This window comes from Salvelinus sp. IW2-2015, linkage group LG1 (genome assembly GCF_002910315.2).
Source record: "Salvelinus sp. IW2-2015 linkage group LG1, ASM291031v2, whole genome shotgun sequence".
Classification (NCBI taxonomy): Eukaryota; Metazoa; Chordata; class Actinopteri; order Salmoniformes; family Salmonidae; genus Salvelinus; species Salvelinus sp. IW2-2015.
This window is the reverse complement of record NC_036838.1, coordinates 20,226,056-20,370,234: the sequence shown is the minus strand read 5'-3', so window position 1 is coordinate 20,370,234 and position 144,179 is coordinate 20,226,056. Positions and strand designations below refer to the sequence as shown.

The window sequence follows — 144,179 nt, the reverse complement described above, 5'->3', positions numbered from 1 at the left end:
TTGCCTGCCTGTCCATACACATAGAAAGAAACAAGGCCCTGGATGTCCAGAAGATTATAGACTCATTTGCACTGAACCACAACAACAGATGCAACGTCCTTCTATAAAACCACACTTAGTGAGTAACTGAAAGGCCTTTTATTTATTGACAGAGCGCGCCGGTCCGGTGGTGGGAACATGATGAAATCGCGCTGTTCTGGATGGAACAAGAAGACACATTCATATTGTCGGCCAGTCTGCCTACAAGTATTTTTGTAATAGAAATATAATCGCTACGATTGTGATGATAGGCAGCTCGTTTTACACCATGTGTGCACACTTGACAGGCATAGGGTAAATGCACTTCTCGTTGTGGCTGCGCTTTGGATATTATTAATTTCATTTCTGATACCCATTTCATCCTGAACATTATTACCAATGCACAGTTGTCTGTGATCGTTTTGTTTGCCTTGTGTAGTTTCTTAATCATTGTACCTAAACTGTATGTGTAAACATGTATACGCAGGGCCCAGCTGTAAAAGAGACCTTGGTCTCTCTGTGTTCCTTGTTGAAATAAAGGTATAAATATATATATATATATATATATATATATATATACTGCTCAAAAAAATAAAGGGAACACTTAAACAACACAATGTAACTCCAAGTACAGCACACTTCTGTTGAATCAAACTGTCCACTAGGAAAGCACACACTGATGACATACATTTACATGCTGTTGTGCAAATGGAATAGACAACAGGTGAAATTATAGGCAATTAGCAAGACACCCCAATAAAGGAGTGGTTCTGCAGGTGGTGACCACAGACCACTCTCAGTTCCTATGCTTCTGGCTGATTTTGGTCACTTTGAATGCTGGCGGTGCTTTCACTCTAGTGGTAGCATGAGACGGAGTCTACAACCCACACAGTGCTCAGTAGTGCAGCTCATCCAGGATGCACATCAATGCGAGCTTGGCAAGAACGTTTGCTGTGTCTGTCAGCGTAGTATCCAGAGCATGGAGGCGCTCCAGGAGACAGGCCAGTACATCAGGAGACGTGGAGGGAGCCGTAGGAGGGCAACAACCCAGCAGCAGGACCACTACCTCCGCCTTTGTGCAAGGAGGAGCACTCCAGAGCCCTGCAAAATGACCTCCAGCAGGCCACAATGTGCAGTGTCTGCTCAAACGTCAGAAAACAGACTCCATGAGGGTGGTATGAGGGCCGACGTCACAGGTGGGGTTGTGCTTACAGCCCAACACCGTGCAGGACGTTTGGCATTTGCCAGAGACACCAAGATTGGCAAATTCGCCACTGGCGCCCTGTGCTCTTCACAGATGAAAGCAGTGTTCACACTGAGCACATGTGACAGACGTGACAGAGCTGGAGACGCCGTGGAGAACGTTCTGCTACCTGCAACATCCTACAGCATGACCGGTTTGGCGGTGGGTCAGTCATGGTGTGGGGTGGCATTTCTTTGGGGGCCGCACAGCCCTCCATGTGCTCGCCAGAGGTAGCCTGACTGCCATTGTACCGAGATGAGATCCTCAGACCCCTTGTGAGACCATATGCTGGTGCGGCCCTGGGTTCCTCCTAATGCAAGACAATGCTAGACCTCATGTGGCTGGAGTGTGTCAGCAGTTCCTGCAAGAGGAAGGCATTGATGCTATGGACTGGCCCGCCCGTCCCCAGACCTGAATCCAATTGAGCACATCTGGACATCATGTCTCGCTCCATCCACCAACGCCACGGCACCACAGACGGTCCAGGAGTTGGTGGATGCTTTAGTTCAGGTCTGGGTGGAGATCCCTCAGGAAACATCCGCCACCTCATCAGGAGCGTCCCAGCGCTTGTAGGAGGTCATACAGGCACGTGGAGGCCACACACACTACTGAGCCTCATTTGACTTGTTTTAAGACATTAACATCAAAGTTGGATCAGCCTGTAGTGTGGTTTTTCACTTTAATTTTGAGTGTGACTCCAAATCCAGACCTCCATGGGTTGATAAATTTGATTTCCATTGATAATTTTTGTGTGATTTTGTTGTCAGCACATTCAACTATGTAAAGAAAAAAGTATTTAATAAGAATATTTCATTCATTCAGATCTAGGATGTGTTATTTTAGTGTTCCCTTTATTTTTTTGAGCAGTGTATATTATCCCCGTCACTGCAGGAGGCCTTTTGCCTTTTGGTCATCATTGTAAATAAGAATTTGTTCTTAACTGACTTGCCTAGTTAAATAAAGGTTCAATAATAAATAAATAAACAAATAAAAGAAATATATAAACTAATGCAAATGCAGCTACTTTGCTGTTTATTCTGGCTTCACTTTTTGACACAAGTTAGCCATAGTTGGCTAGCAAGCAAGCAAAGGATAAGAACGTTGCCAGCCAGTATGCCAATGGAACATTTAGAATGAACAACTGGGTTGCGTCCATAGATACAGGACAAAACAACACCCGTGCCAATACATCCTCCAAACACCAGCTTCTCGGGCATTATCACTTAATTAATACTCATACAATGTTTACATTAACCCTCAAATTACCAACACATTTTCTATACATTGATTAACAACGTGGGTCATTTTGACCCCAAGAAGAAACTATTGGATAAAGCAAGAGTCACAGCAAAATATCAAATTATTTCTTATCAAAACATGAACCGGTCAGACTCACTCCTACATTTTATTCATTAAAGTATGTCTACACATACATGAAAATGACTTCCCTCTTCCCTCTTCCCACACAAATTAATGTAGTAAATAGTAAATAGTAAATTATGCAACTATAGGTGGAGATCTCAGTGGAGTGTGTACCGTGTGTGTGTTTACGTGCGCGCGCACCCTTTCCATGCATGTGAGCGCGCGTATACGGGGGTTCTAGGGAAGCTCAATCACTCCCCAACCGAAATTATGCATTATGCTGTCTGTCGCCTTCTGCAAAGTTTGGTGCGCAAGATGGCAAGAGTAGCCTACAGTTCCAAGGAATTTCGGTGACGCGCATGACCACTCCAAATAAGACCTTCGTTCAGTTTGAATAGCGCGGCACAGTGTAATAGACAGTCATTGAGAATAACCTACATCCAATATCCCCTGCAAGCCAGCATACCCCAGACTCTTGCCCGGCTGTAGATCAACGCGATCATGGCTCAAGGTAAGATTTTAATAGCGAGACTATTTATAATGTTATATTGAAAATATTGTATATCTGCGAATCTTCTTCTGTAGTGCTTGCATCATCCAATTTACTGCTTATTTGAACATAACTTTGAACTTGATAGCGACTATGAATTACTTGTTTTTGTTTCATAAACAGTATGCTAAAACAACAAATGCATTTTTTGCAATATCAACAAAAATGTAGACTCTACACAGTGGCAGACTTTGTTTGTTTCAGACTCATTCTCGAGTAACATATCCTACTAAAATAGCGCATGTTATGTTATTGCTTCCAAAAATAAATCACTCCATGCAGGGCTGAGCCATCAACTTGGTACCTAAATATTTGAAGAATTTAGATTATTTCCATATTGCCTTATAAGGCTATTCGAGAATAATTGCTTTGTTTTGAAAAAACGCTAAAAACTGAAGAGGCAAGGTAAACTCTGACCCACCCCACCATAGACGAATTATGACAGCAAATAGCTTTGTTAGTTGTCATTTGATGGCCTAGGATATGCTATAATGGTGTGAAAGTCCAGCAACAAATATTTTCCTATGGCCAATGCTTAAACCATAACTACCAACTTAACATGGTGCATACACAGTAGACATAGCTATGAGAAGATGTTTTGAGTTTGGGGGAGGGGAGAGGGGAGAGGGGGGGGGGGCACATTTTTTCTCTAATAACGCATTCTGTCATGCATTTGCTAGTGGCATACAGGATTTACAAACATGTGGATTTTTTTTAGTAGGGTCCAGAAAAACGTGGCCATTTCATGCAATTCTAAGTCGTTTAGGCTTACATGACAGGAGACGTTCTAATAATATTTTTTTCTACTATCCAAATGACCTAAATGAGTGTCTCTGACACTGTCAAACAGATCAATAAAAACGGCCTTGTCTTGACCTGGCCCAGGGTCAATAAAAGAAGGGAGATACAGATTGTACAATATTAAGAGGACATATATATAGGCTACAGTAGGCTACTAAATCAACTTTTCAGTGACACTGACTTACACAACGATGAAGATAGCATGGATATGCATAGCTTAGGCTTCTCACCATACCGGTGATGGTCTCAAGATAGGCTTGAGCTACTTTGAAAAACAGCCGTGTTCGTCTGAGTTGTTGAGAAAAAAATTCATAAATGTTGCGTCTAGTGTACCGACTGATTAGTCTTCTCTTTTTAGCAGTAGGCGTTTGCTTTCCAAACGTATTGCCCACAATTATATTTTGAAATTGGTGAAAGGCCTATTAGCTATTCACTGACAGTGTGAAGAGAAATAGAATCCATAAAAATGGAATCCAGAGAATGACAGTGCCCATTCAAGTCCGGACTGGCAGCCATTTTGAGCGCACCTATGAGTTTACCAGTCAAATTGCCAGGGTGAGAGGTCACAACAAGCTGTTTGGTGTGTGTGCTGCCCAAATTCAGTCAGTGTTTAGACAGGAGTAATTATATCATTATGACAAAATTATTTCAATTCATCAGGGGATACTGCAGCACCTTCAGCACCCCTACTTCCCGTGGTTATGCATATAGATCATCATTTGATTATAATAAATATAAAACCAACATTTCATTTTTCTGAATGACCATTTCTGATGACACTAATGACGTCTCGCACCTTATCAGTTTTGTTTCGTATAGCAAACATCTGAAGAATGTTCCAACCTTGTGTTTCAGAGGGAGTTAATTGTTGCTAAGGGACATTTGGCCTTTTATTAATAGCAAATGACAGCAGCTGTAAATGCAACCAGTAACTGTCCCACACTACATTTTGTCCTTGGAATGAGTTTGACCCATGCCTAAGCCTAATATATTGACATATACACTGAGTGTACAAAACATTAAGAACACCTGCTCTTTCAATGACTTAGACTGACCAGGTGATTCCAGGTGAAATCTATGATCCCTTATTGATGTCACTTGTTAAAGCCACTTCAATCAGTATAGATGAAGTGGAGGACACGGGTATAAGAAGAATTGTTAAGCCTTGAGAAAATTGAGACATGGATTGTGTATATTATGTGCCATTTGAACAGGGTATGATAATAGGTCCCAGGCCCAAGAATTTTAGTGTGTCAAGAACTGCAACCCAGTGCATTCGGAAAGTTTTCAGACCCCTTGACTTTTCCCACATTTTGTAACGTTACAGCCTCATTCTAAAACGGATTACATTTTTTTCCATCATCAATCTACACACAATACTCCATAATGACAAAGCAAAAACAGTTTTTCAGATAAAAAAAATAAGTAAATATCACATTTACAAAAGTATTCAGATACTTTACTCAGTACTTTGTTGAAGCACCTTTGGCAGTGATTACAGCCTCACATCTTCTTGGCTATGATGCTACAAGCTTGGCACACCTGTATTTGGGGAGTTTCTCCCATTCTTCTCTGTAGATCCTCTTAAGCTCTGTCAGGTTGGATGCGGAGCGTTGCTGCACAGATATTCTCAGGTCTCTCCAGAGATGTTCGATTGGGTTCAAGTCCGGGCTCTGGCTGGGCCAGTCAATGACATTCAGAGACTTGTCCCGAAGCCACTCATGTGTTGTCTTGGCTGTGTGCTTAGGGTCGTTGTCCTGTTGGAAGGTGAATCTTTGCCCCCAGCCTGAGGTTTTCATTATGGATCTCTCTGTACTTTGTTCCATTTATCTTTGCCTCGTTCCTGACTAGTCTCCCAGTCCCTGCCACTGAACAACACCCCCACATCATGATACTTCCTTCACCATGCTTCACCGTAGGGATGGTTCCAGGTTTCCTCCAGACGTGATGCTTGGCATTCAGGCCAAAGAGTTCAATCTTTGTTTCTTTAGACCAGAGAATCTTATTTCTCCCCCGATTGCTTTGTTTGGCAAGGCGGCCAAGAGTTGGTGCTTCCAAACTTCTTCCAGATTGATGGAGTTCACTGTGTTCTTGGGGATCAAGGATGATCAATGGAAACAGGATGCATCTGAGCTCAATTTCGAGTCTCATTGCAAAGGGTTTGAATATTCATGTAAATAAAGTATTTCTGTTTTTATTACAAGGAAACATTGTTAAATGCCTCTAAGCTTAAGCTGCATGCTGCATACCACAGCATTCGCTCATCTTTTGGAGCCATGCAGGGCAGTTTGGTTCAATGTGCTTTAATTAAACAGTTAGGGAATGGGGAATAAGTGTCACCTGTTTACAATGTGTCTCTCTCTACACATGCACAAAGTGCTCGATTATGATGACTCCCAGGAGTGCACAGCGCTGCCGGTATGAGGGGAAAAACTAAATACCACAATTCCAACAGAGAGTGGGCTGGCATTTGTGACACAGTGTTGTGCTTTTACAACTGTCAGAGGATAGAGAGAGACCTGCTTCATTCATGACTAGGCTGGGTAAGTTGCTTGTAATAGCTGAGAGAATGGAATTCATTTTTCCTGGGATTTACTGTACCTGCCTCTGTAAAAATGTTACTGACTAGGATCCTTCATAGCACTGGCCTTATTGGATTTATGCTGGCCCAGTAGTTCTGCTAGGCCTATAGCACGGGCCTTGACGTGGGGGTGGTCATGGTTAGTCGACTGGAAGCAAAACAAGGGAGGGTAAGCCAAGAGTGATGGCATGATGGAGATGGCGACCTCATAGTAGTACTGTTGCTTCACTCAATGGAGTTATGTGACAACCCAAATGGGAAGACACATGCCCTACACACATAGCTTGTACTAATCTTTGTCAATTCATGATTTTAGCAGACTGTAATACAGTGATATCATTGATTTACAATTAAACAGTGGAATAATCCAAAACAACAATAACTACACCCTACCTACAGAAACCCTTTCAATTCAGATGGCACATTATCTTTCATACCACAGTGCTAGAGTGGCTAATAAAAATGTGTTTCATTTGACACCAGTGATGTAATGCGATTATGACACGCAGCAATACACTGCAGTTTACCATTACATTGATTTAGCCTTTGCCTGTGTTGTCAAAAAACAACATTTTGGTTCACCACCTCTCATCTGCTATTAATCTTCGTAATGGTCTCCAGATTATGACATTGATAGATCCATTTAGAGGCCTGTCGCCTCGAGGTGTGCAAAAGCACAAGCTCCGATATACTTTATGGCTGAGTAAAATAGGGTTACTATGAACTACGTTTCCCTTTAGGATGAGCTAACAATGCCCCAGGGTTGGACTGACGACTGGAGTTTGTCTCCTTTAAGTCCCACTTTTCCAAATACGAAAAAGTTTGAAAATGTACGCACTCACTACTGTAAGTCACTCAGGATAAGAGCGACTGCCAAACGACTCAAATGTAAACGTAAACTACAAGGTGTGAAACATGCTGTCGGTAAAATGTAGACGATATGCTATACAGATGGTCCTAAACTCCATACATGTTAGCGCCCTAACATTCTTCAAGAAGTAGCATCCTGGCAAGCAATCGTAAAAAGTGTGAAGAAGACATCTCTGATTGTGTAACATGGTTAATGTAACTTAATCTTCTTAGCTGTTTCTGTGAAAAAGAGATGTTATGTTGTCCTATAGGCAATTAGGATGCGACCCAATATAGTGTGTTTAGCTTAACACTTGAAGTGTTAAACAGGGGTCAGTGTTAAAACACCAAGCTGTAATGCACCATGTAAATAAAAACACACATACAAAAACACTTGTCAGTCAGTGTTTAAACGGGCATAACCTTTGGCACCACACGTTCACTTTCCATCAAGTTTTTTCAATGCCCAAGATTGTTTAACAACACCCTGTCTTGTCTTTAGGAAGCAGGGGGACTGTAGTTCTTCCTACTGTATAAACAGGAAATCAAAATGTGGGACTTTAGTCACACTGAGGCCGGGGGATAAGGAGGAGTACAATAGTTGCTTGCGCACTTCGCCTAGCAGGCAGTGACAGAAAATGTACGTTGTCTCATTTTCTCTCTTGTGAAAAACTTCCCTTTTTTTAATGAATCAATAAAAGTGTTGAGATGGGGGAGCCAGGAGCAATTGGAAGAGCCACGTTCTCAGCCTATGGCTGAAGACATAGAAAGCCTATATAGACCCTACTGTCCTAAAAGCAAGGGGAGGGTTGGTCCACAACTGAGGCGCCAAGATAGTTATTCAATAAAATGTTATTTGTATAGCGCTTTTTACAAACACATTTGTCAGAAAGTGTTAAACCGTGCTATAATGAAGGTGGGCCTACAGTACACCCTCAAAGAACAAACAGAGGAACTTTCAAGCAGAATTCTGTTCCCTCGTAACTGGCTGGGTAGTTGTTAAGAGGTCAACCCTGAGGTCATTCCACTCACTATGTCCTCTCTCTCTCTCATCCATCTCCCAGCATTGGAAATTGCCAGATGGGACCTGGAGTGTGAGTTCAACAACACAGACCACCGTACGGAGCTCAACGGGGTGGAGCAGCTGATCGTTAGAAGGGGCCAGCCGTTCACCATCAACCTGCACCTCCGCTCGGGGGAATACCAGCCTGGCGGCAGTGCACTCGACCTCACCGTGGAGACAGGTAACTGTGTTTTCAGTGGATTGTTAGCTAACATCAATTAAGTGTGAAAGGCACTAGCTCAATGTTGTTTAATTTGGATTAAAGATCATAGTTTAAAACAATACAAAAATAGATCATAGTCTGTTGTTATGATGCTACACACTAAGGAGCAGCTTGATCCCCACTCAACTTTGTTTCCATGTCATATACAAAATATTGAATCAACACAGAAAAACAACTTTTAACCTAAATCCAATGTCATGGTGACAGGTTTTGTTGATTTTATGTTGAATTCACATTAGTTGACAACTCAACCAAATGTAAATAAAAAATGTATGTTGAACTGACGTCTGTGCCCAGTGGGGAGACGTTGCTGCCATGCCCAATAGACTGTTTTAATTTAATCAAATAACATTTTAAGCAGGTATTCACTGTGGCTATTTAAAAGTCCTTACATATTTTGGAACTAAGTTTCTGTTTAGATTTTGAACAGGGAATTGAGAACATTTTTTAACTGGGTCTTGTCTGTCAGGAAATGTCAAATGTACGATGGAAATGCATAATTGTGTGTTTCTATTGGCACTGGGACCTTGTTTATTTTCTCCAATGGCAATTGTGATCTAGAAGACGATAGGGAGGAAGAAAATATGATGGTGAAGTCTAATGTTGTTTCAAGGAAAGGGAAACTGTTTTAGCCTGGTCCAATTGTCAGTGATACCAGTATTGAGCAGAATAGTTAGTTGCCTCCTCAGGGTTGGGTATGTTACTTTCGAAATATAATCTGTTACAATTGCTAGTTAATTGTCCCAACTTTTTATCAGTAACGTAACTTTGGATTACCCAAACTCAGTAATGTAATCTGATTAGTTTTCATTACTTTTGGATTACTTTCCCCTTTAGAGGTATTAGAAGACAAAAAGGATCCATAAAACTAATTTGGTGTGTGATCATAGTGGTCTCTGACTTGTGGTCAGACTCGCTCAGATGGAACAAACTTAAACTTGCACCTATTTTCAATGCTGAATTGAATGTCATTGAGAAAACAGAAAGGTGTTAATGTATTATTTTTCACAAACATCAGTTCTGTGTTTCAACGGTTCCTATTCCATCCCTATCCCTTTCTCTCCTCCATGTCCTCTCCCAGGTCCCCAGCCCAGTGATCAGTATGGCACACGGGCCTCCTTTGGTCTGATTGACCAAATCGACACCTCCTGCTGGAGTGCCGCAGTCACCAGTCCCCCCGGGTACATGGTGTCCCTGTCCATTTGTTCCCCCCCGGACGCGCCTATCGGACGCTGGCGCTTGACCCTGGGTCAGGGGGGCTTGGTGGAGTTTGTGCTGCTATATAACCCTTGGTGCACAGGTGGGTAAACATTCCTTGAGTCATGCTGTCTGCGAGTGTATCCATTCAGTGTAGTGGGGCCTATGTACATTACAGCGAGGAAATGCCTTAGATGTCTCTATTACATAGACAGAGAACATGATCAATGAAGAGATTCGGGCTTCTAGCAGTGGAAGGACCACAAAGTGTGGAGAACAGGATGGATGGATGGTAGTTAGGGAGAGGATATGATGATCATGAATGGGATGAATGGGGATGGATTTTTTGCCCTACTATGTGCTGTATCTACAATACATGTTTCACTTAGAAATTGTATCCCCATAGGCAACAAAGTAAATAAACAGCAGGTAGTCTCATTAGAGACAATTCTACCATGCATGTTTTAGCCAGCAGCATACCATTCTGCATCCCACTGCCGGCTTGCCTCTGAAGATAAGCTGTTTGGTTCCTGGATGGGAGACCAGAGACTGCTGAAAGTGGTGTTGGAAGGCCAGTAGGAGGCATTCTCTCCTCTGGTCTAAAAAATATCCCAATGCCCCAGGGCAGTGATTGGGGACATCGCCCTGTGTAGGGTGCCGTCTTTCGTTGGGATGTTAAAAGGGAAGGGTGTCCTGAATCTTTGTGGTCACTAAAGATCCCATGACACTTATCGTAAGAGTAGGAGCGTTAACCCCGGTGTTCTAAATTCTCAATCTGGCCCTCATTCCATCATGGCCACCTAATCATCCCCAGCTTCCAATTGGTTCATACTTTCTTCCCTTTAACTATTTCCCAGGTCATTGCTGTAAATGAAAATGTGTTCTCAGTCAAGTTACCTGGTTAAATAAATATTGCCAAAAAGGTTCATTTTAAAGGTACACTCAGCAAATGGCATTGCCACGAGCAGCACCGCAGATATCGAGATGAGCGAGAATCAAGACTTCGCTCTGACACAGTATCTGCACATGTGCATGGTTAGTTTTATGCAGTTCACAGCCTGGTAGCCAGGGCACCAAAACAGAGGAGAAGTTGAGCGTCGCACTTTAACGCTCTTAGTTGTTGCGGAAATTGACCCACTATTCTGTTTATTTCTTCATCTCCGTTATATCACTGAGTCTACCTTCAATAAACCCTGTGCATGTTGATATACTGTTTTCTCACTGCAAGCACATAATGAGGCATCCTTCATTCCATTTACTATTTTGGGAGCTTGTCTTTTTCTATGGAGGACGATACCTTATTACTGTATTATTTGTATGTCTCTTGGCAACAGGCGATGTGGTGTACATGGACAGTGAGGAGAAACTGACGGAGTACGTCTTGGCTCAAGATGGTATCATTTTCCGAGGCAGCTGGAAATACCTCATCCCTACACCTTGGAACTTTGGCCAGGTACCAACACCAACACCTCGTGCTATCAGCTTCACTTTGGCCCAAGCTTACCCCAATAAGGAAAAATTGTCCGTTATCAAAATATGTGCTCTTAACATTCAAAATAGAGATAGTGTTGCCTATATACTTATCAGTGGCCTGATAAGTTTGATAAAGTAAAAAAGGTAAAATAGGGTTCAGAGGAACTTGTGATGGGTGGGACATCCTGTCAACTGCTGACTGGAAAAATCAATTTCAGGCTGATCGATTTCCAAGTTTAGACACTTCCATTGGTTCAATCAGTGTATGATTGACAGATCATGATAATCCCACTGTGAGATTTTGAGACCTAGATTCCATTGTTGATACAGCTCTGTATTTAATGGGTGTGTGTCATAGTTGCATACCTCTTTTGCATGTAACTGGTATCCAGCTTTACTAAGCATTTGTGCCTGTTATTTTCAGGAGGGAATCAAAGTCAAGAAGCAAACTTCTAATCCTTTGATCATTATTTTACCTTTTGCTCACTCGTGCATGTTTACTTCCATTTAGAAAATATATACAGTACCAGTCGAAAGTTTGGACACGCCTACTCATTCAAGGGTTTTTCTTTATTTTTTACTATTTTCTACATTGTAGAATAATAGGGATGACATCAAAACGATGAAATAACACATATGGAATCATGTAGTAACCAAAAAAGTGTTAAACACAGTAGCCACCCTTTGCCTAGATGACACCTTTGCACACTCTTGTTATGCTCTCAAACAGCTTCATGAGGTAGTCACCTGGAATGGATTTCCTGTACTCTGTTGTATCGGTTTGCATGTTACCGTGTTAGTGTGCACTTGTTTTTACGGGTCTCGTACATTGTATTTATTAGAGGTTTACACCTCGCTTTTTGTTTGGGTTACAGCCCTATATTATATTTATACAGTTGAAGTCGGAAGTTTACATACACCTTAGCCAAATACATTTAAACTCAGTTTTTCATCATTCCTGACATTTAATCCTAGTAAAAATTCCCTGTCTTAGGTCAGTTAGGCTCACCACTTTATTTTAAGAATGTGAAATGTCAGATTAATAGTAGAGAGAATGATTTATTTCAGCTTTTATTTATTTCATCACATTCCCAGTGGGTCAGAAGTTTACATACACTCCATTAGTATTTGGTGGTATTGCCTTTAAATTGTTTAACTTGGGTCAAACGTTTCYGGTAGCCTTCCACAAGCTTCCCACGAAAAGTTGGGTGAATTTGGCCCATTCCTCCTGACAGAGCTGGTGCAACTGAATTAGGTTTATAGGCCTCCTTGCTCGCACACGCTTTTTCAGTTCTGCCCACACATTTTCTTTGGGATTGAGATCAGGGCTTTGTGATAACCACATACCTTGACTTTGTTGTCCTTAAGCCATTTTGCCACAACTTTGGAAGTATGCTTGGGGTCATTGTCCATTTGGAAGACCCATTTGCGACCAAGCTTTAACTTCCTGATTGATGTCTTGAGATGTTGCTTCAATATATCCGCATGTACAGATATAGGACCTTAAATTGGACCTACAGTACAGGTATATTGTCATGGCAAAATAATCCTGCAGCAACATAATTTGATCATTTAGTTCATAAAGTTGTTTGATTGGTAGTTAGGATATTAGCTGACCAAAAGTAGGCTACATGAAAAGTGTAATACTGTTAATATAACAAACTGCATGTTAGTGTGAATTTTCAGTCATTTTTTGTAAATCACAAAAATAATCTGCATTTCCTGTGGTGTAGGAAAATTTGAGCAACAAAAGTGTGATCAAATTAAGATGCAACATCTGTAGTCAATCTTTCCTTGTTTGTTTTGTCTGTGTTGTGTAGTTTGAGGATGGGATCCTGGAAGCTTGTCTGAGAATCCTGGAAATGAACCCCAAATGCCTGCGTAACCCTGGGAAAGACGCTTCAGGGAGGAAGAACCCAATCTATGTGTCCAGAGTTCTCAGTGCCATGGTGAGATCACATCAAATGGGTTTCCCATCCTGTCATGCACTACATTACACACTACAGTGCGTACAGCAGAATAGTTCAACATAGATGGCAAATGGCACCGCTCAAAATAACTTAGCAAATTTAATGTGAAATGAAGAGCCTGACCATTGTTGTCCATGTCCCTCAGGTGAATTGTAATGACGACAAAGGGGTCTTGCTGGGCAGGTGGACTGACAACTATGACGGTGGGGTGAGCCCCCTGTCATGGAAGGGCAGTGTGGAGATCCTGCGGAACTGGGACACAAATGCCTGTCAACCTGTGCGCTTTGGCCAATGCTGGGTGTTTGCAGCAGTGGCCTGCTCAGGTTAGACATGAACGCATAGAAACGCTAACAGCATGTTTACATACTGTATCGTGATGTAGGATTAAAACGTTTTGTTTTGCACAAGACACGTTAAGTTGCACATTCTATGAACTACTTGTGTACAATGTATTTATAATGCCATATGTTAAACCTGTAGTAGTATAGTTCATGAGTAGTACTGGCTAACTGTACATTATTTCTCTGCCCTATCAGTTTCACGAGCCCTGGGCATCCCTTGTCGAGTGGTCACCAACTACAATTCAGCCCACGACACCAACAGTAACCTGGTGATAGAGCGGTTTGTGGATGAGAACGGACAACTTGTTCAGAAGTCGAGTGACATGATATGGTGAGAACTCAGGGCTATCAAATTGATGAGTGACTGAATTTCCACTCAAACAAATTCAACACAAAGCTAGAGGATGTTGTACTGTACATAGTCGGAAAATACTGTTTTTCACTGTAAAAGAAATTATAAATAAAAAAACGGTCAAAAGTATGGCAGCACAGGGTGCCAAACATTAACCGAAAAAAGACATCAAAGGTCGTCAAAATCTTAAAATTACAGACATTTACATTAAGAGTCAGAGTGACAAAAACGGTAACAGATATTAACTGCTTTGGCAGGCTAAAATGACAGAAAACCCCCCAGTAATTTCTGATCAAGGTATATGTTTTAAGATGTAAATTAACTGAAACGTATTGTAGAAATACATTCTAAATAGTATATTTTTTGGGTAAATCATTGTATATTTACAGTTTTCAACGGGTATGCTATAGAAAGACAAAATCAAAATACAGTAATTTCTGATTTTAAGATGAAAATCATCTTGCCGATTATGTAGAATAGATTAAATTTACTCATGCCTTTTAGCCAACAATCTGGAAATAGTCAAAGCATTCCGGAGGATACATGAGCAAATGTCCTGATCTTTTGCCAGACTGCAATCTGGAAAGGTCTATTATCCTACCAACGGAACATTAAAACTTCTTATGGCTGCAATCCCGTTAACGGGATGATATGACAACAGCCGGGCGCCAAATTCAAACAACAGAAATCTCATAATTAAAATTCCTCAAACATACATGTATCTCATACCATTTTAAAGGTAATCTTGTTGTTAATCCCACCAAAGTGTGCGATTTCAAATAGGCTTTACAGCGAAAGCACCACAAACGATTATGTTAGGTCACCGCAAAATCACAGAAAAACACAGTCATTTTTCCAGCCAAAGACAGGAGTCACAAAAAGCAGAAATAGAGATAAAATTAATCACTAACCTTTGATGATCTTCATCAGATGACACTCATAGGACTTCATGTTACACAATACATATATGTTTTGTTCGATAAAGCTCATATTTATATCCAAAAACCTCAGTTTACATTGGCGCCATGTTCAGAAATGCCTCCAAAATATCTGGAGAAATTGCAGAGAGCCACGTCAAATAACATAAATACTCATCATAAGCTTTGATGAAAGATACATGTTTTACATAGAATTAAAGATACACTTGTTCTTAGTGCAACCGCTGTGTCAGATTTCAAAAAGCTTTACGGGAAAAGCACAATATTCAATAATCTGAGAACAGTGTTCAGCCACAAAAGGAAGCCATACAGTTACCCGCCAAATTGTGCAGTCAACAAAAGTCATAAAAAGCATTATAAATCTTTACTTACCTTTGCTGATCTTCGTCGGAATGCACTCCCAGGACTCCCACAAGAAATGTTTGTTTTGTTCGGTAATGTCCATAATTTATGTCCAAATAGCTATTTGTGTTTGGTAAACAAATCCAAAGTCAGGAAGCGCGTTCACTAAAAGCTGACGAAATCTCAAAAAGTTCCGTAACAGTCAGTAGAAACATGTCAAACGATGTATTGAATCAATCTTTAGAATGTTTTTAACATAAATCTTCAGTAACGTTCCAACCGGAGAATTACATTGACTTCAGATGTGCGATGGAACAGAGCTCCCTCTCATGTGAACGCGCATGGTCAGAGCATSGTCAGGTCATGYRAGACCTGACTAATTCCTGTCTCCTTCGGCCCCACTTCACAGTAGAGGCATCAGACAAGGTTCTACAGACTGTTGACATCTAGTGGAAGCCGTAGGAAGTGCAAACTCATCCATATCCCACTGTGTATTCAATAGGGTCTTGGTTAAAAATCGACTAACCTCAGAATTCCCACTTCCTGTTTGGATTTTTTCTCAGGTTTTTGCCTGCCATATGAGTTCTGTTATACTCACAGACATCATTCAAACAGTTTTAGAAACGTCAGAGTGTTTTCTATCCAATACGAATACTATTTTGCATATATTAGCAACTGGGACTGAGGAGCAGGCAGTTTACTATGGGCACCTCTGGGCACCTTTCATCCAAGCTACCCAATACTGCCCCTGCAGCCATAAGAAGTTAAAACTAATATCTTATGTTTCACTGAGTCGTGGCTGAACGAAGACACAGATAATATAGAGCTGGCTGGGTTTTTTGTCCATTGGCAGGACAGAACAGCTATGTCTGGTAAGAAGTGGGGTGGGGGTGTGTTTCTATTTGTCAATAACAGCTGGTGCGCGATGTCAACACCATAGTGCCCACTAAGCTAAGGACCCTGGGACTAAACACCTCCCTCTGCAACTGGATCCTGGACTTTCTGACGTGCCGCCCCCAGGTGGTACGGGTAGGAAACAACACATCTGATCCTCAACACTGGGGCCCCTTAAGGGTGTGTGCTTAGTCTCCTCCTGTACTGCCTGTTCACTCACGACTGCGTGGCCAAGCACGACTCCAACACCATCATTAAGTTTGCTGACAACACAAGAGCGGTAGGCCTGATCACCGACAACGTTGAGACAGCCTATAGGTAGGAGGTCAGAGACAACAACCTCTCCCTCAATGTGAGCATGACAAAGGAGCTGATCGTGGACTACAGGAAAAGGAGGGCCAAACATGGCAAGCGGTACCGGAGAGCCAAGTCTAGGTCCAAAAGGCTCCATAACAGCTTCTACCCCTAAGCCATAAGACTGCTGAACAATTAATCAAATGGCCACCCGGACTATTTACATTGACACCCCCCAACCCTTTGTTTTCACACTGCTGCTACTCGCTGTTTATTATCTATGCATAGTCACTTTACCTAGTCACTTTACCCCTACCTAAATGTACAAATTACCTCAACTAACCTGTACCCCTGCACATATAGCCTCATTATTGTTATTTTATTATGTTACTTTTTATTAAAAAATGTACTCTAGTTTATTTAGTAAATATTTTCTTAACTCTATTTCTTGAACTGCACTGTTGGTTTGTAAGTAAGCGTTTCACGATATTCGGCGCATGTGACAAATACAATTTGATTTGATTTGGCTGTTGTGTCCTTGTACGACCTATAGAAAAAGATACACATCCAACTTATCAGTTGCAGGACAGAAGCAAAAAGGAACATATCAAAATAGAAAGGAATGTCCGCAACTCTGGTGTGCTCCAACTCGGATCGAAAAGTCGTCTTTTTTTTGTCCATCTGATTAATTCACCAGGGGAACATGCCAGAGTTGGTCTTTTTTCTTTGTAGGAACTACCACTGCTGGGTCGAGAACTGGATGACCAGACCTGACCTTAAACCAGGTTTTGATGGCTGGCAGGCCATGGACCCCACACCACAGGAGAAGAGTGAAGGTAAGGCATTGAGAATAACACCAACTATAATAACCCCAACAAATACAGAATAGCCCATAAAAGGGCCTGACCCCAATTCAAATGTGTATTGATTCCCCTCATACCATTAAAGTTACACTGCTAAATCGCTAATCGTCATATTTTACTAGTAGAGATAACGATATGCCTTAAAGATAAGTCTTAAAAACATGTCATTTTCAGTTCTCTCACAGATTCTCCGACTTTTTCACTCACTCACTATCCCGTTCTTTCAGGAGTTTACTGCTGTGGGCCTATCCCACTGAAAGCCATCAAGGAGGGCGAGCTCACCTATAAATATGATGCCCCATTTGTGTTTGCGGAGGTCAACGCTGACGTGCACACCTTTATGAAGCGCAAAGATGGCAGCACAGAGAAGATCATTAGCTCCGTCCAAGTTGGCCTGAAGATCAGCACTAAGAGTGTGGGCAGTGATAGGAGAGAGGACATCACACACCTGTACAAGTGCCCTGAGGGTAGGGAGCTTCGCTACAACAAACAATAAGGACCCCCAATACGTGATAAGCATTTGCAGCGTGGCAATAGGGCCAGGCATGGCTAGCATCCTATTATGTAGGGTGACCAACAGTCAGACAAGTGCTGACCTGAGGTGCATTCAACAAGGGAAATTGTTTGCGAACGTTCGCTAACGTTAGCTCACATATTCCATTTGTCTTGTGTTAGCCGTGACCGTTCGATAACATTAGTGAACCGTCTGAGAAGGTAGTGTGCGGCAAACATAAGTGTCTGTTTCGGTCTAAACTGCTACTACAAATAATCAAGTGAACATGCAGGCTTTCTATTACATGTAGTAGAGATAGCGAAGCCATTTACTGTTTGAATATTGTCGCTAAAAAGCCACAGTAGTCGTTACAAAAAGTAGCTGTTTGATGTTTCACCATAACATTTTAGAATGTTAATTCAAATCGTTCAACTGAAATTGTTACTCTGGCAACATTTTCGCCGCAACAGAAGCCTTGTTGAATTCGCCTCAGGTTGTGAGTGAAAAGGCGGGGATATAATAAGGGGAAGGAGAGGTAGGAAACGGGAAGCTTGGGGGTCGATGATATATACACACCACTGCACCACACTGACTGAAAATGGACAAACTAACAAACACACAACTGTAACATGGCATCAGGACACACTGTCACATTACACCACGATATGCCACCAAGACAGTAGATAGGAAAATCACATATTATGTATCAATATTTGTAAAATTCTGTTCACTATATGTACAATCTAAGAGCGTATGGAGAAATCTGTGGTGAAGGACAATAAGGACTACTCCGGTTTGGAAACAAGTTCTTATACTTCCCTGAATGTGTCAGGGTTGATCAGAGGTTATACACAGTATGAAAGCATGTATAACTTTTCGTTTTTTTTGTGCCCCCAGGTTCTGACGAGGAAAGGGAGGCCTTTACAAAGGCCAACCACCAGAACAAACTTCTGCAGCAGCAAGAAAATGCTGGTCTGCTTATCGCTATCAAGGTTTCTGCGGAGATGAGGAAGGGCTGCGACTTTGACGTGTTCGCCGTGGTTACGAATAACACACCGAATGGGAAAAAGTGCCGTCTGGTGTTCGGCTCCAGAGCTGTGTCCTACAACGGCATTCTGGGAGAGAACTGTGGGTTCAAAGACCTGCTCAACGTAGAGTTGGCACCTGGAGAAGGTCAGTTGGCTTTGTAGAATGGAGTGTTCGGTGTATAAATGTATGAGTGTGATATACTGTATCTATTTCTGGATTTGATTATCATTCACACCTAGCTCATTTAGGGTATAAGCCTGTGTACAGATTTATCTTTTCATGTGCTTACATTGTCTAATGCTAATTGTGTATCTATGTCAATGAATGCAAACTGTACAGTGCTTTGTGTCTCTGCTTATGTCAACGTGTCAACATGTGAGAAGTTGTGATATTGTGAGTGTGTCACTTTCTAAGCTTTATGTCTCTCTCCAGAGAAGCGAGTTCCTCTGAGAATGAACTATTCCAAGTATGCCGAGAAGCTCACTGAGGACAATTTGATCCGGCTGGTGGCTCTGCTCCTAGACTACGGCACCCGAGAGGCCTACCTCGCTGTGAGGAACGTTGTACTGGAAAATCCTGAGATCAAAGTCAGGGTACGGTCACTACTGTAACACTAAAGCATACAATAAAAATGTGTAAATGCAATCACAATAAGAAGTCACAATATTCACGTGAAAAAAATGGTTCTAGCTGGCATTGCAAGCTTGAGTCAGATTTGTATCGATGGAACATTTCTCTAGCTGATGAAATGCAACGTCTCAGAGCATTAAGTGATGTCCCTTACGTTGTAGATTCTTGGGGAACCCAAAGAGAACCGTAAGCTGGTGGCTGAGATAACTCTACGGAACCCTCTGCCAGTACCACTGCAGAACTGCTGTTTCACCGTGGAGGGTTCCAACCTCACTGGAGGACAGATCATCACTGAGAAGTAGGACAACCATGGCAGTGTGACATCTACGTTATGTCCAATAAGGACTGATAACAGATCAAGTCCATGTATATCAAACACTAACAACAGGACATGTGCTTTTGTGTAGGACATGTTAGTAAAGGTCAAAGCGTATAGCCATTTAGTGTAGTTTGTCAGGTATGTCCATAACCATATGTAATTCATACACATATAATCATCTGGTCACCGAGTGGTGTATGTCCATGCTTTGGTAGTTGGAGTCAATGATAAGAGAAATGTCTGTAGCAGACAATAACGCTTACATGTCAAAAGCAGAGTAACAGCCTTATTAGGGCTAAGATGGATACTGAATTCCCGGCCATCTTCAAATCAAGCAGACTAAAACTACCCAAGTGTCTTGCCAAGGTCACAACTCATGAAGCTTCTCAAAAAAAGTATTTTGATTTGAACAGTAACACTTTCACATCAAACACTAGGGAGTTGGCTCGACAAAAGCAAGCTGTATCACCAGTTAATTAATGTTTGTCTGGATTTATTCACTATATATAAAATAATTCGATTCTGAGAGCATCGCTTTGTCAGAGTTGGATCTCCAAGCATTCAGATGGTGGTGATGATAGGGTTTGGTTGACTTGCGATTCCCAGATGTTTGGCTCAATGTGGTGTTTCGCAACTGAGGCAACTGCCTAGAGGCAGAGAATATGAATGGGATTTGATCATAAAGAAAGTTTTGAATGAGTTTGAGAAGCTCCTATGACAGATGTACATATCCTATACGGATATATGAATATGGTTATTTAGCAGATATTTTAATCCAAAGTAACTTCTAGTTCACACACATGTATATGGCTGGTGGTGTAGGATGAGAGCCTACTGTAGACAGTGAAGCAATACATACACAGTCCTGGCTGGTCAACTCAGCAAAAGTATTACAATCACACTAGCTAAAGACATCCATTGATAGCCAATGTATTCATTAAAAAAAAGATCAACTCTCTAAGCAGTTATGCTGAGAATATAGCATGATAGAGTGTTACAGAGTATGTCGATAGAGTAACTTCTAAATATGTACCTTCCTTAGACTTAACTCCACGGTGGAACCCGGGCAAGATGCCAAGGTCAAAATCTACTTCACGCCCACCCACTCAGGCCAACGGAAACTGGTGGTCGACTTTGACAGCAATGAGCTGTGTCACGTCAAGGGCTACAGGAATGTCATCATCGGCAAATAGAGGACCCACCCTGAGCCTGCACTCCATAAAACCCAGTGAAGACAAAGACATACAGTTGTTTCACAATCTATGCATATTTCTATACTCGAAGATCTCTTTTATCACCTATAGATAAACAAATTCTCTGTTTGTTAGGATTATACAGTGCCTTCGGAAAGTACTCAGACCCCTTGACGTTTTCCAAATTGTTGCGTTACAGCCTTTTCCTCATCAATCTACACACAATACCCCATAAGAACAAAGCGAAAACATGTTTTTAGATATTTTTGTAAATGTATAAAAAAAATATATAGAAATATCTTATTTTCATAAGTATTCAGACCCTTTGTTATGAGACTCGAAATTGAGCTCAGGTGCATCCGGTTTCCATTGATCATCCTTGAGATGTTTCTACACCTTGATTGAAGACCACCTGTGGTAAATTCAATTGATTGGAGATGATTTGGAAGGCCCACACCTGTCTATATAACAGTGCATATACGACAGTGCATGTCAGAGCAAAAACCAAGCCATGAGGTCGAAGGAATTGTCCGTAGAGCTCCGAAGCAAGATTGTGTCAAGGCACAGATCTGGGGAAGGGTACCAAAACTTTCTGTAGTATTGAACGTACCCAAGAACACAGTGGCCTCCATCATTCTTAAATGGAAGAAGTTTGGAACCACCAATACTTTCTAGAGCTGGCCGACCGGCCAAACTGCGCAATCAGTGAAGAAGGGCCTTGGTCAGGGAGGTGACCAAGAACCCGATGGTATCTCTGACAGAGCTCTAGAGTTCCTCTGTAGAGATGAGAGAACTTTCCAGAAGGACAAAAATCTCTGCAGCACTCAACCAATCAGGCCTTTATGGTAGAGTGGCCAGAAAGAAGCAACTGCTCAGTAAAAGGCACCCAAAGTTTGCCAAATGGCACCTATAGACTATGAGAAACAAGATTTCTGGTCGATGAAACCATTGAATTCAATGGTGGAAAAAGTACCAATTGTCATACCTGAGTAAAAGTAAACATACCTTAATTGAAAATTACTCAAGTAAAAGTGACAGTCACCCAGAAAAATACTACTTGAGTAAAAGTCAAAGTATTTGTTTTGAAATATACTTAATTATCAAAAGTAAATGCAATTACTAAATATACTTAATTATCAAAAGTAAAAGTAAAAGTACAAATCATTTCAAATTCCTTATATTAAGCAAACCAGGTTGCACCATTTTCTTGTTTTTATACTACACGGAAAGCTCAGCCATAATTTGCAATAATCAAAGCATTTGTGTTTAGTGAGCTGCCAGATTAGAGGCAGTAGGGATGACAAGGACTTTCTCTCTTGATAATTGTGTGAATTCGAACTCTTTGGCCTGAATGCCAAGCGTCACGTCTGGAGTAAACCTGGCACAATCCCTACAGTGAAGCATGGTGGTGGCAGCATCATGCTGTGGGGATGTTTTTCAGCGGCAGGGACTGGGACACTAGTCAGGATCGAGGCAAAGGTATGGGGCAAAGTACAGAGAGATCCTTGATTAAAAACCTGCTCCAGAGTGCTAAGGACCTCAGACTAGGGTGAGGAATGGAAGAAACTCCCCAAATACAGGTGTGCCAAGCTTGTAGCATCATACCCAAGAAGACTCGATGCTGTAATCACTGCCAAAGGTGCATCAACAAAGTACTGAGTAAAGGGTCTGAATACTTATGTAAATGTTATATTAATTTTGTATTTTTATAAATTAGCAAAAGTTCTAACAACCTGTTTTTGCTTTTTCATTATGGGATATTGTGTGTAGATTGATGAGGGGAAAAAACGATTTCATACATTTTAGAATTAGGCTGTAATGTAACAAAATGTGGAAAAAGTCAAGGGGTCTGAATACTTTCAAGTAAAATTCTGAGTATGTGTAAATATACTTGGCAAATAAAGGAGTTTCTGATTATACATTTTTGCCTGCAAAGCTTTGAAATGTAGGACTTTTATATTTTTGCATATAAACCTTTCATCAGTGATTGTACAATGAGAAGAGCAACATTACCAAATGTGGCCTTTATGGTAGAGTGGCCAGAAAGAAGCAACTGCTCAGTAAAAGGCACCCAAAGTTTGCCAAATGGCACCTATAGACTATGAGAAACAAGATTTTCTGGTCTGATGAACAATTGAATTCAATGGTGGAAAAAGTACCAATTGTCATACCTGAGTAAAAGTAAACATACCTTAATTGAAAATTACTCAAGTAAAAGTGACAGTCACCCAGAAAAATACTACTTGAGTAAAAGTCAAAGTATTTGTTTTGAAATATACTTAATTATCAAAAGTAAATGCAATTACTAAATATACTTAATTATCAAAAGTAAAAGTAAAAGTACAAATCATTTCAAATTCCTTATATTAAGCAAACCAGGTTGCACCATTTTCTTGTTTTTATCTACTTACGGAAAGCTCAGACATAATTTGCAATAATCAAAGCATTTGTGTTTAGTGAGCTGCCAGATTAGAGGCAGTAGGGATGACAAGGGACTTTCTCTCTTGATAATTGTGTGAATTCGAACTCTTTGGCCTGAATGCCAAGCGTCACGTCTGGAGTAAACCTGGCACAATCCCTACGTGAAGCATGGTGGTGGCAGCATCATGCTGTGGGGATGTTTTTCAGCGGCAGGGACTGGGACACTAGTCAGGATCGAGGCAAAGGTAATGGGGCAAATGACAGAGAGATCCTTGATTAAAAACCTGCTCCAGAGTGCTAAGGACCTCAGACTAGGGTGAGGAATGGAAGAAACTCCCCAAATACAGGTGTGCCAAGCTTGTAGCATCATACCCAAGAAGACTCGATGCTGTAATCACTGCCAAAGGTGACATCAAAGTACTGAGTAAAGGGTCTGAATACTTATGTAAATGTTATATTTCAATTTTGTATTTTTTATAAATTAGCAAAAGTTCTAACAACCTGTTTTTGCTTTTTCATTATGGGATATTGTGTGTAGATTGATGAGGGGAAAAAACGATTTCAATACATTTTAGAATTAGGCTGTAATGTAACAAAATGTGGAAAAGTCAAGGGGTCTGAATACTTTCAAGTAAAATTCTGAGTATGTGTAAATATACTTGGCAAATAAAGGAGTTTCTGATTATACATTTTTGCCTGCAAAGCTTTGAAATGTAGGACTTTTATATTTTTGCATATAAACCTTTCATCAGTGATTTGTACAATGAGAAGAGCAACATTACCAAATGTGGCTTGCTATCAGTAATCCTTTGGCAAATACTGAGCATTTTGTTAGGGAGGACAAAAGGTTCACTTCCATCTTCTTGACAAAAATGAAATAGTAAGACATTGGCAGAACCTAGAGATTATTGGAAGAAGCTAGAGATACAAATCATTCCACAAGACTGATTCAAGACATGAGAACGCACATTGGCTCCATGTAAAAACTCCCTGTACCTGGAAACTGGTCCAGTCCATCATGAACAGACAAAGCCCTGTGGTAGAATGAATCTTGATGAACACTTAGCACACCATGGAATTATTTATATAACTAGCCCCTTCACATTGAACAATCCACAGGTATATTACCGTTCAAAAGTTTGGGGCACTTAGAAATGTCCTTGTTTTCCATGAAAATATACATGAAATTAGTTGCAAAATGAATAGGAAGTATCGTGAAGACGTTGACAAGGTCATAAATAATGATTTTTAATTGAAATAATATAATTGTGTCCTTCAAACTTTGCTTTTGTCAAAGAATCCTTCATTTGCAGCAATTACAGCCTTGCAGACCTTTGGCATTCTAGTTGTCAATTTGTTGAGGTAATCTGAAGAGATTTCACCCCATGCTTCTTGAAGCACCTCCCACAAGTTGGATTGGCACTTCTTACGTACCATACGGCCAAGCTGCTCCCACAACAGCTCAAAAGGGTTGAGATCCGGTGACTGTGCTGGCCAATTCATTTATAGACAGAATACCAGCTGACTGCTTCTTCCCTAAATAGTTCTTGCATAGTTTGGAGCTGTGCTTTGGGTCATTGTCCTGTTGTGGGAGGAAATTGGCTCCAATTAAGCGCCGTCCACAGGGTATGGCCTGGCTATGCAAAATGGAGTGATAGCCTTCCTTCTTCAAGATCCCTCTCACCCTGTACAAATCTCCCACTTTACCACCACCAAAGCACCCCCAGACCATCACATTGCCTCCACCATGCTTGACAGGTGGCGTCAAGCACTCCTCCAGCATTTTTTCTTTTTCTGCATCTCACGAATGTTCTTTGTGATCCGAACACCTCAAACTTAGATTAGTCTGTCCTTAACACTTTTTTCCAATCTTCCTCTGTCCAGTGTCTGTGTTCTTCTACCCATCTTAATATTTTATTTTATTGGCCAGTCTAAGATATGGATTTTTCTTTGCAACTCTGCCTAGAAGGCCAGCATCCCGGAGTCACCTCTCCACTGTTGACGTTGAGACTGGTGGTTTGCGGGTACTATTTAATGAAGCTGTCAGTTGAGGACTTGTGAGGCGTCTGTTTCTCAAACTAGACACTCTAATGTCCTTGTCCTCTTGCTCAGTTGTGCACCGGGGCCTCCCACTCCTCTTTCTATTCTGGTTAGAGCCAGTTTGCGCAAATCCTGTGAAGGGAGTACTACCTGCGTCACTACCTGTTGAGTCTGCAGACGTGTTGCTGTGTGTTTTGCTGCCAACTTTACTTTACTTTGCTAGCTGACAACTTTACGTTTTTTTGTTTTGTTTTTAATTACCGTTTATATTTTTAGTTTTTCCATCGCAACTTTTTTCCCTCATTCAACTTTTTCACTCCGGACGCTTTATCTGGACATGGTTCATCAACACCTTCAACAGCCGAAGCTAAGTACTAACATTAACATGATGTCTTTTAATTGCAGTCGCTGTACTCATAATATACAGGAGAACGATCGCCTTACGGCGAGAATACCTGTGCTGCAAGCCCAGCTTCAGACGCAATCGTTAGGCAAGGGTAATTTCAGTGTAGGAAAGGAAGAAACAGCGTCTGTGCCACCAGTAAGTACAGATAGTAACGTTAGTATAAATCCCCCGCACAGCCCCGCAGCCGGACAACTTTCTCATGGCTTCTGGAGGGAAATGCTGTTGGAATGCTCAACCGGTGTCGCTCATTCAGCCGACAGAAACTTTCAACCGGTTCTCCCCATTATGTAGCGAGTCGGAGTCTGAGTCTGAGTTTTCTCTTGTCTCTACTCCTCCCGTTACGGGGTCTGAGACGCCGAAGGCTCCCACCATTAGCTCTGACAAATTGAAAACCCTAGTCATTGGCGACTCCATTACCCGCAGTATTAGACTTAAAGCGAATCACCCAGCGATCATACACTGTTTACCAGGGGGCAGGGCTACCGACGTTAAGGCTAATCTAAAGATGTGCTGGCTAAAGCTAAATCTGGCGAGTGTAGAGAGTATAGAGATATATGTTATCCACGTCGGCACAACGATGTTAGGATGAAACAGTCAGAGGTCACCAAGTGCAACATAGCTTCAGCGTGTAAATCAGCTAGAAAGATGTGTCGGCATCGAGTAATTGTCTCTGGCCCCCTCCCAGTTAGGGGGAGTGACGAGCTCTACAGCAGAGGTCTTCAGCACTCAATCGCTGGTTGAAAACTGTTTCTGCCCTCCCAAAAGATAGAATTTGTAGATAATTGGCCCTCTTTCTGGACTCACCCACAAACAGGACCAAGCCTGACCTGCTGAGGAGTGACGGACTCCATCCTAGCTGGAGGGGTGCTCTCATCTTATCTACCAACATAGATAGGGCTCTAACTCCTCTAGCCCCACAATGAAATAGGGTGCAGGGCCAGGCAGCAGCTGTTAGCAACCTGCCAGCTTAGTGGAGTCTGTGCCAATAGACAGTTCAGTGTGTCAGTCAGCCATATAAAACCCCATTTGAGAACTTGTGTCTGTGCCTCCGACCGTAGGTTGGGCAAACTAAACATGGGGTGTTGCCTTAGCAACTATTAGGATAAAGACCTACCTCCATTCCTGCCATTATTGAAAGAGATCGTGAACTTTCACATCTCAAAATAGGGTTTACTTAATGTTAGATCCTCAATTCAAAAGGCAAGTCATAGTCAATGAACTAATCACTGATCAATTCTTGATGTGATTGGCCTGATCTGGAAACATGGCTTAAGCCTGATGCAATTTACTGTGTTAAATAGGCCTCACCTCCTGGTTACACTAGTGACCATATCCCCCGTGCATCCCGCAAAGGCGGAGGTGTTGCTAACATTTACGATAGCAAATTTCAATTTACAAAAAAAAAAATGGCGTTTTCGTCTTCTGAGCTTCTAGTCATGAATCTATGCAGCCTACTCAATCACTTTTATAGCTACTGTTTATAGGCCTCCTGGGCCATATACAGCGTTCCTCTCTGAGTTTCCTGAATTCCTATCAGACCTTGTAGTCATAGCAGATCATATTCAAATTTTTGGTGATTTTAATATTCACATGAGAAGTCCACAGACCCACTCCAAAAGTCTTTCGGAGCCATCATCGACTCAGTGGGTTTTGTCCAACATGTCTCTGGACCTACTCACTGCCACAGTCATACTCTGGACCTAGTTTTGTCCCATGGAATAAATGTTGTAGATCTTAATGTTTTTCCACATAATCCTGGACTATCGGACCACCATTTTATTACGTTTGCAATCGCAACAAATAATCTGCCTCAGACCCCAACCAAGGAGCATCAAAGTCGTGCTATAAATTCTCAGACAACACAAAAATTCCTTGATGCCCTTCCAGACTCCTTCTGCCTACCAAGGACGTCAGAGGACAAAAATCAGTTAACCACTAACTGAGGAACTCAATTTAACCTTGCGCAATACCCTAGATGCAGTTGCACCCTAAAAACGAAAAACATTTGTCATAAGAAACTAGCTCCCTGGTATACAGAAAATACCCGAGCTTTGAAGCAAGCTTCCAGGAAATTGGAACGGAAATGGCGCCACACCAAACTGGAAGTCTTCCGACTAGCTTGGAAAGACAGTACCGTGCAGTACCGAAAAGCCCTCACTGCTGCTCGATCATCCTACTTTTCCAACTTAATCGAGGAAATATAGAACAATCCAAAATGTATTTTTGATACTGATGCGAAACTAACTAAAAAGCAGCATTCCCCAAAGAGGATGGCTTTCACTTCCGCAGTAATAAATTTCATGAACTTCTTTGAGGAAAAGATCATGACCATTAGAAAGCAAATTACGGACTCCTCTTTGAATCTGCGTATTCCTCCAGGCTTAGCTGTCCTGGATCTGCACAGCTCTGCGAGGGCCTGGGATCGGGAGAGACACTTAAGTGTTTTAGTACTATATCTCTTGACACAATGATGAAAATAATCATGGCCTCTAAACCTTCAAGCTGCATACTGGATCCTATTCCTACAAACTGCTGAAGGAGCTGCTTCCTGTGCTTGGCCCTCCTATGTTGAACATAATAAACAGCTCTCTATCCACCGGATGTGTACCAAACTCACTAAAAGTGCAGTGATAAAGCCTCTCTGAAAAAGCCAACCTTGACCCGGAAAATATAAAAAACTATCGGCCTATATCGAATCTTCCATTCCTCTCAAAAAATTTTAGAAAAAGCTGTTGCGCAGGAACTCACTGCCTTTCTGAAGACAAACAATGCATACGAAATGCTTCAGTCTGGTTTAGACCCCATCATAGCACTGAGACTGCACTTGTGAAGGTGGTAAATGACCTTTTAATGGCGTCAGACCGAGGCTCTGCATCTGTCCTCGTGCTACTAGACCTTAGTGCTTGCCTTTGACACCATCGATCACCATATTCTTTTGGAGAGACTGGAAACCCAAATTGGTCTACACGGACAAGTTCTGGCCTGGTTTAGATCTTACCTGTCGGAAAGATATCAGTTGTCTCTGTGAATGGTCTGTCCTCTGACAAATCAACTGTACATTTCGGTGTTCCTCAAGGTTCCGTTTTAGGACCACTATTGTTTTCACTATATATTTTACCTCTTGGGGATGTTATTCGAAAACATAATGTTAACTTTCACTGCTATGCGGATGACACACAGCTGTACATTTCAATGAAACATGGTGAAGCCCCAAAATTGCCCTCGCTAGAAGCCTGTGTTTCAGACATAAGGAAGTGGATGGCTGAAAACTTTCTACTTTTAAACTCGGACAAAACAGAGATGCTTGTTCTAGGTCCCAAGAAACAAAGAGATCTTTCTTAAATCTGACAATTCATCTTGATGGTTGTAAAGTCGTCTCAAATAAAACTGTGAAGGACCTCGGCGTTACTCTTGACCCTGATCTCTCTTTTGACGAACATATCAAGACTGTTTCAAGGACAGCTTTTTTCCATCTACGTAACATTGCAAAAATCAGAAATTTTCTGTCCAAAAATGATGCAGAAAAATTAATCCATGCATTTGTTACTTCTAGGTTAGACTACTGCAATGCTCTACTTTCCGGCTACCCGGATAAAGCACTAAATAAACTTCAGTTAGTGCTAAATACGGCTGCTAGAATCCTGACTAGAACCAAGAAATTTGATCATATTACTCCAGTGCTAGCTTCCCTACACTGGCTTCCTGTTAAGGCAAGGGCTGATTTCAAGGTTTTACTGTTAACCTATAAAGCGTTACATGGGCTTGCTCCTACCTATCTTTCCGAGTTGGTCCTGCCGTACATACCAATACGTACGCTACGGTCACAAGACGCAGGCCTTCTAATTGTCCCTAGAATTTCTAAGCAAACAGCGGGAGGCAGGGCTTTCTCCTATAGATCTCCATTTTTATGGAACAGTCTGCCTACCCATGTGAGAGACGCAGACTCGGTCTCAACCTTTAAGTCTTTACTGAAGACTTATCTCTTCAGTAGGTCATATGATTGAGTGTAGTCTGGCCCAGGAGTGTGAAGGTGAACGGAAAGGCTCTGGAGCAACGAACCGCCCTTGCTGTCTCTGCCAGGCCGGTTTCCCCTCTCTCCACTGGGATTCTCTGCCTCTAACCCTGTTACAGGGGCTGAGTCACTGGCTTGCTGGTGCTCTTTCATGCCCCTAGGAGGGGTGCGTCACTTGAGTGGGTTGAGTTACTGACGTGATCTTCCTGTCTGGGTTGGCGCCCCCCCTTGGTTTGTGCTGTGGTGGAGACCTTTGTGGGCTATACTCGGCCTTGTCTCAGGATTGTAAGTTGGTGGTTGAGGATTTCCCTCTAGTGGTGCGGGGGCTGTGCTTGGCAAAGTGGGTGGGGTTATATCCTTCCTGTTTGGCCCTGTCCGGGGTTTCTTCGGATGGGGCCACAGTGTCTCCTGACCGCTCCTGTCTCAGCCTCCAGTATTTATGCTGCAGTAGTTTGTGTCGGGGGCTAGGGTCAGTTGGTTACCTGGAGTACTTTCTCCTGTCTTATCCAGTGTCCTGTGTGAATTTAAGTATGCTCTCTCTAATTCTCTCGTTCTCTCTTTCTCTCTGAGAACCTGAGCCCTAGGACCATACGTCAGGACTACCGGCATGATGACACCTTGCTGTCCCCAGTCCGCCTGGCCTTGCTGCTATTCCAGTTTCAACTGTTCTGCCTGCGGTTACGGAACCCCTACCTGTCCCAGACCTGCTGTTTCAACTCTTAATGATCGGCTATGAAAAGCCAACTGAGATTTATTCCTGATTATTATTTGACCATGCTTGTCATTTATGAACATTTTGAAAATCTTGGCGCTCTCTAATTCTTCCTTCTCTCTTTCTTTCTCTCGGAGGACCTGAGCCCTAGGACCATACGTCGGGACTACCGGCCGTGGTGACTCCTTGCTGTCCCCAGTCCGCCTGGCCTTGCTGCTATTCCAGTTTCAACTGTTCTGCCTGCGGTATGGAACCCCTACCTGTCCCAGACCTGCTGTTTTCAACTCTTAAGGATCGGCTATGAAAAGCCAACTGAGATTTATTCCTGATTATTATTTGACCATGCTTGTCATTTATGAACATTTTGAAAATCTTGGCTCTCTCTAATTTTCTCCTTCTCTCTTTCTTTCTCTCGGAGGACCTGGGCCCTAGGACCATGCGTCGGGACTGCCGCCCGTGGTGACTCCTTGCTGTCCCCAGTCCGCCTGGCCTTGCTGCTATTCCAGTTTCAGCTGTTCTGCCTGCGGTTATGGAACGCCACCTGTCCCAGACCTGTTGTTTTTCAACTCTTGATGATCGGCTATGAAAAGCCAACTGAAAATTATTCATGATTATTATTTGACCATGCTTGTCACTTATGAACATTTTTGAACATCTTGGCATAGTTCTGTTATAATCTCCACCCGGCACAGCCAGAAGAGGACTGGCCACCCCTCATAGCCTGGTTCCTCTCTAGGTTTCTTCCTAGGTTTTGGCCTTTCTAGGGAGTTTTTCCTAGCCACCGTGCTTCTACACCTGCATTACTAGCTGTTTGGGGTTTTAGGCTGGGTGTCTGTACAGCACTTCGAGATATTAGCTGATGTACGAAGGGCTATTATAAATAAAATTGATTGATTGAAGGGAGTAGTACACAGTGTTTTACGAGATCTTCCGTTTCTTGGCAATTTCTCGCATGGAATATCCTTCATTTCTCAGATCAAGAATAGACTGACAAGTTTCAGAAGAAAGGTCTTTGTTTCTGGCCATTTTGAGCCTGTAATCGAACCCACAAATGCTGATGCTCCAGATACTCAACTAGTCTAAAGAAGGCCAGTTTTCAGCTGTGCTAACATAATTGCAAAAGGGTTTTCTAACGATCAATTAGCCTTTTAAAATTATAAACTTGGATAAGCTAACACACCGTGCCATTGGAACACGTGAGTGTTGGTTGCTGATAATGGGCCTCTGTACGCCTAGTGTAGGTAGATATTCCATAATAAATCTGCTGTTTCCAGCTACAATAGTCATGTACAACATTAACAATGTCTGCACTGTATTTCTGATCAATTTGATGTTATTTTAAGGGACAAAAACAAGGACATTTCTAAGTGACCACAAACCTTTGAATGGTAGTGTACATCTTAATGTCTTCCATTGAATGATGATGGCATGAAGAATTGGGGTGCATTCCGCCATACTGCCAATGTGCATTCTGATTAAAAAACATGCCCCCAGCCTTGGCTCAGTTATTTCAGGGAGGTTTAACCTCATTGAGAAAAGGTAGTAATCTATAATTTTACATACCATGCAAAATGCTAACGTAAATCAGATCCAGGGGGAAAATGCAAACAAATGCAATAATTCATTTTGAGCAGGACACCTGGATGTAATGGTCTGGTTCTGGTTAGGTTCTGATAGTTGGTTCTTACAAATGGACCTTGTGATAGAAAAATTATGTATTCACCTTATTTGGTGGATATTACATTTTTATTTACTTAACAAACAGTAAGGTATTTCTGTCCTGCTAATGCTGAGTTTTATGGTGTCAACTCTAGCTTCCTGCAGCTAGTCTGGGCGTCAAGGACATGGGTTTTACTAGAAATGGCTTGAAGCTGACAATTGATTGATGTCTCGGTGATAAGAAACCAAACATTCCACATTCCATTCTATGATTAGTGGTGCATGTGAGACATATGTCTCCGGTCTGATTGAGCCTGCATTCCGTAGACAATATATTGTTTATGTTTAGCTGGGATAGAGAGGAGTAGAACAGTGGTCCTTAGACATCCTGGCCTGGGAAATTAGGCCGGGGTCGGGTGTTAAGATAACGCCAGGGGCAAATAAAGACAGGATGAGCCCAAAGTGGCTCATGGTGCCCCACAATCTATCTGGGAAGGGTGGAGCCAGCCATGGTTGAAGCATTTTTAAGTTTGGTATATAAAGACACGGTATTCTCTGTATGATTCAAGCAATCGATCCGACAGTCAAGACGGTTGGGCTGACGGTTTCATTATTGCAATAATTAATCAATATTAAATAAAGATGATTGTTTGAAGAAATGACCAAGTCTCTCTCAGTACTGAATTTCCACGACAACCTCCATTTCGTTGTGCATAGAAAAGTTAGCAACAGGGACATTCTAAGCCCTGATTTTTCGTTTAATTGTTGACTTTGACAAAACATTACATGTTATTAATTAATAGATGTTAAATCCCACAAATGGGTGTACCTGTCACACTCTGATCTGTTTCACCTGTCTTTGTGCTTGTCTCCACCCCCCTCCAGGTGCCGCCCATCTTCCTCATTATTCCCAGTGTATATATACCTGTGTTCTCTGTTTGTCTGTTGGCAGTTTGTCTTGTCAGGTCTCACCAGTGTGTTTCCCCGTCTCCCTGCTTTTATCAAGTTCTGTTTCCTAGTTTCCCCGGTTCTGACCATTCTGCCTGCCTAGAAGACATTGTACAATTTTACTTCATGTTTTGCTTTTTAATGGTTTGATTGTTTGAAAACAAGCCAAATAAGTGCAAGTATAAGTTGTAAATCAAGTGTGTAATCACAAACAACTTAGTCTGAAGGTAGGGGGGGGGGTCATTTAGGCTGGGATTGCTACAGCATTTTCAGACATGCTTTAGAGCAGTGATTCCCAAAATGTGTAGGGGGCACGAGGGGTCGGCAGTGGGGTGCAGGAACTCAGTCCGACTTTTAAGGAACTCAGTCCGGCTTTAAAATTACTCTTGAAAGTTGTAATAGTAGAATGCACAAGGTGCAATTTTGAAATTGGGTAGTGCATCATCAGTTCCTCTTGTCATGTTAGTCATTGCATACCTTAGAGAGCTATTTATAACTTGTCAGAAAAATCCAGATCAACTAGCCCAGCTAACGTTTTCTTATTTAGGTTTTTTAGCCCAGAGATGTTGTTGTAATATTTTAGTCACTCAAATCACATGAATACCTATTAGACATGGCAAAATGTAGAATTACAAGACAGAAGCTTTAAACCTGCTGAATTCTCTTCACCAACAAGAGGGGTGTGAACCGTTTGTGTCATGAACAGTGCTTGTGCCCATAGAAATAGACGTAGCGCAAAACGTTTGGGAACCTCTGCTTTCGAACACCACGGTGAACTAGCTCTGCTGAAATGGAACATGTCTCCCACCATCTGAAGAAACCTGAGCTGCCTCATATCTATGTGTAAAATACCTCACACACATAAACAAAGGCAATATGGTTCCCCCCTTATCTAGGATAATTTACTGTATCTTTCACAGCAGATACTTTGGCCTCAGCATTACCTCAAACCAAAACCTTTTGACTAGGGTTCATGGTGCAACCTGGTTTACATAGTCTGTGAATGTAACATCACTCCACCGAAAACCGCACAAGAGCAGTTATTTGAGAAAGACGTTTTCAAAGGGATAAGTAGTCTAAGAAATAGAGTGTAATGGTTAATGGTTCGAGTTTTTCCTGACCCTATGAGCTTAGCAGGGAAAGCTCGGGACCTATTACAGTCAGCAGGGGATAGGCCGGTGTAACACTGACCCCTACTGTTTAAACAAGGAAGTGTAACTAAGCAGGCTGAAGAGCACCGGTATTCGTTAGTACTGTGTGCGGCAGTAATGCACTGTATCTCAATCTGTATTGATAAGTACGGCGTGAGAAGAATGATAAAGGCTGTGTGTAAAATGTCCTATTACTTTGTTGTATCCCCAGACCAACATAGACCAACTAAAGGGGCCAAATGTATAATTTTTTTATTTTATTTTATTAAAAACACCAGAACTGTTTTGTGTATCCTAAAATATTTCCCAGTGGCAGTATAACCTTGTGTTTGTTGCATCCCTGCTCTCCTTTAAAATGTTCAGAGAGTATGTAACTGTAACTTGAAGATAACCTATACTCACTTTGCTCTAATTATACAGTGCCTTGCAAAAGTATTCATCCCCCTTGGCGTTTTTCCTATTTCGTTGCATTACAACCTGTAATTTAAAGGATTTTTATTTAGATTTCATGTAATGGACAGACACACAAAATAGTCCAAATTGGTGAAGTGAAAGGAAAAAAATTACTATAAATAGAAACAGAAAACTTGAGCGTGCATAACTATTCACCCCCCCAAAGTCGATACTTTGTAGAGCCACCTTTTGCAGCAATTACAGCTGCAAGTATCTTGGGGTATATCTCTATAAGCTTGGCACATTTAGCCACTGGGATTTTTGCCAATTCTTCGAGGCAAAACTGCTCCAGCTCCTTCAAGTTGGATGTGTTCCGTTGGTGTACAGCAATCATTAAGTCATACCACAGATTCTCAATTTGATTGAGGTCTGGGCTTTGTCTAGGCCATTCCAAGACATTTCAATGTTTCCTCTTAAACCACTTGAGTGTTGCTTTAGCAGTATGCTTAGGGTCATTGTCCTGCTGGAAGCTGAACCTCCATCCCAGTCTCAAATCTCTGGAAGACTGAAACAGGTTTCTCTCAAGAATTTCCCTGTATTTAGCGCCATCCATCATTCCTTAAATTCTGACCAGTTTCCCAGTCCTTGCCGATGAAAAACATCCCCACAGCATGATGCTGCCACCACCATGGTTCACTGTGGAGATGGTGTTCTCAGGGTGTGAGAGGTGTTGGGTTTGCGCTAGCGTTTTCCTTGATGGCCAAAAAGCTACATTTTAGTCTCATCTGACCAGAGTACAGTCTTCAATAAGTTTGTGGAGTCTTCCACATGCCTTTTGGCAAACACCAAACATGTTTGCTTAAATTTTTTCTTTAACCCTTTCACACGTACCATCACACGGGTGTGATCATTCTACAGTGGACCCTGAAGCTTACGATCACACCCGTGTGATTAGAACTTTTATTTAGAATGACACAACATTCAGCATTTGAGCTGGCCACACATTTTTCAGAAACTATTTACACACACACAGTCCTTACAAAGGTATGTCCAGAATGTGAGCAGTTTATTTTTGGATGCAATGTTCAGATATTCACAGAAGTATCTATAGCATTACACAATCATCCAAACCGGAAAAATGTAGGCTACATTTGTCCTAGCGCTGAGGAAAGATTGACGCAACACAAGCGGTCATATTTTATAACTCTCGGCTGACAAACTACAATATGAATTAGATAATAGCAATTACTATTTATAATTACTCACATCACGGGTGAACTCACCATTGAACAAATTAATTGAGTAAAACACTTTCTAGAAATCGAAATCTAATCCGACGATTAGTTTCAGCGCACCGCCAGGCTTTTTTCCCTCACAAAAACCAAAGATAAGACAAGATGAGTTTGGTCTGTTTATAGTATACATGTTGAAGGGGTGTGTCGTCTACCATCGTTCACATCCCACAATTCACTTCCTGAATTTCTCAAAAAATGTGTGAACCCTTACTCACCTCATTTTGTTATAGCATCTTTGGTCTGACAGACGATTACATGAAACCCAGAATGCATTGTATGTCAACAAACATGGCTCCACACATAGCTGGAACTAGCTAAGCGCATCATAATCAGTACAACCTTCAAAAAAGTATTTTACACACATAATAATGTGCCCATTACAATCTATGTATGAATTGGAATGCATGATTTATCACAGGTACTTGAAAAACATGTGAATAAAACAGTAAATATATCAATAATTACCACACAAAACATTTTATGATAGTGATTTGATACAAATGGCATGTGCAAGCAGTCAATCACATAACCTCTCACTCCCACTCTGAGCCATTCAGTGTTGTTGTTTATGTATGTAGCTAGTGAGCTAAGCTGTAGCATTAGCAATGTCTTTCAAAAGGAGACAACTCACAAATGCGGAAATTCTGGAGATTTTTTACAACTCTGACAATGAGTCTGAAAGTCAGGAATCAGATTTTGACAGTGAGGAGCTGCCCCCCAGCCATTGAGGACCCGGAACCTGAGGACCCTTTGTCCACTGACAAAGTCCAAGTTCCCTTTGAAGATGCTGGTGGTGATGGAGGCAGACCGACAGTGGATGAAGTACAGGAGTTCTGTGGTAGCGGGAAGGCTGCCAGCCATTTCACCCCTCCTGGCCCTGCTGTTTGCTTTGATGAGTCCCAGTCTGGAGTGCAACGCACCCTACCATTTCCATCTGAGGCAGAGTGCTTCAAGTTTTTTCTGACAGAGGAGCTGGTGGGAGACATATCAGAGACCAATTGCCATGCCTTGGAGCTACAGGATAAGATAGAGCCAGGAGTGGGGGGGGTCCAACCACAATTAGTGAAATGTATACCTTTCTGGTGACATTCCTTCTCATGGCGATAGTGAAGAACTCCCTAAGAGATTACTGGAGCACAGATCCTATGTTTGCAACTCCCTTCTTTGACATCCTTTTCCCCCCAAGACTTCTTCCTAGTTCTGCTGTTATGACGGCATTTCATCAACAACGCTACTGCCATCCTAAATGAGCCGTTATACAAAATAAGAAATGCCAACAACTGGCAGTCAAGTAGTGCTTGACTATAACCTCAAAATGGGGGCAGTGGATAAGGCGGACATGATAAACAGCTTTGTGGAATGCACTCAGAAAACGACCAAGTAGTACAAGAAGATATTTTTCAATTTTTTTCCAGGGTAGCTTCAAAATACAACAAACCAATATTTCTGACACAATTAGCATTGTTTTACAGAGCTAATAGATTAATGTAACTAGCTACATAAGCAGGTTTGAATATAACACCATAAAGGTTATGACATTACCATTGTCGTGTTACCGTGTTACCTCGTGTCCGCGTGTCGTGTAGTTACCTCGTGTCCGCGATTATAAGGAATATACACAAATATATTATGCTCCATACACACAGTGAGCTACAGTAGAAACGGTATAACACGACATACAGAAACTATTATAACATAATACAGCACTTACTTTGATAGAAACGCAGTCTGGATTTGAACCTTGGTGTCTGTAGTGACGCCTCTAACACTGAGACACTGTTCCTTAGACAGCTGCGCCACTTGGGAGTCATAAGGCCAGGAAATCTTCAAAATACAAAACATGCTAATACTTCTCTAACGCAATTAGCATTGTTTTCCAGAGCTAATAGAAGAATGTAGCTAGCTACTTAAGCATTGAGTATAACACCATAAAGGTCATGAAATTAGTAACGTAAACTCACCCCATTCCGTACAAATGTGCGCAACCGCAACATTCAAACGAGGCTATAAAGAAAACGAATGGGACTGTAGCGACTGTGTTGACTTCAAAATCGGGGGTGTGAACTAGATTTCTATTCAAGCGTTGATCGACATAGTAATGACTCTATAGTATTGGAGAAAAGTTGAAAAAACTGACCCTCCGTTACATCGTGACGTGTCATAACGTACAGCACGCATAAAGCAACTATTTCTGTCTTAAAATCTCTCTCCGCCAGGTGTAGCACTTCTCTCATCGTTTAAAAACAAGAAATGGACAGTGACAGGGGTAAGGGGGGATACCTAGTAATGTTTTGCGTTATCATTGCATGCGATCATCATTCTCAAAGCCGCTGTTTACTTCTAAGATCACTTTAGCACCACCCTAAAAACCCGATTCATATTCGACACAATCCTTCAAATAGGTATGTAATGATATAAACTCTTTATAGTGTTTTATTTACATTTTAGATGCGATAAGGTGATAAGTTGGACAGATCAAATGAAAAAAAGCAATTTTCCCACACAACATCTCTCCTTCTCACTATCACGCATTAGTTTCGCTTCCCCACCGCCATTTTTAAAAAGACCCGACGGGTCTCATGGCCTGCTTGAATTAGACAGAAACGGGCAGCGTTTAGGTCATGTAATTGATTCTGTTGGAAAGGGGAGAAATTGTGCTTTACAATGGTATTGACAGTACAGTTGATCTGGAAGTATTACGTTTTTGGGGCGCTAACATAAGGGCAATTGTCCGGACCGAGGCGATGTACGAGTTTACGTGAGTTTACGTTAACGTTACCTCGCGTCTCCGCGGTTATAAGGAATATACACAAATATTATGCTACAGTAGAAATGACATAACACAACATGCAGAAACTATTATAATGTAATAAGGCACTTACTTTGATAGAAACGCACACATTTCCAAAGTTATTATTGGTAACGAAAACAACTATGACTGCAATGCAGGCAACAGACGGAAAATGTGAACACGTGTGTGCAGGACGGGAGATGAGCAAATGTCCGCAGACTTGAACTGCACAAACAATTAGGAAGTGTTTGGGGAATTTTGTCGGGGTCAGAAATGTAAAAAAAATATGAATTGGTCCGCAAAAGTAAAAATGACAACTTTTGTGTGAATGAATGAGGCAGAACACACCTCAATTCAAACTGTTCTTAGAAAATAAAAAACTTGTTTGAAAATAATTTGAAAAGTTGAAAACAGCCTATAGATAAAAAAAGGCTGCGTGTCTTGGTTTGAGGGTTAAATGTACTGTTGCGTAACAATCACATCCTGGAATTGAGAGAACGTTCTAACATCACGTGCATTAAAAAAAACTCACGCTGGGGCGACCGTTAGAGATATTTGGAACTCACGCATGAAAGGGTTAAGCAATGGCTTTTTTCCTGGCCACTCTTCCGTAAAGCCCGGCTCTGTGGAGTGTACAGCTTAAAGTGGTCCTATGGACAGATACTCCAATCTCCGCTGTGGAGCTTTGCAGCTCCTTCAGGGTTATCTTTGGTCTCTTTATTGCCTCTCTGATTAATGCCCTCCTTGCCTAGTCTGTGAGTTTTGGTGGGCGGCCCTCTCTTGGCAGGTTTGTTGTGGTGCCGTATTCTTTCCATTTTTTAATAACGAATTGAATGGTGCTCTGTGGGATGTTCAAAGTTTTGGATATTTTTTATAACCCAACCCTGATCTGTACTTCTCCACAACTTTGTCCCTGTCCTGTTTGGAGAGCTCCTTGGTCTTCACGGTGCCGCTTGCTTGGTGGTGGCGCTTGCTTAGTGGTGTTGCAGACTCTGGGGCCTTTCAGAACAGGTGTATATATACTGAGATCATGTGACAGATCATGTAACACTTAAATAAAGTCCACCTGTGTGTAATCTAAGTAATTATGTGACTTCTGAAGGTAATTGGTTGCACCAGATCTTATTTAGGGGCTTCATAGCAAAGGGTGTGAATACATATGCACGTACCACTTTTCTGTTTTATATTTTTTAATTTTCACTTCACCAATTTGGACTATTTTGTGTATGTCCATTACATGAAATCCAAATAAAAATCATTTTAAATTACAGGTTGTAATGCAACAAAATAGGAAAAACACCAAGAAGGATGAATACTTTTGCAAGGCACTGTATTAATGCCTTAAACAAAATACACAAATAAGTCAAACCACCTCCTAAAGAACACAAGGATGCTGGTGGAAGTAAATACTCAGAGACGAATTAATAAAATAATTGCCTCTGCTAATTTAACACCAGTTATAAGAAAGTATGCCTCTTACTGTACCACAAGTGAAAATTTGAGGCGACCAGATATACTCCTGCACACTGTACTTGCAAATTCAATATTTATTTTAACAGAATGAATTGGTCATAATAATTAACTGTGAAGTCATAGATATGGACAAAAATATATCAACAATCAGAAACAGTTCAATTGACACAAAGGGAAAATAGTGGATACACGAGTTAAAACAACTGATTATAAAGGCCATAGAAACAGAAAATACATTATATTACAAATATCTAAAAAATATTAAAAAATTAAATACATTCCAATTTTAAGATTTAATGTGAGTGAGATGGGCAGCAATGATCTCTGCACCAATTTTCTTTTAAATAAGGGTTCAATTCATGCGGGCAACCCGCTTTCTTAATATCAACTTCTGAAAGCTCAATCTCCTTCACTCTGCGGTCCAATTCATCCCAAACCATTTCAGTTGGGTGATTGTGGAGGCCAGGTCACCTGGAGGTGTGTTTTGGGTAATTTTCCTGTTTAAAAACAAATGATAGTCCCACTAAGCGCTAACCAGATGGGATGGCGTATCGCTGCAGAATGCTGTGGTAGCCATGCTGGTTAAGTGTGCCTTGAATTCTAAATAAATCACAGACAGTGTCACCAGCAAAGCACTTCCACACCATCACACGTCCTCCTCAATGCTTCACAGTGGGAACCATCATCCGTTCACCTACTCTGCATCTCACAAAGACACATCGGTTGGAACCAAAAATCTCAAAAAGGACAGATTTCCACCYGTCTAATGTCCATTGCTCGTGTTTCTTGGCCAAAGCAAGTCTCTTCTTCTTATTGGTGTCCTTTAGTAGAGGTGTTCTTTGCAGCAATTCAACATTGAATGCCTGATTCACACAGTCTCCTCTGAACAGTTGATGTTGAGATATGTCTATTACTTGATCTCTGTGATTTGCAATCTGAGGTGCAGTTATTTGCCGTTTTCTGAGGTTGGTAACTCTAATGAGCTTATCCTCTGCAGCAGGGGTAACTCTGGGTCTTCCTTTCCTGTGGCGGTCATCATGAGAGCCAGTTTCATCATAGCGCTTGATGGTTTTTGACACGGTTATTTGCCGTTTTCTGAGGTTGGTAACGCTGTGTAATACTCCCTTCACAGGATTGCGCAAACTGGCACTAACCAGAATAGAAAGAAGAGTGGGTGGCCCCGGTGCACAACTGAGCATGAAGACAAGTACATTAGTGTCTAGTTTGAGAAATAGACACCTCACAAGTCCTCAACTGGCAGCTTCATTAAATAGTACCCGCAAAACACCACTCTCAATGTCAACAGTGGAGAGGCGACTCCGGGATGCTGGCTTTCTAGGCAGAGTTCCACTGTCCAGTTTCTGTGTTCTTTTGCCCATCTTAATATTTTCTTTTTATTGGCCAGTCTGAGAGTTGTCTTTTTCTTTGCAACTCTGCCTAGAAGGCCAGTATACCGGTGTCACCTTTTCACTGTTGACCTTGAGACTGGAGTTTTGCGGCCAGAATTCAACCAGCCTTAACAAGACCATAACATTTTCAAATACAGTATGTCCCCTGTTGTGTTTCAAACACCTCCAGCACAGGAATGACATTTCTGAGTGCATGTAATTCAGTTTCACTGGCATATAGAACGTTCTATGGATGGCCTTAATTTATGCAGTAATTTATGTCTGAGATTATATGGACATGACTAGGCATTCAAACATACAGTATCTGTATCCATTCATCATCATCAATAGCTTCTACCAGGTCTTCCTCACATTTTTGTTTTACATGTTTGTGTCATCAGGAAAAGCATCCATCAACCCTTGTTGCAGTTTTGAACTCAACTTTGGAGGTTTGTCAGACTGCCTTAAAATCTGATCCTCCTAAAATGAGACATGACAAAGAATTACCTTGGTGTACTTTTATACATTATATTATACAAGAATATAATCAATGGTTCAATAATTGAAATGACCATTATTCCCAGATCACAGACTGTAGCTATAAACTTAAGCTGCTGTCCTGTAGCTACTTTAGGTCTACCCATCAATTCCAGATGGAACATTCACTGACATTGTTAATATACTGAAAAATTCTCCTGAGCTCAGTAGACTGGTTTTCCCTGGCTGTCTGATCCTGCTTGGACCCCTGTCACCATCTGGTCCTGCTAAGACATGATGAGCATAGTGTTGTGTACTGAGTGGCTGTCTGATCCTGCTTGGACCCCTGTCACCATCTGGTCCTGCTAAGACATGATGAGCATAGTGTTGTGTACTAACTGCACTCGAGGGCTGCATTCCTGCAGGATGCCTGTGGTCCAGAAAGAGATCATTGCGGTGCGGAGGCATTTTTCGATTTTGGGATGACAATATTTTTGTTGTCCCACAGATTATTTGGAGACGGTCCTCTTTCTGCTTTGTATGCGTTAGCTTACCTGTTGTATTAAAAGCACATATTTTTCGCATTATTCACACACTCAGATTTCGCTGCTTCAACTTCAGTAGTCTACCTCTCCTAGTTGAGCGTGAGAGTGCGCCTAGTATGTGTGGTCTCATTGAAATAGAGTAGACTACCTACATGTAAATGTTTTACATTGGATACAATTAGAGACTCAGAGCTACAAAATGGTATATCATACACTGCATTTGAGGAACAATGGGAAAGCAATTTTTCTTTGAAAGTTGATAAACTTGTAAACTCACTTTTGAGAAAATGGCCTTTGAATGTTTTGGTACTACTACTGGAGAGCCCTTCTTTGTCTACAACCATTCAACATTGTTCACAGAGACTCTTGACCATTTATTTTGGGACTGTTCTAATGTCAGAAGATTTTGGAGTGAGTTCAAATATGTTATTTTAAAATAAACTACTATTAATGTTCATTTGAAAGACTCTGATATGATGTTTTATTTTGATCCAAATTATATGGACCCTTATTTACCTATCATTGTTAATTTGTTTATTTTTCATGGCAGATTCTTTATCCATAAAATGAAGTGGGTGGAGAACAAACCCCTCTTCACATTGTTTAAGATAGAATTTAAATATTATTTAGAAATTATTAGTAAGTGTAAAAACAAAAAAGCAATACATAACTTTCTATCAAATAATAAATGTATCTCGATATGTAATACCCCTGGGGCCTGTTGCACAAAAGTAGAATTAAGACATCCGGGATAAATGACTCAGCTGAGCTCAATGAATCCAAAACATGTGCGTCCAGGCTTAATTGGTTGCACAAAGACCAAGCCAGGATGAGCAGACACGGATTCATTAAGCCAGGTGAAACCAATCCTGGATAGGTGCGCGCTCACGGCTCACTCAAATAGACCCCGCCACAGATCACAGATTAACTGATTTACCATGGCAACTAGAGCCGCGTACTTTTCCCCGTCGGAAGCACAAATCCTCATGGAGGCATACGAGGAGGTAAAAGATATAATTAAGAAGAAAGGCAACACCGCCACAGTGGATTAAGCAAAGAGAAAAAGCGTGGCAAAGTATTGCAGACCGCCTGAATGCGTAAGTAGTGCCAATTACACACTCACCGCTCCGCTGAAACATCACAATTACAATTCAAATATTTAATTCACATCTCCAAAAATGCAGTTGTACTGTAATTATGAAACGGTTAAATTTTTAATTGAAATGCACTGCAGATATGGTGAAATGTGTAAAGTAACTCCATCACACTGTATAAAGCTATGATACATTTTTTGATATTTTTACTGAAAACAAGACAAAAATACCAAGTAATTTTTTGCAGTGTGACTCCATTAAATGTGTGTGTGTGTGTGTGTGTGTGTGTGTGTGTAGATTAAACATGAACGGGCCAAAACGGACATGGCAGCAGGTCAAAATCAAATACAAGAACATTCTGCAGAATGGTATGGTCCCTGACTAATATTTAACAAAGCACAAGCATATATTGTACCCAGAAGGTGCCTGCTCACACATTGTCTGTACGTTTAGCAGTGAAAAGAAATACCCACAGACAAGGCACGGGTGGTGGGTCACCAAAGCTGACCTTACCCCAGCAAGGGACATGGCTTGGAGCTAAATAGGCAGGCCCGTCTTAGAGGGGATCCCTGGGGGGAAGAGACGAGCATAGGTTCCTCCCAAGATGCCACCCGCTTCATTCAAGGTATGTCCTTCCATCTCTACATGGGATACAACCACATTCATATTGAATCAATTTGGACTGTCTGACTTTGGTTTACCTATTGCCTTGCAGTGTCTGGCAGCACTGTGTTCCTGTTAGAGCCACCAGCACAAGCACCAGACGATGCTGATCCAGTGAGTACTCCATCAAAGGCATACTGTAGGCCTGGCATGTCTTGTCTACTAGCTTCAATATGAATCCGATTAAATGTGATAGGGTGAAGGCCCCAGTGCAGAGCAACAGCACATGATGGAGACGATGATGAGGAGAGACCATCTCTCTGGATTCCAGAAGGCATGAGGTATCATGTTAGACTGTGAAAGTACTATTTACTCTACAATGGTGAGGAGTCCTCATCAAAATCAAAAAATCTAATTTCTTTTACAGGACCCAGATGCTATACAGTGGGAAAACCAGCCTGGCAACATAGTGCGTATTAATAAAAGGACACCACATCCTGCCAAATTCCAGCTGCGCTAATTGTATTGTGTTCACAGAGCTCACAAGCTATCAGAAAGTTGTATGGCAACCACCTCCGGCGCCAAATAGAACTGGCAGACATAGACATTCAGTACAAGAAGAAAAAGTGGAAAATCTTGCCACTGGAGTCCGAAATAAAAAAGAGGACAATTAGGAAACTGGACCTTGAAATAAAAAACTTGAGAGGGAGGTGAGATATGCCTTCAATGTACACTGTATGCTAACTGTAACACAAATGTATTAATCATTATTTTTCTTTCCTCCCCCAGCTCCAAGAAGATGACACAGCTCAAAATAAAAATTAGGTATATTCTCGTAAAGTCAAGTGAGCCATGACATATGAGCTCTTATTGTGAGCACACAGGACGGTGGCATCTTTCTAAGGTTTTTTTTATTTTCCCAGCAATCAGTACAACCAAGTCATCGTTATAAGGCATCGCCCTCTTTTGCCCACCCCCCCAGCACCAGGTGTGGCCACTAGCCTATATGAAGGCCCAAAATTGTGTGGAAGGCCAGTGGGTCCAACCGGTCCCTGAAGACCCTTTCTCGCCTGAAGGCTCTCCTCAGCACAAGTGCTTCTTCATCCACCACATCTCGCACGAATGGGCATGCCATTGTGCTCTGACAATGGCATGCCCATTCGTGCGAGATGTGGTGGATGAAGAAGCACTTGTGCTGAGGAGAGCCTTCAGGCGAGAAAGGGTCTCAGGGACCGGTTGGACCCACTGGCCTTCCCTGATACCATCTATATGAAAGACAGGTTTTCTGCAGATGGCATCAGGTATCTATGCAGACTACTGGGTCCCAGGATTAAGCACCGCACTGCACGGAGCCATGCACTGAGTGTGGAGCAAATGGTTTGTGTGGCTTGCGCTTTTTTGCTAGTGGAGCCTTCCTGTACTCAGTGGGGATGCAGAACAGCTGAACAAGGCCACAATTTGCCGCACAATAAGGAGCGTGTGTCTGGCTATCAAAGCATAGCAGATGTCTTCATCTCCTTCCCTGGCCACAGAAGACTCTGTGACATCAAAGAGGAGTTCTATAGGATTGCAGGTAAGAGGATCTACAAATTACAGGACAACTGTTAACACATAGTAGGATACTCATTACTTTGTGTGACAGGTTTCCCCAATGTCATTGGTGCAGTGGACTGACACACATAAGGATAAAAGCCCCCTCAGGTGCCCATGAGGCCGATTTTGTGAATAGGAAATCCTTTCACAGCATAATGTTCAGGTGAACATAACTTTTTGATATTGTCCATTGACGAACACTCTGCATTGCCAGTTGATGTGCATTGATTGGTGTAATATTCCTCATCTTATGATTTCAGATGGTCTGCAATGCTGACTGTGTGATCAGCAATGTTGTGGCAAAATGGCCTGGCTCAGTCCATGACTCCAGAATCTTTCGGGCCTCTGAAATCTATCAGTGCCTATCACAAGGTAGCCACACAACCCCTATTTATAACCATCATGGCTGTGTCAAGAATATCACTGTGTTTATGAGGTGTAATGATGAGATTTTGTGTTGACAGGTGAATTCTCTGGGTGTTGCTGGGAGACAGGGGGTATGGCTGCCAGCCTTTTCTCCTGACACCTTCCACAGACCCCCAGGAAGCACAGCAGGCCTACAACCATGCCCATGCCAGGACCAGGGCCAGAGTTGAAATGACCTTTGGCCTCCAAAGGCACGCTTTCACTGCTTCACAAATTAAGGGTCAGCCCTGTTAGGGCATGTGATATTACTGTGGCTTGTGCTGTCCTCCACAATGTGGCCTGCCTGAGGAAGGAGAGGGCCCCCAGAGTGCCACCAGCCATGGACTGGGACAATCCGGCAATCTTCCCTGATGACGACAGTGGTCGGCTGCTGAGGGCACAATATGTGTTGAATTATTTAGTTAGTATGTGTGCTTTCAATTTTGGTTAAATATGTCCTGCGGTGGCAGAGGAATTGGGTTTTTTGGGGTCGTTTTTTGACGAATTTGGCCTCTTATGATGTTTGTGCGGTATACTGTGTGTAATACAAGGCTGCAGGGAGGCTACTGCATCCATTCATTTGTCTGTTCAGTTGATGTGTATGGATTTGTCCTGCATTATTTTGTGTGCAGACATGCAGGGTGTGTTATATACAGACCTTTGAATGTGTATGTATCATTTTGTATAATATGCTTGGATTCTGTGCTTTCCATCTTGTAGAGTCACTGTGACTTCAGTTTCGAAAGGAGCTGATGGTTTACCTGCTTTGTTTTGTCCTTATTCAATAAAGGAACATAATGTTACACATTGTGTTTTTATATTCATATGGAATGTGTATTTGTTTATATGACAGAGTACTAGGGCCACACTGAGAAAAAGGATAAAGTTCATAAATTTATGAGGCTGGTTCTTTCTGCAGAAAAGCTACATATTGTTTTTACAGTTTTGATACTTATGACAATGTGATACTTAATATTCTGGCACATCAGCATGTCTTTGTTTATGAAACCATACTGAAGTACAATTTCACGAAATGCCCCACATCTGTCATTTTAACAACTGTCCTCCTTTAAAACAACTGGTTACAATATTATGACTTGTGTTTTTTCCCCCTCTGTGGCCCTAATATTCTATCATTTTATATATAGCCTTATAGTCTATGGGAAACTGTAAATTATCTAARGATAGCAACATCATCTAAAAATCATTTTTTATCCAAAATCATTGAAATTAATGATCACAAACGTTTAAATAATAACAGTGGGTCTAGTTATATGTGATAACAATGTATAGTGAGCAGTGAAATAACTATTGGTTTCCATTTGTGGTGACTGCTGACTGACATTAGGGATGAGATTAAATAGATCCTGGAATTTAGCCTGGTCTGGAGCAGGCTAGCTCCACAGAATAAATCTCCATGGTAATTTATACCATAACATATCCTCCTGCCCCCTATCCATCTTTAGTGCAACCGGATTACGGATCAATTGAGCCAGGATCACCAAGATATCCTGGCTTAATCCCTTATCCTAGTTTTGTGCAACAGGCCCCTGTCTGTTAGGTTTTTGTACTCTTGTTTGTATATTTCTGTTTTTGTATTTGTTTTGTTCATAGTAATAATAATAATCATAATAATAATGAAAAATAGCAGTCAAGCACCCAAGCTAACTTGATAGCAACTTCCAGACACAAATGAAAGAACAGCTCTGTTACGTTTCCCAGTTTCTGTGTTGTAGGTTTGTGTATATGTATGTGTGTATTTCAGGAAATGGCTTCCTGGATTCCCCCAAGCAGCTGATTGGTTGGCCCCATTGCAGATTGGCGCTCTGATCCCACCTTCTCGTTAGGGGATACAGCTGTCGGCAATTACAAACTGCTTCTGCAGCTGGATAAAAGCCAGTGTTTCTTTGAGGAAGAGAGAGCTTCTTGGATGTCCTGAGTTGGGTGTTGCTCAGAGACAGTTTTGCTGAAGGTATTTTGTAGCCGCAACGTCTGAGGTATGTGTGTGCCAATAGGACTCAGTGTTTTTGATTATTCAAATTCTTCACTTTAAGTTTGTGTTCTGTTTCATTTGTTCCCAGGGGGAAGGGGAAGGCACCTTGGGACTGCTTAGGCAAGAGGCCTGCGGGCATACATATACCCGTAGTATGTACTCTGTCTATACACACTAGGTAAGACCTGGGCGGACCACCCCCTGTATTTTGGTTAGTGCACCAGGTGGTGTTAAGGTTAGTAAAGTACTGGGTAGGCAGGTAGGGTAGGAGAGAGGACTCTAACTTTTACTTTCTTTGCTTCGCCAGCCCCTTTTCCCCACATTACCATGTTAAGGAAATAAATTCCCAGTAAATTATAATATTCTCTGCCTCTGTCATTCTTACTCGCACCTGCAATCACATACCTCTTTCACTCCATGGGGAGTTGAGTGTTGCAATCCCTCCAAGAGACATGTGTATCAAGCTCACTGAACATTACTCTGGCCGATGAGTAGGGTTGATCCGAACGTTCTGACTTCACAGTCAAGCACCCAAGCTAACATTGGCTAGCTACTTCCAGAGCTGGTTAGGCTGTTTTCATGTTATCCTGAGCGTTGATGACTAACTGTGCTGCTGGCAACAATTGAATTATGCTTTTTTCCCCCCGGTGTTTACTGACACTGTCCATATTCAACTGGTGTTGAGGGTTAGTAAATTCATCAGTTATTCTGCGCTCTGGCACACTCAGACAAGAGTGCCTTTTTCCATGTGTTGAACTCTCTTCTATCTCACCGAGCATAAACAAATGATATGAACCCTGAACTCGAACTATACTAAACCCAAAAATTAAACATGTAAAGATCCAAAAGGGGGTTTTCCCACTAGCTAACATGCAGGGGATTTCAACTTTCCAATGTAGACTCTTAAGTCTGCATTGCCACTCAATAGCCTCATCCTTTATATATATATATGAAAATCAATAGGAGATTGAGGCTCTTCCACATAAAACCAAGCCTGGGCACCAATATAGATTCACCCATATCTCAGCCTGAGCTATAGCGGCAGTTACTTTAGCAATAAAAATAATAAAAATATGAATATTACTGAACCGGAGCACGTGAGAACTCACACGACTGTTTCATGATCAGATTCAAATAAAATAAAAAAGTTATCCAATGCTGCGGAGGTGCAGCTTAAAGTTATTTACCCGAGAGAGTCATTAAACGCAGCCGCCTCTTCAGGTGTGTAGAGTTTCTTAGGCGATCCGTTGACCATAATCTTCAATGTGGCTGGGTACAGCAGTGCGTAGTCCATCTTCATTCTCTTGAGTCGAGCCTTCGCCTCATCAAACCCTTTGCGTCTTCGTATAACCGCTGTGGAATAATCATTGAAGAATGAGACCTTTGGACCTTTACGTTGACTACCGTCAGAACCGATGCTTCTAGCCGCATCCATGACGCGCTGCTTGTCGGTGAAGTTGTGGAACTTTACAACCACTGGCCGTGGGCGCTGGTTGGGACCGGGTATCGGTGCTTGAGAGCGATGGGCTCTGTCCAGCTTCACACGACCAGCCTTAGTGTCCATTTGTAGGTAGTCAGGGATCCATTCCTCAAAAAAACGTACTGAACGTGTCCCTTCAGAATTTTCCGGGAGTCCCACAACACGAATATTGCATCTGCGTCCTCGATTATCCAAGTCGTCAATGTGCCATTTCGCGCACCTGTTTCTCAAGTGCTTTTATCTTAGTGTCCATAGATGTACTTGAAGCTTCCACTGTAGCAATTCTTCCTTCTGCCTCAACATGTTTGACAACCCTCTGTAGTTCATCTGAATGGCCTGCTATTGCTTCCAATACCATTATCTTAACATCGATCACTTTAGTAATGTTATCCGTCATCTTTTGAATCACCAGGTCCATTGTGCCTGGATCCGCAATGGTGTTAGCTTCACTAACGTTAGCTAGCTCCTCCTGCACATCTACAGGGATGGTGGTTTTGGTCGAGTTCTTAGTAGTTCTGCTGGGCATGTTGTCGGAGATTTTTGAGAAATAGCCGTCAAGACTCATTGTAGGATAACTTATTTAGCCAATTCTACCACTTTTTCAAGCTAGGAGATTAATGAAAAAATATAAATTTACGAATGCCACAGGAGCTCGCTGAAACACAGTGTTCTCTCTACGGCGCCATTTTGTCCCCGGCCTATGTTTTTTTAATTTAGCCTTTATTTAACTTGGCAAGTCAAGTTTAAGAACTAATTCTTATTTACAATGACGGCCTACCCCAGCAACACTGGGCCAATTGTGAGCCACCCTATGGGACTCCCAATCACAGCTGAATGTGATACAGCCTGGATTTGAACCAGGTACTGTAGTGACACCTCTTGCACTGAGATGCAGTGCCTTAGACTGCTGCGCCGCTCAGGAGCAATGTAGTCCCTTGAGAAACCCAACTACCTATTACAAAATCCTGTGTGATCATATGATGTATTTCTTACTTTTGTTTTTATTTTGAGTGGCAGCCCATGGGTACATGTTATATAAACGTAATATATGAATTGTTATGAATATTGTACCTGTTACACCCCCCCAAATTCTATTTATTTATTTTGTCACCCCAAAAATTACGTCTGACAGAGTTTCAGGCAGATGCAGGCAGAGGTTCAGGTAGAGATGCAGGGGCAGCAGGTAGAGTTGCTGGTGGGGCAGCAGGATTGGAATTGGTACGTTTAGAGGCTGGGGTAGAACTGGGAGCTGAAACGCATACATTACAGGTGGTTGGATTAGTGATCCCAGACAGAAGCAAAGAAGCCATATGTATGGGGCAAAATGGGAAAGATAAGACGGCTGGGGACAGAGAAAAGGTTGCAATTTTGGGAGGGACATCAGTTAAACTAAGAGGGGTGCATCAGGTAGAGCAGCAGGTCGGATAGCAGCTGGTTTACAGGCTGGAGTAGTTGGGGAAGCCACAGCAGGGGCATTAGGAGGAGTGCAGAAAAAGCTGCAAGAACATTTGATTAAATTAATCATCCAAATGAATCTGCAAAGAGCAAAAAGCTGAAATTACTGATGGATATAGTCGATTGCACTGTGATTGGCTCAGTGTTCTGTCACTCATGGGGACACTGCATCACCGCAAAATCTACGGGTAGAGCTCGAAAATTCAAGCCCTTTGGGTGCTGCCATAGACTTAGATTTCGAAGTGCCCATCCATGAAGGCTCAAGGTCATTTGCCACAAATAAAATTACATATCTACCATAGATTTGATTGCACTGATCATGTCAACATCATATTTTCAAATTCTTAGCTGCCAAGATAGACAAGCAGTCATCATCATGCATCAAGGCAGCGATCTACAGGCAAATCCTTTTCAACCCTGATCATATTAAAATAAATTATAGATAAAACGTATCGATGCTCATCGGCCATTGGACATAAATATTATGCAACAATTTGGAAATCGCAACTAAGGCACCACTGCAGCCCTGGGTTCGATCCCAGGCTGTGTCACAGCTGGCTGTGACTGGGAGACCCATGAGGCTGTGCACAATTGGCCCAGTGTCGTCCGGGTTATGGGAGGGTTTGGCCGGCCGGGATGTCCTTGTCTCATCATGCTCTAGCGACTCTTTGTGGGGGGCCGGGCGCCTATAAGCTGACTTCGGTCGTCAGTTTGACAATGTTTCCTCTGACACATTGGTGCTGCCGGCTTCCGGGTTAAGTGAGCAGTGTGTCAAGAAGCAGTTTGGCTTGGCTCTCGACCTTCGCAGAGTCCATAGGATAGTTGCAGCGATGAGACAAGCTTGTAACTATCACAAAAAAAGAGGTAATGCCATAAGCCAGAAAAGTTTGAATACATTGGCCATGCTGTCAATCCAGCATGATTTCTGCCGCGTTCAAATCAACTGGAAACTTGGAACTGGGAAATCTCAAACTTCAGTAAGTTCAGGACAACAGGGAACTCGGAATAAACTAGCTCTGACTTGGAAAATACAGAAAATAATTTTGAATGGATTTCAGGCCTCTTTCTAGAGCCCACAAGAAGGACCGTTGCGCCATCTTCCTGTTCAAGTGAGCACAGCACAACAAGGTGAGTCCAGAAATGTATTGTATGCTGCTGCACAAATTATGTAATACGCCAGGGAGATATGAATCCTGTAGACAAGAAAGTAATACTAAGTGTATGTTGTGTAGTATGCTGTTAGTAGCCCATGTGTCTCACCCTAAAAATGTGGTCCCTTTCCTCCCTCAAAACTTAGCCTACTGTTCTGACTTGATAGTGCACATGTAGCCTATAGCTTTCTTTAGAGAAATGTAATCATCAAATATTGTAAGAGCTTTCATTGTCTGCTTATATGCACCCTTTATTTATCCTACGGTTCTGACTTGGTGTAACACTGTAAGAACGGCCCGTGTTCTGAATTCTGTCGCTGTACATTTCAAAAGTGCTAAACATGTAGCTATATTGATGAAGTCCGTCCTTGCTCTCTCATTAAGGTCTTAATTGAAATTAAGGATTGCCTCTTATCCGCTCGTTGTTCCCTTATGCCATAGTATGTACATCTCGATTGTCAGTAGAAACCACATTTGTTTAAGCAAGTCAGCCATATCAGCTATGTTTTTAAAAAAGGCAGTAAATGAGGCTGAATGAACTGACAAGGTTCCGCTGATAGCCAGCTGTAGCGGTGGTAAGGATTCACTCCATGTGAATTTGTCACCTTTATAGTGCAATGAATGTATTGTTTAGTGTTGTGTAGTGGCTTAGCTGGCATGTATAATTTCATTTATTTTGCAACACCAAGATTTACATGCTAAAATTGCCACTGATCCGACCATCCAAATTATGCTATAAACAAAGCCCCTGCAAAGCAGACATTACAGATGGTTGGATTAGTGATGGGAAATGCAAAAGGTAAAGGGATTGGGGACAGATAGAAGGTAGCAGTTTTCGGGGGGACATCAGTTACCTGTTGTGACTAATACGATTTGATTTGATTTGAGAGGAAGGATAAAAGGAGCAAAATCTGCAAGAACATCTGACAATGGAAATTATAGTGCAAAAAGCAAACATTACCAATAGATATAAACAAAGAAGATGCAAACAATTGTCACGTCCACTCCTGCTCCGGCACGCGACGTCACCAGTATGCTAACCACAGCGCTCTGTGGGGAAGGAGTTTGTGGCTCGAGTGTCAAAGCCTGTTATTGATGTTTTGCTGGATGGACTTCTGTAACAGAAAGGGATTAAGGCCAGTGATGTGAAAGCAGTGAAGGGGATTTGTGTGAGGGAAGAGAAGGCACGTGACGCCATTGACATGGTGCTGAAGAAAGGAGCTGCTTCGTGTCTGAGCATGAAGTCCTTTCTAAACAAACTGGGTCCCGCTTATATACAGTACAACGCTTGGCTTACGCTAAAACATTTGTTGGAGTATTGTAGTTGAGTATGGCCACTGACGATCGGTTTACTACTTATTCCAATGTCCAATTGAATAACAGCCACCTTTCGAGAAAAAGATTTGAAGTTCCCCACTGGTTGAATCAAGGTTGATATAGGTCGTGTGTGTGTGTGTTTGCTAAACATTAACCCTCTTCGAACTGTAATGCCTTAAAATCACACGTTGCATTTAATGTATCACTGTGAAATGGAGAACAGGTAGGAGTCAGGTGATTGGATAGTGTTACAATGACCTCTATCATCTGTACAAGAAAAGTGCAGCTAGGCAGACTGAAGAGCATCAGTAATTGTAATGTATGGTTATCACTATAGGTAGCATCAGTGCACTGTATCCCAATCTGCTATGAACAAACAGAGAATGTGAAATAGTTCAATTAACCCTAGTTTTATTGTGGCTTGTAACCCTTCTATTAAACCTAGCTTATAACCCTTGCAGTATTATTCCATTGTTGTATGTACTGTATGTTAAAATCAACTTGACTAAATCAAAATATGAATTGTTGTCCTTTACTATCTATTACCATTGGAGAATCTTTAAAAAAAGATTCATAAAATGCGTAACAGTAATTGCCTGTCTTCTATTCAATGGTGTTCCCAAATTTTTACTTGAATACATTACTTTCATACACCTTGTTACCTTTTCATTATTGAGATGAGAAAGACAGGATAAACCGTCGAACACAAGGCTCTCTGCACTGAACACTACCGGTGAGTTCATGGCTTAAGTAGATTTGATCTGTAGTTGGTACCTTCCCCTTATCTACACTGATTGACGTGGATTTAACAAGTGACATCAATAAGGTTGGAGTCAAGAACTGCCTACGGTGCTGGGTTTTTCCTGTGTGTATCACGAATGGTCCACCACCCTAAGGACATCCAGCCAACTTGACACAACTGTGGGAAGCATTGGAGTCAACATGGACCAGCATCCCTGTGGAACACTTTCGACACCTTGCAGAGTCCATGCCCCAGCAAATTAAGACTGTTCTGAGGGCAAAGTGGGGGTTCGTAATGTTTTGTACACCCAGTGTATATTGATACTGTAGATACTTCAAAAGGTATTTTCTGGTAGATTCCTGATCACAGCAAAGCAGATGTAATAGAACAGAAGCATCCACTGCCCCGTTGTGCATTCAATACCTCCATTGAGATACAACTGATTCATCAACTATCGTGTTGAAATGTTTGGATTTTTGGGATACAATTTTTCTCTGACGGGAGATCACGCAGACATCATAGTCCTGTAACTGAACAATAAGACAATAATTCCAAAGACCAAGGTTTTTTTTTTTCTCCATCAAATCAATGTATTTAACAGAATAGCTATCAAACAACATCACTTAGATTGAGGAACGAATACAGTCAAGAAGAGGAGGATGAGAAGAGTTTAAAAAACAACAACACAACTTGTCATTTTAACTCCATTGACGAAATAATTGCACAAAAGAAGACCCAGCGCTAGTTGAGACAAAAAAGCTAGAATTAACATACTCTCAGGGCAGGTTTCCCAGACACAGATTTAGTGTAGTTCTGGACTATGGAGAATTTCCATTAAAAATGCATTTTAGTCCAGGACTAGGTTTAATCTGGGGCTGGGAAACTGGCCCATAGTGTGCAATGATTCATTTGGTTAATTAGCACTTAATACATTGTTGTGCTGATAGGAAAAGTGTGTGTACAGTGTGGAGATAATATACAATTTATTCAATGTGATGAAGGCATACATGTATGTTTTGGGTTTACGTTGGATATTCTAGAAGTGGTTTAGAAAGTTACACATTTCGATCAAGATTTTTCTTACAAAACATCAAAGCAAAATGTAAGTGCAAACCAAAGAACAACCTTCAAAGTCCTTTCACAGAGCTTGATCAGTTAAAGTGTTATTTACATGTAAATACGCCAGCTTTTTTTGGAATACGTTTCCATTAAAGACCATTAGGAAACAAGGTATTTCAAAGTGTATGTCACGGAGAGCAAAATGTATCTTTCGATGAACTATGGGGTCTAAATACTCCTGAATCACGTCCTCTAATTGTCTCCTTTAATTCATAACTTCAGATACAGAAATACCTGGGTTGGTAGCTACCATACTGAACATAATTGCAAACATAACATGTAAAGTTTTGGCCCCATTTTTCTTGAGCTGAAATAAAAGAACCCAGAAATGATTCATGCTGTATGCAAAAAAAAAGCGTCTTTGTTTTTTTTTTTATATTATGTGCACAAATTTGTTTATATGTTAGTGAGCATTTATTCTTTGCCAAGAGCAGGAATCCATCCACCTGACATGTGTGGCATATCAAGAAGCTGATTAAACAGCATGATCATTACACATGTGCCCCTTGTGCTAGAGACAATAAAAGGCCACTCTAAAATGTACAGTTTTGTCACACAACACAATGCCACAGATATCTCAAGTTTTGAGGTGGGCATGCAATTGGCATGGTGACTGCAGGAATATCCAACAAAGATATTTCCAGAGAATGTAATGTTAATTTCTCTACCATAAGCCATAACATCATTTTAGGGAATTTAGCAGTACATCCAACTGGCCTCAAAACCGTAGCCCACGTGTAACCGTGCCAGCTCAGGACCTCCACATCTGGCTTCTTCACCTGTGGGATTGTAATAAAGCCCTTTTGTGGGGAAAAACTCATTCTGATTGTCTGGGCCAGGCTTCCCAGTAGGTGGACCTGGCTCCCAAGCGGGTGGGCCTATGCCCTCCCAGGCCCACCCATGGCTGTGCCCCTGGCCAGTCATGTGAAATCCATAGATTAGGGCTAATGAATTTATTTAAAATGACTGATTTCCTTCTATGAACTGTAACTCAATAAAATCTCTGAGAATTGTTGCATGTTGCGTTTATATTTTTGTTCAATGTTTTATTTATTTAACCTTTTAACAGGCAAGTCGGTTAATAACAAATTCCTATTTACAATGACAGTCTACCCCGGCCAACCCTAACCCGGATGATGCAGGAATCCAATTGTGCACCCCCCTATGGGACTCCCAATCACGGTCGGTTGTGATACAGCCTAGAATCAAACCAGGGTCTGTAGTGACGTCTTTATCACTGAGATGCAGTGCCTTAGACCGCTGCGCCACTCAGGAGCCCGAAAGTATATATTGCTTTGTCCTTTCCATTCATTTCAGATCAGTGCTTATTAAGGAAAGGAGACAAAGGAAGGAAGATACTTCATACTATTGAGATACAGGCCTTCCCTGCATCCTTTCCACCCAACGACACCCTCATCTTCACCCATCACAACCCCAGAGTCAGAAATCATGGACAAAGCATTTAACAAAGGCGATGAGAAATAACGTTACATTTAAGAACCAAGACAACACGATCATGCCCTCTGGTGGTCTGTGACAATCTGAATTCAAACAAGCAGAAACAAATCTCAGATTAACAAACAACCAAACAAATCGATTCATAAATTAACATATATATTAAGCAGTTTTTGTCCAGGCCTCTGCTGGTGTAAAAATAATCATCCTTCTTAAGATAATCGGGAACATGCACTCCTGTTATTCCTATCTGGACACAGAACCAGACTCTAGAGCACACAGCTCTCAGTGCAGTCCGTGGTGCTGTCATCGGCCGATCGCCTCTTCAGTTCCCGGTCCTCTGTTTGGCGGAGGTGCACCTGGCTCCCCTGTCCCTTGTGTCGGGGCTCCTGGGGCTGGGTGTCTGATGACCCGTGGCCCAGCCATCTCTCGGCTTCCACCTGGAGGTAGGCCCGGACGCGGTGGAGCTGCGCCACGCTGCCGCTGAAGTCGATGACACGGCACTCGTATGTGCCCTCGTCTGACTGCTTGACGCTGGAGAGGCGGAGCTTGTGGGAGATGTTGCTCCCAGCCACTTTCACCACCTGTGGCAGGACATCATGTATTTGTGAGTCACGTGAATATGAATCATATTCCTGGGTTTCAACAGAAGTAATTGGATTAATAATGAGTTAATCAATTTTAGTTAAGAGTCCATTTAGTTTACAGTGCAGTACTGTATAGTGTACATGTGTCTCCTCACACTTATTTTGGTGGCATCCTTAGACATCTCCTCCATTGGCCCCACCTATAAGGAATGTATTAAAACAAGTCAGGCATATGGCTGAAATAACATTAGCAAGTGACATACATTATCAATTGAGATATAATCAAACATGGCTTCACATGTTTTTCTATGATTGTGTTTTGCTTTTAGTCTATTGATGTGAATATTGATGTGTATATTGATGTTTATTGATGTGCAGCGAGTATATTGATGTGTATTGATGTATATACAAGGCTCAACTGTGAAAGAGACCTTGGTCTATTAACATGACTCCATGTTAAACTGTTAAAATAAATGTAAATATATATATATATATAGTATATACCGTATATGTCGACATACTTTCAAATATGTTACACGTCAGATAATCAACAAAGGAAAATGTGTTAGACTCCACCACCTGAACCATTGGAATGTGATACTGCGTACATATATTTGCTTTCGCACATCTGCAATTCAAAACCTTTAGCACTGTGCTCAAATAAACTAGTTTCTATCCACACTGGGAGGTATAATATATGTTTTGCTGTTGTTATGTCTGCTAGCTATTTCGTGGTGTCAATTGAAGAGGCTATCTGGGAAAGTTGGGGAGGGAAAGGTATTCATTTTTTTTTAAATATTTTATCTGTCTTTTTTCCCACTCCAGATACAAAACTTATGCATACAAACAACAACTTACAGACGCACACAAACAATGGACACATCTCATTTGCACAGACCTGCATGCTCACACCCCCATCCCTAGTGCCTGCATTATTGTTTGCCACTTGGCCTTAAATTGTACCAATTCGTTTTTCTCGGTCGCCAATACTATTTCAATAATAAATCATTTGATTTTTTTCATTGTGTTAATGATGATTGATTGATTTCCAAGTTTTAATATAAGTTTTTTTCAAGATCAGTGGGTATTGAAATATGCAGACAGACAGATTCAAATAAGTTTACATTGTAATACTTCTGACAGCCAACTTTCTTGCTCCGCCCATAACTTTTGGACTTCATAGCATTCCCAGAAATCATGGATTATTGAGTCATTGTTAGTTTTACACTTAAGACGTGACTCTGCTGTTGTGCTGTGGAATTTGTGAATTTTGTCTCTTGTACAATAAATTCTATACATTCGTTTATACTTGATTAAGCGTACATTTTCGTTAACTGTAATTTCGTTGGTTATGCTCCAACTTTCCCCCCATCTTGTGCCAACATCAGTTCTTTTTAAGTCTTGGTTCCAGTAGTTTATATTTCTTTCTAAGAGATTGTCAGTTGGATATGCTCTCTACAAGGTTTTGTACAGTATATCTTCCCTATCATATGAACATCCTTTTTTGACTCAAATAAGATTCCCTCAAGATTGCTCTGGTGTCCAAAGGATTTCAAATCGACATTTTGTGATATGTAACCTTTAAGTTGCATGCATTTGAAACTATATACATTGGTCAGTCCAAAATGCATTTTTTATTCTGTCATGGAGCTAAATGTATTTCCTGTTACCAAGTCATTTATGGTCTCTATGCCTTTAGTTTTCCATTTGGACCAATTTATTCTGAAAACCTATCCAAGGATTGTTCCATAAGGTTGTATTTTTAGGGAGTGATATTTGTTCTTGTAGAATATGTTTCATTTTCTTCCATATTAGTATAGTGTTCTTAACTATGAAGTTGTTAATGATCTTAGGGGCTAAGGTATGCATTATGCATCGAAACAGAGATTTGGAAAATCTATTCCTTCCTTTCTGCCAATTATAGTGTCTAGCATCACAGCAGGGGGTTTGAGTTTCCATAAGTTATAGTAGTCAACCTCCTCCCACAGTGCTAGTAAAATGCTAATCAGCAATTATGTATTATTTCCAATGCCAAGGGCTGCGGGTAATGCATTTCCTCTGCGTGCTGTATTATAGACAAATGTGGATTCAGTCGATTCAGTTCTGTCAACAGCAATGAACATTGTCTCTTTGTATGGTAACAGTGTGTTAACAAAGTCCATGTGGGCTTAATGAATGTTTTTTACATTTTTTAAATGTATTTTATTTAACCTTTATTTTTTTCAGGGAGTCATACTGAGACCAAGGTTTCCTTTACAGATGAGCCATGAATTACATAAATTACACATAACAAAATATAAATACAAAATGCAAGAAAACCAGTCATAGAAAACAAACACATTCATCAGTAATAAGGTCCTCAATCAGCTTTCTGAATTGCCCTAAGAGGCACCAGAACATTAAAAAAAAGTGTTCCACAAATAAGATGCACGAAAACTAAGAGCTGATTTATCTAACTCAATAGAAATCAAAGGAATTTCCAGAATTAGCCATACCTGAGACCGGATGTGGTAACTCGAATGTCTAAAGTTTAGTAATGATGTTAGGTACAGTGGGACTTTTTTGTAAAAGGGCTTTAGGAATTCAAACTTAGCAATGTATCAACCTATGTGACATCAAAGAAGGCCAACCAACTTTCTGCTAGAGAATACAGTAATGAGTACTAAAACTGTCACCCGTAATAAAGCGGAATGTGCTATGATAAACTGCATCTACTGGCTTTAATGTGTTCATATAGATGATGTCGCCATAGTGTAGGACCAATAGGAACATCGACTGAATAATATGCTTTCTACTATGTAGCGAGAGGCAGGACCTATTTCTATAGAAGAAGCCCATTTTTATTCTCAACTTCTTAAGTAACTCATCAACATGCTGTTTAAAAGACAGCTTTTCATCTATCCAGATGCCCAGATATTTGTAAGCATAGTGTCACGTATAAACCCTCTCTGGCCTCTAGGTCATCAGGCTGCTGATTATCCCGCACCATCGTCTTGCGCACCTGCGCCTCATGATACTCACCTGGACTCCATCACCTACTTGATTATCTGCCCTATATCTGTCACTCCCCTTGGTTCTTTCCTCAGGTGTTATTGACTCTGTTTTCATGTCGGCGAGTTTGTGGTTCGTGTTTATTTTATTTATTAAAACACTCACTCCCTGAACTTGCTTCCCGACTCTCAGCGCACTTGTTACAGAATAACACCTCACCTAAGGGAAGCAACAGGGAGTGTTTTTTTATTAAATTATTGACGAAGGGTCCGGGAACTGCTACAGGCCCTCAACCAGATCGCCAGGCTTCCCTGCCTCAGCCAGCTCATCAAGCTCTCATGCTTCAGCCAGATCGCCAGGCTCCCCTGCCTCAGCCGGCTCGTTGGGCTTTCATGCCTCCGCCAAATCGCCAGGCTCCCCTGCTTCCACCAGCTCGTCAGGTTCTCATGCCTCAGCCGGATCGCCAGGCTCCCCTGCCTCAACCGATCTGTCAGGTTCCCGCGCCCCAGCTGACTCGACAGGTTCCTGTGACAGGTTTTCCTGGCGTGACAGGTTCTCGCGCATCAGCAGGGGTGACCAGTCCGCTCCTGATCCCCGGATTAGTCCCCTTTGAGGGCGTCCTGCGGCTGGAGCCGTGCGTCAGGGAGGGGCTACTGTCACGTATATTCCCTCTCCGGCCTCTAGGTCATCGGGCTGCTGATTATCCCACACACCTGTCACCATTGTCTCGTGCACCTGCACCTCATGACACTCACCTCATGACACTCACCTCATTTTATTTAATAAAACCCTCACTCCCTGAACTTGCTTCCCGACTCTCAGCGCACTCGTTACACACAGACACAATCGATATGGACACCATCCAAAGTACGTATGCTTAAATCAGACTTATTTTTATGCACTAGAGAACATATACTGAGTTTTACCTGCATTCAGTACTAATTTCAGCTCAATAAAGTTTTTCTGTAATACAATGAAGGCGGACTGTAGTTCAGATACGACTCCATTTTGTTGATTCCAGCCTACAAACAGAAACTAAAACAACAAGCTCCCGCGCTCAGGTCTGTTCAACGCTGGTCCGACCAATCTGAATCCACGCTTCAAGACTGCTTCGATCACGCGGATTGGAATATGTTCCGCATTGCGTCCAACAACAATATTGACGAATATGCTGATTCGGTGAGCGAGTTCATTAGGAAGTGCATTGACGATGTCGTACCCACAGCAACGATTAAAACATTCCCAAACCAGAAACCGTTTGGAATTGACGGCAGCATTCGCGTGAAACTGAAAGCACGAACCACTGCTTTTAACCAGGGCAAGGTGACCGGAAGCATGACCGAATACAAACAGTGTAGCTATTCTTCTCCGCAAGGCAATCAAACAGGCTAAGTCCAGTACAGAGACAAAATCGAGTCGCAATTCAACAGCTCAGACACAAGAGGTATGTGCAGGGTCTACAGTCAATCACGGATTACAAAAAGAAAAGCAGCCCCGTCACGGACCAGGATGTCTTGCTCCCAGACAGGCTAAACAACTTTTTTGCCCCCTTTGAGGACAATACAGTGCCACTGACACGGCCCCCTACCAAAACCTGCGGGCTCTCCTTCACTGCAGCCGAGGTGAGTAAAACATTTAAACGTGTTAACCCTCGCAAGGCTGCAGGCCCAGAACGGCATTCCCAGCCGCGTCCTCAGAGCATGCGCAGACCAGCTGGCTGGTGTGTTACGGACATATTCAATCAATCCTTATCCCAGTCTGCTGTTCCCACATGCTCAAGAGGGGCCACCATTGTTCCTGTTCCCAGAAAGCTAAGGTACTGAGCTAAACGACTACCGCCCCGTAGCACTCACTTCCGTCATCATGAAGTGCTTTGAGAGACTAGTCAAGGACCATATCACCTCCACCCTACGACACCTAGACCCACTCCAATTTGCTTACCGACCAATAGGTCCACAGACGACGCAATCGCAAACCGCACTGCACCACTGCCCTAACCCATCTGGACAAAGGAATACCCATGTGAGAATGCTGTTCATCGATTACAGCTCAGCATTTAACACCATAGTACCTCCAAACTCGTCATCAAGCTCGAGACCCTGGTCTCGACCCCGCCCTGTGCAACTGGTCCTGGACTTCCTGACGGGCCGCCCCAGGTGGGTGAGGGTAGGTAACAACATCTCCACCCCGCTGATCCTCAACACTGGGGCCCACAAGGGTGCGTTCTGACCCTCTCCTGTACTCCCTGTTCACCCACGACTGCGTGGCCATGCACGCCTCCAACTCAATCATCAAGTTTGCGGATGACACTACAGTGGTAGGCTTGATTACCAACAACGACGAGACGGCCTACAGGGAGGTGAGGCCCTCGGAGTGTGGTGTCAGGAAAATAACCTCACATTCAACGTCAACAAAACAAAGGAGATGATTGTGGACTTCAGGAAACAGCAGAGGGAGCACCCCCCTATCCACATCGACGGGTCAGTAGTGGAGAAGGTGGAAAGTTTTAAGTTCCTCGGTGTACACATCACGGACAAATTGAATTGGTCCACCCACACAGACAGCGTTGTGAAGAAGGCGCAGCAGCGCCTCTTCAACCTCAGGAGGCTGAAGAAATTCGGCTTGTCACCAAAAGCACTCACAAAACTTCTACAGATGCACAATCGAGAGCATCCTGTCGGGCTGTATCACCGCCTGGTACGCAACTGCTCCGCCCACAACCGTAAGGCTCTCCAGAGGGTAGTGAGGTCTGCAGAACGCACCACCGGGGGCAAACTACCTGCCCTCCAGGACACCTACACCACCCGATGTCACAGGAAGGCCATAAAGCATTCAAGGACAACAACCACCCAAGCCACTGCCTGTTCACCCCGCTATCATCCAGAAAGGCGAGGTCAGTACGGTGCATCAAAGCAGGGACCGAGAGACTGAAAAACAGCTTCTATCTCAAGGCCATCAGACTGTAAACAGCCACCACTAACATTTAGTGGCCGCTGCCAACATACTGACTCAACTCCAGCCACTTTAAAAATGGGAATTGATGGAAATTATGTAAAAATGTACCACTAGCCACTTTAAACAATGCCACTTAATATAATGTTTACATACCCTACATTACCCATCTCATATGTATATACTGTACTCTATATCATCTACTGCATCTTGCCATCTTATGTAATACATGTACCACTAGCCACTTCAAACTATGCCACTTATGTTTACATACCCTACAGTACTCATCTCATATGTATATACCGTACTCTATACCATCTACTGCATCTTGCCATGCCGTTCTGTACCACCACTCATTCATATATCTTTATGTACATATTCTTTATCCCTTTACACTTGTTTGTGTGTGTATAAGGTAGTAGTTGTGGAATTGTTAGGTTAGATTACTTGTTGGTTATTACTGCATTGTCGGAACTAGAAGCACAAGCATTTCGCTACACTCGCATTAACATCTGCTAACCATGTGTATGTGACTAATACAATTTGATTTGATTTGATTTGATTTGATTTGATTTGATTTGAGAGATAGAGCCTGGTCAACCGTGGGGACAATAGTATCATCGGCATACAAGTGCAGGTTACAATTTTGTACATAAGTCGATATTGTTAATGTAAAAAAGGTACAGGACCCAGAATAGAACCCTGCAGGACACCTTTTGTAATATCCAGGAAACCTGATTTAACACCACTAGATATACAGTGCATTCGGAAAGTATTCATACCCCTTGCCATTTTCTTATCTTACAACCTTATTTTAAAATTGATTAAATGTTCCTCGTCAATCTACACACAATTCCCCATAATGACAAAGTGAAAACAGGTTTTTAGAAATGTTACATTTTATTTACATAAGTATTCAGACACTTTGCTGTTTCCATTAATTATGCTTGAGATGTTTTTACAACTTGATTGGAGTCTACTTGTGGTAAATTCAATTGGAGGAAACCTGGCACCATCCCTACAGTGAAGCATGGTGGTAGCAGCATCATGCTGTGGGGATGTTTTTCAGCAGCAGGGACTGGGAGACTATTCAGGATTGAGGGAAAGATGAACGGAGCAAAGTACATAGAGATCCTTGATAAAAACCTGCTCCAGAGCGCTCAGGACCTCAGACTGGGGCAAAGGTTCACCTTCCAACAGGACAATGACCCTAAGCACACAGCCAGAACCCGGACTTGAACCTGATCAAACATTTCTGAAGAGACCTGAAAATAGCTGTGCAGCGACGCTCCCCATCCAACCTGACAGAGCTTGAGAGGATCTGCAGAGAAGAATGGGAGAAACTTCCCAAATACAGGTGTGCCAAGTTTGTAGCGTTATGCCCAAGAATGCTCAAGGCTGTAATCGCTGCCAAAGGTGCTTCAATAAAGTACTGAGTAAAGGGTCTGAAAATGTATGTAAATAATGATATTTCAGTTCATTTAAAAAAAAAATACATTTGCAAAAATGTCTAAAAATCTGTTTTTGCTTTGTCATTATGGGGTATTGTGTGTAGATTGATGAGGGGGAAAAAACTATTTTAGCAATTTTTGAATAAGGCTGTAACGCACCAAAAATCTTTTAATTCAAGGGGTCTAAATATTTTCAGAATGTACTGTACATTGAGTTTTATCTCTATAGTATTTTTTAACTAGTTACATGCAGCCTGGTCAAGGCCAATTGAGGAAAGCCTCTGAATTAGCAGTGAGTGATCAACAGTATCGACATCCTTTGACAGGTCAATGAAGAGGGCAGCACAATGTTGCTTATTAGCCATACAGTTAACAACATCATTTATAACTAGGGATGCAGCAGAGATAGTTCTATGACCTGGTCTAAAACCCGACTGATGTACATTTAGAATACATTTAAAAAGTAATAAATATCTTAGCTGAGAATTAATCCAATATGGATGATAATGATAATCAGATACAGGGCTACTCTATTATGAAACAAGAAAATAACTCAAGTGAATATTGTATGGACACTAGGAGGTTGGGAGGATGTTATACACACACCGACACATGTATCCCAAGTAGTGATTCGGGGCTCCATTTGTAACCTTTCAACAGACAAACCAGGGTTGACAGTTACTAATATTTAGTGGGTGGATCTATTGTTATGGATCTACATCTACATGGATCTACACGTTTAATTATGCTCATCAAGTCCTGAGCTAACACAACCACTGCTACTCTATGTCAAACAGAATCACAGAACAGTAACTCGGATCATTGACTCACGTGTCACTCAAACACCCAACGGCCAAAAACATTCTCCCCTTAAAAGGCAAGTCCCGCCCTCCGACCGTAACTTCCCTCTCAGCAGCTCACCTGATTGGAGGTCCAGGCGGGCTTCTCTGGCCAGTCTCTGTGGTTCTTCATGTACCACCACTGGATCTCCAGGGAGTAGGAGGGCCCCGCCCCCCGGAATGAACAGGCCATCTCCACATCCTGACCGCTATGCGTTGTGGTGTCATGAGGGACCTCCGTGAAGAGAGCTGAGTGGAGAAAGAGTGAAGAGACTGAGCATTTATACACCCGAAAAGTGAACAGAAAAAGTGACCAACCAGGGGTGGCACAGGAAATAAAAGCTATACATCTGTGCCTTTAAATCACGAAAGGGTCAAAAATCCCTGTCTGTGAAACCTTAGCAAAATAATTGCTAAAGAACAGTAACACTAAAAATTGTGTTTCTTATTGGACATCTTCAGGTAGTCCCTCCCTGTTTCAGTCGTTTGTTTACCATTTGGCACCTAATGAATACCACCCAGCTTTGCTGTGGGCTTTTTTGTTTTCTTGATCATTCAGAGGGCCAAAGTAGCCTGGGACATCTCTCAAACAAAGACATCACTCCCTCATATCCCCTATCTATCCCCACACATCCAGCTATTAGACCATCCCTTAGATGCTCCCTTAAAACACATGGCTAATTCATGGACTAATCATCCTTTATAACTTCACCGCCACAAAGGCTTCCTCCACCAAGAGCTTCAGTCTTATAGACAAGTCTTTGAAAGATAAGGTAGCCACTGGTATTCTGTTGAAGCGATGTGTTGTTGTTTAAGATGCACCATCTGCTATGCGGATAAAACTTCGGCAAGAAACAACAGGCGGATGAAGATAATTAAGTTGAAGGGCACTTTGGGGATTTTGGAGGGGATTTGCTTGTATGCTGTTGGGAGATGTTTTGTGTGTCTTGGTAAATTCTTAAAGACATTACAGATGTATCAGACAAATGCAATTCGACTGGCTCATCTAATTGCCTTTTGAGTCATGCTTTTTAAGGATGTTGTCCTTTAGGTAACGAGAAGCATGTGTACAAAATGTATCACAATAAATAACTTCAATAGATGTGGATAGTACGATTGTGAAAATCTGTGTCTTATCTAAGTGATTTACCCCTGAAAAGATGTACCCCTATGGATAAATAATTTAAAGTGTTGTAGGCATTTCTGTGTCCATTACATTTCGCAATCCTTCCTGACTGTCTATTGTTTTCCCATCTCTCCTGCAGCGACCCCTTGTGTATAGAACGTGCAAAGAAACACTACACCTGTCACACAGCAGCCTTTGTCTTGTGTTGTGATAAAATATTGTCCCAACATCCCTGCACGACAAAAGCTTAGAGAACACAATACACATTATCACCGTATCATGCCTCTATTAAATCAAGGTATATTCCAGGGGTCTCCAAATCCCATTCATGGAGTGCAGGCGTTTGCTTCAGCCTAGCATTAACACCCGTTTCAAATAATCAACTAATCATGATCTTCAATCTGGACCATGCTAAGTTAAATCAGGTGTGGCAGTCCTGGGCTGGAACGAAAGCCTGCATCCCCAGTAGCTCTTCAGGACAACTGGTTCATTTCGTTCACATCGATCATTTTGATCTATCTTGATTTGATCTATCATCACACTAATGATGGTGGTTAATAATGTGTGGTGAAACTAGATGTATGTTCAGTACATTCAGTTCCTGCTCTACACAGCGTAGAAGCCTGAGGTCATGTGTGATTGTACATTCATCACACCCCATTGAGTCTCACATTTTTTACAATAAAGATCTCTCTCTCTCTTGCTCACTCTCTCTCCATATTGATTTTATATGACTATGTACTTACAGTGGTGAGTTATTTTGGGAGTAAGTGCTTTGTTCTGTACAAGTGGGTTTCTCCTATTTGTTTATTTATTATTCTTGCACAAATATTGTTTCTCAATTAACAGATCGTGCAGAGTAGTTCCAAGACAATTACATTTTGCACAGGATACGAAAGATAGCTAAAAGTATGCATAAAAGATGGAATGAAAACCACATGGTTAAAATGTATTTTAAATGATTATACATCTGCCCATTTACCCAGGGATAATCAACTATTACCTCTTCTTGGTGAGGGCAAATGCTAAATATGTTAAAGGTACATAAACACTGCTGTACTTCAGCAGCCAAATGCTTTAACCTTGAGAGGAAAGGCTGTGTTCTGAATTCCCTGCGTCTAGAACTATAAAATAGGCAAGTTTGAGGACACCCCATCACTATACGGGGTCCTTCTCATAAACACCTGAGTGGTATACCACGAAGCAAGCTAGATCTACTCAGGGCAGCAAAATGCTGCTAAATGAGCAGAAGTGAGAATTTGAGCAGGATGGAGGACAAGAAGAAAAATAATGACCGCGATGACTAATGCGAAGTTAAGACGAGCTAAAAAAAGCTGGTCTCCAAAAAGGAAACCTACATCTCCGGTTTATACACCTCCTGCTTTTCATGAATAATAAAATAAAACTGAGCTTGAGTACCTTGAGTACCTTGATCCTTCTACTTCTGATAGTAGCAGTGGAGGAGGAGCTATAGGAGGACAGGCTCACTGTAATGGCTGGATTGGAATAATGTAACGGCATCAAACTAATCAATCACATGAAAACCACTTATGACTCCGTTCCATTTATTCCATTCTAGCCATTACAATGAGCCTGTCCTCCTATAGCGTCTCCCACCAGCCTCCTCTGGATGGCAGTGATCATAGAACGAGTGAAATGGAGATTGGGAAAGCTGTAGAGAGTAAGGGTGAGTCGAAGAGTGGAGAAATAGCGGAGGGTCTGGAAGGTGCAGCTGCTGCTGTTCCTGAGAACGGTGGGAAGGAAGAAAGTTGGGAACTGAAAACTTGCGACCTGGAGTACGGTTCAAAGGAAAAGTTGACCATGAAAAGCGGACCCGTACGAGGTATCGTGGTGGGTAGAGAGTAGGCTAGGGGAGGTGCTGTCTGTCACAGTAGTGTATTTATTATGATAGGATACATCTATCTTCCAGAGAGACCGAGTATTGCGCTAGACTGGGGGCGCGAGAGGTAACATGCTTTAGTCTATGAAATAAAGCTCCTCTGAAGAGGGTGATAACAGTGCCTTTAAAACAGCTAAATGTAAAAAATGCAATCTAAGTAATCCCCAAAAGTAATTATTTATCATGAGAGGGCCATAAACAATAACTAGCAATGCTGCATATTCCAAGAAAGGTTAAAATCTCACCTTTCAGGTACAAATTGTTATAAATTGCTGAGGTGTAGTCACTTTTGAGGACACAAGCTCAAGTACACAGTACAAATATGATACAAATATGAAAATACTAAATATTTTATATGATGTATTTCCTATTCAACAAAATGGTATGAATAAGCCTTGAAATTACTTATATTCTTTATAAATATAGTATAATCTAATGATACAATTACTAACTATAAGATTTCACCTTCCTTATAATTGTAAAATACATATGTATATGTTTAGTGTAAGAGAACATTTGCATATTTTCTAAATGGTCTCTCTTGATCAAAATGCCTGCTCCCGTCGCTGTGAATGTCTCCCAGAGCTTTATCTTGGCTTCCTGAACTCGTTAGGCACTCACCTTTCATCTCATATTAATCTTGCCCGTCTATGAAAAACATAAAGTGTTTTTTTGTTTAAAATGTACAAATTATTTTAGATGAATGGCTATAAATGTGCTACAGTGGTGGAACCACTCTCTCCCGCTGCACTACGATATATGGATTGCAGGCATGTGCTTTGTCAGTGTCTGCGATGTAGGGTTTAGACAGGAGTTGATGGACTGTCAGAAGAGCCAATGAAATGCTAAGAGTGACACTCCAGCTTCAAGTGGTTTCAGATTTCACATCCTATGTCACACAGAAAATATACTACTCTGTCCTTGGGAACCAGGGCTATTGCCTCAATGTAAGCCATTTCGATCTATGGTGTCCACAGATCGATTTATAAGTGAGAAGGGTCAAAATGTGGGCACTCAAATCATCATTAAATCATCATAAAAGCATAACCGTAACCGTAATCGTATACCCGACTGTAATTGATAGCATACAACAAACCATTTAACATGTGATTTTGCATTGGAGACCAAATAGTCTTATAGGCCTATGTAAATCCATGACTCTTGCATTTAACATGCAACTCACATAGACCTACACATAGTAAACCATATGCCGGTAATTAATAGACTATGAGGCTGGAACGTAATGCCCTATAACAGTAATAATCCCAATAGGCTTGGCGACATCTCACTGGCTCAGCGACCAGGAGATAGTAGGCTAGGCTCAGGGACCAGAAGATAGTAGGCTATGCTAGGCTCAGGAGATAGTAGGCTAGGCTCAGGGACCAGGGGATAGTAGGTTAGGCTCAGGGACCAGAAGATAGTAGGCTTGTCTTAGGGACCAGAAGATAGTAGGCTTGTCTCAGGGACCAGAAGATAGTAGGCTATGCTAGGCTCAGGAGATAGTAGGCTAGGCTAGGTTCAGGGACCAGGAGATAGTAGGCTAGGCTAGGTTCAGGGACCAGGAGATAGTAGGCTAGGCTCAGGGACCAGGAGGTAGTAGGTTAGGCTCAGGGACCAGGGGATAGTGACGAGGTGGCCACAAATGTAACCATTTAACACTAGGAGAGCAGAGAGCGTCATATTGACTCAAAACACATGCACTTTTTTATTACCCTGTCATTTTTAAAGTTATGTCCCACTCGTCCTTGACTTTTGCTAAACACGTCTAACATGCTATCGTTGTTAGAATCTTAATAACAAACATAATTTGTGTTCTAAGCAGTTTTAAGAGGACATATCAATGTTTCCCCCCTGCCTGTCAGGCAGCTGCAGCTAATGACGGCCCATTGAAACAAAATCTAAACTACATCGAAACTAATTCCACACTTATAATAATAGAGTTAGCCTAAAGACAACATTAAATTGACTATAGTCCAAATGGGTGAGAATATTATCAATTGTTAGATGGTATATGAATCATCTGATAAACAGCGCAGTTTGGATTGGACAACAGAGTCAGGGAAATGAAATGGAGTGCCAAAAAGTGACTTCTCTTACAGTGTCACAAGCAGGTAAGACGTTTTGATGTCTATATAGTATCAGAAAGAGCAGATTCTGCAGTTTCCAAATCACCTATGCTTGCCAAGCAACTCTGACAAATGAGCTATATTTCAAAATCTAACTTTTGAGGGCAGAATGACTGCTGTTACATCTGCTCCCCACATGCACTCCAACACTCAAAGCACAGTAATATATTTAAACTCAAAATCTGACATTCTGTTCTTTTGAAATGCATTTTTAATTCGTAAATGAATTCCTTAAGACCTGCCCTTAACAAATGAATAATGAATGGTCCTTGCGATGTTGTTTATTTAATGGATTTTAACACTTGAATTGTGGTGTTTTAGTGTTTATTCTTTTGCACATATAGCCTACAGTTGCATAAACGAATGAAAATGCTATTGTGTTCATTGAAATACATTTTCTTTCGGGGGGAGGTTCAGCACAGACTGAGCTCCCACAAGTCTGTCCTCGACGCTCCACTGCTCGCGGCCAGGGAGCAGCCTCATTTGTGAGAAGGAGAGAGAGAGAGGGACAGAGGGCGACAAGAGAGGGAATGTCAAGCAGGTCTGTCTTGTCAACTGGCGTAGACCATTGTAAAATGAGAGGGCTATCTGTCTTTCTCGTAGTAAAATGTGTCCCAGTGAACAAGCAAAATGCCTCTGCCCACTTGGGTGTGGTTTATGGAGCACAGGGTTATTTCATCACACCGGTACTGTCGTTTAAATTTATTTCACCGGCACATGCGCAAAACCAAGTAAACACCTGTAGATTTTGGTTACGTGCATGGTTTTTTTCGGCTACGATAGTAGGTCGAGGACCACGAGGAATCATGGTGGAAGTGGATGTCAAATTTGAAGTGCAGAGTTGGAGAAGATGAATAGACAACAGTAATAGTCGAAGAATGGAATGAAAAAGAAGAAGGTGTCGAAAATGGAAGGGTATGATAAGTGTATGTCGTACAAGGGTTCATTTCTTATTGGGCTGCGATTTTTTTAACAAAGATGTTTATCTGGGAGATCCATCTGGGGTCATGAAGAGGGTGAATCGTTTGCCTGTAAAAGTGAAATTAATCCGAGTAACCAGGAGCGGGCTTGTCCTAATAATTAATTATGTGCCTGAGGAATAGAGGACGAGGACAGCGGGCCTCACAAGAATCGTGTCGTCTGAAGTATCGCGCTTCGAACTCCGGAGTTGGGCATCTGTTAAGGGAGTCATCCCAGGGGTGTCGACGGATGTTCTCAAGGGTGTTGAGGGAAGTTAAGGCGGAAAACCTTGCATCGAGAATCCCAGGTGTGGTTAGTGCTCATCGCTTGACCCGCATGGTAGATGGAGAAAAGGAAGAAAGCATGTCAGTTCTATCATTTTTGATAGTGAGCACTTAGGGTATATGAGGTAAGAGCATTTGTCCCAAAACCACTACAATGTAAAAACTGTAAAGGATTTGGCCATGTTTCAAGTGTGTGCAGACGAGTGGAGTGTACACAAATCGGAGTGAAGAACGGCTGTGTTGCAATTGTGGTGGGGATCATGACCCAGAGTTTGTGGAGTGCCCTATAAGGGTGAAAGAGGTTGAGGTGGCCAAAGATTGGGCGGGCAATCAAAAGAATTGATAGAACAAGTGACACTTGGGTTGAGGAGATGGTAGTGGATGCACTACAGCCCATAATTAATATTTGTCAACCAAGAGAACATGACAACATGTAAAGAAAGTGGAATATTTTGGTTACATTTTTGGTTTCGTTTGTTTTTTGGAATATATTATGTTTTCACCCTTCCCCTTTTACACCTTTTTTTGGCATTAAAGCTTCCCAGTTTTCACCCCACCAAGTAGGTGGCTGCAATAGACCATAATATGATGTAGTCCCCCGTAAAACCCCACAGAAGGAGGTCAGATGCATGTGTCATGTGCACGTACTTCCGTCTTGTGCACAAGACCAACTGAAGGACCAATACAACTGACAATCACAGACCATGGGTGTATCTCAATAGTCTTGAGATGACATCCTTTACTCATCTCATCTCCTTCATCGTCACACTGATCTGAAAGGAGTCAACATCAAATCAAATCAAATTTTATTGGTCACATACACATGTTTAGCAGATGTTATTGCGGGTGTAGCGAAATGCTTGTGTTCCTAGCTCCAACAGTGCAGCAGTATCTAACAGTGCAGTAGTATCTAAACATGATTCACAACAATACAAACAAATCCAAAAGTAAAAGAATGTAATTAAAAAATATATAAATATAAGATCGAGCAAGTTTAGATCTTACCGTGAAATGCTTACTTACAAGCCCTTAACCAACAGTGCAATTCAAGAAGAGTTAAGAAAATATTTACCAAATAAACAAAAATAAAAAATTATAAAAAGTAACATAACAATAACGAGGCTATATACAGGGGGTACCGGTACAGAGTCAGTGTGCAGGGGTACAGGTTAGAGGTCATTTGTACATGTAGGTAAGGGTGAAGTGACTATGCATAGATAATAAACAGCAAGTAGCAGCAGTGTACAAAACAAATGGGGGGGGGGTCAATGTAATAGTCCGGCGGCCATTTGATTAACAGTTCAGCAGTCTTATGGCTTGGGGGTAGAAGCTGTTAAGGTGCCTTTTGGTCCTAGACTTGGCGCTCCGGTACCGCTTGCTGTGCGGTGGCAGAGAAAATAGTCTATGACTTGGGTGACTGGAGTTTCTGACAATTTCATGGGCTTTCCTCTGACACCGCCTATTATATAGGTCCTGGATTGCAGGAAGCTTGGCCCCAGTGATGTACTGGGCCATAAGCACTACCCTCTGCGGCGCCTTAAGGTCAGATGCCGAGCAGTTGCCATACCAGGCGGTGATGCAACCGGTCAGGATGCTCTCAATGGTGCAGCTGTAGAACATTTTGAGGATCTGGGGACCCATGCCAAATCTTTTCAGTCTCCTGAGGGGGACTGTCTTGGAGTTTTTGGACCATGACAGATCTTTGGTGATGTGGACACCCAGGAACTTGAAACTCTCGACCCACTCCACTACAGACCCGTAGATGTTAATGGAACAATGGTGGACATCTTGAAGCAAGTGGGGACAGCAGACTGGGATAGGGAGAGATTGAATTTGTCCGTAAATACTCCAGCCAGCTGGTCTGCGCATGCTCTGAGGACGCGGCTAGGGATGCCGACTGGGCTGGTAGCCTTGCGAGGGTTAACACACTTAAATGTCTTACTCATGCTGGCCACGGAGAAGGATAGCCCACAGTCCTTGGTAGCGGGCTGCGTCGGTGGCACTGTGTTATCATCAAAGCAGACGAAGAAGGTGTTTAGCTTGTCCAGAAGCAAGACATCGGTGTCCGTGACGTGGCTGGTTTTCCCTTTGTAGTCCGTGATTGTCTGTCGACCCAGCCACATACGTGTCATGTCTAAGCCGTTGAATTGTGACTCCACTTTGTCTCTGTACTGACGTGTTGCCTGTTTGATTGTCTTATGGAAGGAATAACTACACTGTTCATTTTCGGCCATACTTCCAGTCACCTTGCCATGGTTACATACGGTGGTTCGCGCTTTCAGTTTTGCGCGAATGCTGCCATCTATCCACATTTTCTGGTTTGGGTAGATTTTAATAGTCACAGAACATCTCCTATACACTTCCTGATGAACTCCGTCACCGTATCCGTGTTTTCGTTGATGTTATTCTCAGAGGCTACCTGGAATATATCACAGTCCGCGTGATCAAAACAATCTTGAAACATGGATTCCGATTGGTCAGACCAGCATTGAATAGACCTTAGCACGGGTACTTCCTGTTTGAGTTTCTGTCTATAGGAAGGGAGGAGCAAAATGGAATCGTGATCAAATTTGTGGAAGGGAGGGCGGGGGAGGTCCTTGTAGGAATTTCGAAAAGTTGAGTAGCAGGGGTCCAATGTTTTACCAGCGCGAGTACTACAGTCAATGTGTTGGTAGAACTTCGGTAGCATTTTCCTCACATTTGCTTTGTTAAAAATAAATAAATACGGCCTCAGGATTTGTGGTTTCCAGATTGCATAAAGTCCAGTGTAGTTCTTTGATGGCCGTGGTATCGGCTTGAGGGCTGGGACTATAACCGAAGAGAATTCTCTTGGGAGGTAATATGGTCGGCATTTGATTGTGAGGTATTCTAGGTCGGGTGAACAAAAGGACTTCAGTTTCTGTTTGTTATCACAATCACACCAAGAGTGGTTAATCATGAAACATATACCACCGCCTTTCTTCTTCCCGGAGAGTTCTTAATTCCTGTCTGCACAATGTACTGAGAACCCAGATGGCTGAATGGACGGAAACAGTATATCTCGAGAGAACCATGTTTCCGTGAAACAAGGGGTTGTTACAATCCCTGATGTCTCTGGAAGGAGATCCTCGCCCTGAGCTTGTTTACTTTATTATCCAAAGACTGAGCGTTAGCAAGTATTGTACTCAGAAGTGGTGGATAGTGTGCACGCCTCCTGAGTCGGACTAGAAGTCCACTCCAAATAGCTCTTCTCCGCCAGTGGTGTTTTGGAGCAGCCTCTGGAATAAGTTAAATTGCCCTGGGGGGTACGAACAAAGGATCCAATTCGGGAAAGTCGTATTCTTGGTCGTAATGCTGGTGAGTTACCGCCTCTCTGATATTCAAAAGTTATTTCCGGCTGTATGTGATAACACCAAAAAAATCTGGGCTAATAATGTAAGAAATAAAAAATAAATAAAAATGAAGCTAGAAGCAGAGCTGCCATATCTGTCAGCGCCATCTTACATGTGGAAACCAATACTCCACTTTATACCGCTGAGATAAACCCAACAACACTTATGGAGGGCAATTGTCATGGTACATGCTACATTATAAAACTGGCTGAAAACTGCACACATATAATTTAAGGGTGCCTACACACACTTGAAATGCTCCAAAGGGTATATTACACCGAACAGAAAGTGACCCGAACATTGACCTTCCATTGAATCATGAACAGTGTGAAGGCATCCAGCCTCCTTTTATAAAAGTGGCTTATTGGAACATCCAAATTAAAGTGTGGCATACCCAAGATAGCAACAGTGCTTGAGGCAGTCTACTGACAACAGCATACACCGGACAGCTGTTTGCTCATATTATCTAACTTAAAAGTAGCTAAACACGACCACAAATAAATAGGTGAAGGATGGTGATTGACAGAGAGAAAATGAACAAAAAGGATCACAGCGAAGTTATGAAAATTATGTTTTTTTGAACAATGAACTACAACTTTGGTTTGTGATCACTTTCATATGGGCATACAGCTTGAGAAGAGCCGTGAAAGAGAGTGAGCAGACAGTGAAGTCTAATATTGACAAACTGCCTTTGCTGCCCACAGTCTTCTGTATCCATAGCCTAACAGATGGAACCCTAAAGAAAAGCAAAGTCATCTCAAGGACAGCGATATGCAGGGAGTCCTGTATGAGGCTTAGATTTGGGATTCCACACCACAGTGGGATGGTCTTCGACATTTCCACGTAACAAAATCCCCATGAGCACTAACGTGAAGTTCATAGGAGCACATAAAATGAAAGATAAGATTCTATCTTTTTGAGAAATTAAGGCATATACATTATTCAACCATTTTCCATCCTAAAAATGTGGAATAAGCAAAGACTTTGATTCTGGTATCAGATGAAAAAGCAGTCTTAGAAAATATTGAGCATAAAAAGTCTTAAAAGCTATTAACAATACATGAAAACACATTCATGTTGAATTAAAGACCCTGCCAAATAATATCAACATTTATATTTAGCTTTGCAGAAATGATTTGCCTTCTGTAAATTTAAGAAATAATTGTCATTCTGTTACAAAAAACCCACCTATCTTTAAGATATTTTCTTATTTCTCTCCTTCATGAGGAGGGAAGATAATGACATTTCACAGAAGTAACTGTGGTTGCAGGATTACAAGATGATGTTATATTTACGCACCAAATGGTTGTTTCGATAAATCTCACCAGATTGGGTCTGCTGAATGATCGGGACCATTTCCTGATCCTGTGACTCTGCGATGAGGTTAACAGTGTGATAAGGGAAGTATAGGCTAATTGGAAAAACAGTTTAAACAGAATGTGATGTTATTTTTATTTCAAAGACGTGCTTTAGAGATTTGCATTAAGAATATTGGATTGTAGTAATAATGTGTCATACAGTAGATCCTATGTTTGGATTTCCTGAATCAAAGATGCACTGGACTGAATTATTGTTCTGATCTGTCCTTTCTCAAGGTTATGGTGGAGATGGTATCTAAATGCGCGGGAGGGGTAAATTTACCAAATGGTGTGGACCTCCTCTAACCACCTCAAAACCTCCTCTAACCAGCTGAAGAAATGGTGTTCACTACGGCCCTGTCCTGCACCACGTCTATCGAGTGACCTGAGTCCGAACCTAGCAATTGGTGTACAGCATCCAGTTGAAGTCATCAACTGCCTTTTCTCTCAGGAATACAACAGAAGTCCACATGGAGTGAGCATGGGGAGAGAACTTCTCTCATATTGCTGGTATACTGGCAGGCAAATGGACAAGACATAGTAGAGTTGTGGTGGGGTTCAGGTGAGACATTGAAATTGGGACATTGTCATGGGCCATCCACTTTGAACTGTAAAGCTATCTGCAGAAGAAAAAATAAGAAATGCCACAAGATTGAGTGCCGGGAAAAAGGAGGGGATTGATCACCACTGCCCGTAATTGATTTAGACTTAGAATGTATAGTGATTTAGGCTAAGAATGAATTGAGATACTGATCTGCAATTATAACCCCGATGAGAAACTTAATACTAGAATTATGAGATGAATATATTGTGTAGTAATATAAATGTACATTCTGTCAGTGTGTTAAGTTGAGGGTTTTCATTTTGGGTGATAGAACCAATGTGAATCACTGAGCAATGTCATTCTAAATGTTGTTAGAATAACTATTTGGGTTTTAATTATGATTTGGAAGCTGAATGATTTTTAAAACTGCCTGATTGGAGAAATTTTTGGTATGTTAATCGGAGCAATTAATGTATTATGGATTGATTGTTTTGATTGTTGTTATGATGATTGTGACATAGGTAAAGAAGTTGTTGTGTACTGAAAATGTTGACCAATGACTATTCTCAGCATGCCTTGGTGAATGGAGAGGTGAACTCTCGTCCTGAGAGTAAAATTGATCCTAATCTATTGGATGAATATCCATTGACAAATTGTAATTTTTGATAATGATAATACTCAGGAACTATAGCAGGTTCATGCTAATGGCACATAGAGTCCATAGGCGATGCCTTATACATGGTGGAATCATGATACTTGTCCTAGGGCATGTTCATTAGGCACTAACCGGAATAAATGTTTTTTTTAAACCGTGTAATTCTGCTTTTAAATTGAGAGAATTCTCAAAATGGGGGAATGTGGTAGCATGATTACAATATAATGTTATATTTATGCACCAAATGTTTTTTTTTTTTTTTTTTATCCCCTTTTCTCCCCAATTTTCGTGGTATCCAATCGCTAGTAATTACTATCTTGTCTCATCGCTACAACTCCCGTACGGGCTCGGGAGAGACGAAGGTCGAAAGCCATGCGTCCTCCGAAGCACAACCCAACCAAGCCGCACTGCTTCTTAACACAGCGCGCTTCCAACCCGGAAGCCAGCCGCACCAATGTGTCGGAGGAAACACCGTGCACCCGCCCCCTCGGTTAGCGCGCACTGCGCCCGGCCCGCCACAGGAGTCGCTGGAGCGCGATGAGACAAGGATATCCCTACCGGCCAAACCCTCCCTAACCCGGACGACGCTAAGCCAATTGTGCGTCGCCCCACGGACCTCCCGGTCGCGGCCGGCTGCGACAGAGCCTGGGCGCGAACCCAGACTCTGGTGGCGCAGCATAGCACTGCGATGCAGTGCTCTAGACCACTGCGCCACCCGGGAGGCCCCACCAAATGGTTGTTTTATTTATTAGAATAAGGTTCTGAGTTAACTGAGAGGAGTCTTTATGGAGCTTGGGCTGGCAACTGATTAAGTGATTGCTTGGTGATAAAAAAAACCTACAGCTGGCATTCCATAGCTCAGATGTGGTGGGAGTCACAGAGATAGAGATAGCCTGGAGGAACAGAACAAAGGCCTCAGTATTCCTAATTATCCTGGCAGATGACCACAGGATGAACCCAAAGTGGCTTATGTTGCCCTCAATCTATGTGGAAGGGGTTGAACCAGCTATGACTGAGCAATCTTGGCAACAGGTATTTAAGGAACAGCATGGTCTGTAAAGGGTAGGCAAGACTGTTGGGTCGTGGGTTTCATTATTGCAATAATTAATTGATATTGAATAAAGATTATTGTTTGAAGAAATGACAAAGTCTCTCTCAAATGAATATAATATTCCACCACATAACAAGATAGATCTACCAATTAGTTATAGTGTTTTTACTGCTAAAAATTTGTTTTAAGATTTAAGTGATTAATTTGGTTTAAGATTTAAGTGATTAAAATGCGTCATTCTGTTACCAAATCTGTAACAGAATAACCAAAAAATCTGAATGACTTCTGTTAAGGACCCTAGCACTAAACACCTCCCTCTGCAACTGGATCCTGGACTTCCTGACCAGCCCCCCAGGTGGTAAGGGTAGGCAACAACACATCCACTACACTTATCCTCAACACGGGGGCCCCTCAGGGGTGCATGCTCAGGCCCGTCCTGTACTCCCTGTTCACTCATGACTGCATGGCCAGGCACAACTCCAACACCATCTTTAAGTTTGCCGATGACACAACAGCGGTAGGCCTGATCACCGACAACGATGAGACAGCCTATAGGTAGGTGGTCAGAGATCTGGACGTGTGGTGCCAGGACAACAACCTCTCCCTCAACATGATCAAGACAAAGGAGATGATTGTGGACTACAGGAAAAAGAGGACCGAGCACACCCCCATTCTCATCGATGGGGCTGTAGTAGAGTAGGTTGAAAGCTTCAAGATCCTTGGTGTCCACATCACCAACAATCTATCATGGTCCATACACACCAAGACAGTCGTGAAGAGGGCACGACAAAGCCTATTCCCCCTCAGGAGACTGAAAAGATTTGGCATGGGTCCTCAGATCCTCAAAAAGTTCTACAGCTGCACCATTGAGAGCATCCTGACTGGTTGCATCACTGCCTGTTATGGCAACTGCTCGGCCTCCGACCACAAGGCAATGCAGAGGGTAGTGCGTATGGCTCAGTAGAGTACATCACTGGGGCCAAGCTTCCTGCCATCCAGGACCCCTATACCAGGTGGTGTCAGAGGTAGGCCATAAATTGTCAAAGACTCCAGCCACCATAGTCATAGACTGTTCTCTCTGCTACCGTACGGCAAGCGGTACCGGAGCGCGAAGTCTAGGTCGAAAAGGCTTCTTAACATTTTCTACCCCCAAGCCATAAGACTCCTGAAAAGCTAATCAAATGGCTACCCAGACTATGTGCATTTCCCCCCTCTTTTACGCTGCTGCTACTCTCAGTTTTTTATCTTTTTATAGTCACTTTAACTCTACCTACATGTACATATCACCTCAATTACCTCGACTAACCAGTGCCCCCGCACATTTACCCTGTACCGGTACCCCCTGTATATAGCCTCTCTATTGTTATTTTACTGCTGCTCTATTTGTTACTTTCTATTTTTTACTCAACACATTGCTGGTTAAGGGCTTGTAAGTAAGCATTTCACTGTAAGGTCTACTACACCTGTTGTACTCAGCGCATGTGACAAATATAATGTGATTTTATATGATTCAACTGAATTGGCTACAATGGGAGTTCATTGTAGTCACAAACCACAGTTGGGTCACCTGCTACTGGCATACTGTTATGTTCAGCTCATAACTGTTTTCTTTCTCTTTCTGTTGCGTGGTGGTCAAAGCAAAAGTGTGAAAACAGTCTGGACTGCCCTCCCTCTCTCTCTCCCTGTCTCTCTCTTTTCAGTTAATGTCACCTCTTCCAGCTCTTACTGACACCTACCCACGAGCCTCCTCTATTTCCATTTACTGTCACCAGCCCTCTCACCCACTAAGCACAGACTGACACCGGACGTCAATGGGCGTTGAAAAGTAGTTGAAATTTGTTCAGTCCAAATCTGAACCAATCATATATGTATTTTTCACAAGTTTGGACAGCTCAGTAACGTACAGTACAGTACAGTAAAGTAGAGTATAAGTCAGTACAATACATTACAGTACTATACAGTAGTGCACACTAGAGTAGAGTGAACTATACTCGACTGTGCTGTACTGTGATGTCCAAACTTGAAAATAGATGTCTCTGATTGGTGCAGATTTGATCCAGTCCATACAAACCAAATTTGTTACCATGGAATTGCCTTCTTATAGCTTTGAGGTAGACCTTGTTCTTTCAAATCCATCCAACCCAAAAGAGACTTATTAAAAATACTAATTCTGCAGACTCAAGCATGTTCTCTCGAATTCCCCTCCCTCTCTCTCGATTGTTATCGTTCACTCTCGCATAGGTGTGTATCAGAGGAGGCTGCTGAGGGGAGGACAGCTCATAATAATGGCTGAAATGGAGGGAATGCAATGGAATCAAACCATGTGTTTGACGTATTTGATACCATTCCACTTATTCTGCTCCAGTCATTACCACGAGCCAGTCCTTCCCAATTAAGGTGCCACCAACCTCCTGTGGTGTGTATCCCTTTATTTTTTGGTCCTTCTTTCTCTCCCTCACCTACAGTTTCACACTCACACTGAGTTGCTTTCTTCCTCTAAAACAAACCCTCAGCTTTCTCCCTCTTGGTTCCCCTCTACTGAGAGCTGTTGCCTCTCCTCTTATTCTCTCACTCCTTCCTCCCACTCTATACCCCACTGCATCTCTGTTCTCTCTCTCTTTCTCACTCACTCCCTCTCTATAACTCCCCCATCTCTCTCTCTTCTCTCTCTCTCTCTCTCTCGCTGAGTGTGCAGTCCCTGTTCCTCCTCTCCTGTCTGGCGTACAGTGAGGCTCTCAGTGGCGCACTAATGCCAATGTGTCTCATGTGTGTCTGTGTGTGGGTGTGTGTGAGTGAGTGCAGAGTGGAAAGGACGTCTCTAGGTAGGAATTCCATCCATGATGTCCTTCTATACTCCAAGAGAGGAAGGATGCATGCAGCCTTGGCCCTACCAATTTACAGAGAATTAGAACCATTTCAAAGATCAAAGATGAAAACAAGAATTGTATCCTCTGTGTATAGGAAGAGAGAAATGGACAAATTGCATCTGAGAAAAAATAACACGGAAGAGTGATTCTCTATGCATTGACTGCATGCAAGGAAACAGTGAATTATTTTGCAAAATCAGCAACATGGTAACGTTCTTAATTAGAGTTGTTGATTTTCTTAACCATGCAGTGGTAGAGAGGGTTGTTCATGTGATGTTATTGTAATTCATCAAATTAGCATTTACAGTAACAAGGCACACCTGTGAATTGAAATGCATTCCAGATGACTACCTCATGAAGCTGGTTGAGAGAATGCCAAGAGTGTGCAAAGCTGTCATCAAGGCAAAGGGTGGCTTCTTTGAAGAATCTCAAGTTTTACATTTGTTTAACACTTTTTTGGTTACTACATGATTCCATATGTGTTATTTCATAGTTTTGATGTCCACAATGTAGAAAATAGTAAAAATAAAGGAAAACCCTTGAATGAGTAGGTATGTCCAAACTTTTGACTGGTACTGTATGTGTTTCTTAATCTTGTTTGTGCTTGCTCATGACTGTTTTAGAAATGTGGAAATAACTGGTTTCATATCAGTAATGCTCCAGGCTTAAAAAAAAAAAGAGCACGATTCACTACATGGCCAAAGGAATGTGGACACCTGCTAGTCGAACATCTCATTCTAAAATCATGGGCATTAATATGGAGTTGGTCCTCCCTTTACTGCTATAACAGCCTCCACTCTTCTAGGAAAGGCTTTCCACTAGATGTTGGAACATTGCTGCAGGGCCTTGCTTCCATTCAGCCACAAGAGCATTCGTGAGGTCGGGCCTGGCTCGCAGCCAGTGTTCCAATTCATCCCAAAGGTGTTAGATAGGATTGAGGACAGGGCACTGTGCAAGCCAGTCAAATTCTTCCACACCGATCTAGACAAAACATTTCTGTATGAATCTCGCGTTGTACAAATCAGCTGGGCTAGAAAATCTGGACCCTCTCTTTCTAAAACTATCCGCCGCCATTGTTGCAACCCCTATTACCAGCCTGTTCAACCTCTCTTTCATATCGCCCGAGATCCCTAAAGATTGGAAAGCTGCCGCGGTCATCCCCCTCCTCAAGGGGGTGACACTCTAGACCCAAACTGCTATAGACCTATATCTATCCTGCCCTGCCTCTCTAAAGTCTTCGAAAGCCAAGTTAATAAACAGATAACTGACCATTTTGAATCCCACCGTACCTTCTCTGCTGTGCAATCCGATTTCCGAGCCGGTCACGAGTGCACGTCAGCCACGCACAAGGTACTAAACGATATCATAACCGCCATCGATAAAAGACAGTACTGTGCAGCTGTCTTCATCGACCTGGCCAAGGCTTTCGAATCACCGTATTCTTATCGGCAGACTCAATAGCCTTGGTTTCTCTAATGACTGCCTCGCCTGGTTCACCAACTACTTTGCAGACAGAGTTCAGTGTGTCAAATCGGAGGGCATGTTGTCCGGACCTCCGGCAGTCTCTATGGGGGTACCACAGGGTTCATTTCTCGGGCTGACTCGTTTCTCTGTATATATCAATGATGTCACTCTTGCTGCGGGCGATTCCCTGATCCACCTCTATGCAGACGACACCATTCTGTATACTTCTGGCCCTTCCTTGGACACTGTGCTAACTAACCTCCAAACGAGCTTCAATGCCATACAACACTCCTTCCATGGCCTCCAACTGCTCTTAAACGCTAGTAAAACCAAATGCATGCTTTTCAACCATTCGCTGCCCGCACCCGCCCGCCCGACTAGCATCACCACCCTGGACGGTTCTGACCTAGAATATGTGGACAACTATAAATACCTAGGTGTCTGGCTAGACTGTAAACTCTCCTTCCAGACTCATATTAACTTCTTATGGTTGCAGTCCAGTTAACGGGATCGATATGACAACAGCCAGTCGAAGTGCAGGGCGCCAAATTCAAAAAACAGAAATCTCATAATTAAAATTCCTCAGACATTCATGTGTCTTAAATCATTTTAAAGGTAATCTTGTTGTTAATCCCATCAAAGTGTCCGATTTCAAATAGGCTTTTCAGCGAAAGCACTACAAACGATTATGTTAGGTCACCACAAAACCACAATAATCACAGCCATTTTTTCCAGCTAAAGATAGCTTCACAAAAACCAGAATAGAGCTAAAATTAATCACTAACCTTCGATTATTTTCATCAGATGACACTCATAGGAATTCATGTTACACAATACATGCATGTTTTGTTTGATTAAATTCATATTTATATAAAAAAATCTGAGTTTACATTGAGGCTACTAGATTCACTAGTGGCAAAAACATCAAGTGATTTTGCATAGCCACATCGTTTCAACAGAAATACTCATAAATATAGATGATAATACAAGTTATACACATGGAATTATAGATATACCTCTCCTTAATGCAATCGCTGTGTCAGATTACAAAAAAACTTTACGGAAAAAGAAACCCACGCTATAATCTGAGACGGCGCTCAAAAGTAAAACACCACAGCCGCAAAGATGGCGTCAACATAAACAAGAAAATATATGATAAATATTCCCTTTGATGATCTACATCAGAAAGCACACCAGGAATCCCAGGTCCACAATAAATGTTTGTTTTGTTCGAAAAAAATACGTTATTTATGTCCAAATACCTTCTTTTGTTAGCGCGTCTGGTTTACATATCCAAACGCTAATTCTGGTCAGCGTTATATCGGACAAAAACTTCAAAAAGTGATATTACCAGGGCCTCCCGGGTGGCGCAGTGGTCTAGGGCACTGCATCGCAGTGCTAGCTGCGCCACCAGAGTCTCTGGGTTCGCGCCCAGGCTCTGTCGCAGCCGGGAGGTCCGTAGGGCGACACACAATTGGCCTAGCGTTGTCCGAGTTAGGGAGGGTTTGGCCGGTAGGGATATCCTTGTCTCATCGCGCTCCAGCGACTCCTGTGGCGGGCCGGGCGCAGTGCGCGCTAATCAAGGGGGCCAGGTGCACGGTGTTTCCTCCGACACATTGGTGCGGCTGGCTTCCAGGTTGGAGGCGCGCTGTGTTAAGAAGCAGTGCGGCTTGGTTGGGTTGTGCTTCGGAGGACGCGTGGCTTTTGGCCTTCGTCTCTCCCGAGCCCGTACGGGAGTTGTAGCGATGAGACAAGATAGTAATTACTAGCGATTGGATACCACGAAAATTGGGGAGAAAAGGGGATACATTTTTTTTTTTTTATAAAATTTAAAAAAGTGATATTACCGGTCGAAGAAACATTTCAAACTAAGTACAGAATCAATCATTAGGATGTTTTTAACATATAGCTTCAATAAAGTTCAAACCTTATTCTTTCTTTCTTGTCTTTGTGAGCAATGGAACGCAAGTGAGTACCATGAGGAAAAAGCATGATCAGAAAATGGCTGCTTGATGGACACCTGACTGATTCTGCTATCATTCTCTCCCACAACATCATAGAAGTCTCATTATAATTTCTATTGATGGTTGACATCTAGTGGAACCCCTAGGCAGTGCACAATCATTCATATCTCAAGGGGATTTCATTAGGGACTCTGGTGAATACATACAAGCTCAGATTTCTGACTTCCTGTTTTGATTTCAACTCGGGATTTTGCCTGCCAATATGAGTTCTGTTAATCTCACAGACATAATTCAAACAGTTTTAGAAACTTTAGAGTGTTTTCTATCCAATACTAATAATAATATGCAAATATTAGCAACTATGACTGAGGAGCAGGCCGTTTGATATGGGCACCTTTCATCCAAGCTACTCAATACTGCCCCTTCAGCCATAAGAAGTTAAACATCTCCGATCCAAAATCAAATCTAGAATCGGCTTTCTATTTCGCAACAAAGCCTCCTTCACTCACGCCGCCAAACTTACCCTAGTAAAACTGACTATCCTACCGATCCTCGACTTCGGCGATGTCATCTACAAAATAGCTTCCAATACTCTACTCAGCAAACTGGATGCAGTCTATCACAGTATCTTCCGTTTTGTTACCTAATCACCTTATACCACCCACCACTGCGACCTGTATGCTCTAGTCGGCTGGCCCTCGCTACGTATTCGTCGCCAGACCCACTGGCTCCAGGTCATCTATAAGTCTATGCTAGGTAAAGCTCCGCCTTATCTCATTTCACTGGTCACGATAACAACACCCACCCGTAGCACATGTTCCAGCAGGTATATCTCACTGATCATCCCCAAAGCCAACACCTCATTTGGCCGCCTTTCCTTCCAGTTCTCTGCTGCCAGTGACTGGAACAAATTGCAAAAAAATCACTGAAGCTGGAGACTTTTATTTCCCTCACCAACTTTAAACATCAGCTATCTGAGCAGCTAACCGATCGCTGCAGCTGTACATAGTCCATCTGTAAATAGCCCATCCAATCTACCTACCTCATCCCCATACTGTTTTTAATTTACTTTTCTGATCTTTTGCACACCAGTATCTCTACTTGCACATCATCATCTGCTCATTTATCACTCCAATGTTAATCTGCTAAATTGTAATTCTTCGCTACCATGGCCTATTTATTGCCTACCTCCTCATGCCTTTTGCACACACTGTATATAGACGCTATTTTTTTTTCTACTGTGTCATTGACTTGTTTATTGTGTTATTGGCTTGCTTATTGTTTATTCCATGTGTAACTCTGTGTTGTTGTCTGTCACACTGCTTTGCTTTATCATGGCCAGGTCGCAGTTGTAAATGAGAACTTGTTCTCAACTAGTCTACCTGGTTAAATAAAGGTGAAATAAAAAATAAATAAAAAAGAAGAATCCTAGAGTGTCAGCTAAAGACTTACAGAAATCTTTGGAACATGCTAACATCTCTGTTGACGAGTCTACGATACGTAAAACACTAAACAAGAATGGTGGTCATGGGAGGACACCACGGAAGAAGCCACTGCAGTCCAAAAAAAACTTTGTTGCACGTCTGAAGTTTGCAAAAGTGCACCTGGATGTTCCACAGCGCTACTGGCAACAGATGAAACTACAGTTGAGTTGTTTGGAAGGAACACACAACACTATGTGTGGAGAAAAAAAGGCACAACACACCAACATCAAAACCTCATCCCAACTGTAAAGTATGGGGGAGGGAGCATCATGGTTTGGAGCTGCTTTGCTGCCTTAGGCTATCTGTCCACCAATTGAAGCTCAATAGAAGTTGGGTGATGCAACAGGACAACGACCCAAAACACAGAAGTAAACCAACAACAGAAAAGTCCTGACCTCAACCCAATTGAGATGCTGTGGCATGACCTCAAGAGAGCAGTTCACGACAGACATCCCAAGAATATTGCTGAAATGAAACAGTTTTGTAAAGAGAAATGGTCCAAAATTCCTCCTGACCGTTGTGCAGTTCTGATCTGCAACTAAAGAAAACGATTTGTTGAGGTTATTGCTGCCAAAGGAGGGTCAACCAGGTTATTAAATCCAAGGGTTCACATGCTTTTTCCACCCTGCACTGTGAAGGTTTACATGGTGTGTTCAATAAAGACACGAAAACAAGATCAGAAGATCAGATCAAATTTTATGACCAATTTATGCAGAAATCCAGGTATTTCCAAAGGGTTCACATATTTTTCTTGCCACTGTAGGTGTGCTTGATTTGGCTCGAGTGGGCAGGGTTTACACACGGGACCTTTGGTTTAAGTGCACCAGAAAAGTTATATCAAGCTCACCTAAAGTATTTGGAAGACAACATATATACTGTATGTACACGTCAAATACTAATTCCCAGCCTCCCGAGTGGCGCAGCGCTTGAGGCGTCATTACAGACCCGGGTTCAATCGCAGGCTGTGTCGCAGCTGGCCGCGACTGGGAGACCCATGAGGCAGCGCACAATTGGCCTAGCGTCGTCCGGGTTAGGGGAGGATTTGGCCGGCTGGGATGTCCTTGTCCCATCATGCTCTAGCGACTCCTTGTGGCGGGCTGGGCGCATGCATGCTGATTTCAGTCACCAGTTGTACGGTGTTTCCTCTGACACATTGGTGCGGCTGGCTTCCGGGTTAAGTGAGCAGTGTGTCAAGAAGCAGTGCGGCTTGGCAGGGTCGTGTTTCGGGGGACGCATGGCTCTCGACCTTCGCCTCTCCTGAGTCTGTATAGGAGTTGCAGCGATAGGACAAGACTGTAACTACCAATTGGATATCACGAAGTTGGGGTGAAAAATGGGTAAAAAGATCATAATATAATAATATAATTATGCCCACTACACCTTTGGGTGGTGGACCATTCTTGATACATGGAAAACTGTTGAGCGTCAAAAACCCAGCATGACCATGGCTTATAAAATGCAACACTTTTTGTCACTGTTTCTCCTATTGTCCTGTTTGTCTTATTTATTCTACCATTGTGCAGGAAACCAGGGCCCAGTTTTTTTTAAAGTTAATTCATCCGATTTCGGCAATCGGATAGGATTAAATGTTGGAATTGGGTTTTTCAAAACTGACATTTTTTATTCTGATCCTCTGAAAAGGAATAAGGATTTGGTAGTCCAATCTGACCTTTAAGCAGGATTAATTGTTATTTTTAAGTTTTTTCAAATCTCAAAGGTAGTTATTATGATAGTTTTGATGCCGGAAATCTGAATTATCTTGATCCCACTGGAAGGGTGGATTCAGGGGGGATTTGAAAGGTGAAAGGCACAACGTTTAAAAAACGTTCTTACATCTGAAAACCAAAGGTTCATTATGTTAAATTGACCCTAGTATAGGTATGTGGTCAGTTGTTATATTGAGACATGTCAAATACATGCATCTACTTACTTATAAGTGATATGAAAGCTGTAACATTTTTTAAAATCTTACGTTAATTTATGTAGTTAACTTTTTGTTTCCCCACGACAGTGTGGAAGTAGTACCACAACCTCTCCAGTAGATGACATGGTGTAGGCCTGTTCAAAGCACTGAAAATCCGGATTCTGTGATCTTGATATTGTTGTATGTGGGTCAGAATGATCCTATCCGATTATTTTCTGAACTTCTTGATGCAATAAAAGGCTTTAAACTCCAGGGCTGGATGGCATACTAGTTGAGGTATATCAAACCTTATTTGATGTACTCAGAGGGTCTGTTATTAGCATGTTTTAACCATTCCTATAAAAATGGTAGACTGTCAGACACTCAGCAAGAAGGTCTGATTTCACTATTACTGAAACAGGACCCAGGTGGTAAATAAAGATCCAGTCCATTTAAAAAACAGGAGGCCCCTTACACTTCCGTGTTGTGATGCAAAAATGAGAGCAAAATGCATAGAGTACAGAATTAAAAAGGTATTGTCAGATATTATTAATCCTAATCAGACAGGTGTTTTACATTGATGATACATTATAGATAATATAAGACAAGTACTGAAAACAATAGAATACTATGAAAAATCTGGGAAATCAGGCCTGGTATCCATAGCTTTGAAAAGGCCTTTGATAAAGTACGTTTGGAATTTATATAGAAATGCCTGGACTATTTTCTTTTTGGAGAATCTCTTATACAATGGGTTAAAATGATATATAGTAACCCCAGATGTCCCAAGAAATTATGGCTACTTCTCAGAAAGTATTAAACTGTCAAGAGGAGTAAAACAAGGTTGTCCACCATAGGCATATCTATTTATTATGGCTATCAAAATGTTAGTTATTAATATCAGATCCAACAATAATATCAAGGTGCTATAAATCCAGAGCTTAAAAACAAAAGTGCCATTGTATGCTGACGATTCATGTCTTTTTTTTTTATATCTGCATTTTGGATTGCTGCACAGCCACACAGAATTTTTGTAACCGCTCTGGATTACAATCAGTATTTACATTCCGAAAGGGAGAAATAATCTCACTTCAATACATTTTCATAGAAAGTCAGCAAAAAGAGAAGATCTTGCTGCTATGGAAAGGGCAATACCTGTCTATTTGAGGAAAAATCACCCTGATTAACTCTTTAGTCATATCCCAGTATACTTACTGCCTACACCTAAATACTTGTTTTTTTTTTAATTATATGAGCAAAAAATATTCCACTTTAGTTGGAACAGAAAGCCAGATCAAATTTAACAGGCCTATTTATTTATCGAATATGAATTTGGAGGGCAGAAAGGAGTAAATATTTAAACATTGGACCTCTCACTAAAGGCTTCAGTCATACAAAAGCTATACTTAAATCCAAAACCAGTTGTAGCAGATTAGTAAGAATGGCTCACCCCATGTTCAAGAATGGTATTTTTCTCATTATTCAGATTACAACCTCTCCCTTTCGGTTATCTGAAAATAAAATAATCTCCAAAATATTGCTATTTTTAAAAGAAGCCATAGAAAGCTGGTTTCAATTTCAGTTTAATCCACCAGAAAATACAGAACAAATATTATAGTTAAACTTGTGAAAGTATTCACCCCCTTGGCATTTTTCCTAATTTGTTGCCTTAAAACCTGGAATTAAAATAGATTTTGGGGGGGTTTGTATCATTTGATTTACACAACATGCCTACCACTTTAAAGATGCAAAATATTTTTTATTGTGAAACAAACAAGAAATAAGACAAAAAAAATTGAAAACTTGAGCGTGCAAAACTATTCACCCACCCAAAGTCAATACTTTGTAAAGCCACCTTTTGCAGCAATTACAGCTGCAAGTCTCTTGTGGTATGTCTCTATAAACTTGGCACATCTTGGATTTTTGCCCATTCTTCAAGGCAAAACAGCTCCAGCTCCTTCAAGTTGGATGGGTTCCGCTGGTGTACAGCAATCTTTTAGTCATACCACAGATTCTCAATTGGATTGAGGTCTGGGCTTTGACTAGGCCATTCCAAGACATTTAAATGTTTCCCCTTAAATCATTTGAATGTTGCTTTAGCAGTAAGCTTAGTGTCATTGTCCTGCTGGAAGGTGAACCTCCGTCCCAGTCTCAAATCTCTGGAAGACTGAAACAGGTTTCTCTCAAGAATTTCCCTGTATTTAGTGCAATCCATCATTCCTTCAATTCTGACCAGTTTCCCAGTTCCTGCCGATGAAAAATATCCCCACAGCATGATGCTGCCACCACCATGCTTCACTGTGGGGATGGTGTTCTCGGGGTGATGAGAGGTGTTGGGCTGTCTCTTATACACATCTAGATGTGTATAAGAGACAGGAGGTGTTGGGTTTGCGCCAGACATCGCGTTTCTTTGATGGCCAAAAAGCTACATTTTAGTCTCATCTGACCAGAGTACCTTCTTCCATATGTTTGGGGAGTCACCCACATGCCTTTTGGCAAACACCAAACATGTTTTCTTATTATTTTCTTTAAGCAATGGCTTTTTTTCTGGCCACTCTTCCGTAATGCCCAGCTCTGTGGAGTGTATGGCCTAAAGTGGTCCTATGGACAGATACTCCAACCTCCGCTGTGGAGCTTTGCAGCTCCTTCAGGGTTATCTTTGGTTTCTTTGTTGCCTCTCTGATTAATGCCCTCCTTGCCTGGTCCGTGAGTTTTGGTGGGCGGCCCTCTCTTGGCAGGTTTGTTGTGGTGCCATATTATTTCTATGTTTTAAGAATTAATTTAGTTGTGCTCCGTGGGGTGTTCAAAGTTTCTGATATTTTTTTATAACCCAACCCTTATCTGTACTTCTCCACAACTTTGTTCCTGACCTGTTTGGAGAGCTCCTTGGTCTTCATGGTGCCGCTTGCTTTGTGGTGTTGCAGACTCTGGGGCCTTTCAGAACAGGTGTATATATACTGAGATCATGTGACAGATAGATTGTGACATGTGACACTTAGATTGCACACAGGTGGACATTATTTAATCAATTTTGTGACTTCTGAAGGTAATTGGTTGCACTAGATCTTATTTAGGAGCTTCATAGCAAAGGGGGTTAATACATATGCACGCACCACTTCCGTTTTTTTATTTTGTATAATTATTTGAATAAAGTAATTCTTTTTTTTATTTCACTTCACCAATTTGGACTATTTTGTGTATGTCCATTACATGAAACCATAATAGAAATCGATTTAAATTACAGGTTGTAATGCAACAAAATAGGAAAAATGCCAAGGGTGTAAAGGTTTTCTTCCAGGGGTGAAGGAGAGGACCAAAGTGCAGCGCGGCTAGTGTTAAACATGTTTAATGAAGAACAAGTGAACACTACAAACAACTTACAAAATAACAAATGTGCAAAACCGATACAGACCTATCTGGTGCAGAACACAAACACAGAGACAGGTAACATACACCCACAAAATCCCAACACAAAACAAGCCTCCTATATATGATTCTCAATCAGGGACAACGATTACCATCTGCCTCTGATTGAGAACCATATTAGGCTGGACATAGAAACAGACAAACTAGACACACAACATAGAATTCCCACCCAGCTCACGTCCTGACCAACTAAACACATACAAAACAACAGAAAACAGGTCAGGAACGTGACAAAGGGGGATGAATACTTTTGCAAGGCACTGTATACTAATTGATAAAAATATATATTTTTGTGAAGAAAAAAAAKCGGTATAATCTTTGTAAATTATATCATAGGACTGGTGGAGTTATGTCACAGCATGCAGTTAGCAAAAATATATGGAAATGTCTGCTCTATCCAAAATTACAACCAACTGATTGCAGCATTACTGCAAAACTGGAAGAGGCAAGTGGAAGGGGGAGAAGGTAAGGAACTTGTCTGTCAGCCCGACATTAAAGACCAAAACTGTTTAAAGAAAATAGTGAACATAATGAAATGTAGCCTGTTTTGGGTCGCAGGTTCAGGAATGGTTAAAGAATTTAAACATTTACCTGGAGCTAACTCTGCAAGTAGCACTGCTGGGTGCCTTGAGGGTAGCTGAATAATACATTTAAAAAAGACTAATGTAAAATATACTGTCTCCATAAAATTGATATAGGTTTTTACTTCCAGCTTACACATACTAAGTATTGTTGTCAATTAGTTTACTCCAATTAGGGGAGGGGTGGTAAGGTTAGGGGAAAATACTAAAGAGGAACATATATTTAATTTAAAAAATATATATATATATATGTGTACACACAGTTGAAGTCGGAACTTTACATACACCTTAGCCAAATACATTTAAACTAGGTTTTTCACAATTCCTAACATTTAATCCTAGTAAAAATTCCCTGTCTTTGGTCAGCTTTTAAGAATGTGAAATGTCAGAATAATAGTAGAGAGAAGGATTTATTTCAGCTGTTATTTCTTTCATCACATTCCCAGTGGGTCAGACGTTTACATACACTCAATTAGTATTTGGTAGCATTGCCTTTAAATTGTTTAACTTGGGTAAAATATTTTGAACAATAAGTTGGGTGAATTTTGGCCCATTCCTCCTGACAGAGCTGATGTAACTGAGTCAGGTTTGTAGGCCTCCTTGCTCGCACACGCTTTTTCAGTTCTGCTCACACATTTTCTATAGGATTGAGGTCAGGGCTTTGTGATAGGCCCTCCAATACCTTGACTTTGTTGTCCTTGAGCCATTTTGCCACAACTTTGGAAGTATGCTTGGGGTCGTTGTCCATTTGGAAGACCCATTTGCGACCAAGCTTTAACTTCCTGACTGATGTCTTGAGATGTTGCTTAAATAAATCCTCATGATGTTCCTTTCTCATGATGCCATCTACTTTGTGACGTGCACCAGTCCCTCCTGCAGCAAAGCACCCCCACAACATGATGCTGCCACCCCCGTGTTCCATAGTTGGGATGGTGTTCTTCAGCTTGCAAGCATCCCCCTTTTTCCTCCAAACATAACGATGGTCATTATGGCCAAACAGTTCTATTTTTGTTTCATCAGACCAGAGGACATTTCTCCAAAAAGTACAATCTTTGTCCCCATGTGCAGTTGCAAATCGTAGTCTGGCTTTTCTATGGCGGTTTGGAGCAGTGGCTTCTACCTTGCTGAGCGGCCTTTCAGGTTATGTCGATATAGGACTCATTTTACTGTGGATATAGTTTCCTATATATATAGTTTCCTACAGGATCTTCACAAGGTCCTTTGCTGTTGTTCTGGGATTGATTTGCACTTTTCGCACCAAAGTACGTTCATCTCTAGGAGACAGAACGTGTCTCCTTCCTGAGCAGTATGACGGCTGCGTGGTCCCATGGTGTTCATACTTGCATACTATTGTTTGTACAGATGAACGTGGTACCTTCAGGCGTTTGGAATTTTTTCCCAAAGATGAACCAGACTTGTGGAGGTCCATCATTTTTTTACTCCTGGTCTTGGCTGATTTCTTTTGATTTTCCCATAATGTCAAGCAAAGAGGCACTGAGTTTGAAGGTAGGCCTTGAAATACATCCACAGGTACACATCCAATTGACTCAAATTATGTAAATAAGCCTATCAGAAGCTTCTAAAGCCATGAGATCATTTTCTGGAATTTTCCAAGCTGTTTAAAGGCACAGTCAACTTAGTGTATGTAAACTTCTGACCCACTGGAATTGTGATACAGTGAATTATAAGTGAAATAATCTGTCTGTAAACAATTGTTGGAAAAATGACTTGTGTCATGCACAAAGTAGATGTCCTAACCGACTTGCCAAAACTATAGTTTGTTAACAAGAAATTTGTGGAGTGGTTGAAAAACAAGTTTTAATGACTCCAACCTAAGTGGATGTAAACTTCCAACTTCAACTGTATATATGGGGGATTGGAAATGATGCAGACAATTACATTCATAGAAGCCAAAATCTATCTGCAATATTAAAGCTGCTCTACCCCCTAATAAAAAAATCCTAGAGGAAAACGTGATTCAGGCCTGGTTACAGTTTTGACTTAAATCGCCATGAAAATCTATGGAAGACTTGAAAATGTCTGTCTAGCAATGATCAACAACCAACTTGACAGAACTTGATAAAACTTGAATGTGCAAATATTGTACAATCCAGGTGTACAAAGCTCTAAGAGACTTACCCAGAAAGACTCAAAGCTGTAATCACAGCCATGTAATGACACAGGGGTGAGGATACTTATGTAAATTAGATATTTCTGTATTTCATTTTCAATAAATTAGCAAAAATGTATGAAAACATGTTTTCACTTTCACTTTGTCATTGTAGGGTATTATAAAACTAGTTGTTTTGACCCTGGATTCTAATTGGACAAGCAGCATTCCAAGCCGCGCTGTATTTGCTGGCACAGGCACACTATGCCTGCTAACAGTTCCATCTGAAAATTATCCCCATGCCTTCATAAGAATATAATGTTCATGCTGCTGTCCGAATCGTCTCTTGTATTTATCTCAACTCGCACATTATTTCCCCTTGCTTCCAGCCTAGCATTTAGTTTGGTACAGCGGGGGTTAATATAAGCCTAAAAACGTTTCACTTTTGAATTTTGATCTCTGTACTCAACATAGAGAGTGTCAAGACAATACAACTTTTTCCAAGCTAGATGAAATCAACCAACAACGTCATTAGAAATCACTCAACAACGACATTATCATGGACAAATCCAAGTAAATACCAATAGAAAAAAAGCTAAAACAAATTAAAATGCAGCTTGTGTACTGTCATTCCAGGTTCAATGTTTAACGTGAATGAGTTAGCTGAAAAGTTGGCTAGCTAGCTAGCAAGTGTCTGTCTGTAGCAACATGACCAAAATAACGAACAACCAGATTTTTATATGATTTTGTTTTGGGCTATATCTTCTGGTAGAATAATTACATTTTATGAATGTATTTATTAAAATTAAGTTGCATTCAAAATATGTAATTCATTGGTATTAATATGTTATTGATATGTTAGTGACACATTATTAAAGCAATAAGGCACATGAGGCAGTGCTGTATCATGAACACAGTCACAGGTAAATGGGTTGACCAACCCCCGCTGTCGCGTCTGGCCGAACAATGCCATTTACCTGTGACTATATTCATCATACTGTACAGCACGGCCTCTTGTCTCTTTATCACTTAATTGTGTGTAGATGTGTGAGAAAAAAAATCTGTTTAATCCATTTTGAATTCAGGCTGCAACACAACAAAATGTAGAATAAGTCAAGGAGTATGAATCCTTTCTGAAGGCACTGTATATACTGTATTTTTTTTCAATCATCACAGCGCTGCCTATACACTCACACATAAATACATACAATACAACCACAAACTCACTCACTCACACACACACATCTCCATCTACCCACTCACATCAACACATGCTGAGCACACACTTCTATCTACAACACATCATCACCACCAGCAAATAATGCTTGGAAAAGGGCTCTCTCTCTCTCTCTCGCTCTCTCTCTCTCTCTCGCTGTCTCTCTCTCTCTCTCTCTCTCTCTCTCTCTGTCTCCCTGCCTTATTGATCTGACAGATGTCAAATTGCCTTCCACCTCAGTATGCAGGCGCCTTCTTCCAGCGAAGTATAAAACATGACTTGTTGACAAACAGGCCATATCCCAGGGTGCTTTGTGCCAACGTCAGGTCCTGACAGGCCTGCTCAGCAAACATCCAGCACGTTCGTGACTTAAATCACATTAGTGTGGTGGGAAATCAATCCTCTAACCTTGGCTGGATGATAAGTCAACATGTTGCATACCTCCAGTCCGCTTCACTGGCCTCTCGCCACAGAGAACGACAGCGGGACTCAAACGGCAATATTTGAATTTCAATACTGACACCTTTGTGGTATTTCGTACTACCACAAAGATCATTCCAGGAGAGGGGAGCAGTTTCTAAATTGAAACATTCTTGTTCAGTCAACTTGAATAATGTTATGTACAGTCAGCCTTGCTAGCCAGCAATTTGAAATTTGCTACTGTGCAGTTTCAAGCAGAAAACTCACAAAGGCAGTGGTGTCATCCTCCCCCGGCAGTTGCAGACGATGCTCGTTTGAAGATGCAACACGTGCATTTTTAAACGCCCTACGCACACATGGCATTTTCACTGTATGACTTGGAGTGCTATGATAGAAATGTGTCCCTAACACGCAGACACTGCCGGCAGCTGTCGACTGAAGCCTCATTAAAAATTAAAAGGGGATAAATAATTAAATAAAGCGGAAAGTGCTTTAAGTAAATAAATATCTAAACAAATTCACGTAATATAGCTCAATCTCGAGAGACCCCCACTCTATAAAATTCGCTCCCTCCTCACGGGAGTCCAACATGAAATTAGACAGATAAATTCAGCTAGGAAGTACCAGCGTGAGGTCGATCTGGCAATCTCTTTTTATTTCTCTCTGTCTCTGTCTCTCTCTCTCTCTCTCTTTCAGTCTTTCAGTATTTCTAAAGGGAGTTGGATGAGTTTGGCCAAATCACAGTACTCTAATTACCATGGGTTAGAGCCATATGCGTTAGGTCTGGAACCGAGAACCAGATGCCTAATCAGGCAAAAGACGGACAACAGTGAAAGAAAACAAAAAAACACTGTTGTCATCGCTCATTCTCTCATTCCATTCAACACTTTCCATCCATCCTGCTTCTTTTCCTGCACTTGTTTTCTGTCAGGCCTAAATAGTAATCCTAAATGGTCATCCGTAGTCAACAAAGAGTAAGGATTGTAGTCACTGGACGTTCCGATCGCTTCGACCATTGTGTGTAGTTACTGTGCTTGTGAATTTGTAACTGAACTGTCATATCATGGAAATGTACTAACAAATAGATACTAGCTTGTAGAGTAATTTGTTGACAATATCATATTACACAGTCGTCAGTCTTATACATGCAGAGAGTAATTTAAGAGCACCATCATCCCACATATAAACATACTGAGAGGTTTTGAGTGATACATGGCGTAAGGTATGTGATGTAACAGCAGTGTAATGACATTACTTTCATTAATCTGATGACTGTTATTATTTAATCCACTAACTATGTTTAATTTTTACCCAATTAAATTAATCATGTAACAATTAACTCATTAGGAATTTGGGGCACCACGGAAGAGGTTGTTTAAAGAAATGCCACCTCCCGAATTAAGCTCTAAAAGGTCTTTACCTATAACATCCATAAAACAGTCAACATATTAATCATAACCTCTATCATATCATCCTTCTGAACAGTCGTAACCTCATGCATCTGCAAAAACACCAGCCTTACTCATGATTCAGCACTACACAAATTGGACTAATTATTTCTTTACTAGCTAACTAAATATTAACACAAAATAAACATAACGTTACACACTTACTACATGAGACAAAGGTCCCTAGCAGACTGTTTAAAGTATGGTGGCTTGTTACACCGAAAATGAAGAGGGTGGGGGAGAGAGAGAAAAAGGGACACTTATTGTTAACACATTTCAGAGCTATTCTCAAATTAATAAAATACATTGCATACGAACCGGCGCATATTTGGAATAAGAAATCATGAATGTATTTACTTGTGAGCGCCTTTGTTCACCATTTATCTCTGTCGGAACCAGGCCTTCTTAGGAAGGATGTGTGTTGGCCATTCAGCAGCACGCTTGTAAAGCTCTGCTTGTCCGAAATGGTCCGGACGCGTCTCTTCTACTGTAGTTTGTTCACTCTGGAAGATAGCCAGCCGTGTCAACGGTTCCCATTGGTGATGATGGTAGGAGGATACAGTGATTTGAGACTCTTAGTAGGATGGGATGGTTTGAAGAGTAGTGTGATGGTCCCTCTTAGATTCCCTTTTCTTGATATCTGATTTAGGACAGCTATTCAACCCTACCAGTGATTGTCTGGGAGGTGAGCTTTTTGCCTGCACCTCATGTTGATTATTCAGGATTCAGACCACTTTACACGCACAGCTGCAACCTGGCAATGTTCTGGTCACAAATGTTAATTCTTAGCCAGTCCTTTTAGCACTCTGGTCGAAAAGGATGGTTCCATCAGGCTGACATGCTCTTCTGACCTAACTCGGGGCGTGGCTACATAATGTGCAAAATATATGATTGGAAGTTATCTCTTATGACTCCTAAAATCACATTCCTATCTTAACAAACTACTTTAATAATTTTCCATATCATATGCACAACGTATTGGATGGAAACTTTACAGATAAAGGGGATATACTTTCCAAGTTGCAGTATTTCATCCATACAATTTTTAATGACATCACAAAATGAAAACCAATATGACATTCGTTTTCTATAGCTCCCCACTGACCATTCCCCACATTCTTATGTTAGAATTATTGTTCCAGTATTCACATTTGACCGTGTTTGAGTTTCATCAGGAAAATTCTGTTAACAAAGCACATTCCTTGTGTTAAATGGAACCCCTACCTGTCCCAGACCTGCTATTTTCAACTCTTAATTATCGGCTATGAAAAGCCAACTGACATTTATTCCTGATTATTATTTGACCATGCTTGTCATTTATGAACATTTTGAACATCTTGGCCATGTTCTGTTATAATTCTCCCACCCGGCACAGCCAGAGAAGGACTGGCCACCCCTCATAGCCTGGTTCCTCTCTAGGTTTCTTCCTAGGTTTTGGCCTTTCTAGGGAGTTTTCCTAGCCACCGTGCTTCTACACCTGCATTGCTTGCTGTTTGGTTTTAGGCTGGGTTTCTGTACAGCACTTCGAGATATTAGCTGATGTACGAAGGGCTATATAAAATAAACTTGATTGATTGATTGATTAAATACTGGAGGGGGAAAAGAAAGTATCCCTCTCCTGTAATTTACAACAGGGTGTGAATGGTCGACCATCCCCTGTGGAGAGAGGGAGGCCTGGTTACTGTCAACCCCCGCCAGTCTGATCCTCACAGGACAGTCATAACAGCAGTGTCTGGAAACAGCTGGTGAATCCGTCTCACAGTTAAATGCAAAAAATGTAAAATGAAATGTACCACCTTGAGATGACAGAGTCAAAGGGTCATTGACTCATCGCTTACATTTGAGTCACATCCGGATGGTGAGAGACAGAACTAAAATACATAGTGCTTATACAAAAGGATATACTGTATATCCTGGATACCCAGCACAAAGAAAATCCATGTAAACCTCCACCAAGGTGAATGCAACTGTATAGCCCTTGAGTAGTAGTACCCTTTGAATGAACAATGTGCACTAAAGTGATTAAAAAGTTTAATAATTAGGCAGTCCAAATGGGATAGTTGCTGTAACAAACTGTTGCTTCTTGTATCAAGATAGCTAGTGTGTGAGCTGCTTCATGTGCTTGGCCCTCCTATGTTGAACATAATAAACGCTCTCTATCCACCGGATGTGTACCAAACTCACTAAAAGTGGCAGTAATAAAGCCTCTCTTGAAAAAGCCAAACCTTGACCCGGAAAATATAAAAAACTATCGGCCTATATCGAATCTCCATTCCTTTCAAAAAATTTTGAAAAAGCTGTTGCGCAGGAACTCACTGCCTTCCTGAAGATAAACAATGTATACGAAATGCTTCAGTCTGGTTTTAGACCCCATCATAGCACTGAGACTGCACTTGTGAAGGTGGTAAATGACCTTTATTGGCGTCAGACCGAGGCTCTGCATCTGTCCTCGTGCTACTATACCTTAGTGCTGCCTTTGACACCATCGATCACCACATTCTTTTGGAGAGACTGGAAACCCAAATTGGTCTACACGGACAAGTTCTAGCCTGGTTTAGATCTTATCTGTCGGAAAGATATCAGTTTGTCTCTGTGAATGGTTTTTCCTCTGACAAATCAACTGTACATTTCTGTTCCTCAAGGTTCCGTTTTAGGACCACTATTGTTTTCACTATATATTTTACCTCTTGGGGATGTTATTCGAAAACATAATGTTAACTTTCACTGCTATGCGGATGACACACAGCTGTACATTTCAATGAAACATGGTGAAGCCCCAAAATTGCCCTCGCTAGAAGCCTGTGTTTCAGACATAAGGAAGTGGATGGCTGAAAACTTTCTACTTTTAAACTCGACAAAACAGAGATGCTTGTTCTAGGTCCAAGAAACAAAGAGATCTTCTGTTAAATCTGACAATTAATCTTGATGGTTGTAAAGTCGTCTCAAATACAACTGTGAAGGACCTCGCGTTACTCTTGACCCTGATCTCTCTTTTGACGAACATATCAAGACTGTTTCAAGGACAGCTTTTTTCCATCTACGTAACATAGAAAAATCAGAAATTTTCTGTCCAAAAATTATGCAGAAAAATTATTCCATGCATTTGTTACTTCTAGGTTAGACTACTGCAATGCTCTACTTTCCGGCTACCCGGATAAAGCACTAAAGCACTAAATAAACTTCAGTAGTGAAATACGGCTGCTAGAATCCTGACTAGAACCAAGAAATTTGATCATATTACTCCAGTGCTAGCTTCCCTACACTGGCTTCCTGTTAAGGCAAGGGCTGATTTCAAGGTTTTACTGTTAACCTAAAAGCGTTACATGGGCTTGCTCCTACCTATCTTTCCGAGTTGGTCCTGCCGTACACACCTACACGTACGCTACGGTCACAAGACGCAGGCCTCCTAATTGTCCCTAGAATTTCTAAGCAAACAGCTGGAGGCAGGGCTTTCTCCTATAGATCTCCATTTTTATGGCACGGTCTGCCTACCCATGTGAGAGACGCAGACTCGGTCTCAACCTTTAAGCTTTACTGAAGACTTATCTCTTCAGTAGGTCATATGATTGAGTGTAGTCTGGCCCAGGAGTGTGAAGGTGAACGGAAAGGCTCTGGAGCAACGAACCGCCCTGGCTGTCTCTGCCTGGCCGGTTCCCCTCTCTCCACTGGGATTCTCTGCTCTAACCCTATTACAGGGGCTGAGTCACTGCTTACTGGTGCTCTTTCATGCCGTCCCTAGGAGGGGTGCGTCACTTGAGTGGGTTGAGTTACTGACGTGATCTTCCTGTCTGGGTTGGCGCCCCCCCTTGTTTGTGCTGTGGTGGAGATCTTTTGGGCTATACTCGGCCTTGTCTCAGGATTGTAAGTGTGGTTGAAGATATCCCTCTAGTGGTGCGGGGGCTGTGCTTTGGCAAAGTGGGTGGGGTTATACCTTCCTGTTTGGCCCTGTCCGGGGGTATCATCGGATGGGGCCACAGTGTCTCCTGACCCCTCCTGTCTCAGCCTCCAGTATTTATGCTGCAGTAGTTTATGTGTCGGGGAGTCAGTTGGATATCTGGAGTACTTCTCCTGTCTTATCCAGTGTCCTGTGTGAATTTAAGTATGCTCTCTCTAATTCTCTCCTTCTCTCTTCTTCTCTCTCTCGCGAGGACCATACGTCAGGACTACCGGGCATGATGACTCCTTGCTGTCCCAGTCACCTGCCTTGCTGCTATTCCAGTTTCAACTGTTCTGCCTGCGGTTTATGGAACCCCTACCTGTCCCAGACCTGCTGTTTTCAACTCTTAATGATCGGCTATGAAAAGCCAACTGACATTTATTCCTGATTATTATTTGACCATGCTTGTCGCTTATGAACATTTTGAACATCTTGGCATATTTTCTTCATAAATCTCCACCCGGCACAGCCAGAAGAGGACTGGCCACCCCTCATAGCCTGGTTCCTCTCTAGGTTTCTTCCTAGGTTTTGGCCTTTCTAGGGAGTTTTTCCTAGCCACCGTGCTTCTACACCTGCATTGCTTGCTGTTTGGGGTTTTAGGCTGGGTTTCTGTACAGCACTTCGAGATATTAGCTGATGTACGAAGGGCTATATAAAATAAACTTGATTTGATGTTCAGTGTAGTGTAATGTTGGGAGTTTTAACTACTGCATTACAAGTAGGATAGTTGATCATGGTGCTTTGCATTGATCACACCTTATACTACGACAGACCAGTTCTGAAACATGTAGTTATGCTTAAAGTATAGCGTGCAAAGCACAACAAAAAAGTCATGTAAAGAAAGTTATTGGTAGCTTAACAATTAGCTTTCAGGAATCTAGAGACGCAGGCCCTATTGTCACAGCAAAATAATCCTGCAGCAACAGGATTTGAACATTTAGTCCATGACGTTGCTTGATCGGTGGCTAAGATATTAGCTGGTAAAATGTAGGCTATGGTGGTTCTTCCTTTAAAAGTTACGAGTCTATGCCGCAACCGTTTGTGGTAGATGGTGGCATTCTGTCATTGCACCACACTATCACAATGGGGGAGTTAGAACACTGATCTATCGGTAGTCTAAACTGTGGCAATTAATGGAGGCGTTTTCAGTCTGGTAGTAATTAAAATATAATGTTAAACACCATCATTGCACAGAGTTCATGCAACTTATTATGTGACTTGTTAAGCACATTTTTACTCCTGAATTTATTTCGGCTTACTATAACAAAAGGCTTGAATTCTTATTGACTCAAGACAGATTTCAATTTTTTATTCATTTGTAAACATTTCGAAGAACGTATTTCCACTTTGACATTATGGGGTATTGTGTGTAGATCAGTGATACAAAATCTAAATTTAATCAACTTGTGGATACTTTTTGAAGGCACTGTATACAGCTTGGCACACCTGATTTGGGGAGTTTCTCCCATTCTTCTCTGCAGGTCCTCCCCCAATTGCTCAGATGGTCGCAGCACAGCTATTTTCAGGTCCCTCCAGAGATGTTCGATTGGGTTCAAGTCCGGGCCCTGGCTGGGCCACTCAAGGACATTCAGCAACTTGTACCGAAGCCACTCTTGCGTTGCTTTGGCTGTGTGCTTAGGGTCATTGTCCTGTTGGAAGATGAACCTTTGCCCCAGTCTGAGGTCCTGAGCGCTCTGGAGCAGATTTTCATCAAGGATCTCTCTGTACTTTGCTCCATTCATCTTTCCCTCGATCCTGACTATTATCCCAGTCCCTGCCGCTACAGCATGATGCCGCTGTTGTCAGGTTTCTTCTAGACGTGGCGCTTGGCATTCAGGCCAAAAAATCTTGTTTCTCATGGTCTGATAGTCCTTTAGATACCTTTTGGCAAACTCCAAGTGGGGTGTCATGTGCCTATTACTGAGGAGTGGCTTCCCTCTGGCCACTCTTCCAAAAAGGCCTGATTGGTGGAGCGCTGCAGAGATGGTTGTCCTTCTGGAAGGTTCTCTCATCTCGACAGAGGACCTCTGGAGCTCTGTCAGAGTGACCATTGGGTTCTTAGTCACTTCCCTGACCAAGGCCCCTCTCCCCCAATTACTCAGTTTGGCCAGGTGTACAGCTTTAGGAAGAGTCTTGGTGGTTCCAAACGTCTTTCATTTAAGAATGATGCAGACAACTGTGTTCTTGTGGACAATGCTGCAGAAATGTTTTGGTACCCTTCCCCAAATCTGTGCCTCAACACAATCCTGTCTCGGAGCTCTACGGGCAATTCGTTTGACCTCATGGCTTGGTTTTTGCTCTGCCATGCACTGTCAACTGTGGGACCTTATATAGACAGGTGTGTGCCTTTCCAAATCATGTCCAATCGATTGAATTTACAACAGGTTGTAGATCAAGTTGTAGAAACATCTCAAGGATGATCAATGGAAACAGGATGCACCTGAGCTCAGGGTCTGAATACTTATGTAAATAAGGTATTTTTTTTATATATTTTTTTATACATTTGCAAAAATGTCTTAAAAACATTATGGGGCATTGTGTGCAGATTGATGTGGAAAAAATGTATTTAATAAAAAAAAATCATAAGGCTGTAACGTAACAAAATGTGGAAAAAGTGAAGTGGTCTGATACTTTCCAAATGCACTGTATATATACAGTACCAGTCAAAAGTTTGGACACACCTACTCATTCCAGGGTTTTTCTTTATTTTGACTATATTCTACATTGTAGAATAATAGTGAAGACATCAAAACTATGAAATAACACATATGGAATCATGTAATGTAGTAACTGTAACGAAGACGCTGTTAGTAGAGAAGCAGGTGCAGGTGAAACTTTTAATAAAACAACAAAGGAGACAACATAACAGTAGCGTCTGTGCATAAACACAGGATCAATACGGACTGGGGAAGGAACCTAAGATATAGGGGAACCTAAGATATAGGGGAGGTAATAAGTGAGGTAATGGAGTCCATGTGTGCCTCATGATGACGTGCATGTGCGCATAATGATTGATGCCAGGTGCGTGTTATGATGGATCCCAGGACTGGTGGTTAGTATACCGGCAACATCGAACGCCAGAGGGGAGGAGCGGGAGTAGACAAAAAAGTGTTAAACATGAAATTATTTTTATATTTGAGTTCTTCAAATTAGCCACCTTTTGCCTTGATGACAGCTTGGCAAACTGTTGGCATTCTCTCAACCAGTTCAATTAACAAGTGTGCCTTGTTAAAAGTTATTTTGTGGAATTTCTTTCCTTCTTAATGCATTTGAGCCAACCAGTTGTGTTGTGACAAGGTAGGGGTGGTATACAGAAGATAACCCTATTTGGTAAAAGACCAAGTCCATATTATGGCAAGAACAGCTCAAATAAGCAAAGAGAAACATGTACTGGCTTAAGCAGGGGGACADGTCTGGCACTGCAGGATTTGAGTCCCTGGCGGCGTAGTGTGTTACTGATGGTAGGCTTTGTTACTTTGGTCCCAGCTCTCTGCAGGTCATTCACTAGGTCCCCCCGTGTGGTTCTGAGATTTTTGCTCACCGTTCTTGTGATCATTTTGACCCCACGGGGTGAGATCTTGCGTTGGGGCCCCAGATGAGGGAGATTATCAGTGGTCTTGTATGTCTTCCATTTCCTAATAATTGCTCCCACAGTTGATTCTTTCAAACCAAGCTGCTTACTATTGCAGATCAGTCTTCCCAGCCTGGTGCAGGTCTACAATTTTGTTTCTGGTGTCCTTTGACAGCTCTTTGGTCTTGGCCATAGTGGAGTTTGGAGTGTGACTGTTTGAGGTTGTGGACAGGTGTCTTTTATACTGATACACAGTTCAAACAGGTGCCATTATACAGGTAACGCGTGGAGGACAGAGGAGCCTCTTAAAGAAGAAGTTCAGGTCTGTGAGAGGCCAGAAATCTTGCTTGTTTGTAGGTGATCAAATACTTATTTTCCACCATAATTTGCAAATAAATTCATTAAAAATCCTACAATGTGATTTTCTGGATTTTTTTTCCTCATTTTGTCTGTCATAGTTGAAGTGTACCTATGATGAAAATTACAGGCCTCTCTCATCTTTTTAAGTGGGAGAACTTGCACAATTGGTGGCTGACTAAATACTTTTTTGCCCCACTGTATATAGTGCATACAGCTTTGGGGCTTACAAGTCAGAATTTCTTATAGCCTGATTTTCAAGCCATTAATGTACATAATTTTTAGATGTCACTACTGAACACCCGCCATTTGCATATCCACACATACTCAGCTGTATGGCTTACAAGAGTTGAATTTCATATACTTTTCAAGACATCAATGTAGCAGTAGAACAAACATATCTCAATAATCTGATTTGATATCTGAATATATACTGAACAAAAATATAAATACAACATGAAACAATTTCAATGATTTTACTTAGTTACAGTTCATATAAGGAAATAAATCAGTTGAAATAAATTAATTAAGCCCTAATCTATGGATTTCACATGACTGGGCAGGGGCGCAGCCATGGGTGGGCCTGGGAGGCATAAGCCCACGCATTTAGGAACCAGGCCCAGTCAATCAAAATGAGTTTTTTCCCACAAAAGGGCTTCATCGCAGACAGAAATACTCCTCAGTTTCATCAGCTGTCCAAGTTCGCTTGTCTCAGACAAAGCCGTAGGTGAAGAAGCCGGATGTGGAGGTCCTGGGCTGGCGTGGTTACACAAAGTCTGTGGTTGTGAGGCCGGTTGTACTCCCGAATTCTCTAAAACAACATTGGAGGCGGCTTATGATAGAGAAAGTGCACACTCCCTCAAAACGTGTGGCATTGTGTTGTGTGACAAAAATTCATATTTTAAAGTGGCCTTATATTGTCTCCAGCACAAGGTGCACTTGTGTAATAAGGTTGAATACTTTTCCGGTATTTTACAAATGTTCCATGTCCCAAAAACAAAAGCGTAATTCAAAAGCATTATAAAGCATTTAAATAGGCCGAGGTCTGGATTTGAATAAAGCTTTGATCGAAAATGCAAGCCTGATGCTACCTGAGCCTGATGAGACATACATTAAATACATTGGACCTTTAACGAGCCCAAGCCCAAAAAAGCCAAAATGATTGTGTCGTTATCCAATAGGATAGGCTATATGATATAGGCTAGTGCACAATACACACGACAAGCTTACATTTTAGCATATAAGCTTGGTAGGGCAAAAAAATATATAAAGTGGAAAGCATGCCAGCAAAGCCACAACACAACACAACAGTAAACAATACATGAATTGCGCTATAACTGTGACAAACGGTGCCCACAAACTGTTGGGGCCTATATAAAGCTGTCCCAACAGCAGTCCCAACATCTTACCACTGCTACACATGGTTATCAGCGGAGCCTTGTCTGGCAGCGAAACAGTTCATTCAGCCTCATTTACTGAATAAAAAAACCATAGCTGATATGGCTGACTTGCTTTAGCAAATGTGGTTTCTAATGACAATTGAGATGTACAAACTATGGCATAAGGGGACGACATGCGCATAAGAGGCAATTCGTAATTTCGATTCAGACAATGAGTGAGCTTGGACAGACGTAACGTTAGTCAATATAACTTTGTTTTGCACTTTTGAAATGTACAGCGACAGAATTCAGAACATGGGCCGTTCTTACAGTGCTCTCCCTGTACACCAAGTTAGAACCGTAGGATAAATAAAGGGGGCATATAAGAAGACAATAAAAGCTCTTACAATATTCAATGACTGCATTTCTCTAAAACAGGTTATAGGCTACGGTAGAACAGTAGGCGAAATTAAAGAGAGGTAAATAGACCAAATTATTAGGCTAAGATTGTGAAAGTGTGATGTTGACAAGATCATTCCAATAAAAGCTACTGTATATATAACGTGATTTGACGTCATTTTATCTGTGGCCAATGACCTTGAGCCTTCTTGGATGGGCACTTCTACGGCAGCAGCCGAAGGGCTACAATTTTCAATGTCTCCTCTTACACTTGGCAGTGACGTAAAGTCCCCATGAGTGACAGAACACTGAGACAATCACGGTGCAACGCTCCGTATTTTCTGCTGGCTAGCCCCACCACCACAAAAAGCACTGAGCTAGGCTGAAACACCTGCCTTTTGGAGCTGTCTTACTCAAGAAAATATATATAGATATAATTTTTTACATTGTTTGGAAACTGATATGTAACACGTATTAATGCCAAAATAACATGCAAAACAGGCAAGCCCCCAAAAATAAATGCTAAAAATGTGGGGCTCAAAACAGGTGGGGCTCTGGTTATGGGTTTGAATAAATAACTGCTATAGTCTACCGCCATCGCGCTTTCAATTCTTCTTTCAAACTACCCATGAGTTCTATTGGCTGCTGTATTTAACATTGAGCTTGCGTCCCTCTTGGAATAGTCTATTGGTATAGGAAATACAAAAAAATGATGTCCAGCAAGCTATTCTAGTTCAAGAGCTAAGGAGTGTTTTTTTAAGGAGAAGCCAGTGGAGCAGAGGTATTGCGCAAGAGGCAGTGGCTATACGTTAGAAGCTTATTATGCATAACCCATCATGAATTAGCTAAACATAAGGCTAATACTACATTTCATGTATTACCTGAAAGAGGTAGACTTGGATTTAGGTCTATATATAGGATCTATATTTAGGGCCGTATATCAATCTAGAACAGGACGATCTATTTTGGATGCAATTTGAATGGAGTTGATGGAGAGAAAGACTGCTAAAGTGATTGGCTGTTATAAAACTCTGCATTTTCAATTCAAAAAACAAATCATTACAATTAAAGCCCAAGGTGACCCCCAAAAGTCAGATGGAGATGGGTAAATTAGACGCGCATTCTGTCTTTATATCCCTGTAGCATAGGCTATGCTGTAACAAATGTAGGCCTACCTGTCACAAGAAAAAACGTTACCATGATGAGATGATAGGTCGACATGCATTGTGAACTGTGCTCCATACTGAGATGGGCTGTCTGTCCCCACCTTGAGCATTGATGATTCATCATGCAGAGGCCATAGAGAAGCCAGATTTGGACTTTGCATATCATTTAATAGTTATATTTCACACCATGCTGTTAATAAATTATTTATATTATAATTTACCGGTTTCTCACAGTTATTTATCCCGGGAAAAGGGAGTGATTGTGGGCGGTAAATCCCGGTAATCGGGATCCTACCATTTAACCCTCCTGTGTAATGATCATGCTGTTTAATCAGCTTCTTGATATGCCGCACCTGTCAGGTGGATGGATTATCTTGACAAAGCAGAAATGCTCACTAACAGGGACGTTAACAAATTTGTGCACAAAGTTTGAGAGGAATAAGCTTTGTGTGTGTATGGAAAATTTCAGGGATCTTTCATTTCAGCTCATGAAACATTTGACCAACACTACACATTGTGTTTTCGATTTCTGTTCAGTATCCAATGTAGGCTACAGCAGAACACACATATCAGAATATATAGGCCTCCTACTTATGTGATAACATGAAGTGCATATTCAGATTACAAACTTGTTCTGTACTGTGAAGTTAAAGGAAAAAGATGTTCCTAACTTAGTTTTCAAAGATCTCCCTCAACACAGACATTTCCCTTGTGCGTCTTCTCCCTACTTCTTGTTTTGCTCCTGGTGTCTGTGACATCTGTGTCCTTTAGAAATCCATGATCTCACATAGGGAACTGGCTTGAATTTGATCAGGGGTGGGATGACAAGGTTCAGAAAGAGAAGCCCTGATGTGGTGGAGGTATGCAGAGGGGCGCAGGTTGAGGTGCAAATCAGATTCATATGATAAAATCCCCACTCGCATTCTACATTGGTGCTGACTGCCACCAACAGCTCTTTAAGTCCATCTACAATGGCTCCTTTATCATTACCATTAGTGTACCTGTACTGCCTGCAGGCCTGTATGACCCTAAGTGGACTGTCAATGCCAAACCGCTGGCAGAGAGATTATATCTCTGTTTCTCTGTACAATGCTCCTGCGTCCTCCGCCCAGTATTGCGCGTAAAGCATCTTCAGCTCCTTGATGAACTGGCTGTATCCTGTATTGTCCACCGCCCGTCCTCCTTGAGATAACATTCTAGCCTCCATGTTCCTCGCCAAGCCCTCAAAAAACTCCTTCTGATTAAGGACTCTGTCGCTGGGTCTTCCATCATTCAGTTTGACGCCTTGGAAAGAGTTCTCCTCGATCCCTCTCTGGCTGAGTCGTGTGTGTCGGCCTGGCTGCCCTGCCATTGCAATGCTTCCCTGATGACTGCCCTGTGTGCAGTAATAATTGTGCAATCTCTCTTTTGGAGCTCGAGTGACAATTCAGATAGTTCTTGAAGTGCATCAAACATAAAGCCTAGATTGTTAACAAACGCATGCGATGATATTTGCATGGCAAGGCCATTTAAGCTTGGGGTGCATCCTCAGCTGCTGTGGTGAAATGCTTGTGAAGAGCCAGGTAATTTTTCCGCACAGACTCTACAGTTCGAAAACTGGATGCCACCCATCAAAGATCCTGCCGCTTTTGCACAGCTGAATGTCTAAACTCTCTGTGCACTCCCTTAGCTCCATTCGTTTTTTGTTGGATACGCTATGAAGCGTATATAGCTTGTCCATAAGTATTATAAAATAWTTGATTGCTCTCATCTCTTTTACCACATTGCCTACTGCGAGCTCAAGCCTGTGTGCCGAGCATTGCCAAACAGTTATATTAGGGAAGAGGGCCTGGAGCCTTGTTACTACTTCGCTCTTGCATCGCAGCATGACAGATGCACAATCACACGTAATTCCAATGAGGATTTTGGAGACAAGGTCCTCAGGAAACTGCACACCCTCTAACCTGGATAACAGATTACGGACAATTCCACCAGCAGATACAGTTGAAGTCGGAAGATTACATACACCTTAGCCAAATACATTTAAACTCCGTTTTTCACAATTCCTGACATTTAATCCGAGTAAAAATTCCCTGTCTTATGTCGGTTAGGATCACCACTTTATTTTAAGAATGTGAAAGGTCAGAATAATATTAGAGAGAATGATTTATTTCAGCTTTTATTTATTTCATCACATTCCCAGTGAGTCAGAAGTTTACATACACTCAATTAGTATTTGGTAGCATTGCCTTTAAATTGTTTAAATTGGGTCAAACGTTTCGAGTAGCCTTCCACAAGCTTCCCACAATAAGTTGGGTGAATTTTGGCCCATTCCTCCTGACAGAGCTGGTGTAACTGAGTCAGGTAACTGTAGGCCTCCTTGCTCGCACACGCTATTTCAGTTCTGCCCACAAATGTTCTATAGGATGAGGTCAGGGCTTTGTGATGGCCACTCCAATATCTTGACTTTGTTGTCCTTAAGCCATTTTGCCACAGCTTTGGAAGTATGCTTGGGGTCATTGTCCTTTTGGAAGCCATTTGCGACCAAGCTTTAACTTCCTGACTGATGTCTTGAAATGTTGCTTCAATATATCCACATCATTTTCCTGCCTCATGAAGCCATCTATTTTGTGAATTGCACCAGTCCCTCCTGCAGCAAAGCACCCCCACAACATGATGCTGCCACCCCTGTGCTTCATGGTTGGGATGGTGTTCTTCGGCTTGCAAGCGTCCCCCTTTTTCCTCCAAACATAACAATGGTCATTATAGTCAAAACAGTTCCATTTTAGTTTCATCAGACCAGAGGACATTTCTCCAAAAAGTACGAACTTCGTCCCCATGTGCAGTTGCAAATCTATCTGTAAACAATTGTTGGAAAAATGACTTGTGTCATGCACAAAGTAGATGTCTTAACTGACTTGTCAAAACTCTAGTTTGTTAACAAGAAATTTGTGGAGTGGTTGAAAAACGAGTTTTAATGACTCCAAACGTCCGACTTAAGCTGTACATCCTCCAGTTCCACAAGATCAACAAAAATGTTTGCTGGTACGTCCATATCTGCCAGGTAAAGTCTGATGTATACAATCAAAGCACTCTTTTTATTCAAATTAGTAGCCTCATCGAGCATTAGGCTGATTTTGTGAGAGCACTCTACTATTCTTTTCAATAGTTTTCACTTCATTTCAGATTGAATATGATGCTGTATGTTGGAGCAAGCAACATTGCAATGGACAATTATCCCCATGTCAAGTCCATTTAACTCCTGTCAGTCAATTTCTTGCTAAAAATCGTGAGCGGGCCTGTGAAGTTCAGCCATACGCTTTTCGTAAGACTTTGGCTGTAGTGTCAATGTTTTTATTTTGAGTGTTAACTATAACCTGTGTTAAGGTGTCCTCTTTAGCCTTGTCTACAATGCTTGCTGCCGCTAATTGGGCCTTGGTTTGGGCATGTTCAAAAATCTTTTTTTCTGAGGGCTCTTTGTTGCTTTTTTACGTCGGAGGCAGAAGCAAGTTGCTAGTTTCATCCCTCCAGTCTTTTCCGTGCCTAAGCTCCCTACCTTTGCTTGACAAGCCAGGGGTTATGCATTTGCTTGTTCTTGGACTGAGCATCTGTCCAGATTAAGCCCCCCCCCTTATAATGGTGTCGGAGGTGATGCTGAACAGGTGGGATTAGCAGCGCTGCTATTTAAGGCTTCGTCATCAGGAACAGTTTTCCCCTCATTCCTCTCATCTGCCACTGACAGTTTTCTGTCTCATTTCGGGTTCGATTCACCATCTTTTTCAGGATTTTTGGACTTGCAAATCTTCATTATAAAAGTTGATTGCCTTTGCTTATCCATTTTTGATTTGTCTTTTCCATGTTTCAAATTCAGTAGGGAGACTACTAGCCTATGCTATCTGACATGATTACGTAGGGACCTCTTCACTAGCTGACCACCACTGCCAAGACCTGCTTCAAAATCAGTTACTTACCTTGCCGGCCCACTCCATAACCTATATGTGCAGATAAGAGAGCAGGTCTGAAATCAGTTTGGAAGGATAGGATGATTGCACAGAAGGATCCCCGTGCTTTTACATTATGGTTTTTCAGGGAGGCGGGAGAAATAACCAACCGCTTAAAAAAAAAATGTACAATGCAAACAGTGAACAAATTGTATAAATAATGCCGTGAGAGGTACCGTAGCTGGGCAAATAGGTGCCGTAACGAACAAGGTCAAATCTGAGAGGTGCCGGATCTCTGTTCTGGCAGGATCTGGCTCAAATTAAGCATTGCTGGCACCTACTACCATACTCAGTTCAAAGGCACTTTTGTCTTGCCCATTCACCCTCTGAATGGCACAAATACACAATCCTTGTCTCAATTGTCTCAAGGCTTAAACATCCTTCTTTAACCTGTCTCATGCCCTTAATCTACACTGATTGAAGCAGATCTAACAAGTCACATCAATAAGGGATCATAGATTTCACATGGTCAGTCTGTCATGGAAAGAGCAGTGGATATTATGATAATTCTATATTATTATTGTTTGATTTGGTCCAGGCTCATTTGTATCCAGCCCCAGATAAGTGCATTCGTCTGGGGTTTCGTGGCCACTGCTCATCCGATGTGTACAGGTCTGTAGGTCTAACACCTGTGCAGCTAGGCGGAACATTGCATGGCWTCGGAAGGGAAGGTGAAGAAGTCAGGTCTAACAACACCTGGCTCCTTTGACACGTGTGTCTGGGTCTGCCCCGGTCCTGTCAATCTCACAGCATCAGGTCTCGGGAAGGATTCAGAGAGAAAATACGAGGGAGGGGGGGGGAAATGTCAAATCAAATCAAATCTAAATGGATTAGTCACACGCGGCGAATACAACAGTGAACATGCTGACTTACGAGCCCCTAACCGACAGTGCAGTTTCAAAAAATACGGCAAAGAATAAGAGATAAAAGTAACAAGTAATTAAAGAGCAGCAGTAAAAAATAACTATATATACAGGGGTGTGCCGGTACAGAGTCAATGTGCGGGGGCACCGGTTAGTAGAGGTAGTATGTACATGTAGGTAGAGTTAATTAAAGTGACTATGCATAGATGACAACAGAGAGTGGCAGTGGTGTGGAGAGGGGGGGGGGGCAGGCAATGTCGATTGTGTGTCCATGTGTACCTGGAAGTGCAAAAATGAGCACAGTACAAGACATAAGAATTACCCTAGTAGGTCAAATGTGACATGGGACGTCATAATTGTTCACGACGACACCAAAACGTCTAGCAAAGATGGCACATCGTTGTCTGGTAAGATATCCTGGTAACAACCATCAGAACAAAAACACCAGACAACACCGGATGATCCGGATCAACACAACACCAGATGTGTTTCTCCTGGTCGCTAAAAAAGCATGAAAAAATAAATAATCTGTAGGCCTATACAACCTGACCATGACCTCACAAAATATGTTATTGTAGTTGAAATCCGTTTGCCCTAGAACACTGTTTTGTTGAATATTCTGCACTGTGAAGGCATAGTCCAAATTTGGCACCGTTTGAAATCCCACCCAACAGAACGTCAATGTACTCTGATTGTTTCACCATGTAATCATTGTTCACACTAAATTTACCGTCTGGGCGTACTGTATGAGTTAATTACGCACAAAAAGTCTTTGAAATCCTCCTCCACACTCTGCTTGGTGTCCATTTAATGAGTCTCATCTGCCCAGGCAGTTTGCATTGGCTTTCAATTTAATGTGGCTCTGGCTGTGAGAGAGGGGCCAGCAGATTGGACACTTACACTGTCACAGCAGAGGGTCGTGACAGAGACCTGGTGAGTGAGTAGAGCAGAATGACAGGTCTGAAATGGATGAAGTGATGCACAGTGGTGTGTTTTGGAGGAGGACACCGGGGTAAGTAGAGCTCCACTTTGTAGCAAAGATTGAACCTTGGAGGGTCAATCCACAATATGTATACACAAAAGTAGATCTCTAAGACTCTATGATTGGTCTGGGAATTTGTTTCTGTGGTAGAATTATACTGTTATTAGGAAATCGCATGTTTCCTGTCAAATGTTTACTGTTAGTCTGACACCAGAAAGAAGTCTGTCACCAACGTCACATTCAGTCTCAGGAAGTTGGAAATACTTAACATATAAATGTGTTGCATTTCAATATGACGGTCATCCGAGAGAGTCTTGTAGGACCAATACACGGATTCTGAAATAGGCACATGCTTCTCTACCATGTTATCAATTGAATGTGGTGTAATAACAATTAGGCTCCTGGGGAGTTTGGGGCTAGACATGGCACTGAATTTATAGCAAGGAATATCAAAAGAAATGCTCTGAGCCTTTGATCTGTTGAGAGGACTCTTCGGCAATCAAGATCACAGGCAGTGTAACATTTCGATAAATACGTAGGTCCACAGAACGTGACACTTAGCAGGGAGCCTGGGGGATTGAGCTTTGTGCAAGCCTGCAAGGCCTTATCTATTATTGGCTGCAGAAAGCCTGGATATCCCCCATGTGAGGTTCAAGATTCAAAGGGTTTACTGTGCAAAACTGGTGAAGAACTCACTCAAACAGGTATATTGAAGGCTCCATATTCGCAGTTCTGAACTTTCATCTGTGGTAAAAAACTGGTTCCATGAGATAGAATTCTTCACGTTTGACTCTCTGATACCTGTGGTATTTGCTGTAGGTACATGAATCATAGCATCCAAGTTGTGAATAACTCCTGAACAGCAAACTCTAGTTCAACCATTAGGCAATGGAAAGGGTATAGAGACAGACATAACCTTAATGCTGGTCACATTAGTAGAAGTGTAGCCATTCTGCACTGCACTAACCATTACAGCTCCTTAAAAGGTGAACCAGAAAAACCCTCCAACGAGGCAGGGTGTTGAGATGAAGACATGAAGTGCAATGTTAACTTTGTTCCCCTTGGTCTTCTGATGGAGGGAAGTGTTGTGGGGAATTAACATTGGGTCAAACTTATGTTAGCCTAAATGAAATGAGTAAATCCAATAGTAAGTGGTTCAAGGAAGTACATTTTAAACCACTACTTTCCGTGGGGCGGGACATTTTGATCTGATTCGTTTTCGTCTACGCTACCTTTCTCTCTCCGACCCCTTTTCCAAATGTGTAAAACAGCCTGACACTGGTGCAAAAAGGGATGTCATGGAAGAAGGTGTATCGGTGTATCGGTATAGGTGTATCTACAGTTAAAATATACATATATAATAATCACTCTAATTACCAGATCTGCATATTGAGATGTATTATTATTTTGCTCTAGTTGTCAATGGCGATTCCAAATTAGGATTGTGTTCTTTCAACGGTGTTGTTGTGTAAAGCAGATACCCGTCATCAGTTATTGCCAGTTCTTCAAATTAGTATTTTTAATGCTAGAATATAACAAGGATGACATGTGGAAATATGTTCTCTGCCTAATAGGCAACGTGCGAGTAATGGACAATAAAAACTGTTCTTGTTGTTTACAATTTCTTTCTCTCATTTTACTGACATTCAGATCTAATGAATTGAATCGAACTGGGCTGATGTGCCTTTTCCTCTATTGTGATTGTCTGAATGTGAATAAGGGCTCTATTCAATCAGATCCGCTTCAGCCGACATCCACATAGAGGTTGTTTGACGGTGGCTCAGTTGGAACTGCGTTAGAGCTATCAGATCCACAAGCGGCTAGTGGAATTATACCTAAAGCGGACAATGCCAGTGGCTGAACGGAGTCACATTAAGAGAAATCCCATGCAGACCACTTTCTTGTTTTGAACTTGTGGCTTTGTGAGAATGATGGCTAAAGCAGTTCCAACACCAGCAACACATCTGCTATGCCGCTGTCTGCTATGACTGGTTAAGGCTTGATCTGATGGAATCTAGGCCTAAGTGAGCCTATAATGTTGTTTCTGAACTTTTCTTCCATTTTCATTGGCAAGGGGATCTAATGAACTGAACAAAATGGTCTGATATACCTTATGTTGTGATTGAAGACTGCCATCTTACAAAGTGAGAAAATAATGAGCTGCTGTATATGACTATCTGCACATTCTTGTTTTTGCTGTTTGTGCATGTGGCTAGTAGTTTTTCGATTGACTTATTGATGGTGACAGTGATGAGGATGATGATTGTATTGTCGTTGATGTTATTATTATTAAAATTACAACTATTATTACTCTTAATATAGCTATTAATATGACTGTGTTTATGATTAATGCCAATATTATGAGTAATATTATTATTACTTATTGGTGAAGATAACAAGGGAATAAAAGGTAGGAACTTGGTGGTGATTAGGTATTTATCACATTTCAGGTAAGATCCAAATGCAGACTGTGTTGAAGTAACACTGTTTATTACAGCAACAGGGGCAGGCAAACGACAGGTCAATGCAGGCAGGGGTCGGTAATCCAGAGTAGTGGGGCAAAGGTACAGGACGGCAGGCAGGCTCAGGGTCAGGACAGGCAAAGGACAAAACCAGGAGAGTGAGAAAAGAAAGACTAGGGAAAAGCAGGAGCTGAGACAAAACGCAGGTTGCCTTGACAAACAAGACGAACTGGCAACAGACGAACAGAGAACACAGGTATAAATACACAGGAGATAATGGGGAAGATGGGTGACACCTGGAGGGGGTGGAGACAATCACCAAGACAGGTGAAACAGATCAGGGTGTGACCGTATTGATGATGGTTGTTGTTGTCAATATTGGTATTGACAATACTGTGGAGGAGGATTTCAAAGACTTTTTGTGCGTAATTAACTTAGACAGTACGCCCAGACGGTAAATTTAGTGTGAACAATGATTACATGGTGAAACAATCAGAGTACATTGACGTTCTGTTGGGTGGGATTTCAAACGGTGCCAAATTGGACTGTGCCTTCACAGTGCAGAATATTCAACAAAACAGTGTCATAGGGCAAACTGATTTTAATGGTGTCATTCTGACTACAATAACATATTTTGTGAGGTCATCGTCAGGTTGTATAGGCCTACAGATTATGTTTTTTTTCATGCTTTTTTAGCGACCAGGAGAAATACATCTGGTGTTGTGTTGATCTGGATCATTACATTTACATTTAAGTCATTTAGCAGACGCTCTTATCCAGAGCGACTTACAAATTGGTGCATTCACCTTATGATATCCAGTGGAACAACCACTTTAACAATGTAGTGCCATCTAACTCTTTAGGGGGGAGGGGGGGGGGTAGAGGGATTACTTTATCCTATCCTAGGTATTCCTTAAGAGGTGGGGTTTCAGGTGTCACCGGAAGGTGGTGATTGACTCCGCTGACCTGGCGTCGTGAGGGAGTTTGTTCCACCATTGGGGGGCCGAGCAGCGAACAGTTTTGCTGGGCTGAAGCGGGAACTGTACTTCCTCAGAGGTAGGGAGGCGAGCAGGCCAGAGGTGAATGAAGCAGTGCCCTTGTTTGGGTGTAGGGCCTGATCAGAGCCTGAAGGTACGGAGGTGCGTTCCCCTCACAGCTCCGTAGGCAAGCACCATGGTCTTGTAGCGGATGCGAGCTTCAAACTGGAAGCCAGTGGAGAGAGCGGAGGAGCGGGGTGACGTGGAGAACTTGGGAAGGTTGAACACCAGACGGGCTGCGGCGTTCGGATGAGTTGTAGGGGTTTAATGGCGCAGGCAGGGAGCCCACAACAGCGAGTTGCAGTAATCCAGACGGGAGATGACAAGTGTGGATTAGGACTGCGCCGCTTCCTGTGTGAGGCAGGGTCGTACTCTGCGAATGTTGTAGAGCATGAACCTACAGGAACGGGTCACCGCCTTGATGTTAGTTGAGAAGACAGGGTGTTGTCCAGGATCACGCCAAGGTTCTTAGCACTCTGGGAGGAGGACATGGAGTTGTCAACCGTGATGGCGAGATCATGGAACGGGCAGTCCTTCCCCGGGAGGAAGAGCAGCTCTGTCTTGCGAGGTTCAGCTTGAGGTGGTGATCCGTCATCCACACTGATATGTCTGCCAGACATGCAGAGATGTCTGGCCGTGTTGTCTGCTGTTTTTGTTCTGATGGTTGTTACCTGGATATCTTACCAGACAAACGATGTGCCATCTTTGCTTGACGTCTTGGTGTCATCGTGAACAAAATATACATATTTTCCTTGTGATAAGCTGATGCCTCTACAATTAGGAACCAATTTACAACCAGACAATTATGACGTCCCATGTCGCATTTTACCTACTAGAGTGATCTTATGTCTTGTACTGTGTTCATTCTTGCTCTTCCAGGTACACATGGACACACACTCAACATTGCCCCCCCCCCCCCCCCTTTCCCTCGTCTTTTCTCTGTGCAACCTTCCGAGACCTGATGCTGTGAGATTGACAGGACCGGGGCAGACCCAGACACACGTGTCAAAGGAGCCAGGTGTTGTTAACGCCTGACTTCTTCACCTTCCCTTCGATGCCATGCAAGTTCCGCCTAGCTCACAGGTGTTAGACCTACAGACCTGTACACATCGGATGAGCAGTGGCCTGCAGGGCCACGAAACCCGGGACAAATGCACTTATCTGGAGCTGGATACAAATGAGCCTGGGCTAAACATAACACACGCTCTATGGAACACTGCATTGGCTGCTGTGTTCTATAATATAAAATGCCATCTAGCAGATGCTTTTATCCAACACAACTTACAAGTGCATACATCACCACATTTTACATATGGGTGAACCCATGGGGAATCAAACCCTCAATCCTTGGCATTTGCAAGCAGGGTACACTACCCACTGAGCTACACATAAGTGTCTGCCTGATAAATCAAAATCAAAGTTTATTGTCGTGTACACAGATTTGCTGATGTTACCGCAGGTGCAGCGAAATGCTTGTGTTTCTAGCTCCAACAGTGCAGTAATAATACCAACCAAAACAATATGCACATAATCCAAAAAGTAAAAAGAAAGAAATGAAGAAATATCAGAACAAACAATGTGAGAGTTTATATATACACTGCTCAAAAAAATAAAGGGAACACTTAAACAACACAATGTAACTCCAAGTCAATCACACATCTATGAAATCAAACTGTCCCTTAGGAAGCAACACTGATTGACAATAAATTTCACATGCTGTTGTGCAAATGGAATAGACAAAAGGTGGAAATTATGGGCAATTAGCAAGACACCCCCAAAAAAGGAGTGATTCTGCAGGTGGTGACCACAGACACTTCTCAGTTCCTAGCTTCCCTGGCTGATGTTTTGGTCACTTTTGAATCTGGCGGTGCTCTCACTCTAGTGGTAGCATGAGACGGAGTCTACAACCCACACAAGTGGCTCAGGTGTGCAGTTCATCCAGGATGGCACATCAATGCGAGCTGTGGCAAAAAGGTTTGCTGTGTTCTGTCAGCGTAGTGTCCAGAGCATGGAGGCGCACCAGGAGACAGGCCAGTACATCAGGAGACGTGGAGGAGGCCGTAGGAGGGCAACAACCCAGCAGCGGACCGCTACCTCCGCCTTTGTGCAAGGAGGTGCACTGCCAGAGCCTGCAAAATGACCTCCAGCAGGCCACAAATGTGCATGTGTCTGCTCAAACGGTCAGAAACAGACTCCATGAGGGTGGTATGAGGGCCCGACGTCACAGGTGGGGGTTGTGCTTACAGCCCAGCACGCTGCAGGACGTTTGGCATTTGCCAGAGAAACACCAATTGGCAAATTCGCCACTGGCGCCCTGTGCTCTTCACAGATGAAAGCAGGTTCACACTGAGCACATGAGCACATGTGACAGACGTGACAGGAGTCTGGGGACGCCGTGGAGAATGTTCTGCTGCTGCCCATCCTCCAGCTGACCAGTTTGGCGGGGGTCAGTCATGGTGTGGGGTGCATTTCTTTGTGGGGCCGCACAGCCTCTCATGTGCTCGCCAGAGGTAGCCTGACTGCCATTAGGTACCGAAATGAGATCCTCAGACCTTGTGAGACCATATGCTGACATATGCACAATTTGTGCCTGCTGGAGGTCATTTTGCAGGGCTCTGGCAGTGCACCTCCTTGCACAAAGGCGGAGGTAGCGGTCCTGCTGCTGGGTTGTTGCCCTCCTACGGCCTCCTCCACGTCTCCTGATGTACTGGCCTGTCTCTGGTAGCGCCTCCATGCTCTGGACACTACGCTGACAGACACAGCAAAACTTTTGCCAGCTCGCATTGATGTGCCATCCTGGATGAACTGCACTACCTGAGCCACTTGTGTGGGTTGTAGACTCCGTCTCATGCTACACTAGAGTGAGAGCACCGCCAGCATTCAAAGTGACACAAAACATCAGCCAGGAAGCATAGGAACTGAGAAGTGGTCTGTGGTCACCACCTGCAGAATCACTCCTTTTTTGGGGGTGTCCTTGCAATTGGGCTATATTTCCACCTTTTGTCTATTCCATTTGCACAACAGCATGTGAAATTTATTGTCAATCAGTGTTGCTTCCTAAGTGGACAGTTTGATTTCATAGATGTGTGATTGACTTGGAGTTACATTGTGTTGTTTAAGTGTTCCCTTTATTTTTTTGAGCAGTGTATATATATATCACAGATCCTCCACCAAATTTCACACTGGGTGCGAGACACTGTGGCTTGTAGGCCTCTCCAGGTCTCGCACCCACTGTGAAAGTTGGTGGAGGATCGGTGATGATCTGGGGGTGCTTCAGCAAGGCTGGAATCGGGCAGATTTGTCTTTGTGAAGGACGCATGAATCAAGCCACGTACAAGGATGTCCTGGAAGAAAACTTGCTTCCTCCTGCTCTGACAATGTTCCCCAACTCTGAGGATTGATTTTTCCAGCAGGACAATGCTCCATGCCACACAGCCAGGTCAATCAAGGTGTTGATGGAGGACCACCTGATCAAGACCCTGTCATGGCCAGCCAAATCTCCAGACCTGAACCCCACTGAAAACCTCTGGAATGTGATCAAGAGAAAGATGGATGGTCACAAGCCATCAAACAAAGCTGAGCTGCTTGAATTTGGCATAAAGTCACCCAACATCATTGTGAAAGACTGGTGGAGAGCATGCCAAGACACATGAAAGCAAAAAAATAAACGTCCCTTTTTCAGGACCCTTTCTTTCAAAGATAATTTGTAAAAATCCAAATTACTTCACAGATCTTTATCGTTCTGTGCGTGATTTCCTGCAAGACAGGAATGTCAGTGTTCTGCCATGGCCAGCGAAGATCCCGGATCTCAATCCCATTGAGCACGTCTGTGACCTGTTGGATAGGAGGGTGATGGCTTGGGCCATTCCCCCCAGAAATGTCCGGGAACTTGCAGGTGCCTTAAGGAAGAGTGGGGTAACATCTCACAGCAAGAACTGGCAAATCTAGTGCAGTCCATGAGGAGGAGATGCACTTGTCAGGTTTTGGCCAAGACTGTTCGGGTTTTTGGTCACTAGATGTCCCCATTGCACCTTTTTTGTACCTTTTGTTTTTCTTGCTCCAATTATTGTTTGCACCTGTAGGTCATTCCCTTGTTAGTATTTAATCCCTGTGTGTTCCTTAGTTCCTTGCGCTGTGTTTGTAAGTTAGCACCCAGCCCCAGCCCAAGCCTTGTTTTATTCAGTGTTTTCTCTTGTTGGATTTTCCAGAGGTTCTCTGGTTTAGTTTTGTGTATTATTTGAGTAGTCTTTTGAGGTTTGTTTTTCCCTGCTGTTTTTTACCACTTTGTGGAGTTTCTTTAGTATTTTGGAGGATTTCCATTTTTGTGCTTTTTGGCTTGATTTTTGGACATTGTGGTTTTAGTTTCTTTGCCTGGAGATTTTGTTCTTTATTAAACCACTATCGCTAGTACTGCTGTGTCTGCCTCATCTTCTGGGTTCTGACGATTATTAGTGACTGTTTCTCGCACCGGGTCCTGACAGCACTGCATTACTTAATGCAGCTGGTGGCCACACCAGATACTGACTGTTACTTATGATTTCTGTTAGTCACATGTCTGTGGAACTTGTTTAAGTCTCAGTTGTTGAATCTTGTTGTGTTCATAACATGTGTAAATATTTGTAAGTTTGCTGAAAATAAACGCAGTGAGAGGACGTTTCCTTTTTTGCTTTTTTGCTTTTTTTGCTGATGTCCTAGATATAGGACTGACACATGATTTATTTTTGGACTGTATTTTTTGCCATTTATGAATGTGTTATTCAATGCGTTTCTATGGGCTATAGTAGTAAAGGCTAAATTTAACATTTTATCAAATAATTGTTTAATATTTTGGGGGGATACCTAAAGGGGTCCTAAAATTCAAAATCAAATAGCTCAATGATCCATGGTATGGCCATCTTAAAACAATTCCATGTCAGCTTAGAATCCCCCAAAGATACGGGAGTCCTTCCCAATCGGAGAGAAAGGAATGCGCTTAGGGATTTCACCATGAGGTCAACGATGACATTAAAACAGTTACAGAGATAGGAGAAAACTGAGGATGGATCAACAACATCGTAGTTTCTTCACAATACTAATACTAATCTAAATGACAGAGTAAAAAGAAGGAAGCCTGCACAGCATAATACTATTCCAAAACATGCATTCTGTTTGCTTTAAGGCAAAAAATGTGACAAAGAAATGTACTTTATGTCCTGAATACAAAGCACTCTATGTTTGGGGCAAATCCAACACAACACATCACTGAGTGCCACTTTTCATATTTTCAAGCATGGTGGTAGTTGCATCATGTTATGGGTATGCTTGTCATTCGCAAAGACTGGGGAGTTCTTTAGCGTGAAAAGAAATGGAATAGAGCTAAGCACAGGCAACATCTTAGAGGAAAATCTGGTTCAGTATGCTTTCCAACAGACACTAGGAGAAAAATCCACCTTTCAGTAAGACAATAACATAAAACACAAGGCTAAATATACACTGGAGTTGCTGAACAGACAATACTCAATGTTTGTGAGTGGCTTAGTTACAGTTCTGGAAATCTATGGCAAGACTTGAAAATGGCTGTCTAGTAATGATCAGCAACCAATTTGACAGAGCATTAAAAAAAAATCAAGAATAATGTGCAAATATTGTACAAGACAGGTGTGCAAAACTCTTAGAGATTTACCCAGAAAGGCTCACAGCTGTAATCACTGCCAAAGGTGGTTCTACCACGTATTGACTCAGGGGTATAAAAAATAGTGCAATGCCTTCAGAAAGTATTCATACCCCTTGACTTATTCGACATGTTATTGTGTTACAACCTGAATTACAAATAGATTAAATCGATTTTTTCTCTCAACCATCTAAACACATAATGACAAAGTGAAAACATACTTACATTTTCTTGCGCAAATGTATTGAAAATAAAATACAGAAATATCTAATTTACATACTGTAAGTATTCACACCCCTGAGTAAACACATGTTAGAATCACCTTTGATAACGATGACAGCTGTGAGTCTTTCTGGGTGTGTTTCTAAGAGCTTTGCACACCTGGATTGTACAATATTTGCACATTACTCTAAAAAATGTATTCAAGCTGTTTACACACCATTATACATACAGTGCATTCAGAAAATATTCAGACCCCTTGACTTTTTCCACATTTTGTTACATTATAGCCTTATTCTAAAATGTATTAAATCGTTTTTTCCCTCATCAATCTACACACAACACCAAGTAATGTTAAAGCAAAAAGATGTTTCGAATTTTTTGCTCATTTATAAAATAAGAAAAACTGAAATATTACATTTACATACTGTAAGTATTCAAAGCCTTTGTTCAGTACTTTGTTGAAGCACCTTTGGCAGCAATTACAGCATCAAGTCTCTGCAGATCCTGTCAAGCTCTGTCAGGTTGGATGGGGAGCGTTGCTGCACAGCTATTTTCAGGTATCTACAGAGATGTTCGATCGGGTTCAAGTCCAGGCTCTGGCTGGGCCACTCAAGGACATTCAGAGACGTGTCCGGAAGCGTTGTCTTGGCTGTGTGCGTAGGGTCGTTCTCTTGTTGTAAGGTGCATCTTTGCCCCAGTCTGAGGTCCTGAGCGCTCTGGAGCAGGTTTTCATCAAGGATCTCGCTGTACTTTGCTCCATTCATCTTTCCCTTGATCCTGACGAGTCTCCCAGTCCCTGCCACTGAAAAACATCCCCACAGCATGATGCTGCCACCACCATGCTTCACCGTAGGGATGGTGCCAGGTTTCCTTCAGATGTGAAGCTTGGCATTCAGGCCAAACAGTTCAATCTTGGATTCATCAGACCAGAGAATTTTAATTCTCATGGTCTCAGAGTCTTTACGTGCCCTTTGGAAAACTCCAAGTGGGCTGTAATGTGTCTTTTACTGAGGAGTGGCTTTCATCTGGCGAATCCACCATAAAGGCTTGATTGGTGGAGTGCTACAGAGATGGTTGTCCTTCTGGAAGGTTCTCCCATCTCCACAGAGGAACTCTAGAGCTCTGTCAGAGTGACCATCAATATCTTGGTTACTTGTTTTTTTTCTCAGTGTCTGTTGGGGCAGGGGCTCCCGAGTCAATCCTGTCTTGGAGCTCTACGGACAATTCCTTTGACCTCATGGCTTGGTTTTTGCTCTGACATACACTGTCAACTGTGGGACCTTATATAGACAGGTGTGTTCCTTTCCAAATCATGTCCAATCAATTGAATTTACCACAGGACTCCAATCATGTTGTAGAAACATACCAAGGATGAAAAATGGAAGCAGGATGCACCTGAGCTCAAATTCAAGTCTCATAAAAAAGGGTTGAAATACTTATGTAAATAAGGTATTTATGTTTTTTTTAATTATACATTTGCAAAAAATTCTAAAAACCAGTTTTCGCTTTGTTATTATGGGGTATTGTGTATAGATTGCTGATGATTTTTTTWAAATCCATTTTAGAATAAGTCTATCATAACAAAATGTGGAAAAAGTTAAGGGGTCTTAATACTTTCTGAGGGCACTGTATACAGTATAGTTGGAGAACCTTGTTATAGACAGTATGGACAGCATATGAATATAAAAGGTTTGTACAGCAGTAGTTATATAGGATGAGCCATGACTAGAATACAGTATACTGAATACATATAAAGTCAAATGAAATTGTATTGGTAGGATACACATATTTTGCAGATATTATCTGAGGTTTGTAGCTCCAACAGTGCAGTAACACTTAACAATACAAAACATTACACACAAAAAAAATGTGCGTAAAAAACATTATTAAACTGACAAGTGTTCAATGTCTCTATGCACATAGGGTGAAGCAGTCTCTAAGGTGCTGGGGAGAGTACCAGGTGGTAGCCGGCTAGTAACAGTGTCTAAGGAAAGGGTACTGGGGGGAGGCCGGCTAGTGATGACTGTTTAACATGCTGATGGCCTAGAGATAGAAGCTGTTTATCAGTCTCTTGGTGCACCTGTACTGTGTCCTCCTTCTAAATGGAAGCGGGGTGAACAGGCCATGGCTCGTGTGGCTGATGTCCTTGATGAACTTCTTGGCCTTCCTGTGACACCGGGTGTCCTGGAGGGCAGGCAGTGTGCCCCCGATAATGCTTTGGTCTGACCTCACCACCCTCTGGAGAGCACTGCGGTTGTGGACGGTGTATTTGCCATACCAGGTGGTATTGGTATTTGGTATTTATTAGGATCCCCATTAGCCGCTGCAAAAGCATCAGCTACTCTTCCTGTGATCCACATGAAACATGACATAATACATAATACAGAACATTATTAGTCAAGGACTGAAATACATATGTCACGCCCTGACCTTAGAGAGCCTTTTTATTTCTCTATTTGGTTAGGTCAGGGTATGATTTGGGTGGGCATTCTAGTTTTCTATTTCTTTGTTGGCCAGGTATGGTTCCCAATCAGAGGCAGAGTTCTGTCGTTGTTTCTGATTAGGAATCATACTTAGGCAGCCTGTTTTTCCACCCTAGTTTGTGGGATGTTGTTTTTGCACAGTAGCTGTACAGCCCTGCAGAACTTTACGTTAGTTTTTTTCCCTTTGTTGTTTTTGGGGATCATTCTAATAAAATACGATGAACACTTTCCACGCTGCGCTTTGGTCTCATTCTGACAACGGACGTAACAGAACATCCCACCACCAAAGGACCAAGCAGCGTGGCCAGGAGGAGCAGGGCTCCTGGGCTCGGGAGAAAAGTGAGTGGAGGACATCATGGACATGGGAGGAGATTATGGCAGGGGACAAGACCCTGCCATGGAAGCAAGCGGAGGCAGCGAAGGAGGATTAACGACGACTCCGGGAGTCGCAACCAACGACGGAGGCCCGAGAGGCAGTCCCCCAAACATTTTTTGGGGGGGCACACGGAGTGGGGTGAACCAGAGCCAGTCAGGGAGTTGAGTGTGGAGCTCGACGCAAGATTCCGGAGAGAGGTGCTGGCGTTGAGCTGTATAGCCCTGCAGAACTTTACGTTAGTTTTTTTCCCTTTGTTGTTTTGGGTGTTCATTCTAATAAAATACGATGAACACTTTCCACACTGCGCTTTGGTCTCATTCCGACGACAGACGTAACAACATACATCTAAAACGTCACACATAGCCTACATATCAAAACATACACCCAATATCTAGGTCTAATACATACAGTGGCGACCCGTCATTCAGGGCAGGTGGGCCCCACCTTTTAGGTTAAAAATAAATAAATATATTTTTTATTTTATTTTATTAATTGGGGGGCTTGTCTGCTTTGCGTGTTATTTTGGCATTAATACATGTCACATATCAGCTTGCAAACAATGTATAAAAAAACATTKATTGGGTTAATAAAGCCGTATACAAACATGGCCTCTTTTTTGATTTCTTGAGTAAGGCAGCCTAGCTCAGTGCTTTCTGTGGTGGTGGGGAAGCAGAAAATACAGAGTTGAGCCTGATTGGTTTTCTGTCATTCCCAATTCTAAGGTTAGAGCTCAAAAATGTTTGCCCCTTGGGTTCTGCCATAGAGTTATTTTAGAAGTGCCCATCCAAGAAGGCTCAAGGTCAGTAGAATCCACATTTGTTTAAGTAAGTCTGCCATATCAGCTATGTTTTTCTGTGTAGTGGCTTTGCTGGCATGCATCCCACTTTTTTTTGTCCCACCAAGATTTACATGCTAAAATCGCCACTGAATACATAGTACAATGCAAATTACAATACAAGATATATAAAATGGCTGTGTCTCTTCACGGTCCCGTTTGTGCAGTCAGGTGTTCTTTTACCTGGTTTTTTTCAACTGTTTTTATTTCTAGCTTGAGTTACCTGGTGTGGCAGAGTTATATGTAGTCAAATCAAATCAAACTTTATTTGCCACATGCGCCGAATACAACAAGTGTAGACTTTACCGTGAAATGCTTTCTTACAAGCCCTTAACCAACGGTGCAGTTCAAGAAGAAGAAAATATTTACCAACTAGGCTAAAATAAAAAGTAATACTAAAAAGTAACACAATAAGAATAACAATAACGAGGCTATATACCAGGGGCACCGGTAGCGAGTCAGTGTGCAGGGGTACAGGCTAGTTGAGGTAATCTGTACATGTAGGTGGGGGCGAAGTGACTATGCATAGGTACCTAACAAACAGTGAGTAGCAGCAGTGTACAAGGGGAGGAGGGGGGGGCTAGAAGCTGTCCTGGGCCATTCGCACTACCCTCTGTAGCGCCTTGTGGTCAGATGCCAAGAAGTTGCCATACCAGGCAGTGATGCAACCGGTCAGGATGCTCTCGATGGTGCAGCTGTAGAACCTTTTGAGGATCTGGGGACCCATGCCAAATCTTTTCATTCTCCTGAGGGGGGAAATGTTTTGTCGTGCCCTCTTCGCAACTGTCTTGGTATGTTTGGACCATGATAGTTCGTTGGTGATGTGGACACCAAGGAACTTGATACTCTCGACCCGCTCCACTACAGCCCCGTCAATGTTAAATGGGGGCCTGTTCAGCCCACCTTTTCCTGTAGACCACGATCAGGTCCTTTGTCTTGCTCATATTGAGGGAGAGGTTGTTGTCCTGGCACCACACAGCCAGTTCTCTGACCTCCTCCCTATAAGCCGTCTCATCGTTGTTGGTGATCAGGGTTACCACTGTTATGTCGTCAGCAAACTTGATCATGGTGTTGGAGTCGTGTTTGGCCACGCAGTCGTGGGTGAACAGGGAATACAGGAGGGGACTAACTACACACCCCTGCGGCGCTCCAGTGTTAAGGATCAGCATGGCAGACGTGTTGTTGCCTACTCTTACCACCTGGGGGCGGCCCGTCAGGAAGTCCAGGATCCAGTTGCAGAGGGAAGTTTTTAGTCCCAGAGTCCTTAGCTTAGTATTGAGCTTCGTGGGCACTATGGTGTTGAACGCTGAGCTGTAGTCAGTGAACAGCATTCTCACATAGGTGTTCCTTTTGTCCAGGTGAGAAAGAGCAGTGTGGAGTGCGATTGAGATTGTGTCATCTGTGGATCTGTTGGGGCGGTATGCAAATTGGAGTGGGTCTAGGGTGTCCAGGAGGATGCTGTTGATGTGAGCCGTGACCAGCCTTTCAAAGCACTTCATGGCTACTGACATGAGTGCCACAGGGCTGTAATAATTTAGGCAGGTTACCTTCGCTTTCTTGGGCACAGGGACTATGGTGGTCTGCTGGAAACATGTAGGTATTACAGACTCGGTCAGGGAGAGGTTGAAAATGTCAGTGAAGATACTTGACAGTTGGTCCACGCATGCTTTGTGTACACGTACTGGTAATCCGTCTGGCCCTTTGTGAATGTTGACCTGTTTAAAGGTTTTGTTCACATCGGCTACCGAGAGCGTTAGCCGATGTCATTGCTCTATTTAATACTTTGCGCTTCCCAGCCTCTGTATACACTTTCCCTCTGTATACATCTAAGTGCAACACGTGCTGCTTTGTTCTGGACCAACTGCAATTGACCTATGTCCTTCTTAGCTGCACATGACCACAAAGCTGGGCAGTGGCCCAGCTGCGACAAAACTAGGGTTCAGGGCAGGGTACTGGTCAGCCTGTCTGATCAACTGAGATGTCATGAAGGCAGAGCAACACCCTATCATGGAAAGACCTCTTCCCATTTTAGCAACCATTGAGTCTATATGTTTTGACCATTGAGTCTATATGTTTTGACCATGACAGCTTGCTATCTAGGGTTACACCCACCAGTTTAGTCTCCTCAACTTGCTCAATAGCCACATGGTACAGTGATAGAGCCCGGAAGGATGCTCTCAATGGTGCATCTGTAGCCTCCTGAGGTTGAAGAGGCGCTGTTGCAGCTTTTTCACCACACTGTCTGTGTGAAAGGACCATTTCAGGTTGTCAGTGATGTGCACGCCGAGCAACTTGAAGCTTTTGACCCTCTCCACTGCGGCCCCGTCGATGTGGACGGGGTACATGCTCTCTCTGCTGTCTCCCGCAGTCCACGATCAGCTAATTTGTTTAGTTGACGCTGAGGTACGACTTAACCTCAATGGGATGCAGCTCTCATTTCGGTTGAGAAGCCGGTCACCTCCAAGAGTGAAACAAAAGGCAATTTTTTCCAGATCACCAAAGAGAGAACAGCTAATGAAGATAGTAGGATCTGAGTTATAGCTACGGCTACAGTAGCCTATTTTGAATTGATGAGCTTTCCCCTTTTATGAAATTCCGAACCTGAGCCATTCTCTTTTGTGGCTGGTTAGACGTAAGACTGGGGAGAGAACATTGCAGTTAAACCCCATTTTAATGAACTCCCTTTGGGAGTGATGCGCGTAATCGATTTTTCTACCCATCCAAGATTGTCAATTCATCCAGCGCCAGTATACGCTACACTCATTCATATTGATTTGGCTAAAGCTGACGCGCTAAGGAGAGAGAGAGAGAGAGAGAGAGAGAGAGAGAGAGAGAGAGAGAGAGAGAGAGAGAGAGCTCCTGGGACAGAATAGAGAGACACAATGATAAAGTGTTTATCGCAGACGATCAAATTAAATTGTATAGCAGCCTGCAGTTAGAGCCAAAATACTGTAGAAACATCTTTGTGACAGGTAATATGGCAAAAATGCAGTGCCACACCAATTAGGAAGCTTCTAGTGAGCTACATTTTATCTGAGAATGTACAAGCACGCTCATTGCTGGTAAGATACTGCTGTTAAAATAATGCATCAACATGTCATTGCTGTTCTTGTCCATTAGTGTTCTGTATGTTCTATGTTTTGTGTCAACCCCAGGATAAATAGCTGCTGCTTCTTCAACAGCTAATGGGGATCTGAACGAAAATCTGGAAAAAATCATGAAATCATTTTAAAAAAGTCCAGAAATCTTAATAAGATAGATTGGTTTATTCATGTTTCCTCCGAACCTAACTCCAGGGTCTCAGGGTGTGGGCTCATTAACATTTTGAAAACTCATTTTTGTAGATAACATGATTGATTGATTAATACAGATTTTAAACTATTGCTTTGTCTGTCCAATCCAATACCAATGTCTCCCATAGGACCTTAGAACAGGGAACGATTACACACATCCATTGTCTCTGAGCAGGTGCTGGCTACAAAAAAATAATCTATTAGAAAGTGAAATGAGACTCTGCACACTGCACTCTTATATGAGGTCTTTTTCACCCGTTATTCCCATAGTAACTTCCTAATAAGTAAGTCATAAATTTACCCTCAAAATACCGTAACTAGTGCCCTCACACCTGCCATATATGGGTCTGAATCACCTGCCACCTATCTACACCTTCCCTCCAAAAATCCTCCCCTTAAAATCCCACCTCTGCCAACAATGCACACCCCTGCCACCCTTGATTTCACAGCACGCAAACGAAGCAAAAGTTGAAAAAGAAAATATATCCTCCTACAAGCTTAAAATGACATGGATGATTTATAGCTTTGGGACATGAACATTGATTTTCCTCTTGTCTGTATTGTTCTGTCAGTAAATTAGCCCAAGATGCACTGCTACCTAACTGGAAATACCATATACGAAATTCAACAGCAATTGCTCAAAACAGTTGCTCCAAATATAGCATTGTCAGATATCAAGTTTGAACCGCCCCTCACAAAATGGTCTTTGAGGTCATAAAATGGTATTGTACTGTTGGATTAATGTAACAGTTGTTCCAGGTTGACATGAACTCATTCATCTTTTCAATACTCCAACTTGCCATATAATGGACTGTTGCGTTCATTAATATCACACATCATTAATGTATTATAATAGCAAAGCAATCTTCACGGATACACGCTAAAGAGTCCAGGGAAGTCTTAAGAGCCAAATTGATTAAAAATGATATTCTGTCATAAAGATGTTAATGATTGAATGATTTATTTAATTTAAGTGTCATACACCTAGCTACCGGTGCCCGGCCCACATGGGCTTACAAGACACTATTAATGTGTCCCAACTTTATACTCTAAACAATAGTTGCAACTATCATCACCATCTTGACATCAGTCAACCCCACCCAATCACAATAGTCGCGAGTGCATGGCACAATGTATCAGTTGTTTTAAATATGCAACATAATGAATTGGCTACATAATTACCGACGGAATTAAACCTACCATTTCCAGATATATGATTGTCCACCTCGGTTCGCACAGTCGGTTTGTAAGCGGCGTTAAGTTGAATATAGAGTGCCATACAATGTAAAATCCATATTATCACTCCAAATGCTCCCATTGCTTTTGTTTCTTGTTTCAAGTCGTGGACGAAAAGCTCATATTAGGCGGAGCACGCTCACTAAATAGTATCCAAATCCTTCCTGGGTGACAGCACCCTCGGAAATACAAAATAGCACTGGACAAAAATTGCGCTATGACGCGCGAGGTGTTACCTATTCGCCTTTCGGGATATTATCAGCACTGGTTCCCTGTATTTCGGCAAGCAAGCACCTCCAGTAGAGGCGGACGGAGAAATACATGGGGACAAGTGCAGTGGCTTGCAGAGAAAGTAAATTAGGCGGAGGGATCTAGAAAAATTATAGGCCTACTGTTATTAACTTTTATAACAAGTTACATTCGGGGATCTGAAGTTTTAACATCCGTTACTCTGAATACTCTTTATAAAAATATATGTTCAATAGTCAAAGCTGTTATTCTTACTTCTTTACAAATGTTTTTTTACTTGCTATATAGGCAACTCAAAAAGGTAGCCTAATGTGTATTTTTCTGAGCATAGGCAACGTTTACAATTGCAGTTGGCCTGTATTGCATTCCATATACCTAGCATGGCATAGCAATCTATCTATTCATCAGTTTATTCAAGAAAGACCACGACATTCAAATCTCCCCAAATCATCGGGGAAAAAAGCATCTCAAAATCATTCCACTATAATATAATGGATATATTTGGGTTAGACATATGATTCTCAGCCTACTGCAAACAGATTGATCCCATAGAAATGTTACTTTATGCGAGACTGTCCTTTTCCAAACCACTAGAGGAACACATCAACTAACCTGCTGTCATCACATCTAACACAGGGCATTATAGCGTTATTAACCTAGGACTCAGCGCTACTACAGCTGTTAGCCGAACCGTACATTTCCTCCTATGGGGCTCGTATTGGCATGCAGTGAGCTCGCAGGCTCTTAATTAAGGGACACGTGTGGTTGAACACATAGTGTAGTTGAACACCTACACAGGGCATTAATTTTAAAAAACATGTGAGCCTCGTTCGTCATACTGAATGAGCTACGTTTGGCAACACTAGCTTCTGTACAAGTTAATAAGGGTTCTGCCCACATATAGATGTAGAGTGGTTCGTTCTGCGTTGTGTACTTTTAATTAGGACACTGCCACAACTGCAGGTCTGCCGGTTGGATTCTTTTTATATGCCCTGCACACGAAGAGACAACCCACAATATTTTAGCCCTTGGCGCAGTCACAGCTCTCAGGCACCTGCGCAAGCACATGGACACTCACTCAAACACTGTCCCAAATACTCACAAGTTACAATAGGTACCCTAGTTAGCGAGCTTGATGAAACTTGTTAACATAAATCTTTATATTGTCCACATTGTAACAAACGTATGGTTGCATAACAGCACATTGTGTAACATTACCACGATGCTTTATTGAACAATTTCGGAGCCAAGGACAACATACCTTGCTAGCCGAAGGTCAGGCAAAAGAGAACAATAAGGGGGTACGGGCTACATAGAGACAAATCAATCCTTTCTCTTGTAGAAAAGGCAAGTTTTTGCTGCTTACTGTACTGTACAGCTGCTCAAGCAAACATAATTCCTACAGTCATGAGGTCTCACCAAGCCACAAGCTAACAAAGGCCTTCTGATTCTCTGGTTACAGTCACACACAACACACGATTGAGCTTCAAGTGTCCTTACAATTGGAATTCATTGAATGTCCCAACTCTCACATAAACAACAGTGGCTTGGTTAACATAACGTCTCCTCACATTGGCCTACCCTCTTCATTCCATCTCTCACAGCCTGTGCTATCTGTGAAAGCTTTGCAGCACATTGCAAAGATAGATTTTCCTTGATCTTTGTCCCGTTTCAGTATACTAATTAATTGAGGAGATCTACTTAAAAGCATTTAAATTGTCAACAGGGTTGTGTTCAGTAGGCAGGCACAAAAACAGAAAATGTGCTGTCTTACTAGTTTAGTTGACATACTTACCAAGGCTTGGATACAATAATACATGTATTGATAATGTATCTCGAGGAATCAGCATTCTCTTGTTAACAATTCAACAAACTAAACATACCGACCTGCTAGTAGGCCTTAACAAGACATTAAACCTATTTAGCTCTATACGTTTCTAAGAAGTACAGTACCAGTCAAAGTTTAGACACACCTACTGTACTTTTTTACTATTTTCTACATTGTAGAATAATAGTAAAGACATCAAATCCACGAAATAAGACATATGGAATCATGTAGTAACCAAAAAAAGTGTTATACAAATCTAAATATATTGTATATTTGAGATTCTTCAAAGTAGCCACCCTTTGCCTTGATGACAGCTTTGCACTCACTTGGCATTCTCTCAACCAGCTTCCTGAGGAATGCTTTTCCAACAGTCTTGAAGGAGTTCCCATATATGAGCACTTGTTGGCTGCTTTTCCTTCACTCTGCGGTCCAACTCATCCCAAACAATCACAATTGGGTTGAGGTTGGGTGATTGTGGAAGCCAGGTTATCTGATACAGCACTCCATCACTCTCCTTCTTGTTAAAATAGCCCTTACACAGCCTGGAGATGTGTTGGGTCATTGTCATGTTGAAAAACAAATGATAGTTCCACTAAGCGCAAACCAGATGGGATGGCGTATCACTGTAGAACGCTGTGGTAGCCATGCTGGTTAAGTGTGCCTTGAATTAACTGACAGTGTCACCAGCAAAGCACCCCCACACCATCACACCTCCTCCTCCAGGCTTCACGGTGGGAACCACACATGTGGGATCATCCGTTCACCTACTATGTGTCTCACAAAGACACAGCGGTTGGAACCAAAAATATCAAATTTGGACTCATCAGACCAAAGGACAGATTTCCATTGATCTAATGTCCATTGCTTGTGTTTCTTGGCCCAAGCAAGTCTCTTCTTATTATTGGTGTCCTTTATTAGTGGTTTCTTTGCAGCAATTCAACCATGAAGGCCTGAATCACGCAGTCTGTTCTTTGAACTCTGTGAAGCATTTATTTGGGCTGCAATTTCTGAGGCTGGTAACTCTAATGAACGCATCRTCTGCAGCAGAGGTAACTCTGGGTCTTCCTTTCCTGTAGCGGTCCTCATGTGAGCCAGTTTCATCATAGCGCTTGATGGTTTTTGCGACTGCACGTGAAGAAACTTTCAAAGTTCTTGACATTATCCGCATTGACTGACCTTCATGTCTTAAAGTAATGATGGACTGTTGTTTCTCTTTGCTTATTTGAGCTGTTCTTGCCATAATATGGACTTGGTCTTTTACCAAATAGGGCTATCTTCTGTATACCACCCCAACCTTGTCGCAACACAATTGATTAGCTCAAACGCATTAAGAAGGAAATAAATTCCACAAATTAACTTTTAACAAGGCACACCTGTTAATTGAAATGCATTCCAGGTGACTACCTCATGAAGCTTGTTGAGATAATGCCAAGAGTTTGCAAAGCTCTCATCAAGGCAATGGGTGGCTATTAATTACCATTAGCACTAAGGAGGACTATTTATCCTGTTGACAAAACTCCATCTGTGGTACAATGTTCAATGTGGGGGACAAACTGCTAGGAACATTGAAAATTATGCAGTTATGAGTCTGTAGTATTATTTGCAGATTAAGATTATTCATAATTTTTCCCATCTAATTTCATTTTTTGAACTTCCGATTTCATATGAGGTTGAACTTCAGAGAGCAATATGAAAATATTCCTGTCAATGAGAATGAAGTGGTTTTATTTACACTGAGTGTACAAAACATTAGGAACCTTCCTAATATTGAGTTGCAGAACCCTTTGCCTTCAGAACAGCCTCAGTCGGGGCATGGACTCTACAAGGTGTCTACAGGTGTTCCACAGGGATGCTGGCCCATGTTGACTCCAATGCTTACAACAGTTGTGTCAAGTTGGCTGGATGTCGTTTGGGTGGTGGACCATTCTTGATACACACAGGAAACTGTTGAGCGTGAAAAACCCAACAGCGTTACAGTTCTTGACACACTCAAACCAGTGCGCCTGGCACCTTCTACCATACCACGTTCAAAGGTTGTCTTGCCCATTAACCCTCTGAATGGCACAAGTACATCATCCATGTCTTAATTGTCTCAAGACTTACAAATCCTTCTTTAAACTGTCTCCTCCCCTTCATCTACACCGATTGAAGTGGATTTAACAAGAGACATCAACAAGGGATCATAGCTTTCACCTGGATTCACCTGGTCATTCTATGTCATGGAAAGAGAAAGTGTTCCTAACATTTTGTATACTCAGTGTATATTCTATATTTAGCTTTATCTGAGTACATGATATACATTTTTCAGTTTGAATATCATCTATTTGAGCATTTAATTAACATACAGCACTCTATGTTATATCAAACCTGGAAATGTTTGTTTCTCTCAAGAAGACATACAGTAGGATTTGAACATCCCCTTTGAAGAGAAGTCAGAAATCCTGTCAAAGACTTGAAAAGCAGTTAACCTTTAGGGTCTTGCAGAAACTCTCTCATTTTGACTTTTTGTCAGGTCCATGTCTTTTTTTCTTCTCTCTAGGAGCTCCACTCCTCTCTGCTCTCTCCCTGGAAGTGTCATGTCCAGGCTGCAGCCGGGGGAGCTGTGGGGGAAGTGAAACTGATGTATGCAGACGTGAGGCACTGAGAAGGACACAACACCTGCCTGGCAGCCCTGAGCTCCACACCTCCCCGGCACTAAATGCTTTAGACAGCCCATCCAGAGATGTGGAAGGTATGTGTTCGTGTGTGTGTAGAACTGGAAGAATGTCAAAGCTGTGGCTTTTCCATGGTCTTTAAACTCAGAATGTATTGAGTTTCTGACACATTACTATAGGTTGACTGTTTAACTGCTGCATTTGAATACAATATTATACATTTATGAGGCCAATTTACTTTGAAGTCCAGTGCACCATCAACAGGTAGAACACAATGGCTATTCTCTTGAATTCTCTCAACCATGCATACTTCTTCTACTTGTACTCTGTCATGAAAGAAATATGATTGTAGGCATTGTTCATGATGGAATCAATAATTGACTTTCTCAAAGACAGGTTGTCAGTATGTGTAGGCATAAATGTGTCTGGCTATATGTTAGACTTTCTGCTAAGTAATGGAACTTGTAAGCATTTTCTGATGGATTTCTGATGGCTTTGAAGTTCTGTTACATCTGCTGATATTCCAAAAAGGCAAAGGAATGTGTAGTTTGTCTTGAAAATGTCTTCTCTCCTGTGTAGTTACTTTTTTCACCACTGTTGTTTACCTCATCCACCATTTTAATGCCGGTAGAACAAAATATATATTAGCTCCCATGTGACCAGAGACCTCGACACCTTTATGAATATTAAACCATGCTCCGAGCTTTGGAGAAACCAAATATCCGGAGCTTTACTGCAAGCGGTAATGGCTTAATGTGGGTGAAGCTGTTTGCGTGCTCAATTGTTGCCAGTGTTATGAGGCTGTTTCGGGAAGCCGCTGCTATCCTTTATAAGATCAGCAGGGATTTAGATCCGGAGGCGTTTAATTCCCCGGGCTTCACTTTCTCCAATGGCTAAAGCTCTTTAGCATGTACAGTGGCTTCAGAAAGTACATTATTTACACCCCTTGACTTTTTCCACATTTTGTTGTGTTATAGTCTGAATTTAAAATGTATTGCATTGATATATGAAATTTTGACAAATTCATTTAAAATGAAAAGCTGAAATGTCTTGAGTCAATAAGTCTTCAATCCCTTTGAATGACTACATATCTGTACCCCACACATACAATTATCTGTAAGGTCCCTCAGTCAGGCAGTGAATTTCAAACACAGATTCAACCTCAAAGACCAGGGAGGTTTTCCAATGCCTTCCAAAGAAGGGCACTTATTTTCAGGATGAAAAAGATACGGAATGAAGCAAAGCAGGAAAGCCTGGTCTGCTTTTCACCAGGACACCAACCTAAAACACAAAGGCAAATCTACACGGGAGTTTCTTACCAAAAAGACAGTGAATGTTCCCAGAGTGGCCGAGTTACAGTTTTGACTTAAATCTGCTTGAAGTCTATGGCAAGACTTAAAAATGGTTGTCTACCAATGATCAACAAATTTGCAGAGCTTAAAGAATTTTGAAAATAATAATGGGCAAATATTGTACAATCCAGGTGTGCAACACTCTTAGAGCCCAGAAAGACTCACAGCTGTAATCACTGCCAAAGGTGATTCTAACATGTATTGACTCAGGGGTGTGAATACTTTTGTAAATTATTTCTGAAAACATGTTTTCACTTTGTCATTATAGGGTATTGTGTGTAGATGGGTGAAATATATATATATATAATACATTGAATTCAGACTGTAACGCAACAAAATGTGGAATAAGTCAAAGGGTATAAATACTTTCTGAAGTTACTGTAAATGACATGGGTATCCCCCCCCAAAACTGAGACTATTTTGTGAGTAAAATGTAGGGAGTGGGAAATGTAACTTTGCACAGTAAGGATGTGCAGGGATTATGCTTTGAGGAGAGTTTCTCTCGGGTCAGTGAGAGACTGAAAAAGCATAATGGAACAGAAACAGGGGTAAATGTGTGGAGGCCTGGTTTTCTATTTTGGAACCTGGGAGGGAAGTATGACTGGCAATACAAGGAAAGTGGCAGTACATTGTTTTGATAGCACTAAAACAGCACTTGTAAGACTAAATCGGTATTCATTACTCTGTATTCACCATAACATGTCAGCTGTAGCGATATAATTCTATAACCAACTACAACTACATGCTAAACAAACAATGTATTTTGTATTGTAGGGCTATCCAGCTGACAGACCATATAGGCTGTGTCTACTGCTGCATTGCAGTCCTGGCTACGGTGTTGCATTTGCCAAAATGACCTCTAAATACCGTTGTATTTTCACACAAGTTTTCAACAGAAGGAATACATGTTTTTTTTCACACCCCAGTCAGCCCCTTCCTGTGTCTCCACCTGTCATCGGGCTGACCGTTCAGGAAAAATGATATGATGGTGAAACTTCGCCGCCGTTTCCTGGTTCACTGACTATAACTTCCTGCTCCAGTAGATCTTTCGCTGTTCATTTCCAGAGCAATTTCAACTCGCTGCCTCGGAGAGCGGAGATGTCAACCAGCCACCCAACAGCTGGAGTTTCTGAACATGAACTTACTTTAGCATTCGCTGCCTTCCTCCCAAGGGTTAATATGGCTTGACAGAGACATGACATTAATATGGATATGGCTATGAAAAGAGGCCACTGGTTGTGATGAATGGGCCACACATGACATGCATCCGGCATGACGTCTCTGGCGGTTTGGGGAACATTATGCATCACAATTGGCATTCCATCACATCAACTGCATTGGGGAGACCTGTATGGTCTTGTTTGTCCATATATGAATGATTGTAAACACTTTAGGCCCCATTGAAGCCTTGCCACAGATCATCCCTTGAGCAGTGTATCCCTATGCATTTGGCAGTTGGATGGATGGATGTATAGCTCTCAACAGACACAGAATCTTACGAGACTTGCATTTGACAAGCAAGAGACAAATGCACTGATACAGTATGTGCATTACGGTGGTAACTGTAGTTGTTCATACACTGCTGTGCCTGATTACTGCACTTAATGTACAACCAACCCCCCAAGGTCTAACGGCCTGGGGCTGGGTCTCTACTAAGCTAACATATGGAATTGTTTTAAGAAGGTTATGTCAAGAATAATTTAGATATTTCATTTTGAATTTGAGTTCCCCTGTAAGTACATAAAAAAAATTCAAATTATTTGATGAATCATTGAATTTGGCCTTATTGCTATTAGCCCATAGAAACGCATTGAATAACATTTTCATACATGGCAAAACATACAGTAAAAAAAAATACCGAACGGTAGTATGTTTGGAAGTGTCGGTCGTATATCTGAGACATTTTACCCATATTAACCAATTTCTTCTGGCACTAAATTACTTCCATATTCACTGAGTGTACAAAACATGATCAGGTGAATCCAGGTGAAGCTATGATCCCTTATTGATGTCACTTCCAATCAGTGAAATCCAATCAGTGAAAATCAGCGTTTCCCAAACTCAGTCCTCGGGACCGCAAGTGGTGCAGGTTTAGATTTTTTGCCCTAACACTATACAGCTGATTCAAATGATCAAAGCTTTTTGATTAGTTTGATTATTTGAATCAGCTGTGTAGGGCTAGGGAAAAACCAAAACGTGCACCCCTTGGGGTCCCGGGGACCGAGTTTGGGAAACGCTGGTGTAGATGAAGGGGATGAGACATTAGGTGCAGTAAAAAAAATATTTTTAAGCCTTGATACTATTGAGATATGTGTCAGAGGGTGAATGGGCAAGACAAAATATTTAAGTGCCTTTGAAAGGGGGTATGGTAGAAGGTGCCAGGCGCACCGGTTTGAGTGTGTCAAGAACTGCAACGCTGTTGGGTTTTTCACACTCAACAGTTTCCTGTGTTTATCAAGAATGGTCCACCACCCAAAGGACATCCAGCAAACTTGACACAACTGTGGAAAGCATTGGAGTCAACATGGGCCAGTCCATGCCCAGACGAATTGAGGCTGTTCTGAAGGCAAAAGGGTCTGTAACTCAATATTAGGAAGGATCCTAATGTTTTATACACTCAGTGTATACTTCCATTTATTTTTTTTAACTGGTACTGGGCTATCTTCAGATGAGTCTTGTCAGGCTTTTGGGCATCCTGGGGCAAAACAACTGACATGTACACTACCGTTCAAAAGTTTGGGGTCACTTAGATATTTCCTTGTTTTTGAAAGAAAAGCACATTTTTTGTCCATGAAAATAACATGAAATTGATCAGAAATTATGTGTAGACATTGTTCATGTTGTAAATGATTATTGTAGCTGGAAACGGCAGATGTTTTATGGAATATCAAATTAGGCGTACAGAGGCCCATTATCAGCAACCATCACTCCTGTGTTCCAATGGCACGTTGTGTTAGCTAATCCAAGTTTATCATTTTAAAAGGCTAATTGGTCAATAGAAAACGCTTTTTCAATTATCTTAGCACAGCTGAAAACTGTTGTTCTGATTAAAGAAGCAATAAAACTGTCCTTCTTTAGACTAGTTGAGTATCTGGAGCATCAGCATTTGTGGGTTCGATTACAGGTTCAAAATGGCCAGAAACAAAGACCTTTCTTCTGAAACTCATCAGTCTATCCTTGTTCTGAGAAATGAAAGCTATTCCATGCGTGAAAATGCCAAGAAACTGAAGATCTCGTACAATGCTGTGTACTACTCCCTTCACAGAACAGTGAAAATTGTCTCTAACCAGAATAGAAAGAGGAGTGGGAGGTCCCAGTGCACAACTGAGCATGAGGACAAGTACATTAGAGTGTCTAGTTTGAGAAACAGGTCCGTCACAAGTCCTCAACTGGCAGCTTCATTAAATAGTACCTGCAAAACACCAGTCTCAAGGTCAACAATGAAGAGGCAGGATGCTGGCCTTCTCGGCAGAGTTCCTCTGTCCAGTGTCTGTGTTCTTTTGCCCATCTTAATCTTTTATTTTAATTGGCCATTCTGAGATATGGCTTTTTCTTTGCAACTCTGCCAAGAAGGCCAGCATCCCGGAGTCGCCTCTTCACTGTTGACCTTGAGACTGGTGTTTGCTGGTTGCTGATAATGGGCATCTGTACGCCTATGTAGATATTCCATAAAAAAATATGCCGTTTCCGGCTACAATACTCATTTACAACATCAACAATGTCTACACTATATTTCTGATCAATTTGATGTTTTTTTAATGGACCAAAAATATGCTTTTCTTTCAAAAACAATACATTTCTAAGTGACCCCAAACTTTTGAACGGTAGTGTACGTGTTTGTGAGTCTCACCTTTCGATGGTGGGGTCATTTAGTGTGTAGCCCAAACGGTTCGGACGCTACAGACAGAAGTTGTCAGATCGGCGGTACCAACTTCCAATCAGTCCCCTGACGTTTGTGGGGGTCATAACAAAACGGAGAACACCATCGTGTTCGTGAGAGTCTCATCTTTCCATAGAGGGTTCATTAGTTTTATTTATTTAATTTTACATTTTAAGGGGTGGATCAGCTTTAATATTGCAGATAGATTGTTTCTTCCATCAATGTAATTGTCTGCATCATTTCCAATCCCCCATATATTTTTGAGGGTAAATATATATATCCATATACATACACATATGCATACATATACACATATACACATATATACATACACATACCTATATAGACATACATACTTTTTTTTAGAATATACCTTTATTATTCCCCGCAAACCCTACCACCCTTCCCCCAATTGGAGTAAACTAATAAGCAATAACACTTAGGCTTCTACCTTCAGTTTATACATCTTATACACATTTTACAGACACAATCTATTTTACAATAGTTATATTTTGTTTGTTTTTAGTCCTTCCTCTATTTCTGATGTCATTTAGTGTGTAGCCCAAACTATTCGGACGCTACAGACAGAAGTTGTCAGATCGGCGGTACCAACTTCAGATGAGTCCCCTGACGCTTGTGGGGGTCATAACAAAACGGAGAACACCATCGTGTTCGTGAGTCTCATCTTTCCATAGAGGGTTCATTAGTGTGTAGGCCAAACCATACTGACGCTACAGACGCTTTCGTGAGAAGACCAATTTTCGAGAAGTCTTCTGGTCTGATAAACACAGCTGTAACTCTGCCACCTTTTACCGCAGGTGAGGAAGGTCTACATTGGCGGATCCGGGGGCAAAAAAACAGGAATCTCTAGCTTAAACAGATGGATTTTGATAGGGATTTTGTTATTACGCTAATTAGATTGCAGCGGAGGCGCTGACATCGACTCTATATGACTCGGTGATCGATGACGCACCCTTTTGTCTCGTAAATGTGTCACAAATCTATAACCGTATGTCATGCTTTATAAAGTGTTCATAAACGTGGCATAAGTGTGTCACATAATCACCAACGTCAAATGTGACATAACCTACTATGTCGAATATGACATAAACATGTGCTTTACGAAAGGTGACATGTTGTGCTGCAGGATCACACACGCTCTAAAGTCATGTTACCTTGATGAAAGCCTCCAACATAAGGACATTGAAAGTGGCTTTCTTCTGTAACCAAGGTACATGTTCCCCAGTACACAAACACCCACACAACAATATAACAATTCATACCATGCGGTGCTGGGCCCAGTCAGGGCTTTGACACATTCACCCACTCCCCTGCTGAAAGATCAGCCACAAAATGTTGGCACCATTGTAACAGGTTGTGAACAAGCCCTGGTCTCCAGCATGGGAACGGAAGAGGAATACCTGGTGGCTAGGTGGTATCCGGTAGGACTATTCCAAATCATCTTGGCTCTGACACACACACACACACACACACCAAACACACACACACACACACACACACACACACACACACACAAACGCAAGCTTTGCAGGTCCATCAACACATCTAAATATCTCTCACACCCTACAGTAACCTGTGGATTATGGAATCGTTCATAATTTAGCAGAGCGTTTAGCAGAGACTTTTCCTTATTGATTCTCCTGCGTATTCTGTGGTGCTAGGCCTACCCTGGTTAACTTGTCATAACCCCACTGTTTCTTGGCCACAGAGGGCTCTCACAGGGTGGTCGCYAGAGTGCTCAGGTAGGTGTTTA

The 144,179-nt window shown here is 42.0% G+C and overlaps 2 protein-coding genes and 2 long non-coding RNA genes across 4 annotated transcripts; 2 read left to right on the top strand and 2 right to left on the bottom strand.

Annotated features, from left to right (window-relative positions):
* The first annotated feature begins 2,912 nt into the window (after window positions 1-2,912).
* LOC111962293 (protein-glutamine gamma-glutamyltransferase 2) lies at window positions 2,913-22,937 on the top strand. Its single transcript, XM_023985275.2, has 13 exons — window positions 2,913-3,134; window positions 8,469-8,648; window positions 9,772-9,990; window positions 11,222-11,340; window positions 13,181-13,309; window positions 13,476-13,653; window positions 13,867-14,002; window positions 17,224-17,327; window positions 17,582-17,821; window positions 18,745-19,020; window positions 19,309-19,469; window positions 19,668-19,804; window positions 20,868-22,937. The coding sequence occupies exons 1-13, from the start codon at window positions 3,125-3,127 to the stop codon at window positions 21,016-21,018; spliced, it is 2,040 nt and encodes a 679-aa protein (XP_023841043.1). The 5' UTR covers window positions 2,913-3,124; the 3' UTR covers window positions 21,019-22,937.
* A 1,768-nt stretch (window positions 22,938-24,705) lies between these two features.
* Window positions 24,706-33,311, bottom strand: LOC139026975 (uncharacterized). Its single transcript, XR_011479002.1, has 2 exons — window positions 31,520-33,311; window positions 24,706-25,629 (listed from the first exon to the last, which is right to left on the bottom strand). It is a non-coding gene; the product is annotated as an uncharacterized lncRNA (long non-coding RNA).
* A 12,594-nt stretch (window positions 33,312-45,905) lies between these two features.
* LOC139026144 (uncharacterized) lies at window positions 45,906-46,626 on the top strand. Its single transcript, XR_011477866.1, has 3 exons — window positions 45,906-45,999; window positions 46,280-46,391; window positions 46,484-46,626. It is a non-coding gene; the product is annotated as an uncharacterized lncRNA (long non-coding RNA).
* An 8,504-nt stretch (window positions 46,627-55,130) lies between these two features.
* On the bottom strand, window positions 55,131-132,744 carry LOC111962286 (V-set and transmembrane domain-containing protein 2-like protein). Its single transcript, XM_023985261.2, has 4 exons — window positions 132,407-132,744; window positions 66,039-66,205; window positions 57,879-57,923; window positions 55,131-57,720 (listed from the first exon to the last, which is right to left on the bottom strand). The coding sequence occupies exons 1-4, from the start codon at window positions 132,522-132,524 to the stop codon at window positions 57,406-57,408; spliced, it is 645 nt and encodes a 214-aa protein (XP_023841029.1). The 5' UTR covers window positions 132,525-132,744; the 3' UTR covers window positions 55,131-57,405.
* Window positions 132,745-144,179: the final 11,435 nt, after the last annotated feature.

What these genes read in the sequence shown, in the direction of transcription:
- LOC111962286 (XM_023985261.2), bottom strand. Translation starts at nt 132,524, where the DNA reads ATGGGAGCATTTGGAGTGATAATATGGATTTTACATTGTATGGCACTC. An exon ending in CCGCCTGGACCTCCAATCAG is followed by an intron (nt 57,924 to 66,038) that starts GTGAGCTGCTGA and finishes CATTCCTTATAG; the next exon opens with GTGGGGCCAATGGAGGAGAT. An exon ending in AGGATGCCACCAAAATAAGT is followed by an intron (nt 57,721 to 57,878) that starts GTGAGGAGACAC and finishes GTCCTGCCACAG; the next exon opens with GTGGTGAAAGTGGCTGGGAG.
- LOC111962293 (XM_023985275.2), top strand. An exon ending in ATATAACCCTTGGTGCACAG is followed by an intron (nt 9,991 to 11,221) that starts GTGGGTAAACAT and finishes TCTTGGCAACAG; the next exon opens with GCGATGTGGTGTACATGGAC. An exon ending in TGCAGCAGTGGCCTGCTCAG is followed by an intron (nt 13,654 to 13,866) that starts GTTAGACATGAA and finishes CTGCCCTATCAG; the next exon opens with TTTCACGAGCCCTGGGCATC.